The 119,208-nt window shown below is 42.3% G+C and overlaps 1 protein-coding gene across 1 annotated transcript; it reads right to left on the minus strand.

Moving 5' to 3' along the window:
• Window positions 1-17,762: 17,762 nt before the first annotated feature.
• Window positions 17,763-87,927, minus strand: LOC139420793 (PDZ and LIM domain protein 4-like). The gene is made up of 7 exons (XM_071171066.1): window positions 87,624-87,927; window positions 69,280-69,431; window positions 43,894-43,981; window positions 33,781-34,043; window positions 32,899-33,074; window positions 21,745-21,898; window positions 17,763-21,084 (listed from the first exon to the last, which is right to left on the minus strand). The coding sequence occupies exons 1-7, from the start codon at window positions 87,714-87,716 to the stop codon at window positions 20,880-20,882; spliced, it is 1,131 nt and encodes a 376-aa protein (XP_071027167.1). The 5' UTR covers window positions 87,717-87,927; the 3' UTR covers window positions 17,763-20,879.
• Window positions 87,928-119,208: the final 31,281 nt, after the last annotated feature.

The raw sequence follows: 119,208 nt of genomic DNA on the forward strand, positions 1-119,208 counted from the left end.
GGCTTAATTGAAAGGAAAAACCAAAAACCTGCAGACGCTAAGCCCTCCATGGGAATAAGTTTGACACCCGTGCCCTTTGACATTGCAATCGAGAACCTTGTTTGGTTCCAACTTGCACCTTTATTTAAAAATATATTTGGTGTGACGTTACAACATTCCCATGTGTGTAGAACATGAATGTCTTATATTCTGAGAACATGGCAACCATGTTCTGTGTATATTTGGTGTGTCGTTCATGGCGAATCTCCTAACCCTCAGTAAACTGGACACATCCCATGATACATGTCTAGAACAAAAATATCTTATGTTCTGAGAACATGGCAATCATGTACTGTGTATGTTTGGTGCAACGTTGATGGAATATTCTCCTAACCCTCAGAAAACTAAATGTTCAAATAAATGTTCTTGCAACGTCCCCTGAAAAGTGTCTGGAACATTGATATTGTATATTCTGAGAACATGATTCTAATACCAAACATGCTAAATAGGTTCTCTGGAGGTTTTTGCTAACATACATAGAATGTTTTCGTAACAAACGGAAAACTGGACACTCAACATTACTGGTAACATTACAAAAATATTATCTCTCCCTAGAATAGTTTGCTGGGATTATGTAGGGAATAGGGTGCCATTTAGGACACAGACTAAGACTTTGTAGGAAAGGCCTCTGACTGAATCAACGTCCAAATGGTCTTGTGGTACAATGGATATGGGGCAATAGCCAATCGGCAGAGAGCAGGAGCAACTTCGTTGATTTGCCTCTCTCCTCTGAAACCATGGAGCTGACTAGAAAACAAGTCGTGCCCACATTCGCAGGCTTCTTCTCTCTGACATCAGCCTCTAAGATCTGCTGCTGTGTCAGTGTTCATGATGAAAACACCACAGTAACTTTAAACTGTTCGTTAGAGCAAAACATTCAGATGACCAAGGACAAGTCAGGCATTAGACATGGATGGATTCCTTTTTGGCCCACAGATGGTTATGTTGAATCAGGGAACTTCAATCAACTTTGGTTGAAGTGGGCATGGAAGGGGGAGTAGATAGGGTGTGAATGTTGGTTATGCACACATGTTTAACAAGCAACACGAAGTAACAGTTTACACACACACACACAAACACACACACACAATTAATTTCCATTTAAAATCCTATTTTCCCTAACCTTCACCTAACCCTAACCTTAACCCTAACCCTACCCTACCGTTAACCTTAAACCCAAAACCTTAATCCTAACCCTAACCCCTAATTCTAATTCTAACCCAGAACCTAAACCCTAAGCCTAAAATAGCCTTTTTCCTTGTGGGGACAGGCAAAATGTCCGCACTTGTCCAGATTTTCCTTAATTTACTATCCTTGTGAGGACTTCTGGTCTCGACAAGGATAGTAAAACCAAACACACACACACATCGCAACTGTGTTGGTGTGTGAGGACCATGATAGATCCTTAGTGAAGTGGAAACAGAGGAACTTGAATCTCTCAAGCCGCTCCAATACAGCCCAGTCGATGTGAATGGGGACGTGCACGGCCCTCCATTTCCTGTAATCCACAATCAGCTCCTTTGTCTTGCTGAAATTAATGGAGCGTTTGTTGTCCTGGCACCACACTGCCACGTCTCTGACCGTCTTCCTATAGGCTGTCTCAGCGCCGTCGGTGATCAGGCCTACCACAATTGTGTCGACAGCAAACTTAATGATGGTGTTGGAGTTGTGTGTGGCCAGATGAGTAGAGAGTACAGGAGTGGACTAAGCACGCACCCCTGAGGGGCCCCCGTGTTGAAGACTAGCGTGGCGGATGTGTTGTTGCCTACCCTCAACACCTGGGGACGGCCCGTCAGGAAGTCCAGGATCCAGTTGCAGAGGGAGGTGTTCAGTCCCAGGCTCATTAGCTTAGTGATGAGCTTGGAGGGCACTATGGTGTTAAACGCTGAGCTGTAGTCAATGAACAGCATCGTCACATAGGTGTTCCACTTGCCCAGGTGGGAGAGGGAAGTGTGAAGCTCAATATTGATTGCATCCTCTGTGGATCTGTTAGGTCGTTATGTGAATTGGAGTGGGTCCAGGGTGTCTAGGGTGATGGTGTTAATGTGATCCATGACCAACCGTCATGGCTGTGGGTAGATTGATGATAGATAGAGCTTCACCTGGCTTTTTTATACACAACACACGCAATATATATATATTTTTTTACATTCTTTCATAACTGTCTTTAATCAAAACCAAACATCTCTCTCTCTCTCTCACTCACTCTCACTCCACAATAAAAAAAAAAAAGTTGTGTACCGTGATCTCTGCTGCCAGAGATACCTGACTTAGCACAGTGGAAGTGTGGGCTTTTCATGTGGTCCATAAAAGAAAAGATAAATGTATTCTGAATTCATCTAAATTCTTGTGTATAGAGCAGGGGTGGGCAACTCCAGTTCTCGAGGGCCTGATTCGTGTCACACTTTTTCTCCATCCCTAGCAAACACAGCTGATTAATCAAATTGCATTCTATACTGAAGATCATGATTAGGTGATTATTGGAGTCAGGTGTGTTAGCTGGGACTGGGGCAAAACTGACAGCAATCAGGCCCTCAAGGTCTGGAATTGCCCACCCCTGGTACAGAGCTTAGTAGAAACTATCAGTAGTGTAGACAGCACTAGTCTACTAGCTAATTTTATATACAACCATCTGGTGTAGACTTGCTAACACAATGCTTGACCATATATGCTAAATGCAAAAAATAGACCCGCCCTGTTTTTTTAATTTAGGTGAATAAGTTAATTGGTAAAATAATGTCGGCCAACACAAAAATACATTCTGTCCCCTTCTGGGAAAGAAAGCCATGGACCAAGTATTAATTTGACTCTTTAAATAGTAGCATAGCGGAATGTCTTTACCATTGGAAGCAGCAAGGCTACACAAGCAGCACTGGGGGGAGATGGAGTTAGAGGGTGTCTCTCAGCGATGAGAGACATGTCTCTCAGCGATGCCCTTCCTGGGCAGGATGTTGATTCGTAGCAGATATGAACAATGTGGCACCAGGATATGTCGACACATTAAAGAAGTAGATCCAGGGAAATTTGAACCAGTGTGTGGAACCGGTGGAGCCTGGCTGGGTGCTCCTCAGGGCTCAGTACAGGGTCCCATGCCAGGAGTTTTGAGCGGTAAGTGAAAGCACCTCAAGGACATCAATCAGCAGAGCTCCTCTGTGCCCTAGCAGCATGTCTGGATCCCTGCCTTCATGCTCTGGTTCTGGTTCTATTAATCCAGCCACCTCATATTTACCCTGCAGGGTATTGCAGCATCCTCTCTACTGGCATGCCATGATTTGTGCATTCTCACAATAACGGCTCATTGTTTCAGCAAACTCTCCCTCTCCCTCTTGCTCAATGTTCACATTTTCAGCCTCCCAGGGCTGCGATTCTCATTTTGCCATTGGCTGGTAATGACTTCATGCTTTCTAACAATATAATATACTGACTTGGTTTTACTCAGGCTGTCTTTAGGAAACCCAGCACATCTGCGGAGGGCTCGGCCATTATGCCATATTAACTCGTGTATAATTACACCACTCATGTCATTTCGAAGAATAGCACTCTGGATGAGAAGTGTTGGGGATTTTTGTGTTCTGGATGTATGTCCAAGAGTTTCTTTTCTTTTCATGAACTTCATATCGTGGTCGGTGTTTCAGTTGCTGCAAAAGCAGGAAGAGAGAGAATAACTTAGTAGTCATACCAAGAACGAATAATGATGCTTGCAAAATCTTATGGAAGCTGCATACATTCCACGTAAAAAGACTATGCTCATTCTTATCAGTGGTGTGCAGCTTGGAAATCTCATGAATAAAAAGCAAGGCTAAATTAGACTAAGGCCTAGATTCAATACCTAGTGCCGAAGATCCACAGTACAGAGGGATTGAAATGTAAAGACAATGTTTCCATATTCGTGGAGACTGCATTCATAGCAAACGCTGCAAATGTCGGCCAATCAGAAATGACCTTCAACTGTAAATTGCCCTACTGACTGAATCGAGCCCTTACACTTCAAGTACGCGAAATCGGAACTTGTCCAATTGTGTCAACAGTGTCAACAGCGGCTAAATGACAAAGACATTACATATCATTCTTTCTCTTTCCTCTGTCTTTAAGATCGAAGACACTCCCTACTGTACTTTTATTTATTTATTTAACTAGGCAAGTCAGTTAAGAACAAATCATTATTTACAATGACGGCCGACCCTGGCCAAAACTGGATGACGCTGGGCCAATTGTGCGCCGCCCTATGGGACTCCCATTCACAGCCGGATGTGACACAGCCTGGATTCAAACCAGAGACTGTAGTGACGCCTCTTGCACTGAGATGCAGTGCCTTAGACTGCTACGCCACTCAAAAACCCAGACATACTTAGTCCAGACATGACCACTCAGGCAATTGTATCACAGCTATCTTCTTTCATGAAGTTGATGCCAAGTTGTTGATGGAAAGGGAAGCCTTGTCTCTTTTCTCACAGTGGCAGAGAGGCCAAGGTGGCAGTCCCACGGTTGGCCTGTTAATCTCAGTGCCCGCTTGTCTTGCACTTTTCATGGAGTTGCTATGGACACCACTAAAACATTTCACCCGCTGCTCTGAGAGAGAGAAAGGGAGAGGAGGAGAGAGTGGAGGGGTAGAGGCAGAGTGTATGAGCGTGAAAGAAAAAACAGAAAGAGGGGGGTGCAAGCAAAGAGAGAGAGAGAGAGAGAGAGAGAGAGAGAGATTGTACAAGAGATAGTTAGAGAGAGAGAGATTGAAGGAGAGGGCGAGCTGGTACAGGAAAGAGTCAGAGAGAGAAAGACATACAGAGAGAGAGAATTGTAGAGAGAGAGAAGCTCCTGCCAGTATTGTTCCTGAGAGGCGACCTCCGGCCGGACAGTCTTTTCTGGCCTAATGTTTGGGACAGCTGAGCTGGTCTTTCCTGTTTCCTGTCTCCATCAGTCTGGCCACCCCCTCAGACAATCTGCAGGAATTTGAGGAAAATACTGACTCATACTCTAACAATAATGACCAAAAAAGACAGAAGGAAAGTCTGCCCTGGTAGTTGATTCAAAGGTTAATGAAAGTATCTATGCTCTCTAATGTGTATGTTTGACCAGAAATCAGACTGCACATTGTCACTGATAAATGTACAACTTCGATACCAAAATATTAAATTATTCTCTAATTACAGTGAATTTAAATGTGCATTTTTGGGATATATTGTACTTGTTTGATAGCACTTGGATGATCTAAGCAGTGTTGTCATAGATTGGAAAAGGAGAAACAACAAGCAGGATGATCTATGAGAATGGGATGTTTTGGTGAAAGGTACTCCACAGGAGAGGATGTGTTCGGTGTCATCCCATTTGACAAATTTCCTCGTATTTTAGCCAAGTTTGGTGGAGCTGACATGTTTCTCAAACCTAAAGCCATCTGTTTAGTTTTTATATCCAGTTTTATATACATAACTATAAGAAGGTGGATATTTACTGTATTGCATGTGTTTATAAACACATAGCTCATCTCATAGATGGATCTCAGCCACTCTCAGATCTTGGCTGCTCGCGCTGGACGTAAACAAACTCCCAAGGATAGATTCCCTCTGTGTCATATTAACTACGGGGCAACGGATGATCAACGTGTCCTTAACAATGCCAAAATACCGTATGCATTCCATGCTTGTTCCACTGATGGACAGCATTCCGTTCTTTTCTTCTTCTCTGGTAATGTAGATTCTTTTCCCAAGCGTTAAGGGAGGTCAAGATCCCCCGGCCTGTGAACGTTTTCAAACCCAGGACATTCTTTATTCTCAATCCCATTTTGATGAGTCTAAGTGCACAGCTCCCCGCCAATAAGAACTAGCCAAACATTTGGAGGTTCAAGGGGTCCTTTATAAATCCTCATAAAGCAGTGGGTGGAATAAACATGGTTACAAAAACCAAGCCAAATGCACAAGATGGGGAATGATGCTCCTCCAGCCTTGTTATTATTGCGTTCTTGCATTGCACAATAATGCAATCTAAACCGAAGTGTTATTTGCAAGGCGTGTGTATGTATCAAATAAGCAAGCACTCTCTTATGTTGTGTGACAGGCGTATTGGAATGGAATTTGGTTGCATCTCAGAAATGTCCTCTGATACTGAAGAGAGAGAGAGAGAAATAGTTAATATCTACAACCTCTCTCTTCGTCAACCAAACTATGTTTACACACCATTACATTACTGTACGTATTCACTTCAAACATTTTGGAAATTGAACTATTTCAAAGAATGATCACAGATTAAGATAATTCCACCTCATTAGAAACTCTTTCATCTTTCAAGCTGCATTATTCTGATGGTGGATTGGGAATAACAAACATACCACTCTTTAATACCCCAGTATCTAGAGCGCTTAACCCCAGGTTTCACAGCAATGTGATCTCAGGGCAATTCGTATTATTATGTATGTAAATCTGTGACAAATATAATAGTTTACGTTAGGTTACCTTATGAAGGGAATAGCGGTCAAACAAAATCATACAAATTAGAGGACGTATAGTATCATACGTCTGACCCGGTCGTAGAATATCATACGAATTGGATGATGTAATTTATCATACCTCTTGGAGGATGTATAGTAATGCACGTTTTTATCTGAGATCAGGTTGCTTTACTAATGTACACATAGACACGTAACGATACGATACACAACAAAAGTTAGGTGAATTTACGCAACAGGTTAGTTGAATTGGGTTACATTTAGAATAAGGGTTCGGGGAAGGGTTAGATAAAATGCTACAGTTGAGCCAATTGCAACTCGAACATGCAACCTTTGGATTGCTCGACTGTCACGGATTACACCCACCCATCCTCTTGAAACCAACCTCCTTATTTTTGTTTCTGTCTCAAGTGACTACACCATTGGTAGGTACAGTATCATACGTCAGAAATACGTATCATACGTCAGAAATAGGTCAAGTATATTTTGTATGGCTCTGAGGCTAGGCTGTTCACAGGCACCCATCCAATAACTCACTACAAATCACAACTGTTAGAAAAACACAGGTTGGTACCATATGGAAGGGGAGGAGAGGAATGGACTGAAGAAAAGGAGAGATGGAGTGACTGAGTGAATGATTGAGGCCTGGTTTCAGACACTAAATGGAACAAAGCCCAACAGTGGGCTCCATAAGCACAATGGACTGAAAGGAATCCTGCACATCAAGTGAAGGAGCTGCGTTCCCATTTGATCCTGTTCATCAATTACACCAGGGGAATGTGGAGGGAGAGGACAGGGAACCACACACCTAATGCTTTCCAGATACAGCACTTTAATATCCCTCTGAGCCTTGGAAGAATATATTTATTTGTTCAGGTGTTAGAAGTTAGAACCCTCCAGCTGAATCAATCTAAGACAATATCACTTGATTCAATGGAAGATAATTAGCTTAGATGTTGTATATGCATCAAATCAAAATGTTATTGGTCACATACACGTGTTTAGCAGATGTTATTGTGGGTGTAGCGAAATGTTTGTGTTTCCAGATCCAGCAGTGCAGTAATATCTAACAAGTGATATCCAACAATACACACATCTAAAGTAAAGGAATGGAATTAAGAATATATAAATATTTGGACGAGCAATGTTGGAGCAGCAAAGACTAAGACACAGTAGAATATAATATAATACAGTATATCACAAAAGTGAGTACACCCCTCACATTTTTGTAAATATTTGATTATATCTTTTCATGTGACAACACTGAAGAAATGACACTTTGCTACAATGTAAAGTAGTGAGTGTACAGCTTGTATAACAGTGTAAATGTGCTGTCCCCTCAAAATAACTCAACACACAGCCATTAATGTCTAAACCGCTGGCAACAAAAGTGAGTACACCCCTAAGTGAAAATGTCCAAATTGGGCCCAAAGTGTCAATATTTTGTGTGGCCACCATCATTTTCCAGCACTGCCTTAACCCTCTTGGGCATGGAGTTCACCAGAGCTTCACAGGTTGCCACTGGAGTCCTCTTCCACTCCTCCAAGACGACATCACAGAGCTGGTGTATGTTAGAGACCTTGCACTCCTCCACCTTCCGTTTGAGGATGCCCCACAGAGGATCAATAGGGTTTAGGTCTGGAGACATGCTTGGCCAATCCTTCACCATTACCCTCAGCTTCTTTAGCAAGGCAGTGGTCGTCTTGGAGGTGTGTTTGGGGTTGTTATCATGTTGGAATACTGCCCTGCGACCCAGTTTCCGAAGGGAGGGGATCATGCTCTGCTTCAGTATGTCACAGTACATGTTGGCATTCATGGTTCCCTCAATGAACTGTAGCTCCCCAGTGTCGGCAACACTCATGCAGCCCCAGACCATGAAACTCCCACCACCATGCTTGACTGTAGGCAAGACACACTTGTCTTTGTACTCCTCACCTGGTTGCCGCCACACACGCTTGACACCATCTGAACCAAATACGTTTATCTTGGTCTCATCAGACCACAGGACATGGTTCCAGTAATCCATGTCCTTAGTCTGCCTGTCTTCAGCAAACTGTTTGCGGGCTTTCTTGTGCATCATCTTTAGAAGAGGCTTCCTTCTGGGACGACAGCCATGCAGACCAATTTGATGCAGTGTACGGCGTATGGTCTGAGCACGGACAGGCTGACCCCCCACCCCTTCAACCTCTGCAGCAATGCTGGCAGCACTTATACATCTATTTCCCAAAGACAACCTCTGGATATGACGCTGAGCACGTGCACTCAACTTCTTTGGTCGACCATGGCGAGGCCTGTTCTGAGTGGAACCTGTCCAGTTAAACCACTGTATGGTCTTGGCCACCGTGCTGCAGCTCAGTTTCAGGGTCTTGGCAATCTTCTTATAGCCCAGGCCATCTTTATGTAGAGCAACAATTCTTTTTTTCAGATCCTCAGAGAGTTCTTTGCCATGAGGTGCCATGTTGAACTTCCAGTGACCAGTCAGTATGAGGGAGTGTGAGAGCGATGACACCAAATTTAACACACCTGCTCCCCATTCACACCTGAGACCTTGTAACATTAACGAGTCACATGACACCGGGGAGAGAAAATGGCTAATTGGGCCCAATTTGGACATTTGGGGTGTACTCACTTTTGTTGCCAGCGGTTTAGACATGTGTTTAGGCTGTGTGTTGAGTTATAATGAGGGGACAGCAAACTTACACTGTTATACAAGCTGTACACTCACTACTTTACATTGTAGCAAAGTGTCATTTCTTCAGTGTTGTCACATGAAAAGATATACTCAAATATTTACAAAAATGTGAGGAATGTACTCACTTTTGTGATATACTGTACATATGAGATGAGTAATGCAAAATATGTCAAACATTTTAAAGTGACTAGTGTTCCATTATTAAAGTGGCCAGTGATTTCAAGTCTATGTATGTAGGCAGCAGTGTCTAAGGTACTACTGATGGCTATTTAACAGTCTGATGGCCTTGAGATAGAAGCTGTTTTTCAGTCTCTCGGTCCCAGCTTTGATGCACCTGTACCGACCTTCTGGATGATAGCGGGGTGAACAGGCAGTGGCTCGGGTGGTTGTTGTCCTTGATTATCTTTTTGGCGTTCCTGTGACATCGGGTTCAGTAGGAGTCTGGAGGGCTGGTAGTTTGCCCCCGGTGAAGTGTGGATTCTAATTGGTCAGACCAGCATTGAACCGTCCTTGTTTGAGTTTCTGCCTATAGGAAGGGAGGAGCAAAATGGAGTCGTGATCAGATTTGCAGAAGGGAGTGCAGGGGAGGACCTTGAAGGCATCCTGAAAGTTGGAGTAGGAGTGGCCGAGTGTTTTAGCAGCGCGAGTACTACAGTCAATGTGCTGATAGAACTTCTGTAGCATTTTATACAAACTTGCTTTGTTTAAATGACCAGCTACAATAAATGCGGCCACAGGATATGTGGTTTCCAGTTTGCATAAAGTCCAGTGAAGTTCTTTGAGGGCTGTCATGGTAACGGCTTGAGGGGCAATATACACGGCTGTGACTATAAACGGAGAGAATTCTCTTGGGAGATAATACGGTTGATTGTGAGGTATTCTAGGTCGGGTGAACAAAAGGACTTGAGTTCCTGTTTGTTATCACAATCACACCATGAGTAGTTAATCATGAAACACACACCCCCGCCCTTCTTCTTCCCGTAGAGATATTTATTCATGCTTGTGCGATGAACTGAGAACCCACCTGGCTGTACAGATTCAGACGGTATATCCCAAAAGAGCCATGTTTCCGTGAAACAGAGTATGTTACAATCCCTGATGTCTCTCTGGAAGGAAATCGTTGCCCTGAGCTCGTCAACTTTATTATCCAAAGACTGAACATTAGCTTTCTTCTCGGCTGTATGTAATAACACAAGATTTTTGGGACAATAATGTAAGAAATAACACATAAAAAACGAAACACTGCAATGTTGCCTAGGAGCTAGAAGCACGGCTGCCCTGTCTGTTGGCGCCATTTTCAGGCGTTTTGTTGGCGCCCTGCGCCAAGCCGGACATTTTGTCGCTGAGTTTGAAGACACTCCTCACATCAAGTTTATTCTGGGGGACAGTCAGCTAGCTGATGCTGAAGTAGTGATTTTTGGCCACAATACACAACACAGACGGTTACTGAGAGACATGAAGTGTTTATTTTCAGCTCAGGCTCAGTGTTTAGAGTAGAACTGAGATGAGTTGAAACACTGGAGCTCAGAATTATTTCCATAGAGTAAAGGTCTATCCCTCTCTCTCTGTCACGTAAAGTAACTTCATTACTACATACAGTGCCTTCGGAAAGTATTCAGACCCCTCAACTTTTTCCACATTTTGTTACATTACAGCCTTATTCTAAAATGGATTAAAATCCTCAGCAATCTACACACAAGACACCATAATAATGAAGCAAAAACAGGTTTAGACATTTTTGTAAATGTATTAAAAATAAAAAACTATAAATATAAATACCTTATTTACTTAAGTATTCAGACCCTTTGCTATGAGACTCGAAATTGAGCTCAGGTGCATCCTGTTTCCATTTATCATCCTTGACGTGTTTCTACAACTAGATATCTGTGGTAAATTCAATTGATTCTACATGATTTGGAAATGCACACACCTGTCAATTTCCAAGATGGCGTAGCAGTTCAGACGTCTTTGTCTTGTCGTGTCTCGTGTTTATATTTTTTTTTCCTCTGTGTATATTTCGTATATATATATTTTTATTTTTAACCCCAGTTTCAACATACTCTCCTGCAACCTGCTTCACCCAATGTGGTATGGATCTGCTACTTTCTATACTTTAGAACCAGGACCCACAACAGCAGCTAGCCAGCTAACTAGCTACTAGGTAGTAGTCAGTTAGCCACTGCTAGCGGTCATCAGCTAACCTTAGCCCGGTCAAGTCCTGCCAGTCTGCACAGCGCGAATCAACCTAGAATCATACCGGACTGCTTTTTCTCCACATCTCCGGTTTCCTACTAGGTAGTAGTCAGTTAGCCACTGCTAGCGGTCATCAGCTAACCTTAGCCCGGTCAAGTCCTGCCAGTCTGCACAGCGCGAATCAACCTAGAATCATACCGGACTGCTTTTTCTCCACATCTCCGGTTTCCTACCGCAAGCTCTAAACCTTTTCACCTGGATTATTCCAGCTAGCTAGCTGCTGTCTGAGTAGATACCCCCTGGCTAACATGTCTGTCCCGAATCAAGCACCAGTGAGCCTGGAACTAGCCTTGTGTTAGGCCAGCCGGGAGGCTAGCTGAAGAGGTCCATCAGCCACTCCTTGGGCTACAATACATATTCTGCCAGTTGGCCTGGACCCTTTTACCTGCCGACACGGAGCCCTGCTGATCCATCATGACTGGTCTACCGAAGTAATCCGCCTGAGAGGTTTCAACAGGCTCCTCCGTCGAGACGTCCCCTAAAGGCCCATCCGCTAGCCTGTTAGTCACGGCCCGCCCGACTTTTAGCTGAAGAGGACCATCAGCCAATTTCTTGGGCTACAATAACTATTTTGTCAATTGGCCTGGACCCTTGAACTACCTACACGAAGCCCTGCCGATCCAACCCAAATCCGTAAACACGGGCACCCTCATAGATATCATCCTGACCAACCTGCCTTATAAATACACCTATGCTGTCTTCAACCAAGATCTCAGCGATCACTGCCTCATTGCCTGCATCTGTAATTGGTCTGCGGTCAGACGACCACCCCTCCTCACTGTCAAACGCTCCCTAAAACACTTCAGCCATCAGGCCTTTCTAATCGACCTGGCCCGGGTATCCTGGAAGGATATTGACCTCATTCCGTCATTAGAGGATGCCTGGTTATTCTTTAAAAGTGCTTTCCTCACCATCTTAAAAAAGCATTCCCCAAAAAATAGAACCAGGAACAGATAAAGCTCTTGGTTCACTCAGGACCTGACTGCCCTTGACCAGCCCAAAAAAATCCTGTGGCATACTGCATTAACATTGAATAGCCACCGCGAAATGCACATTTTCAGGGACGTTAGAAACCAATTATCTATCACAGGCAGTTAGGAAAGCAAAGGCTACCTTTTTCAAACAGAAATTTGCGTCCTGTAGCACAAACACCAACATTTTCTAGGACACTGTAAAGTCCATGGAGAATAAGAGCACTTACTCCCAGCTGCCCACTGCACTGAGGCTAGGAAACACTGTCACCACCGATAAATCCACGATAATTGAGAATTTTAATAAGCATTTCTCTATGGCTGGCCATGCTTTCCACCTGGCTACCCCTAACCCGGTCAACAGCCCTGCACTCCCCACAGCAACTTGCCCAAACCTCCCCCATTTCTCCTTCACCCAAATCCAGATAGCTGATTTTCTGAAAGAGCTGCAAAATCTGGACTCCTACAAATCAGCTGAGCTAGACAATCTGGACCCTCTCATTCTAAAATGATCCACTGCAATTGTTGCAACCTCTAATTACTAGCCTCTTTTTCATTTAGTCTGAGATCCCCAAAGATTGGAAAGCTGCCGCGGTCATCCCTCTCTTCAAATGGGGAGACACCCTAGACCCAAACTGTTACAGACCTATTTCTATCCTACCCTGCCTTTCTAAGGTCTTCGAAAGCCAAGTTAACAAACAGATTCCTGACCATTTCGAATCTAACCGTACCTACTCCACTATGCAATCTGGTTTCCAAGCTGGTCATGGGTGCACCTCAGCCACGCTCAAGGTTCTAAACGATATCATAACCTCCATTGATAAAAGACAGTACTGTGCAGCCGTTTTCATCGACCTGGCCAAGGCTTTCGACTCTGTCAATCATCACATTCTTATCGGCAGACTCAACAGCCTTAGTTTCTCAAATGACTGCCTCGCCTGGTTCACTAACGCCTGGTTCACTGTGTCAAATCAGATGGCCTGTTGTCCGGACCTCTGGCAGTCTCTATGGGGGTGCTACAGGGTTCAATTCTAAGGCCGACTCTTTTCTCTGTATACATCAATGATGTCACTCTTGCTGCTGGTGATGACATCATTCTGTATACTTCTGGCCCTTCTTTGGACACTGTATTAACTAACCTCGAGACCAGCTTCAATGCTATTCAACTCTCCTTCCGTGGCCTCCAACTGCTCTTAAGTGCAAGTAAAACTAAATGCATGCTCTTTAACCGATCACTGCCCGCACCTGCCCGCCGGTTCTGACTTAGAATATGTGGACGATTACAAATACCTAGGTGTCTGGTTAGACTGTAAACTCTCCATGCAGACTCCCATTAAGCATCTCCAATCCAAAATAAAATCTAGAATTAGCTTCCTATTTCGCAACAAAGCATGCTTCACTCATGCTGCCAAACATACCCTCGTAAAACAGACTATCCTACCGATCTTGACTTCGGCGATGCCATTTACAAAATAGCCTCCAACACTCTACTCAGCAAATTGGATATAGTCTATCACAGTGCCATCCGTTTTGTCACCAAAGCCCCATATACTACCCACCACTGCGACCTGTATGCTCTCGTTGGCTGGCCCTCGCTTCATATTCGTCGCCAAACCCACTGGCTCCAGGTCATCTAGAAGTCTTTGCTAGGTAAAACCCCGCCTTATCTCAGCTCACTGGTCACCATAGCAGCCACCACCCGTAGCACGCGCTCCAGCAGGCATGTTTCACTGGTCACCCCAAAGCCAATTCCTCCTTTGGCCGCCTTTCCTTCCAGTTCTCTGCTGCCAATGACTGGAACTAATTGCAAAAATCACTGGAGCTGGAGACTCATATCTCCCTCATTAACTTTAAGCATCAGCTGTCAGAGCAGCTCACAGATCATTGCACCTGTAGATAGCCCATCTGTAAATAGCCCATCCAACTACTTTATCCACATGTTATTTATTTTTTTGCTCCTTTGCACCCCAGTATCTATACTTGCACATTCATCTTCTGCACATCTATCACTCCAGTGTTTAATTGTTAAATAGTAATTGCTTCGCCACTGCAGCCTATTTATTGCCTTACCTCCCTAATCTTACATCATTTGCACGCACTGTATATAGATATTTTATATTGTGGTATTGACTGTACGTTTGTTTATTCTATGTGTAACTCTGTGTTGTTTCTTGTGTCGCACTGCTTTGCTTTATCTCGACCAGGTCGCAGTTGTCAATGAGAACTTGTTCTCAACTGGACTACCTGGTTAAATAAAGGTGAAATTAAAAAACATATATAAGGTCCCACAGTTGACAGTGCATGTCAGAGCAAAAACCAAGCCATGAGGTCGAAGGAATTGTCCATAGCACTCAGAGACAGGATTATGTGGAAGCACAGTTCTGGAAGGGTACTAAAACATTTCTGCAGAATTGAAAGTCCCCAAGAACACAGTGCCCTCCATCATTTTTAAACGGAAGAAGTTTGGAACCACCAAGACTCTTCCTAGAGCTGGCCGCCCGGCCAAACTGAGCAATCGGGGGAGAAGGGCCTTGGTCAGGGAGGTGACCAAGAACCAGATGGTCACTCTGACAGAGCTCTAGAGTTCAACTATGGAGATGGGAGAAGCTTCCAGAAGGACAACCATCTCTGCGGCACTCTACCAATCAGGCCTTTATGGTATAGTGGTCAGACGGAAACCACTCCTCAGTAAAAGGCACAATAGACCACTTGGAGTTTGCCAAAAGGCACCTAAAGACTCTCAGACCATGAGAAACAATATTCTCAGGACTGATTAAACCAAGATTGAACTTTTTTGCCTGAACGCCAAGCGTCACGTCTGCAGGAAACCTGGAACCATGTTTTTCAGTGGCAGAGACTGGGATACTAGTCAGGATCGAGGCAAAGATGAATGGAGCAAAGTACAAAGAGATCCTTGATGAAAACCTGCTCCAGAGCACTCAGGACTTCAGGCTGGGGCGAAGATTCACCTTCCAACAGAACAACAACCCTAAGCACATAGCCAAGACAACGCAGGAGTGGCTTTGGGAGATGTGGAAATAGCTGTGCAGCAACAATCCCCATCCAAACATCCAAATTGTGTAAAAAGTCAAGGGGCCTGAATAGTTTCCGAAGTTAGTGTTTATGTGCCTCTGGTATTTTTTAAATATTTGTTTTATTTAACCTGTATTTCACTAGGCAAGTCAGTTAAGAACAAATTCTTATTTACAATGACCCTCTACAAAAAGACAAAAGGCCTCCTCCGGGGACATGGGCTGGGACTAAAAATAAAATATAGGACAAAACACACATCACGACAAGAGAGACACCACTACCTATTTGTACAAATGACCTTGACTAACCTGTACCCCCGCACACTGACTCGGTACCGGTACCCCCTGTATACAGCCTCGTTATTGTTATTAATTTTATTGTGTTTATTTTTTTACCCTAGTTTATTTAGTAAATATTTTCTTAATTATATTTATTGAACTGCATTGTTGGTTAAGGGCTTGTAAGTAAGCATTTCACGGTAAGGTCTACCTGTTGTATTCGGCACATGAAAGAAATCAAATATGAGTTGAAAACTACATCAAGAGAGACCTAAGACAACAACACCGCATGGCGGAAACACATGACAGCCATGCATGGTAGCAACCCAACATGGCAGCAGCACAACATGGTAGCAGCACAAAAGATTGTACAAACATTATTGGGCACAAACAACAGCACAAAGGCAAGAATGTTTTTGCAGCTCGTTCCAGTTGCTAGCTGCAGTGAACTGAAAGAGGAGCGATCCAGGGATGTGTGTGCTTTAGAGACTTTGAACAGAATGTGACTGGGAGAACGGGTGTTGTATGTGGAGGATGAGGGCTGCAGTATGTATCTCAGCTAGGGGGGGAGGGTTTTATAAATAAGTATCAACCAGTGGGTCTTGTGACGAGTATACAGAGATGACCAGTATCTCTATCATTAAAATAGATTCCACTTAATTGTACATGCTACTGTGCATTGCAAATATATGAATGTAAAGAGTAATGCATTTGAACTGTAATGGTGAAAAATGTTAAGCTTCTGTGAAAGCTTTCTTTTATACAAAGTTGTAAGTCTTTATCATGTTCTCCATGCTTGATTAAAGTATGAGATGACTTCCTAAACGCCATGTTCCTTGCTGCAGCTGTTTGGGGATTGACTTGTGACCAGCAGCATAACATATGTGTCACCAATGTGGAAAATGTTACCCTATGCCCGTTAAGATGAGTGTTCAAAGCCTTGGATTAGTCACTCACTGTTGGCCACGTTGCTAAACCACATCACTCTTATATTTACTGAATCATTTAAATTAATGACTGGGACTCCAAAACATACCAATTTCTCTTCCTTCTCTCTCCCTCCCCCTGTATCTCTCTTCCCCTATTTTCGCTCTCTCCTTCTCTCCCCTCGTTTTTCGCTCTCTCCTTCTCTCCCCTTTTGCTCTCTCTCTCTCCCTCTCTCCCCTTTCGCTCTCTCCCCTTTTCTCCCCTTTTGCACTCTCTCTCTCTCTCCCCCCTTTTGCACTCTCTCTCTCTCTCCCCCCGTTTTTTCACTCTCTCTCTCTCTCCCCCCATTTTGCACTCTCTCTCTCTCCCCCCTTTTGCACTCTCTCTCTCCCCCCGTTTGCTCTCTCTCAAGGTGTTAAGACATATTTAATGGGGTATGAAGGGCTCCTGCCTTCTGTGTCTGATTATAGTTAACCATTGAATCTCAGCCATACATCACAACTGTATGGTAAACTTGACATTGGATCTTAAACAAACCACAAACTTCTCATATTACATCAAGTGCCACACAATATTCTCAAAAAATATTTTGTGGGGGTAAAATGTGAAGAAAATCATTATGTGTAGGTTTTGGATGACACAGTTTGAACATAATCCAAAAAGGCAGTTTTGTGTTCAATGTCTGCTTGTAACAAATTGAAACATGGAGTACTTGTTGTCACAGGCCCAAGGAAGTGGATGTCTCTGGGTTTGGATCAGTCAATTTGTGTTCATCCAAAATGGCACCAACCCACTGGGCACACACTGTTTGAATCAACGTTGTTTTCACATCATGTCAATGAAATTACGTTGCACCAACGTGAAATAGAAGTTTATTCGACGTCGGTGACCAGTGGGAAAGCAGTGCACTATGTAAGAAATAGTGTGCCATTTGGAACGCAGGGCATTGACTCCGAGCTATAGGTCTGAGTACATACTGTGGGTAGAGTGCCTTGTCATAGCCAGGATATAAAAATCCACAAAATGGAACCCTATATCTATGTAGTGTGTCCACAGGCAAGCTAAAGTACTACTCTCCAAATATTTCACAATAAATATAGCATGCCTGTAAAAGAAATGGTCAATCATGGGTATGATTTTAATACTTTTTTCACTTTATTATATCCTAAAAAAGAACTAGAAGAAACCAGAACAAAATGTGTCAACAAAACAATAAGTTAAAAATGAGAGGATTCTGTGACTAAACACGGTAAGCAGTTAAATGACACAGACGTGTGAAGGCAGAGTGACAAGTTATGTTTGTTAAACAGCCAAGACAAAACAAATATGTACAATTAGAACTAAAACACCAACATCATGACAACATAATTTCACATAATTTACAAAGAACTACTGTCCTAGTTGGCATTGCAGTAGCTAAACATTAGGGTCACGGTGGATATCGAAACAACAAGCACTTTGAGATTGAGTTTTTCATTCAAATTAAAAAAAAGCACTTTTCATGCAACTATTTCAGTTCACTGTTTGCTGTCCCTAAGGCTGCATGACACATGTACGTGATCATAATTCATCCAAAACTTTCAGGGGTAGAGACGTTTTGCTCCTAACACAGATATGTTTGTCACTTCCAAAAGCACATACAGTACCAGTCAAAAGTTTGGACACACCTTCTTATTCAAGGGATTTTCTTTATTTTTTTAAATTTATTTTTTTAACATTGTAGAATAACTTTGTCTTAATGACAGTATTGCACACTTTTGGCATTCTCTCAACCAGCTTTACCTGGAATGCTTTTCCAACAGTCTTGAAGTAGCTCCCAGATATGCTGAGCACTTGTTGATTGCTTTTCCTTCACTCTGCGGTCCAACTCATCCCAAACCATCTCAATTGGGTTGAAGTCGGGTGTTTGTAGAGGCCAGGTCATCTGATGCAGCACTCCATCACTCTCCTTGGTCAAATAGCCCTTACACAGCCTGGAGGTGTGTTTTGGGTCATTGTCCTGTTGAAAAACAAATCATAGTCCCACTAAGTGCAAACCAGATGGGATGGCGTAACGCTGCAAAATGCTGTGGTAGCCACGCTGGTTAAGTATGCCTTGAATTACAAATAGATCACAGGCAGTGTTACCAGCAAAGCACCCCCACACCATCACACCTCCTCCTGCATGCTTCACAGTGACATGCTGAGATTATCCATTCACCTACCCTGCGTGTCACAAAGTCATGGAAATCTTTCATTTGAAATCTTTAATCAGAACAAAGGACAGATTTTCACCAGTCTAATGCCCATTGCTCGTGTTTCTTGGCCCAAGCAAGTCTCTTCTTCTTATTGGTGTCCTTTAGTAAGGGTTTCTTTGCAGCAATTCGACCATGAAGGCCTGATTCACACAGTCTCCTCTGAACAGTTGATGTTGAGATTTGTCTGTTACTTGAACTCTGTGAAGCATTTAATTTCTGAGGCAGGTAACTCTAATGGACTTATCCTCTGCAGCATAGGTAACTCCTTTCCTGTGGCAGTCCTCATGAGAGCCAGTTTCATCATAGCGCTTGATGGTTTTTGTGACTGCACTTGAAGAAACTTTAAAAGTTCTTGAAATTAACCTTCATCTCTTAAATTAATGATGGACTATTATTTCTCTTTGCTTATTGGAGCTGTTCTTGCCACAATATGGACTTGGTCTTTTACCAAAAGGGCTATCTTCTGTATACCACCCCTACCTTGTCACTACATAACTGATTGGCTCAAACACATTAAAAAGGAAAGGAATTCCACAAATGTACTTTTAACAAGGCACACCTGTTAATTGAAATGCATTCCAGGTGACTGCCTCATGAAGCTGGTTGAGAGAATGCCAAGACTGTGCAAAGCTGTCATCAAGGCAAAGAGTAGGCTACTTTGAAGAATCTATGATATAAAATATATTTTGATTTGTTTAACACTTTTTTGGTTACTACATTTATTTAATCCTTATTTTACCAGGTAAGTTGACTGAGAACACATTCTCATTTACAGCAACGACCTGGGGGAATAGTCACAGGGGGGAGGAGATGAATGAGCCAATTGTAAGCTGGGGATGATTAGGTGGCCATGATGGTATGAAGGCCAGATTGGGAATTTACCCAGGACACCAGAGTTAACACCCTTAATCTTACGATAAGTGCCATGGGATCTTTAGTGACCACAGAGAGTCAGGACACCTGTTTAACATCCCATCCGAAAGACGGCACCCTACAGTACATAGAACAATGTCTCCAATCACTGCCCTGGCATTGGGATATTTTAGATCAAAATAATGTGTTATTTCATTTTCTGCAATGTAGAAAATAGTAAAAATAAAGAAAACCCTGTAATTAGTAGGTGTGTCCAAACGTTTTACTGGTACTGTAAATCCCCTCCCTCCCTTCCTCCCTATGTAGAAGTGTGATTCATTCAGTGGACTTGGCTGTGACTAGATGTGTTAAAATCAAACAAGAAAAAAAAGTGACAAACTCGTTCAAATACGTTCCCTTAGCCAACAACAACTGTCTATTTCAACAAAATGTGCCAAAAAAACCACACTAAACAAATGTATATTATTCCCATATGTTTCTAGATTCACCGGCTGGATTTCAATATTTTCCATGGCCTTGTCCTGCGTCTTTGCTCCCCACAGCTTTTTAAAAGCTGCTACAGTGGAGAGACAAAAGGCTTTCTCATGTGGCACTGGATTGCACTTCAACAGATGTAATAAAGCTGGGGTTCTTTAATTGTAGCAGTAACAGTATGAGAAGCAGTGAAAGATGAATTCCATTCTCAGTCAGGTGCTTGACCCTATTCCATTCCGCTAACTGTATTGTAGTTGGCAGAGTTAAAAAAAATAGAAAACCATCCCAAGATGTGAGAGGTCATTCGGTTGAATATTGCTTATGTTTCAACATAATCTAAAAGTGCTGTTTGACACAAAGAAAAGCCCTCAATTTTAGTTAATTGGTTGATTAAAACATAGTTTTTTTTTTACTCAGGAGGTGTAAAATGTTAATCCGTCCGAAATAGGAAGCGTATGCTGTAAGTGTGAAAGAATTAAAGAGAGACTTAAAACCTCTGGAAACTAAATTTTCCCACTCTCTAATATCCAACTCTAAACTGATACTTCCTGGCAACAGCTTGGACATGTAGTGCATTGGAAATGGAACACATCGATATGGGCTGGGAGCTGTGGATAAGACTGCAGGCACATGTCTGAGGGGGGACTGTGTGAGAGTCAGACAAGTTCAGACCAGTTCAACCTTGGAGTTGGGGTAGACGGCGACCACGTCATATCCCTCAGGAGGCTGTACGCGGGCCATGGCGTGGGTCTCACAGTACAAGTTCTCCTCGATGAAGAAGTAGCCCCTCTGCTTGAGGTTCATGCTGCAGTCATCACACATGAAGCACTCTGTGTGGTACAGTTTGTCTCTGGCCTTCACGATGGTTCCCCTATACGGACAGAACATAACCAGGTTGTTAGTGTCATGTCAAAGATAAGTGGTTTTCAAGGTTATGTAAATAAAGAGCTATTTGATTAGAATTCATTTTCTTATTTAACTATGTCACTGTGCATTCAAGTGACCAGTATTCTATTCATGGATGTGGGTATTTGCATTACCAATAAGGATTACATAGCTTCACAACAGCCAAAACTCATTGGTTGAATTTGAATATCCCCTGTAGCCGGGCCTTTATCCTAACCACTACTGCCTATAACAGTAGGCAAATGCTTTAGTGCCCTGCCTAAAAAAAACCTGTGTAAACAGTCTATATAACAGATCCATGGTACTAAGCCTCCACAACAGTCTCTTGTTCAAATGACATCGCTGTTTACCCATGGTGCTTTAACGGTGTGAGGATTACCGGCATCTCTGGGTTCCTGAGGAGGAGGGCGTGGCACAGAGGTTTATTCGTTCAAAGTGATATATGGAGATCATTTCCCTCTCTGTTATTAGCTTGGGCCTGTTGGAGCAGGACTAGATAGCATCCCAAATGGCACCCTGTATCACCTGTAGTCTATGGTCAAAAGTAGTGCATTATATAGGGACTGCGGTGCTATTTGTGACACACTCCTTGTGTGCAGCGTCATCTCTGTTTTTTATGACTTACACTATGCCGTTGCCACAGCGCGTGCACTGGGGGAGTTTCTGTAGGCCGGGCATGGGGCCCATGTGGCCGGGGATGGGGCTGCCCAGTTTAGGGACTGGGGATCGGTCCGGGGACCTAAGGCCTCTCACTCCAGACATGTCAGTAGGGGACACACCTGTGGACACAGACACACAAAATAACACAACACCTCAGTTAAAAAAAATAAAACACATTTTTATAATTAGCATTATTATTTATTAAACGTATATAGAGCAGTTAAGACACGTTTAGATATTGTAAATCAACTTAGTTCCCCCGGGGAGATGTTTCCTCTGGGTACAGATCTAGGATCAGCTTCCTGCCCCCCCAATCATAATCTACAATATTAGTTGGATAAAATGCAAAACTGACACAAGATTTAGGGGCAACTTCACCCTATACCAGTATATGAAAGCTAGAAAGGCAGCAGTCAGCCATGGATGAAAGCATGAAGAATGAATGGTGTTCACACTTGGCTCAAGGAGGCACCAAGGTCAGCTACTGTCCACAACAGAGACATCACCCCTCAGTAAGCACTCCCTTCACTGGTGTGTGTTAACCTCAGAGGGCATGGCAGGGGTACAGGCAGAGGGCAAGGGTGGTGCTCACATGCTGTCAGCCTCTCTACCTCTTTCTCTCACTACCATACCCTCCCCCCCCCTCTCTCTCTGTACTGTATTACCTACAGTATCGCTCCCCCTCCCCATACCTCTATCTTCCTTTCCATAGCTCTACCTCTCACTCCCTATCTATCTCCCTCCATTCACATTTCAGGGATGCCAGGGCTGATGTGAGATCCTGGCACACAGCAGGAACACATCAATTAGGAGAGGAGAGAAAGGCAGCTGCCTGGCAGAGCAAATATTTCACATTAAGGAGCAGATCATCATCACACCAGAGTGCCACAATCACACTCTCCCTGAACCACGGAGTGATGAGGTGCCAGCAGGCCCCATTGACCCAGCACACCACTGCCTCTGGCTCTGGCATGGCCTACCCATCACACTGGTGAACTACCTGGCACAAAGAAGTTTACATCTCTCCAACACTAATGCTTTGACCGTTTAAAAGGTTGGAGTAATAACAGGGTCTATTTTTACTGTAATAATCGCTGTATTCAGCCTGGTCTCATAGCCTAGACGTAACATAGTAAATGTAATTCCGGGACACTTAAATTAGTATATGTTATATTTGGTATGGTTACATAAGACAGATGCTTACTTAAGGCAAGAATGGAAGTAGGGTGGTTGGTCGGGGGGATGGGTAGATGTATAACGCAAATGTCTAGCAACCCAAAGGTTGCATGTTTGAATCTCATCATGGACAACTTTAGCATTAGCAACTTTACAACCACTTAGTACTTTTAGTAACTTTGCAACTACATTTCGTTAATAAAATAATGATAAAAAAATAATTTTTCAAAATGCAGATGTTGATTTAGTTATGGATCCATAACGAATTACTATGGAAATAAATATCACTGATTTTCAGAAATATTGGAACAAAGTTGTCTAATGAAGGCAAACAAGCCTACTCCTGTCACGTTGTACAGTGCCATATTTTCTATTCCATCCTATTCCATGTTGTTTTTCCTCTGAAGAGAAATACCGTAATATTAATCAAATTAATTAAGCCAATTTTTTTATTTATTAATCCCGTCTACTATGTTATTACAAAAAAAGTTTTACATTCTCTGGTAATGCTAATACGGAATACTATCAAACGCTTCTGAAAGATGCCCTCTGGTGGTCAAACTAGGATTCATTTGCAGTAACAGAAAAAAATGTCTGACAATTAAATGACCTGCCACAGAATGAGTGTGCCGCAACTTTTTAAAGGAGGAACCACTGTAGCATGTTAGCTAACTGATAAGAGGATTTTGTTCTCAAGGTACATAACACAATTTAATTATATTACTCAGTCCGCAAACCAGAATTTGTAAGATCCTGGTCGAATGAAACAGACGGAGGCCCAGCTAAAATAGTCAAAAAGGTTTATTCACGGGAACGTTCTAAAGTCAAGAATACAAAACAATTAATTTTATACTGACTTCTCACGCCCACACATACACACAACCATACACACACACACAAACAGACGCACGCAATGTCCTGCTACGCACACACTGTCTCTCTACCCAGCCGACAGAGATTAGTGACCTTGTCCTTGAGACATACTCCCTGTTCTCTCCCAAACCTCTAGTCAGGTCGGCAGCAAGCTCAGACAGTCTATGTATACAATACCATAAAGACATATTGTTTTACCCTAATTCTGACTAGGACTACACATTTATTGATTATGATTTTATACATTCGACTTAATTCCATACAATTATATATGTTTCAGGGCGGAATATTCTAATCATTCAATTAACAGATCATTCTCAACTAACACTAACCCTTCCCCTAACCTTAACCCTTTACCTAACTCCTAGCCCTAAATTTAACCCTAACCTTAACCATAACCCCTAGCCTAGCAAATGTTAGCAACCTAGTAAATGTTAGCAACAAAAAAATGGAATTCATAACATATCATACTTTTTGCAAATTCATTAACATATTGTACAAATTCGTAACATATTGTACGATTTGAAATTCATAAAATATTGTAATAATTGCAATTTGTATAATATCATAGGTAATGGTTGATGGACAGCCACAAATTAATACATAACATACGAAACTTAGCGGATCATACTACCTGGAGTGTCCCGGATTTACAGTGCATTGCGAAAGTATTCGGCCCCCTTGAACTTTGCGACCTTTTGCCACATTTCAGGCTTCAAACATAAAGATATAAAACTGTATTTTTTTGTGAAGAATCAACAACAAGCGGGACACAATCATGAAGTGGAACGACATTTATTGGATATTTCAAACTTTGTTAACAAATCAAAAACTGAAAAATTGGGCGTGCAAAATTATTCAGCCCCTTTACTTTCAGTGCAGCAAACTCTCTCCAGAAGTTCAGTGAGGATCTCTGAATGATCCAATGTTGACCTAAATGACTAATGATGATAAATACAATCCACCTGTGTGTAATCAAGTCTCCGTATAAATGCACCTGCACTGTGATAGTCTCAGAGGTCCGTTAAAAGCGCAGAGAGCATCATGAAGAACAAGGAACACACCAGGCAGGTCCGAGATACTGTTGTGAAGAAGTTTAAAGCCGGATTTGGATACAAAAAGATTTCCCAAGCTTTAAACATCCCAAGGAGCACTGTGCAAGCGATAATATTGAAATGGAAGGAGTATCAGACCACTGCAAATCTACCAAGACCTGGCCGTCCCTCTAAACTTTCAGCTCATACAAGGAGAAGACTGATCAGAGATGCAGCCAAGAGGCCCATGATCACTCTGGATGAACTGCAGAGATCTACAGCTGAGGTGGGAGACTCTGTCCATAGGACAACAATCAGTCGTATATTGCACAAATCTGGCCTTTATGGAAGAGTGGCAAGAAGAAAGCCATTTCTTAAAGATATCCATAAAAAGTGTTGTTTAAAGTTTGCCACAAGCCACCTGGGAGACACACCAAACATGTGGAAGAAGGTGCTCTGGTCAGATGAAACCAAAATTGAACTTTTTGGCAACAATGCAAAACGCTATGTTTGGCGTAAAAGCAACACAGCTCATCACCCTGAACACACCATCCCCACTGTCAAACATGGTTTGGGCCTGCTTTTCATCAGCAGGGACAGGGAAGATGGTTAAAATTGATGGGTAGATGGATGGAGCCAAATACAGGACCATTCTGGAAGAAAACCTGATGGAGTCTGCAAAAGACCTGAGACTGGGACGGAGATTTGTCTTCCAACAAGACAATGATCCAAAACATAAAGCAAAATCTACAATGGAATGGTTCAAAAATAAACATATCCAGGTGTTAGAATGGCCAAGTCAAAGTCCAGACCTGAATCCAATCGAGAATCTGTGGAAAGAACTGAAAACTGCTGTTCACAAATGCTCTCCATCCAACCTCACTGAGCTCGAGCTGTTTTGCAAGGAGGAATGGGAAAAAATGTCAGTCTCTCGATGTGCAAAACTGATAGAGACATACCCCAAGCGACTTACAGCTGTAATCGCAGCAAAAGGTGGCGCTACAAAGTATTAACTTAAGGGGGCTGAATAATTTTGCACGCCCAATTTTTCAGTTTTTGATTTGTTAAAAAAGTTTGAAATATCCAATAAATGTCGTTCCACTTCATGATTGTGTCCCACTTGTTGTTGATTCTTCAAAAAAAAATAGTTTTATATCTTTATGTTTGAAGCCTGAAATGTGGCAAAAGGTTGCAAAGTTCAAGGGGGCCGAATACTTTTGCAATGCACTGTACATTTACTACGTTCAGGTTGAGTCCAGGTTACTGTATTACTAAGTATCTAGTCATCATTGCAGTCTCTTCCAAGTTCTAGTCAGGAGTTCTCATGAGATTCCCACAAACCCTGTACAAGGGAGGTTTAGTCATAAGACTTGTACAGTCTATACCAGTGGAGGGAGGACGTTTAAAAAAAGAAATTATGAGCATCGCCTTATTTTGATTAAAGCATATTGGATGACTGTAATTAATATTCCTTTCACCCAAATCAATGTAACATCGATAGCTTTAGGCTAGCACACGATACTCTAATTTTCCCTCGACCCATGAGCTCTGTTCAAGACTATCCTACCAACTGCACATTCAAAACGGTAATATCTTACGTTTCACCGAGTCGTGGCTGAATGATGACATGGATAATATACAGTTGGCTGGGTTTTCCGCGCATTGGCAAGACAGAACAGCTACAGTACCTTCGGTAAGATGAGGGGAGGTGGTCTATTTGTCAATAACAACTGGTGCGCAATCTCTAATATTAAGGAAGTCTTGAGGCGTTCCTCGCCTGAGGTAAATTACTTCATGAGAAGCTGTAGACCACACTATCTACCAAGAGAGTATTGATCTATATTTTTCGTAGCTGCCTATTTACCACCACAAACCAATGCTGGCACTAATACTGTACTCATCAAGCTGTATAAGGCCATAAGCAAACAAAAAAAATGCTCATTCAGAAGCGGCACTCCTAGTAGCTGGGGACTTTAATGCAAGAAAACTTAAATCAGTTTTACCTCATTTCTACCAGCATGTCACATGTGCAACCAGAGGGGAAAAAAACTCCAGACCACCTTTACTCCGCACACAGAGACGAAGAAAGCTCTCCTTTCTCTCCATTTGGAAAATCTGACAATAATTATATCCTCCTGATTCCTGCTTACAATTAAAAACTAAAGCAGCAAGTACCAGTGACTCGCTCAATATGGAAGTGGTCAGATGATGCGGACGCTAAGATACAGGACGGTTTTTCTAGCACAGACTGGAATATGTTCCGGGATTCATCCCATGGCAATGAGGAGTATACCACCTACGTCACAGGCTTCATCAATAACTGCACTGATGAAGTAATCCTCACAGTGACTGTACGTACATATCCCAACCAGAAGCCTGGATTACAGGCAACATCCGCACCATGCAGGCTAGAGCTACGCATATAAGAAATTCTTCAATGCCCTCAGACAAACCATCAAATAGGCAAAGCTTCTACAGTTGAAGTGGAAATGTACATACACCTCAGCCAAATACATTTAAACTCAGTTTTTCACAATTTCTGACATTTAATCCTAGTAAAAATTCCCTGTCTTAGGTCAGTTAGGATCACCACTATATTTAAAGAATGTGAAATGTCAGAATAATAGTAGAGAGAATTATTTATTTCAGCTTTTATTTCTTTAATCACATTCCCAGTGGGTCAGAAGTTTACATACTCACTTAGTATTTGGTTGCATTACCTTCAAATTGTTTAACTTGGGTCAAACGTTTCGGGTAGCCTTCCACAAGCTTCCCACAATAAATTGGGTGAATTTTGGCCCATAACTCCTGACAGTGCAGGTGTAACTGAGTCAAGTTTGTAGGCCTACTTGCTCGCACACACTTTTTCAGTTCTGTCCACACATTTTTTATAGGATTAAGGTCAGGGCTTTGTGATGGCCACTCCAATACCTTGACTTTGTTGTCCTTAAGCCATTTTTCCACAACTTTGGAAGTATGATTGGGGTCATTGTCCATTTGTAAGACCCATTTGTGACCAAGCTTCCTGAAGACCCATTTGCGACCAAACTTCTTGACTGATGTCTTGAGATGTTGCTTCAATATATCCACATAATTTTCCACTCTCATGATGCCATCTATTTTGTGAAGTGCACCAGTCTCTCCTGCAGCAAAGCACCCCCACAACATGCTGCTGCCAACCCCTGTGCTTCATGGTTGGGAAGGTGTTTTTCGGCTTGCAAGCATCCCCCTTATTCCTCCAAACATAACGATGGTCATTATGGCCAAACAGTTCTATTTTTGTTTCACCAGACCAGAGGACATCTCTACAAAAAGTACAATCTTTGTACCCATGTGTAGTTGCAAATCATAGTCTGGCTTTTTTATGGTGGTTATGGAGCAGTGGCTTCTTCCTTGCTGAGTGGCCTTTCAGGTTATGTCGATATAGGACTCGTTTTACTGTGGATATAGATACTTTTGTATCTGTTTCCTCCAGCACCTTCACAAGGTCCTTTGCTGTTGTTCTGGGATTGATTTGCACTTTTCGCACCAAAGTACTTCATCTCTAGGAGACAGAACGCATCTCCTTCCTGAGTGGTATGACGGCTGCATGGTCCCATGGTGTTTATACTTGCGTACTATTGTTTGTACAGATGAATGTGGTACCTTCAGGCATTTGTAAATTGCTCCCAAGGATGAACCAGAATTGTGGAGCTCTACAACTTTATTTCTGAGGTCTTGGCTGATTTCTTTTGATGTTTCTATAATGTCAAGCAAAGAGGCACTGAGTTTGAAAGTAGGCCTTGAAATACATCCACAGGTATACCTCAAATAGGCTAATTAAAATTATTTGAGTCAATCAGAAGCTTCTAAAGCCATGACATCATTTTCTGGAATTTTCCAAGCTGTTTAAAGGCACAGTCAACTTAGTGTATGTAAACTTCTGACCCACTGGAATTGTGAAACAGTGAATTATAAGTGACTTAATCTGTCTGTAAACAATTGTTGGAAAAATTACTTGTGTCATGCACGAAGTAGATGTCCTAACTGACTTGCCAAAACTATAGTGTATAAACAAGAAATTTGTGGAGTGGTTGAAAAACAAATGTTAATGACTCCAACCTAAGTGTATGTAAACTTCCAACTTCAACTGTATACAAGACTAAGATTGAATCCTACTAAACTGTCTCTGACCCTCATCGGTTGTGGCAGGGCTTGCAAACTATTACAGCCTACAAAGGGAATCCCAGCTGCGAGCTGCCCAGTGACGCTAGCCTACCAGACGGGTTAATTGCTTTTTATGCTCGCTTTGAGGCAAGCAACACTGATGCATGCATGAGAGCACCATCTGTTCCAGATGACTGTGTGATCATGCTGTCCGTAGCAGATTTGAGTAAGACCTTTAAACAGGTCAACATTCACAAGGCCGCGGGGCAAGACAGATTACCAGGACGCGTACTCAGAGCATCCGTGGACCAACAGGCAAGTGTCTTCACTGACATTTTCAACCTCTCCCTGACTGACAATGTAATAGCTACATGTTTCAAGCAGACAACTAAGTGCCTGTGCCCAAGAACGCCAAGGTGACCTGCCTAAATGACTACCACATAGTACTCACGTCTATAGCCATGAAGTGCTTTGAAAGGCTGGTCATGGCTCACATCAACACCATTATCCTGGAAACACTAGATCCAATTCACATACCGCCCCAATAAATCCACAGATGATGAAATCTCTATTGCACTCCACACTGCCCTTTCCCACCTGGACAAAAGGAATACCTATGAGAGAATGCTGTTCAGTGACTACAGCCCAGCGTTCAACACCATAGTGCCCACAAAGCTCATCACTGAACTAAAGACCCTGGTACTAAACACCTCGCTCTGCAACTGCAACCTGGACTGGCCGCCCCCAGGTGGTAAGGGTAGGCAACAACACATCTGTCATGCTGTTCCTCAACACGTGGGCCCCTCAGGGGTGCGTGCTTATTTCCATCCCCTGTACTCTCTGTTCACCCACGACTGCATGGCCGAGCACAACTCTAGCACCATCCTTAAGTTTGCTGAAGACACAACAGTGGTAGGCCTGATCAACGACAATGATGAAACAGCGTATAGGGTGGAGATCACAGTGTGGTGCAAGGACAACAACCTTTCCATAAATGTGAGCAAGACAAAAGAGACGATAATGGACTACAGGAAGAGGACGGCCAAAAACACCCCCATTCTCATCAATGGCGCTGTAGTGGAGCGGGTCAGGAGCTTTAAGTTCATTGTGTCCACATCACCAACAAACTGTCATGGTCCTAACACACCAAGACAGTCATGAAGAGGGCACAACAAGGCCTATTCCCCCTCAGGAGACTGAAAAGATCTGAGGTCCCCAGATCCTCAAAGTTTTACAGCTGCACCATCGAGAGCTTCACCGCCTGATATGGCAAATGCTCGGCATCAAACTATAAGGCACTACAGAGGGTAGTGCATATGGCCCAGTACATTACTGGGGCCAAGCTTCCTGCCTTCCAGGACCTCTATACTAGGCAGTGTCAGGGGAAGACCTAAAAGAGTGTCAATGACTCCCGCCACCCAAGTCATAGACGGTTCTCTCTGCTACCATACGGCAAGTTGTACCAGAACACCAAGTCTAGGTCCAAAAGGCTCCTTAACAGCTTCTACTCCCAAGACGTAAGACTGGTGAACAATTAATCAAATGGCTAACCGGAATATTTGTATTGACGCCCCCCCCCTTTTATTTTTTACACTGCTGCTACTCACTGTTTATTATGGACGCATAGTCAGTTTACCTTTACCTACCTATACCTATAACTTCAATTACCTTGACCTACCTATATCCCCGCACACTGACTCGGTACCGGTACCCACAGTATATAGCCTTGTCATTGTTATTTTTATTGTGTACGTTTATTTATTTTCGTTAATTTACTAAATATTTCCTTATCTCTTATTTTGTTGTTGGTTAAGGGCTTGTAAGTATGCATTTTACGCTACGATCTACACCTGTTGTATTCGGCACGTGTGACAAATACAAATTGATTTGTGCACAACACATCAGCTGTCTGTGACCAGGTGAGAAAACCTTTCCAAGCCAAACCTTCATATCGTAATCGGTAAATACTACACACAGCTTACATCGTTGTCAACATGCCTATTAGAACTAATGCGTTAGTAAACACGCTACAATCATGCTGTACAGTGTACAGTTAGCAGCAAACAATTTAGCAGTTACACCGGAGGGACCCGGTGGCAATAAATTAATAAAACCAAAAGCTTACCTTAACGTGGAACAGTTCCCGTGTTGGATAGCCATAGCCAGCTAGCTAAACATAGCATCCTTCTCTTTTTGAGCCGGGTATTTAAGTAGGCTAAACTAGCTTCATTCACAAAGACTACTGACAAGTCTATATGAATAAAGTTCATAGCATGTGATCCCCCTAATCTGTACTAAAAAGGGAGTTTCCACCCATTTATCTTAGTTATTAGAGCAGCTTTTTATAAAACAGATAGCTACCCGCAATGGCTAATGGGGGTCACATTTCTGGATAAACAGACAAACAAAATAAACATGCTGTAACCTTGTCTTTATTTCTTATTTTCTTACAGGGGGTTCAACTACAGGCAGTACAATGTGCTCATCACATCTGCTCATCCTCAAAAGTAAAGCACATTGTAAATACATGATCGCTTCCCTCCGATTTCTGTCTTCGACAGTATCTTTGACCACTATAAGTGGTGGATTCTTCAGTGATTGGTATTGCTGGGGAGTTCAGTGTAATAATAAGCTGGGAATCTCGTCATGCAAACGTCTTCTCTCCTCTTGTTTTCACCCTCGCACTGTCTGACACCACAGATGGTCAAATCAGTGCCTGTGGGGCTATATCATAACAGCGCCTCATGTTTGCGCTCCATTGAAATCCCAGGGATGCCGACATTTTCAAAACAAGAGCGTCTTCCTTTTAAAGGATGAGGATTGACAATATCACATGCAGTCAAATGCCCCTCTCCGTCTAAATGTCAAAGCTGAGCTGAGAAAGAGAAAAAAACTCCTTCAGCAGAAGATAATTTTTTATTTTTTTATTTTACCTTTATTTAACCAGGCAAGTCAGTTAAGAACAAATTCTTATTTTCAATGACGGCCTGGGAACAGTGGGTTAACTGCCTGTTCAGGGGCAGAACGACAGATTTTGTACCTTGTCAGCTCGGGGGTTTGAACTCGCAACCTTCCGGTTACTAGTCCAACGCTCTAACCACTAGGCTACCCTGCCGCAAGCATTCCCACAGACGGAGAGCAACAACCAGAAACAGGCAGACAGAGCTTTAGGGCGAGTCTTGTATAAGCCCCAAGGTGTGTAAGCATTGCACCAGAAGCTTAAACCCAGTGTTCATGACGCCTTTTGCGGTCATGAAAAAAATAACAACTGTGCAGGAGGGAATCGGTGCCGATGAATCTAATTCTGTTAAAACCGTTAGACTTTTTGCTCTTCCTTAATCCCCTTTCACACCTGCAAGTGACTAGCACCAAATTCAAAGAATAACAGGGTACTGGTGTTGATACAAAACCATCTCAATGATCCCCAACAGACAGCATGACTTGTTCCTGGGGATAAGCCTGTCTGTTTGGGTTCTCCCTGAAGAGGTGAGATCTGGCCACGACCCTGACGAAAACACAACGCATTACTTCTAAGGAAAACGGTGAAAAAAGTTTGAAAGAAACACCAGGAAGTCATATTTCTTGGTTTTATTGTCTTTCATAAGGCTGTGTTGCGGTAACCCCCCCCCCCCCCCCCCCTTATCATTTGACTTTCACCTCTCTCGGCCTATAAAAGGAAAACTATGCCAACGCTCCCTCTCCTCTCAGGGACAACACGTGCTACAGTGCACACACAGTCATGTGACTGGAAAACATCACACGCTCCACTTGCAGAAGAAAACTATTTAGCTCAAATATACAAACATATATTTAACATACATAAACAAGCATGTTGTTTAGGTAAACTGTTGGGTGAATGGAGACTCGTATAGAGCAACAAATAAGGGTACCTCCATCCTCTGCCTCCAATATGCCTTGTAGGTATTTGAAGGAGCCGGATTGTTTGGGTGCGGAGACTGGCTCCTCTGTGTCTTGCAGCATCTTGTACACATCTGACTCTGTGGTGACTTCAAAACTATGACCGTTTCCATTACGCCCCATAGGAGAACGCATCGGAGGCTCAGGGCTGAAAGAGACGAAGACAAACAAATTCAGTTGTTTTCAGTTTGAATTCAGTGTGACCAACAGCTGCGCTGTTCATTGATTTAATTTGTGAATGCTGTGACTTGATTTGGGGGTAAAACAAATGCAGTTTAAAGAAGGGAAAGGGAAAAGAGGATGCCTAGTCAGTAGTACTGAGATCTAGAGTACAACACATGAAAACATGATACAACACTTATTTCCAATGTGGTCCTCACACTGACATATTCACATTGACATGGTACATCTACCAGAATATCTTGAAATGACTGTAGTCTCAGGTCCTTTTTTTCCATTGAAGTAAACTATGCTGCAGGTTCATCCATTCCACCTTGGTATTCCTAGTCCAAACAGGAGATAGACCCCATTTGCTGTTCACAGTCTTTCCACAAAACCCACCAGAAAGAATCCTCAAGCTCCATTATGCCAATAGTGCATAACATTAAGCACTGCTCTGATCTATATTTTCTGATCCTGGTCTTCCTTCACTCTGGAGGGACCCCACAAGGTAAACTTCACTGTGAGGCCCTGGGAGGCCTTGGGAGGGGGAAACGTATGCAGTCAGCACAAACAGCAGGGCCCAGAGGACATCTCTGGGCGCTGTAGGTTGTAGCCTAGGAGAACACACACATTTATCACACATCTGAGAGACCACGCGATAACAAATGGATTTTCCACTCCACATGCCTTACCTGTGAGGAGACCCTAGGCTCAGGCCGCTCATTTGTTTTGGCAAGACCCTGTCTCTGTCTCCGTTGCTGCCGTTGTTGTGTGCGTACAGGCTGGCTGGGTTGTTGTACTGCGCATGGTTGGACTGCTTGGAGGTACCGTTGTTGAGGTGCGGCAGCTCGGGAGTGTAGGAGGGTTTTCGGCTGTAACCGCTGCTGTTGTTCCCCCTGCTGTAGCTGCTACTGTAACCACTGGTCATTGGTCCAGTGCTAATGGGTCGGAAATTCTAGAGAAGGAAAGAGCAGAGGAGTCATTAAGAAAAGTATGGTTATTCCCAATGCACTTCTATGTCGTTGTCATAGTCTATTCATGGCAACATTAAGGTGACTGTTGGCACAGAGGCAAAAACATTTTGCATGGACCTGCGTCAGCTATCCAATGACGAAACCAAATATTAACTGCAGACTTCCATGAACTACACTGATAATCGACCGTATATTGCGTGTGACATGCGTGTTCATCTCTCCAGCCAAGCCACAGATAAGGATGGGTTGCAACATTTTGTTTACGTCATCACTTTTCTAATGGCTGGTTTTAGTGGTATGCCTGTCATCCAAAATATAGTGACTTAAAGGCTGTTGTGGGCTGCACACAATCTTAGCTCCTCTGTAAATATGTAATCTAAACTGGAGTGACTTGTTTAACGGTTGTGCAATGAAAGTACTGGAGACAAAGTTGTCATCCCTCACAGCTAGCCTGTTGATTAACCTGTGTGTGCACATTGAGTGGTGGGTTAGTTTGAGTGGTTGGCTCCAGGAAGCGGAGGTTCACAGACTCTCCAGGCAGGCAGGCAGCAGATGGCCTGGTCTTTGTTCCCTGGCCCAGACCACCCATGCCTGGGCCATCGCTAATCACCACTCTGCTGAGCCCTTGATCCCACACCCCACAGCCCTACCCCAAGCTGCGTCGCCAACCCTGGGCTTGGTCCATAACTCCAAGCCGTGTCCCCTCTCGGCAACAACAGTAAAAGAGAGGCAGAGCAAACATTTGAGTGTATTGTATTACCAAGTGTTCCTGCAGCGACAGTAAACTTGGCCTTTTTACGACGTGTGGATGGATTCCAGCGCCTCCTTCAAACAGTTACAATAGAAGCCACAGAGCCCTGAGATCACCAAGGGGAAGAGTGACAGGACTGCTGAAAGGCTTGGCAAACACCTTGGCTATACCATACCCTAATGAGAGTGAGTGCAGATAACATCAGTGATGATTTGCTGTGTCAAGCACGGCAAATGAACACAAACGTTTTGATGTTGCCTATTTACAGTAGAGTGGTCGTTTTCACATAAACAGATGGAGCTAGGGAGAGGTAGAGAGAAAAGCCTGCTTCAAATCCTTGGCACAAGGGCCGGCGCCAGAACGAATCAGTTGGACGGCTATTTGATTTCCATAGGGGGCATGTTTTCTTCACTGGACTTCCCATGTGTGCATGCGCTTGCTTGTGCACACATTTTTTAAATACCATAGGCGGAGTTTCAAGTTGGGGAAAGCTTACAACTTATACTACAATTTCTACCAATCTGCGTGCCAACTATGGTTTTCACATGTGCATTTTCGTTTCAATAACAACTTTTGCATTTTTCAAAGCCGTTGTCATGTGGTTAGTCATAAGAATCTGAATTAAAATGATACAAATCTAAAAGTAAAACTTAAACTAATGTGAGAGCACCAACCTCTGCCATATAGACACATTGATAAACCGTGATCCCATTGGCGGCTAAGGAAATGGAACTGTATTCTGGGCCCTGTATTCTAGCTCTCTCGCCAGTGAGCTCTGGACAGACAGCTGTTTTCGTGCAAGGGAAACATGTTCAGGTATTTAATGACTTTTCTGCAAATAGCTGCATTTCTATCCTCCGCATCCGCGATGAAAGGTGGCAGAGCTAGAGTAGTGTTTGTCAGACCATGAGACTTCCTGAAAATCTATCTTCTCACAAAAACACCCGTAGTGTTCAAACAGTCTACAAAGTTTTATGGACACTATTGAAATATGAGACTCTTATGAACACGATGGCGTTCTCCGTTTTGTTCTAGGATCCAGACAAGCCTCACAAGACTCTTCTGCTAACTTCTGCCTGTAGTGTCCGAATGGTTTGGGCTACGAAGTATTATGACCATTCTATTGAAAGTTGAGACTCTTACGAACACGATGTCATCCTCTGTTTTGCTCTAGGGCGCCCACAAGCCTCAGAAGCCCCAAAAATTACTATCTGTTGTTGCACGTGTTTCTGTTGGAATGACGAAGCATGGTATAGAGCTTACTGTCTCACGTGGGAAAAGGTCACACCTCCGCGTTATCATGCTGCTGTGCTGTTTGTTGCGACTTGGCTAACTGCCAAACTTAGTTTGTTACTGTTAACGGTCCAATCAAAACTCTTCATTTAACACATTTACCAACGTCTTAGTTTTTTCCACGCTCAACTTTTTCCATTCAACTTTTTCACCCCGGACGCTTTAGTACCTGGATACCAACAACCGAGCCAGGCTACCAAGAGCTCAACTCATACAACAGTCTCTATAGAACTACTATAGAACTAAGTCCTTACTTCCAGCGTGTGAGTGTGACTCCAATCGTTGGGCCAGTACATACTGTAACTGTATGTTTTGTATCCCCCAAGACTACATAGACTCCCGACACAGCTCTGAGAGGCTACACCAAATGCTAACACGCAGCCGGCCGGTGTGTAGCAAGGAACAGCAAGCGACCTGTTGTCACGGGGAAAGGTCCGATGGATACCTTCATTTGTGAAAAATGTATTGATCTTGATGCAGCAAAATAAATAATTATTACTCTTCGTGAAGAAAAAATAAACATTTGACCAAGCACCTGGTCAAAGGATTCCATGAGAATATCGGCATCTTGTCCGCTACTGCACTCCTCCATTAGCTTGAACCAGAAAACGGCTGCTCATTGTTCGACTCCAGGTGAGCGTAAATTGATGCGTGTTGGAACCAGAACGAAGAAGAAGAATCATTGAGTGTATTGTATTACCAAGTGTTCCTGCAGCGACAGTAAACTTGGCCTGCCTTCTTCCCCCGTGTCCGGACTTAAGACTTTCAAATCCGTTTGAGCCCCTGTACCAGCAGTCTTCTGCCAGGGACTTGGGTGTTCCCTCCATGGCTGTGGATATCCCTTCAGCTATCTCTCCCTATCCTAGTCAATAAATTGCCTGGGCACAGCCTGGACCACCGTGGCCCCCCTCCGCTGGGCCGTGCTCTCTGGTTCAGAGCTCTGTCCCTTTGGCTGTTGTGGCCTGCACGCAGCCGGAATCTCAGCAGCCTTCTTCTCAGGTGAGTTCTGTGGCTCTGGCCTCATAATCAGCTTTGAGACACGGGAGAGGCCAGATCATTCTGGCTATTGTGATAGGGAGTTCGATAGTGAGGCATATACCTGTACCTTTGTGTTTTCCTGGGACAAAAGTTAATGATATCAACAGGTTGCTTCTTGAGGCTATGCGTCAGTCACTGGGGGCTGATACTGTCATGGTTCATGTGGGGTCGAATTACATTATGAGGAGCAGCTCATAATCATATGCCTATGAACCAGAGTTATATTGTTAGCATGGAGGCGGTGTGCCATAGCAGGAAGTCCACTGTGTGCAGCTCCCCCTGCACTAACATAAATAGCCTGTGCATGTCTACCTCTGCTAAGCCTCCCAGTAAAGCAAGAAAAGTGATTAAGAAACCCAGAAAAGTATTACAAATTGCCCATGTTAACATGTAGCTTAAGAAACAAGTTCATGAAATCAATCATTTGCTAGTAACAGATGACATTCATATTCTGACAATCTCTGAAACTCACTTAGATAATACCTTTGTTGATACAGTGGTAGCAATACATGGTTATGAGATCTACAGAAAATACAGAAATGCTAAAGGTGGAGGTGTGGCTGTTTATATTCAGAACCATATTCCTGTAAAGCATAGAGTGATCTAATGTTAAATACCGTTGAAGGAAAATGGCTACAGGTTCACTTGCCTCACCTAAAGCCCATTCTGGTGGGATGCTGCTATAGACCCCCAAGTGCTGACACTCAGTATCTGGATAACATGTGTGAAAGGCTTGTAAGTGATATCAATAGAGAGGTATATTTTCTGGGTGATTTAAATATTGACTGGCTTTCATCAGGCTGCCCACTCAAGAGAAAGCTTCAAACTTGAACTAGTGCCTGCAACCCGTTTCAGGTTTTCAACTACCAGGGTAGTTACAAACAGCACCACAATGAAATCATCAACATGTCATCACTTTGATCATCAACATTGATCACATCTTTACTAATTCTGCAGAAATTTGATTGAAAGCAGTATCCAAATCCATTTTATATATTGATCACAATATAGTAGCTTAGGAAAACCAAAGATCCAACTTTCCTTTCCAATTCGCAAGTGGCTGCCCTGAAACCAGAGATCTATCTATATATAATGACGAGTTTCTCATGTCTCTGCCCTAACAATGGGAGTCGTTGTCCCAAAGGCGGGAAGGCAGGCGAGCAAGCTTAGGTCTGCATATAAAGCCCATAGAAATGCATTGGGCTTATTCTGGATAGATTTTGGTGAGAGCGAGCCCTCCCGCTTCCTCTCTGCTGAAATGATCTCACTGAAGAAAGCATCCGAGCGAGCAAAACATTGCCCCTCTGTTTTACTACTGTACATGCAGCCCATGTATCTGATGCTGTCTGGCTAAAAATTATGACATGCCATACTATTTTTGTCCAAACATCCTCACATACATGGTCTACACATACTGAGATGGGGGGGCACTGTTCAATTTGCTCGGATGCTTGATCTGAGATTGATGTGTCCTTCTGTCCATATTTCTGATCCATATTTCAACATTTTATTTGGAAGGATGGGCCCCCTAAGGTTCCCCCATAAAGCCAGCCCTGCTTGGCACGCATTTGTTGCATGTTTCTGTCTCAGTTGAGCGCCGAGACTACTTTAGATGGCACACTTTTCCATAATGTGCACTGTTGGCCTTGTGTCTGCAGCAAATAGATACAGTATTTGCTTTCAGTGAATGGCAGATTTACAAGGCAGTACATCTGGTGAATAGCTTTTAAAAGTGCCAGTTTGGTAACATTCAGGACCTGTAAGTGCTTTCAAGTTGCTCTTAGGTATGTATGGAGGCTACCATTATTTTCATTAAATAAATCACAGTAAGCAGACTGTCCCATTAAACTGATGTATCGTACCTATGCCGGTCTGAAGTGGTGTTTTTAAAATAGCACACATAAAATATATTTAATGGAAACTGTAGCGACTGGTGACACTCCTTCCACAAAGAGTTCCTTCCACATAGAGTGTGTGCTTTGTTAAATCATATCTAATCACCAGATAAATCACTTAGTAACCTTATCTTGTTTTTCAAACTAACGCAATCAAACCTAATGTTGCTATATTATGACCAGTCACTCGTTGAGTCTCTCACATAGAGTTCCAAAACGGGAAAGACTGCTGAAGAAAAAAACATTTGTCAGAAGATAATGAAATACTCTCACATTCGTTGAGCCTTGACTACGACAAAAAAAAAAAAAGACTTGGAGAAAGCAGTATTTATGAGAAGCAGTTCTGTCTGCTCGTAAATTTAGACCGTCATTAGATTTCACTGACCTGTTTTACAATGGTGGCCAAGCATGGCCCTTGGTTCTGGGTGACTGGCTGCTGAGCCTGTGTGCCTAGCCAGGGGGGAGGAGCTGTGTTGGAGTTATGCCTTTAGACTGGGGCCCGTTTAGACAGAACCACAGGACTCCTGGGGAAAGCAGCCTGACTTAAAGCTACTCGTAATAATAAGCGCTGAGAAAGGAGGGGGAAGGAGATTTACTGCTGCCTCCTCAGTCGACAGACTGCAGAATTTGGTCAGGGAGAGGTAGAGGAGAGCAGGAGGAGGAGAAGAGGGAGGAGAGCAGGAGCAGGAGGAGAAAAAGCAGGAGGAAGAGGAGCCTAATTGAAACCATATGCTTGCTTCTGACTGGGCCCTAAAGCTCCCCTCTCTCTCTCCGATTCAACTCCCCCTCCCCCTCTCACAGTAATCCCCAGACCTGGGCAATTCAACTTTTCACATGGCGCTCTGCACCGCTAACCAAACAAACCAGCTCGTTATTGTCCCTGTTCCTATCCCAGAGTGCAGGGCTAAGAGAAGCCCGGGGACGGTGGGTCCAGGGCTGGCTGCTCTCCATGGCCCCATCCGCTCCACAGCGTGCTGACAGAGGGAGAGAGAGACCTCTCTGGGCCAACCCAAATATAGATGGACATTTCTGGGGATTACCGTCTGATTAGTACTACTTCACCCAGGACTGGAAACAAACAAAATAAGTTGGGTCACAAGCTTATGATCCGAAGTCCTGGATAAATGTGGTGCAGTGAATACGAACTCTCAATGGCACTGTGTTGATTGGATATATATATATTTTTTTACAGAGAACAATGTTTTAATTGAACCGCTAAACACATTTGACAGAGGGTAGAGTATGAGCTCTATGGAATGGAGCATACAATCACTATAGAAAAAAAACCTATAAGCACATCACAATTAGACTCTATTGTCAGGGTTCTGTAATGTTATTTATGAGGCAGACGATCTTAATCTGACAGGTATACTGGAAAACCAGCGGACTTGTTCCATTCATAAAACAGATTCTGTATCAAACGGATTCTATGAAGTGAAACTAATTCCAAGAAAAAAAAATGACAGTCTTAAGTCATGTGTGGACCCTCGCTGTCAGCTCTCATAAATTCCAGGAAGGATAATCCTCTCCCTCTTGCCAGCTTGGCAGTGCGGCTTGAGAATGGAACCTTAGTGACGTGAGTTCCAGCATTTCCGGCATTCTAAAGCGCCATACTTTCCAAGGCCCCTGCTAAAGACACAATGGAGATTTTATTCAGCCTGAGGAAATATGCAGAATAGCATACAGTGGCTAGCTGTAGCCACCTGTAGACCTACGTTAACATACTATATATAGACCACAGGCCTATTTTCCCTTATTTATTCTAATAATAATTTCAAAATTAGTCATTATCCTCTCTGGTAATCTTACAATATTCTGGTCTGTTGATGAGTAAGATAAGTTCATGGAAACAATCAATATCTTCCTCCTGTTTTTCACCTCTTTCCAGTACGAGGACGCCACAAATAGCTTTAGTTTCATAACTGTTCAGGTTTAGATCCAAAAATGTATCATTCAACTGTATGAGAATCTCCCACGTTCCCCGTGTTCAAGGAAACATCTCACCACTTCCTTGTGTCACTTCCTGCTAGCTAGAACTCCCATATTTATTTCAAAATCGAATCAAAATCAAATCAATGTTTATTGGTTGGGTACACAGTTTAGCAAATGTTATAGCAGGTGCAGTGAAATGCTTATGTTACTAGCTCCTAAATGCGGTAAAATGTGAAACAAGTACACAAATAATCCAAATAAATAAATAGTGTCGTAACGACCCCAATTAAAACTCCAAATAGCACTGTAACAGTAATCCAAATGTAATCTACGTATATACACCAGATTAATAGTAGATATATTTGAGCCATTTAGACAATACAGTATATAAACACAGAGTGTGAAACGGGAAGTGTCCAGTGGTTTAATGTCTCTACAATACGGGACAGCAGCGGTGACTGTGTGTGACTGTGCGAGTGATGTGTGTGAGTGTATGTGCATGTGTTTGTGAGTATGAGGTGTGTGTGTGCTAGTTTGTGTGTGTGTGTTTTGTGTGAATGAGTGTGCATCACCAAGTGATGGCTGTTTAACAGTTTGATGGCCTGGAGATAGAAGCTGTTTCTTAGTCTCGCTGTCTTAGCTCTGATGCACCTGCATTGTCTCCGTCTGCCAGACGGTAGCTGAGTGAACAGTTCGTGGCTGAGGTCCTTAATGATCTTCTTGCCCTTCCTTTGACATGAGTGCTGGAGGGCAGGCAGCGGGCCCCCGGAGCTGCGTTGGCCGCACCATTCTCTGGATAGCCATGCAGTTGAGGTTGGTGCAGTTGTCGTACCAGGTGGGGATGCAGCCCAACAGTATGCTCTCAATTGTGCATCTGTAGAAATTTGCGAGGCTCTTTAGGGGCAATGCCGAATTTCATCCGCCGCCTGAGGTTGTATAGGCGCTGTTGCGCCTTCGTCACCACGGTCTTGGTGTGGTGAGACCATTTCAGGTCCTCATTTAGCCTAACTCAAGGGACCGACCAACCAACTGTTTCCCTTTCATGTTTACACGCCTCCACCAAAAGCAAATTAAGCAAATGCAGCTAATGATACTTACTCACTCTGCCGTTTCTAGCTCTCAACTTTAAGTCTATTAAAAAGTAGCCAGTCTTTCAGTAGAGAGCAGAGAGTGGATACAAGGTTTCCAAACCTCCCTCTGTAACTTATCCAGGAGGTAGAGCAGCATTCTCCGATTATACGCACACAGAAGGCACTGCTAGCATGCCTGTCTCCGTTTATATACAGAGTTTGAGTTGATAGTTCCCCCTTCGCTCAGACTTCAGCTTGTGTCGAGACGGTGAAATACAACGTTCCCAATCCCCAGGACCCCTCTCAGGGAATCTGCCTGTCTCACTGGATTGCCTGAAGGCTGTAATGGGTTGGTCCTTCACCTCTTTACCTCTTTATCACTAGGAAGATGTATATGTTATGACTACCACGCTTACAAGAGCAGTATATCAACCATGTAACCCAAGAACATTAGGAATATTTAGGATAAGGATCAGTGGCTTTGACTTAATAGATGTCACGCGTGTTAAAGCAATAAAATGTCTATGCTGCTTTCTGAAGACAAAAAAAAGACGATGTAAACTTAGGCGCAGCTACATGGAAAAAAAAACATTCACCATATTCACCTCAGGGATAGAGTTAACTTGTTCTGTATTGAACCTTCCACCATTCGTATAGCTCTTTCATTCAACATGTCCACCAGCCTGCCTACTGAAGCGGATCTCAATACATCTGTCTGCTGTGTATCGCGTCAACATTCAATTGATGAAGTGATGGAATAATTTCAGGCCTCTGTGTGACCCAGTCAGCCCAGTTTACAGGGATCGCTACACTGAAGAGACTGGGACATGGGAAAGCGCCCCAACATGACAACCAACGGCAACAATAAGAGATGAATGGTCACTTCTCAGAAGTCCCAGCCACAATACGCTCATTGTCTGCTTGTTTTGGTTACACTTTGCTTCACCCTCTGTTCAGTATCGGAAAACGCTGCAAAGTTCACCGGGCACGCCTCGACTTCTGGATAATTTATTTTGGGAACCATCGAGGCAGCAGTATATCAGAAGATAATCTACACTGAACAAAAATATAAACACAACATGTAAAGTGTTGGTCACATGTTTTATGAGCTGAAATATAAGTTCCAGAAATGTTGCATGTGCAAAAAAACAAGTTTCATGCAAAAATGTGTTTACATACCTGTTAATGAGCATTTGTCCTTTCCCAAGATAATCCATCCACCTTAGAGGTGTGGCATATCAAGAAGCTGATTAAACAGCATCATTACACAGGTGCACCTTGTGCTAGGAAAAAGAAAAGGCCACTCTAAAATGTGCAGTTTTGTCACACAACACGCTGCCATAGATGTCTTAAGTTTTGAGGGAGCGTACAATTGGCATGCTGACTGCAGGAATGTCCACCAGAGCTGTTGCCAGAAAATGTCATGTTAATTTATCTACCATAAACCGTCTACATTATCATTTTAGAGAATTTAGCAGCAGGTCCAACCGGCCTCACACCGCAGACCACGTGTAACCACGCTAGCCCAGGAACTCCACATCTGGCTTCTTCACCTGCATTCAACAGCCTGATCAACTCTATGCGAAGGAGATGTGTCGCGCTACGAGGCAAATAGTGGTAACACCAGATACTGACTTGTGATCCATCCATCTACCTTTTTTTAAGGTATCTATGAACAACAGATCAATATCTGTATTCCCAGTCATGTGAAATCCATAGATTAGGACCTAATGAATTCCCTATGTGAACTGTACTCAGTAAAATCTTTGAAATTGTTACATTTATATTTTGGTTCAGTGTATATAATCGTATCTATGGCTCTTATTTGCATGTAAACAAGTGCAGCTCATACCTGTGGTGACTCAGACTCCAATGTGGCCATGTATGGACTTGTCTTGCCATCTTCAATAACATTTGGAGACCAGACTTTGTCTCCTGACCTGAAAGACAATACCCAGGAAAGAGAGGCTAGGGTTAGATAAACAAGGACTCTGTATCTATAAAATACTAAAGGGGCTTCTAAAGCCGTCATATCTGCTCCTATCAACTTGTGATCACAGCAGTCACTAAGAAGATGCTATTAAATTCTGTTATTACTGGATATGATTATGCTAGAGTGGAATGAAAATGGACTAAACTCATGACACATACACCATAATGCAGTTAAGTAAGCGAAAAAAGATGATGACTTGAACTTTCGTATTAAATATCACTAACCACTGCTAAATATTACCGGGATATGATCCGGGGATGAAATATTTGACTGTGCTCCAAAATAAGCTTCACTTCTTCATTTTACACAGTATCAAGGGTCAGGTTTCTTCTCAGCATGTGTTTTTGTTTAGCAGGCGTAACACTGGCAGCTGAGTGTGACCACATTCCAATACACTTTAGTGATAAAGTCATCTCTGCTGCACATCAACAGGAAAACTATGGCATGAACTCACGACCCTTGGCAAAAATTTCTCATGATTAAATTTTTATTCACTTCAGTACCACTCAATATAACAGTCTGTGATTACATACTTTAGGACTGAACCAAGCCTAGACAGTCTAAAATATTATCTGTGCACACCAATCTTTGCCTTGCAAAATATCCTGTGGCGTACTGCATTAGCATCGAATGGCCCCTGCGATATGCATCTTTTCAGGGAAGATAGGAACCAATATACACAGGCAGTTAGGATAGCAAAGGCTACCCTTTTCAAAATGTGCATCCTGTAGCACTAACTCCAGAAAGTTCTGGGACACTAAAGTCCATGGAGAATAAGAACACCTCTAGGCTAGGAAACACTGTCACCACCGATAAATCTGCGATAATTGAGAATTTCGATAATAATTTTTCTACGGCTGGCCATGCTTTCCACCTGGCTACCCCTACCCTGGTCAACCGCCCTGCACCCCTCACTGCAACTTGCCCAAGCCTCCCCTTTGCTCCTTCACCCAAATCCAGATAGCGGATGTTCTGAAAGTGCTGAAAAATCTGGACCCCTACAAATCAGCCAGGCCACAATCTGGACCCTCTCTTTCTAAAATTAACCGCAGAAATTGTTGCAACCCCTATTACTAGCATGCTCAACCTCTCTTTCGTTTCGTCTGAGATCCCCAAAGATTGGAAAGCTGCCGCGGTCATCCCCCTCTTCAAAGGGGGAGACACTCTAGACCCAAACTGCTACAGACCTATATCTATCCTGCCCTGCCATTCTAAGGTCTTCGAATGCCAAGTTAACAAACAGATCACTGACCATTTCGAATCCCACCGTACCTTCTCTGCTATTCAATCTGGCTTCCGAGCTGGTCATGGGTGCACCTCAGCCACGCTCAAGGTCCTAAACGATATGATAACCGCCATCGATAAAAGACAATACTGTGCAGCTGTATTCATCGACTTGGCCAAGGCTTTCGACTCTGTCAATCATCACATTCTTATTGGCAGACTCAAAAGCCTTGGTTCCTCAAATGACTGCCTCGCCTGGTTCACCAACTACTTCTCTGACAGAGTTCAGTGTGTCAAATCAGAGGGCCTGTTGTTCAGACCTCTGGCAGTCTATGGGGGTGCCACAGGGTTCAATCCTCGGGCCGACTCTTTTCTCTGTATACATCAATGATGTTGCTCTTGCTGCTGGTGAGTCTCTGATCCACCTCTACGCAGACGACACCATTCTGTATACTTCTGGCCCTTCTTTGGACAATGTTAAACTAACCTCCAGACGAGCTTCAATGCCCTACAACTCTCCTTCCATGGCCTCCAACTGCTCTTAAATGCAAGCAAAACTAAATGCATGCTCCTCAACCGATCGCTACCCACACCTACCCACCCGTCCAGCATCACTCCTCTGGACGGTTCTGACTTAGAATATGTCGACATAACTACAAATATCTAGGTGTCTGGTTAGACTGTAAACTCTCCTTCCAGACTCACATTAACTTCTTGATGCACCCATCCAGTTAGCGGGATCATTTTCGTCAATTCTGCTGAAATTCAATTCAGCCAAATTCAAATTAAATTACTAAAAATATTTAATTTTCATGAAATCACAAGTGCAATATAGCAAAACACAGCTTAGCTTGTTGTTAATCCACCTGGAGTGTCAGATTTCAAAAAAGCTTTTTGGCAAAAGCATACCAAGAGTTTATGTAAGGACATCTCTCTCAGTAGACAAAACATTACAAACAGCTAGCAGCCAAGTAGATTGGTCACGAAAGTCAGAAAAGTAATCAAATGAATCGCTTCCCTTTGATGATCTTCAGATGTTTGCACTCACGAGACTCCCAGTTACACAATAAATGTTCCTTTTGTTCCATAAAGATTATTTTTATAGCCAAAATACCTCCATTTGGTTGGCGCGTTATGTTCAGAAGTGCACAGGTTCGAGCGGTCACGACCGGGCAGACGGAAATTCCAAATAATATCCGTAAAGGTCGTAGAAACATGTCAAACATTTTTTATAATCAATCAAAGTTGTTTTTACAATATATAATCGACAATATTTCAACTGGGACTGTAGCTTCTTCAATAGGAGAGAGAGAGAGTCTGCTCCAAGCTGTTGCGCATGCAAAACGCTGCTGGCACCCAGCCATACAATGACGCGATGTGATCTCTCATTTTTCAAAATAAAAGCCTGAAACTATGTCTAAAGACTATTCACACCATGGGGAAGCCATAGGAAAAGGAATCTGGTTGATATCCCTTTAAATACCAGCAACAGTGTGTGAAAACCTTGTGAAGACTTACAGAAAACGTTTGACCTCAGTCATTGCCGACAAAAGGTATTTAACTTCTTGATCCTACTTGAGACGCAGATGTCTCAACTAGGCACCTGGAAATGCAAATGCGCTACGCTAAATGCTAAATGTACTCGTTAAAACTCAAACCTTGATCAAAATTCACAAGCAGGGTATTGAATTAAAGCTACACTCGTTGTGAACCTAGCCAACAAGTCAGATTTTTAAAATGCTTTTCGGCGAAAGCATGAGAAGCTATTATCTGATAGCATGCAACACCTCAAAATGCCTGAATGCGACGTAAACAAAGACTTTGCTTATCCGGCGCTGCACAAAACGCAGAAATAAAATATAAAACATTCATTACCTTTGACAAGCTTCTTTCTTGGCACTCCTATATGCCCCATAAACATCACTATTGGGTCTTTTTTTCGTTTAAACTGGTCCATATATACCCAAAATAGCTTTCTATGGAAGCTGTGTCATTCAGAAAAAAACATCGTTTTTAAACGCTGCGTCATTTTTTTAAATTAAAAAAGTCGACGATAAACTTTCACAAAACACTTCGAAATCCTTTTGTAATCCAACTTTAGGTATTAGTAAACGTTTATAATCTATCAAAATTATTACAGGGCGATGTATATTCAATAGCTCCTCGTCTGCAAATCAATGGCTGCCAATGTCCACATTGAAAACATCCTGGTGGAGACCGGAAGAAACGGAATCCAGATAGTTGGATTTTCCAACAAAAAATTCCATTGAAAATGACGACAATGGCGACATCGTGTGGAATTTGTATGAATTGCATGCAGGTCGATATTAAATTTTGTCCCCTTTTAACAACCCATGAAAGTGACTTATGGAAATTATTTTTAGCTTTCAGAGAGCAGTTTTTCTTGCGTTTTTCAATGAAACACACAATCTGTTATAGTCACAGACGTGATTTAACCAGTTTTAGAAACTTCAGAGTGTTTTCTATCCACACATACTAATCATATGCATATACTATATTCCTGGCATGAGTAGCAGGACGCTGAAAAGTTGCGCGATTTTTAACAGAATGTTCGAAAAAGGAAGGGGTAGACTTAAGAGGTTTTAACAAAGTATTGAGATAAACTGTTGTTATTGACCAAATACTTATTTTCCAACCATAATTTGCAAATAAATTCATTATAAATCCTACAATGTGATTTTCTGGATTTTTTTTCCCTAATTTTGTCTGTCATAGTTGAAGTGTACCTATGATGAAAATTACAGGCCTCTCATCTTTTTAAGTGGGAGAAATTGCACAATTGGTGGCTGACTAAATACTTTTTTGCTCCACTGTATCTCTCTCACTAGCTTTAAGCACCAGCTGTCAGAGCAGCTCACAGATCACTGCACATAGCCAATCTGTAAATAGTCCATCCAACTACCTCATCACCATATTATTTATTTAGCTCCTTTACACCCCAGTACAGCTACTAGATAGATAGATAGATAGAACTTTCGGCGCCGACAGAGATGGCCGCCTCGCTTCGCGTTCCTAGGAAACTATGCAGTTTTTTGTTTTTTTACGTGTTATTTCTTACATTAGTACCCCAGGTCATCTTAGGTTTCATTACATACAGTCGAGAAGAACTACTGAATATAAGATCAGCGTCAACTCACCATCAGTACGACCAAGAATATGTTTTTCGCGACGCGGACCCTGTGTTCTGCCTTACAAACAGGACAACGGAGTGGATCCTATGCAGCGACCCAAAAAAACGACTCCGAAAGAGAGGGAAACGAGGCGGTCTTCTGGTCAGACTCCGGAGACGGGCACACCGCACACCACTCCCTAGCATTCTTCTTGCCAATGTCCAGTCTCTTGACAACAAGGTTGATGAAATCCGAGCAAGGGTAGCATTCCAGAGGGACATCAGAGACTGTAACGTCCTTTGCTTCACTGAAACATGGCTCACTGGAGAGACTCTATCCGAAGCGGTGCAGCCAACGGGTTTCTCCACGCATCGCGCTGACAGAAACAAACATCTTTCTGGTAAGAAGAGGGGCGGGGGCGTATGCCTCATGGCCAACGTGACATGGTGTGATGAAAGAAACATACAGGAACTCAAATCCTTCTGTTCACCTGATTTAGAATTCCTCACAATCAAATGTAGACCGCATTATCTACCAAGAGAATTCTCTTCGATTATAATCACAGCCGTATATATCCCCCCCCCAAGCAGACACATCGATGGCTCTGAACAAACTTTATTTAACTCTCTGCAAACTGGAAACGATTTATCCGGAGGCTGCATTCATTGTAGCTGGGGATTTTAACAAGGCTAATCTGAAAACAAGACTCCTCAAATTTTATCAGCATATCGATTGCGCAACCAGGGGTGGAAAGACCTTGGATCATTGTTACTCTAACTTCCGCGACGCATATAAGGCCCTGCCCCGCCCCCCTTTCGGAAAAGCTGACCACGACTCCATTTTGTTGATCCCTGCCTACAGACAGAAACTAAAACAAGAGGCTCCCACGCTGAGGTCTGTCCAACGCTGGTCCAACCAAGCTGACTCCACACTCCAAGACTGCTTCCATCACGTGGACTGGGAGATGTTTCGTATTGCGTCAGATAACAACATTGACGAATACGCTGATTCGGTGTGCGAGTTCATTAGAACGTGCGTTGAAGATGTCGTTCCCATAGCAACGATTAAAACATTCCCTAACCAGAAACCGTGGATTGATGGCAGCATTCGTGTGAAACTGAAAGCGCGAACCACTGTCTGAAAGCGCGAACCACTGCTTTTAATCAGGGCAAGGTGTCTGGTAACATGACCGAATACAAACAGTGCAGCTATTCCCTCCGCAAGGCTATCAAACAAGCTAAGCGCCAGTACAGAGACAAAGTAGAATCTCAATTCAACGGCTCAGACACAAGAGGCATGTGGCAGGGTCTACAGTCAATCACGGACTACAGGAAGAAATCCAGCCCAGTCACGGACCAGGATGTCTTGCTCCCAGGCAGACTAAATAACTTTTTTGCCCGCTTTGAGGACAATACAGTGCCACTGACACGGCCTGCAACGAAAACATGCGGTCTCTCCTTCACTGCAGCCGAGGTGAGTAAGACATTTAAACGTGTTAACCCTCGCAAGGCTGCAGGCCCAGACGGCATCCCCAGCCGCGCCCTCAGAGCATGCGCAGACCAGCTGGCCGGTGTGTTTATGGACATATTCAATCAATCCCTATACCAGTCTGCTGTTCCCACATGCTTCAAGAGGGCCACCATTGTTCCTGTTCCCAAGAAAGCTAAGGTAACTGAGCTAAACGACTACCGCCCCGTAGCACTCACATCCGTCATCATGAAGTGCTTTGAGAGACTAGTCAAGGACCATATCACCTCCACCCTACCTGACACCCTAGACCCACTCCAATTTGCTTACCGCCCAAATAGGTCCACAGACGATGCAATCTCAACCACACTGCACACTGCCCTAACCCATCTGGACAAGAGGAATACCTATGTGAGAATGCTGTTCATCGACTACAGCTCGGCATTCAACACCATAGTACCCTCCAAGCTCGTCATCAAGCTCGAGACCCTGGGTCTCGACCCCGCCCTGTGCAACTGGGTACTGGACTTCCTGACGGGCCGCCCCCAGGTGGTGAGGGTAGGCAACAACATCTCCTCCCCGCTGATCCTCAACACTGGGGCCCCACAAGGGTGCATTCTGAGCCCTCTCCTGTACTCCCTGTTCACCCACAACTGCGTGGCCACGCACGCCTCCAACTCAATCATCAAGTTTGCGGACGACACAACAGTGGTAGGCTTGATTACCAACAACGACGAGACGGCCTACAGGGAGGAGGTGAGGGCCCTCGGAGTGTGGTGTCAGGAAAATAACCTCACACTCAACGTCAACAAAACTAAGGAGATGATTGTGGACTTCAGGAAACAGCAGAGGGAACACCCCCCTATCCACATCGATGGAACAGTAGTGGAGAGGGTAGCAAGTTTTAAGTTCCTCGGCATACACATCACAGACAAACTGAATTGGTCCACTCACACAGACAGCATCGTGAAGAAGGCGCAGCAGCGCCTCTTCAACCTCAGGAGGCTGAAGAAATTCGGCTTGTCACCAAAAGCACTCACAAACTTCTACAGATGCACAATCGAGAGCATCCTGGCGGGCTGTATCACCGCCTGGTATGGCAACTGCACCGCCCTCAACCGTAAGGCTCTCCAGAGGGTAGTGAGGTCTGCACAACGCATCACCGGGGGCAAACTACCTGCCCTCCAGGACACCTACACCACCCGATGTCACAGGAAGGCCATAAAGATCATCAAGGACATCAACCACCCGAGCCACTGCCTGTTCACCCCGCTATCATCCAGAAGGCGAGGTCAGTACAGGTGCATCAAAGCTGGGACCGAGAGACTGAAAAACAGCTTCTATCTCAAGGCCATCAGACTGTTAAACAGCCACCACTAACACTGAGTGGCTGCTGCCAACACACTGACACTGACTCAACTCCAGCCACTTTAATAATGGGAATTGATGGGAAATGATGTAAATATATCACTAGCCACTTTAAACAATGCTACCTTATATAATGTTACTTACCCTACATTATTCATCTCATATGCATACGTATATACTGTACTCTATATCATCGACTGTATCCTTATGTAATACATGTATCACTAGCCACTTTAAACTATGCCACTTTGTTTACATACTCATCTCATTTGTACATACTGTACTCGATACCATCTACTGTATCTTGCCTATGCTGCTCTGTACCATCACTCATTCATATATCCTTATGTACATATTCTTTATCCCCTTACACTGTGTACAAGACAGTAGTTTTGGAATTGTTAGTTAGATTACTTGTTATTACTGCATTGTCGGAACTAGAAGCACAAGCATTTCGCTACACTCGCATTAACATCTGCTAACCATGTGTATGTGACAAATAAAATTTGATTTGATTTGACTTGCACACTCATCTTCTGCACATCTATCACCCCAGTGTTTAATTTGCCATACTGTAATAATTTCGCCACTATGGCCTATTTATTGCCTCACCCATTTCATCCTTCCTCATTTCACACACTGTATAAAGACTTTCTCTATTGTATTATTGACTGTTTGTTTATTTATTCCATATGTAACTCTGTGTTGTTGTTTGTGTCACACTGCTTTGCTTTATCTTGGCCAGGTCGCAGTTGTAAATGAGAACTTGTTCTCAACTAGCCAGTTAAATAAAGGTGAAATAAAAATAAAAAAATACATTCATAGACAGTGACGGCTGTATGCCGGTCTTTTGTCAAGCATGAAACTTGCGAGAGCTTGGGACTGACTATAAGGTTCTATCTTGAGATAATTGTCTTTAAAGTTCCAAAACCATCATTGGTTTGAATGGTGTCAGCTATTTTTTTTTTATCTTGCATACTTTTTAACATAAATTGGGGGATTTATAGTACTACAGTGCCTTCAAAAAGTATTCATACCCCCCTTATTCCAAATGTTGTGTTACAGCCTGATTTCAAAAGTGATTAAATATATGTTTCACATCCATCTACACACAATACCCCATAATGACAAAGTTAAAATATATTTGACATTTTTGCTAATTTATTGAAAATGAAGAATCTCATTTACATAATTATTCACACCAGAGTCATCTTTGGCAGCGATTACAGCAGTGAGTCTTTCTGGTTAAGTTTCAGAGAGTTCCATACCAGGATTGTACAATATTTGCAATATTTATAAAATATTCAAGCTTTGTCAAGTTAGTTGATTATTGCTAGACAGCCATTCAAGTCTTGCCATAGATTCAGCTGATTTAAGTCAAAACGGTAAATAGGTCACTTAGGAACATTTAATGTCATCTTGGTAACCAACGCCAGTGTATATTTGGCCTTGTGTTTTAGGTTATTGTCCAGCTGAAAAGTGAATTCATCTCCCAGTGTCTGCTGGAAAGCAGACAACCAGGTTTTCCTCTATGATTTTGCCTGTGCTTAGCTCTATTACATTTATCCTAAAAATCTCCATAGTCCTTGCTGATGACAAGCATACCCATAACATGAAAATGTGAAGAGTGGTCTCCGTGATGTGCTGGCCCCAAATATAACGCTTTGTATTCAGGACAGTGAATTTGCTACATTTTTTGTAGTTTTACCTCAGTGCATCGGAGGAACCAGACACATTTTTCAGGAAGGTCTGTGATGAAGTCAACAGCTATGTGGGACCAGGGTCTGTGAGGGATTGGCAAAGGTTGAAGCTTACCGGAAGGGAGATGACGAGGGATTTGGTTTGGGAGCAGACTGGACAGGAGTACGTAATCCCTTACTTCAAAATGCCAGTGAGGACCACCAGAAGTTACTAGCTAGAAGTTCGGTGGTTCGTGTAATGCCTGGAAGTCCTGACCCCAAGGACGTGTGCCACCATTGCATCAGTTGGGGGTCTAACAGCTGCTGGTACGTAGCTCTTCCTAGCTGGTGTCTCAGGAGAAGCCAGGTCTGAGGTTATGGCATCTTGTATGGCAGAGTGAATCTCCCACTGTCCCGGTCCCATAATGCAAGAGGAAGGAAGAATGGATGTAGGGTCTGAGTTACTGGTCGGAAGGTCAAACTGGCGGGAGAGCGCATCAGCTTTTACGTTTCTCTTTCCAGGGATGTAAGTAACATGAAAATGGAAGCGTGTGAAGAGCCCAGCGAGCTTGTCTGGAGTTTAAACTCTTGGCCCCTCTGATATATTCTAGAGTACATCCTGTTAGGATGAGGAAGGGATGTTGTGTGCCCTCCAGTGATGCCACTCCATGAGGAACAGCTTGATGGCGAGGAGTTCTGTTCCCCACATCGTAATTCCTCTCAGTGGAGGATAACTTCCTGGAGAAGAAGGCACAGGGATGTGATTTGAGGTGTTCCCACCCGCTGAGAGATTATGGCTCCTACTCCAGAGGCATCCACCTTCAGTGTGAAAGAAGTGTTGGACCAGGTTGGCAAAGGACAAGAGCTGAGGTGAAGAGGTGTTTCAAGTTGTTGAAAACAGTCAGGGTGGTATCAGTCCATTGAAGGGTCCGGGGTCTGCTAAGGTTAGTGAGGGGAGTGGCAGTAGAACTGAAGTTCCAAATGAACCGGCGATAGTAGTTGGATAACCCAATGAAACGTTGGAGTTCCTTAACCTCTCTAGGGTAGGGGGCAGCATTCGGAATTTTGGATGAAAAGCATGCCCAAATTAAATGGCCTGCTACTCGGGCCCAGAAGATATGATATGCATATAACTGGTAGATTTGCCTTCCACTAGATGTCAACAGTCTTTATAAATCGTTTCAGGCTTGTATTCTTATAAATGAGGGAGTAAGACCAGTCTGAACGAGTGGACCCTAACGTGACAGAGTTTTTTCAGGCTCATGCGCATTTCTTGTTTACCTTTTATATTGACGACGTTATTGTCCGGTTGAAATATTACTAGGCTAAAAACACCCTGAGGATTGAATATAAACATCGTTTGACATGTTTCTATGAACTTTACAGATACAATTTGGATTTGTTATCTGATTGTTTTGACTGTTTTGACTGAGTTTGAGCCTGTGGATTACTGAAGAGAACGTGCTAACAAAACTGAGGTTTTTGGATATACAGAGACTTCATCGAACAAAAGGAAAATTTATTGAGTAAATTAATGTCTTCTGATTGCCACCATATGAAGATCATCAAAGGTAAGGAATTATTATATTATATCTCAATTTCTGAGTTTTGTAATGCTTCTGCTTGGCTGGTTACGGTTTGTAATAATTTGTCAACTGGGCTAGGTGATGCGTCGCTGTGAAGCATTTTAGAAATATAACACTGTGGTTGGTTTAACAAGAAGTTCATCTTTAAACCTATGTAAAATATGTTTTGTTTTCTGAATTTTTATAATGAGCATTTCGGTAATTGCATTTGGTGCTCTGCAACCTCACTGGATGTTGGCCAGATGGGACACTAGCGTCCCACATACCCTAGAGAGGTTAACGGTGGAGGGTGTTGGCCAGTTACTGATGGCGGTGACTTTGTGCTCATCCATGCTGACCCCTCCAGGTGTCAGTACGAAACCGAGGCAGTTTAACGAGGTTACATGGAAGGTGCTCTTTTCAGTATTCAAAGGTTATGGTCAAGGAGCCGTTGAAGAACCTTTTGCACATGCCGCAAGTGTTCCTTCAAGGAGTGGTTTATCATGTCCTGGAAAACCTTGTTCATAAAGGATTGGAAGACAGCGGGGGAATTAGTAAGGCCGTAGGGCATGACCAGGTATTCGTAGTGCCCTTGTGTGGTGATGAAGGCCGTCTTCCATTTGTCGCCTTCACGGACAAGGTTATATGCCCTTCGCAGGTTGAGTTGTGTATAGATGTTGGCGCGGCCCACTTGTTCAAGGGTCGCTGGGATCAGAGGAAGAGGGAATCGGTTCTTGATCATGAAGTCATTCAGGGAAAGGTAATCAATACATGGACGGAGACCCACTGACCTTTTTTCCAACGAAGAAGAAGCTGGACGCAGCTGGGGAAGGAGGACGAATGAAACCGTTTGAGTGTGTCAATGTAGTTCTCCTTTGCCTCCTTTTCCAGGATAGGGGGTAAACACGGCCCTTCGGTGGGGACACTCCAGGAAGTACAGTGCCTTGCGAAAGTATTCGGCCCCCTTGAACTTTGCGACCTTTTGCCACATTTCAGGCTTCAAACATACAGTTTTATATCTTAATTTTTTTGTGAAGAATCAACAACAAGTGGGACACAATCATGAAGTGGAACGACATTTATTGGATATTTCAAACTTTTTTAACAAATCAAAAACCTAAAAATTGGGCGTGCAAAATTATTCAGCCCCCTTAAGTTAATACTTTGTAGCGCCACCTTTTGCTGCGATTACAGCTGTAAGTCGCTTGGGGTATGTCTCTATCAGTTTTGCACATCGAGAGACTGACATTTTTTCCCATTCCTCCTTGCAAAACAGCTCGAGCTCAGTGAGGTTGGATGGAGAGCATTTGTGAACAGCAGTTTTCAGTTCTTTCCACAGATTCTCGATTGGATTCAGGTCTGGACTTTGACTTGGCCATTCTAACACCTGGATATGTTTATTTTTGAACCATTCCATTGTAGATTTTGCTTTATGTTTTGGATCATTGTTTTGTTGGAAGACAAATCTCCGTCCCAGTCTCATGTCTTTTGCAGACTCCGTCAGGTTTTCTTCCAGAATGGTCCTGTATTTGGCTCCATCCATCTTCCCATCAATTTTAACCATCTTCCCTGTCCCTGCTGAAGAAAAGCAGGCCCAAACCATGATGCTGCCACCACCATGTTTGACAGTGGGGATGGTGTGTTCAGCTGTGTTGCTTTTACGCCAAACATAACGTTTTGCATTGTTGCCAAAAAGTTCACTTTTGGTTTCATCTGACCAGAGCACCTTCTTCCACATGTTTGGTGTGTCTCCCAGGTGGCTTGTGGCAAACTTTAAACAACACTTTTTATGGATATCTTTAAGAAATGGCTTTCTTCTTGCCACTCTTCCATAAAGGCCAGATTTGTGCAATATACGACTGATTGTTGTCCTATGGACAGAGTCTCCCACCTCAGCTGTAGATCTCTGCAGTTCATCCAGAGTGATCATGGGCCTCTTGGCTGCATCTCTGATCAGTCTTCTCCTTGTATGAGCTGAAAGTTTAGAGGGATGGCCAGGTCTTGGTAGATTTGCAGTGGTCTGATACTCCTTCCATTTCAATATTATCGCTTGCACAGTGCTCCTTGGGATGTTTAAAGCTTGGGAAATATTTTTGTATCCAAATCCGGCTTTAAACTTCTTCACAACAGTATCTCAGACCTGCCTGGTGTGTTCTTTGTTCTTCATGATGCTCTCTGCGCTTTTAACGGACCTCTGAGACTATCACAGTGCAGGTGCATTTATACGGAGACTTGATTACACACAGGTGGATTGTATTTATCATCATTAGTCATTTAGGTCAACATTGGATCATTCAGAGATCCTCACTGAACTTCTGGAGAGAGTTTGCTGCACTGAAAGTAAAGGGGCTGAATAATTTTGCACACCCAATTTTTCAGTTTTTGATTTGTTAAAAAAGTTTGAAATATCCAATCAATGTCGTTCCACTTCATGATTGTGTGCCACTTGTTGTTGATTCTTCACAAAAAAATACAGTTTTATATCTATATGTTTGAAGCCTGAAATGTGGCAAAAGGTCGCAAAGTTCAAGGGGGCCGAATACTTTCGCAAGGCACTGTAAGTCAATAGCACAGTCCCCCTGGGTGATGTGGTGGCAGAGTGGAGGCCTTCATTTTGCTGTACTGGGTGGATTCAGATGGTATGGAGGGTGACACACTCATGTGTATAATGAAGCCCGTGCCCAATGGCTGCCTGTCCAGGGTGTTAATCCTTAAAGGAGGGGTGACAGTGTTAGATCAATGTCAAGCTCTTGTGCTAGCTGGTAATCAATAAAATTACCTGCTGCTCCTGAATCTATCAAGCCATCTATGCACTTAGTAACCCCCTTCATGGTTATCAATACTGGGGTGGAGAATTGCTTCTGGGAGATATTTGGAAGTAAGGACATTCCTACCTGCATGGCAGCAGAGGGACCCTTCTCATCTCTATGTTGGGGGGGGGAGGGGGGAGAGAGAACAGAGCAACGGCTGAGTAGATGATCTTTCCCTCCACAGTATAGGCAGAGCCCTTCTTGGATCCGCCTTTGACGTTCGATACACGGGAGAGGAGCATGGCCCAACTGCATGGGCTCTGGAAGACTCGGACAGGAGAAATCATGGAAAGAGAAGGTTTCGGGTTCCTGGGTGGCAGAGTTCGTTGGTGATGAAGTGGTCGATGGAGATGGACATAGGAATGTATTGATTTAAATCTTGAAGAACGACTCCACAGGCCAGCTCCGCCTGAAGTTCCCCGTTGAGCTCTTGTCGGTAGACAGTAAGTAAAGCAGCCTCACTCCATCTACTCCCTGCAGCCATGGTGCGGAACTCGAGGGCATACTCGGCAGCTGAATTGCATCCTTGTTGAAGTTCTATGAGGAGGTCTCCTATAGGACGACCTGAGGGAGAGTGAGCGAATACCTCTTTGACGAGAGTGTGGAAATGGGTCTCGGATCCGAGTTCTGTGCTGTTGGTGGTATGGTGGTGGCCCAATCCAGGGCTTTGCCTGTGATTAGAGACAACAAAATCCAACCTGCTCTTGTCAGTGGCGAAGTTAGTGGGGTTGTGCTCAATATATTTGCTGCATTGTATCAGAAATCACTGACATTTCCCAGGTGAACCGTCATATTTTCCAGGCATGGATATGAATGGAGGAGGGCTATGGGTTACGATAACTGGCATCGGAGGAGTAGGGATAGGCTGGCAGAGAAAAAGGCAGATTTCCACCATATGCTCCTCTTGCTGGGTTAGGCGCCACTGTAGCTCCGCTGAATCCATTCCATTTTTAGGTGAGGTATTCTGTAATGAATACTCAGAGAGAAAAATTTGTAGATTCACGCATAGAGCGCGGCAGGTGTTTATTTTGCCTTCGCAGGAGGCAGGAATCGTGGTCACAGGCAGGCAATGGTCATACACAGGTAGGCAAACAGGCAGGGAATCAAAAGTAGGACTGAAGGCTATAACTGGTTCTCACAAACAAGCTAAGAAAATGCTTTATGTAGAGTCAAAACGAACAATACCTCAAAGGCACAAACAGAATGAATTGAACTAAATAGCAGCTGATGAGACCAGGTGAGTAACTAACACAGGTGAAATCAATGAACAAAAATTAAAGACAGGGCTACGTTCAAGAACACAAAGAAACAGAACACAAGGTTGACTAAGAAAATAAATACAGAACCTTACAATAATGTGACTTGTTAAGCACATTTTTACTAGTGAACTTATTTAGGCTTGCAATAACAAAGAGGTTGAATACTTATTGACTCAAGACATTTAAATTTATCTGGAATAAGGCAAGGGGTGTGAATACTTTCTGAAGGCACTGAAGGTAGATAACATTGAACAGAACAAGACTATGACAATAACTCAATTTTGACAAAAATGCAGAGAAAATCTTAGTCCCAATCTCCTGTACTGTGTCTAACACGAATACAGGCACAGATATTTGTAGCGTAATCCCACAGTATTCCTTGTTATTAGTTTAGTTCACCATGCTGAGACAGCCATCCGAGTGAACAACAGGATGGTAAAGGGGTCAAAAAATTATTGTGTGCTCTGTATCAGGTGACTTTGTACAATAAACCCCATTGTCTTTCATTTATCACAAAGTATTTTGCCTATCATGGCTGGGCCAATCCATGTACTGTAAATACAAAATATTTTGCAATTCTTATACTGTATTGTACTTTTTTCCTGTGTTAATACAATAGACTAGTCTTAATGTATGGCCTGCGCTCCATACCCCAGACATGGAGAGAAAATTGCTTCAGCAAGATTTAGAACTTCCTATGAAACCATAGGGGAGTAAAAACGTGCAATACAAATGAAATGGCATTATATAGCTTGTTTAATGGCACACCGTTGGGAAGGGGGAAGTAAATGACTATCGCCTCCACATAGAAAAACAGACTTCTGAGGGAGTAGTTTGTAATGCTTTTTGAAATTCCTGAATCATGTCGGGGGGGGGGGGGGGGGGGGGGGGTCTCGTTGCTAGACCATTTGCTGTTACAGTATATGGGCCAACCGCTCAGCTTTCAAAAGGGCAATGTCATGACATCACAATGGCCCCAGCGAGGCAGCAGAGTGCAATGTGCGTGTGTAGAGGAACAAAGACGTGTTTTCCTCCACTCCTTTACCTGGTTAGTCGGTCAGTAGTCTCACCTACGTCCGTGAACGCAGGCAGGCCTCTGGAGCAGGAGGCAACAATGAGGCCTCAGTTCTCCACTAGTGGAAATTTCACAACTGAAGGATGAGGTCACTCCGGATTCAGCTGGCATGGCTGTGGCGGGTGAGGCAATGCCTCAGAAATTATCACAGAGGTGTTCGTATCAAGGCTGCTTTATGGGTAAGTGTTTGATGGATGAGCTGCAGACAGAGTGGGACGATCTATGCCTAGGACATCCATCCAACCCTCCCTCCCTCTTTTCCAAGGATACAACACTTTATATCCCAGGATGTTTGTTTCCTTGGATACATAATATGAATTCATATTATGAATGCTCTATTGAGTAAGTCAATTGGTGGCACATTACATTTGCTTTAATACAAGGAACCATAGAACATGTCAAGGAGGACATACACTATATATACAAAAGTATGTGGACACCCCTTCAAATAAGTGGACCCGGCTATTTCAGCCACACCCGTTGCTGACAGGTGTATATAATTAGACACACAGCCATGCAATCTCCATAGACAATTGCTGTTATTGTGAAGTGGAAACATCTAGGAGAAACAACGGCTCAGCTTCGAAGTGGTAGGTAACACATGCTCACAGAACAGGACCACCGAGTGCTGAAGCGTGTAAAAATCATCTGTCCTCATTTGCAACACTCAGTACCGAGTTCCAAACTGCCTCTGGATGCAAGGTCAACACAATACCTGTTCGTCAGGAGATTCATGAAGTGGGTTTCCATGGATGAGTATCCGCACACAAGCCTAAGATCACCATGCGCAATTCCAAGCGTCTGCTGGAGTGGTGTAAAGCTCACCACTATTGGACTCTGGAGCAGTGGAAACACGTTCTCTGGAGTGATGAATGATGAGCAGGTGTCCACATACTTTTGGTCATGTAGTGTAGATTTATGAGTGGAAACGTTTGAGAGGCAGAGAGACTGACGGAGTAGGCAGCAGACATTGTGATACGCACCAATAGGACAGGCACAATGGAGCATATTGTTTTTCGTGATCCAGTTTAGCGTGTCCCTCCAATATTGAGTCAGTGTGTGAGGGATTAGTGGAGACGGTCTGCGAGTGATCAGAGCTGTGCAGACCAACGGCCTTTTACTCTCTCCTCGCTGGCCTCCAGTGCCAAGAGACAACTGGTCAATGAGCACGCTTTTATTTTACGTCAAATTGAATATCCTTCTCCTACTCCCCTTGCTCATAAATAAGAGTGTGTGTGTATATAACTGTCGAATAAAGACGATAGAAGTCTCTCAAATGAAATGGCCCAGTGTCAGGGTATCATTATGAGTTTCGACAAACCTTCCCTTCGGTCAGATTTTCCGCTGTCTGACTCTGCTGGTTTTTAATTTCCTGATTTGGTTGAGGCGGTGGATGTGGATGGTTTATTTTGGCTGTGCAGGGATTTCATGCTGCATTGACTACTACCCTCAGACCAAGATGCTGATCAACAGCATTACCTCTTGCCAGATTGAGGCCTCCCTGTTATCAAATGCATCTCAACTCCTCTTGATCCCTAACTGAAACCAGTTTTTTAATAATACACTGTTATAAATCAAAACCATCAAGCTGCTACTTCGTTATTGGTGTAATATGAGACGAGATCAAATGTCGTCTCTGGTCTCGGAGACAAAGTGGTTTTTAAAACCACACGTATGTGGTCTTCTCACCAGACCTGGCGGTCACTTAGTAGATTGTTGGTCTGTGAGATGACAATATCAATGACTGCAGCAGAGCTGTAGTCTCCCCTCCCGACTCCACCGGCTCCCTTGATGTGCCATTTACGACCACAACAGAAGTGGAGGACAGGGGAGGGATTTTCCCTATCTTTGGCTGTTTTTTTTCTTCTCTTTCCTAGTAGGAGTACTATATTTACAATCCCTGTCCCATTCATAATTCCTCAGCTCTGACTCACTGTCCAGGCAGTCAGACCAGGGAAACAGAGGCACCTCCACCAGGCTATCTTTCTCTCTCGCTCTGTCTCTCTTTGTTTCTCTCTCAAATCAAATCAAATCTTATTTGTCACATGCACTGAATACAACCTTACAGTGAAATGCTTACTTACAAGTCCTTAACCAACAATGCAGTTTAAAGAAAATACCACAAAAAAAGTAAGAGACAAGAATAAACAATTAAAGAGCAGCATTAAATAACAATCTCCCTACAATCTCTCTCCTTCCTCAGGTCTCATTACTTCTCTATGTTGAACCTGCCAGCCCAGCAGGGCTCTTTCCACAGGCTCTGACCACTCGTGGAAATGAAAAACCGTTGTCTGTCTCGCAGCTCTTTGCAACCACCACTGCTTTCTTCAAGGGAAAGAGGAAAAGGAGGCGAGGAGTGTGGGCGTGAGGAAGGATCAGAGAGTAAAAGGAGGCGAGGAGTGTGGGCGTGAGGAAGGATCAGAGAGTAAAAGGAGGCGAGGAGTGTGGGCGTGAGGAAGGATCAGAGAGTAAAAGGGGGAGAGGAGTGTGGGCGTGAGGAGGGAAGACTCAGGGGTTGGGAGGTGAGATTCGCCACAGCCGGTCCATGTCTTCATTGAGACTCAATAGGCCGAAGATATACAGGCCATCTAAGGGAAACGTGGCATGTTTCAATAAGACCCTGGCCTGCTGGGTTTCTGTCCGCCGGGCACTGACACCACAGTGAACTTGAAGCAGGGCCTGTTTAGAAACAACCTTTTGATCAGGCTGCTAGAAATGCCGAACTTAGCAGAGCCATTTTACCTCACAGCGCAGGCCCGAGGGAACCTGTCAGGGACTGGAAATGGAGCAGCAAAGTTGGATGGGTTGAAGTGGTGACTCAGTGTCAAGCTCTACTAAAGCTGGTCTGTTGCTCTCTTCCTCCTCCTCCTCCTCTCTCCTTCCAACTGCTGTGTGACAAATGCATTAATAACACTATTTCTTGATTCAGAGGCAGTGTCATTTCCAAAAACAGATGCTCTTCCAAGCCCAGGTTTTTTGAACATTTATTTATTTGACTCTTGCTTTCATGAGGCTCTCTGATCAGCCACCAAGGGCTCATAGTTGCTTTAAAAACGGGTTAAGAAAAAACTATTTCAAAAATAAGGTAATGAAAGTAATGAATTCAGTGGCGTAAGTAAGACATTCTTGTACATAAGTGCCTCAAGCTCCGCTGCAACCAATGTAATTTGGGTTCACGAGCAGACCTGTAGGCTTATATACAGTATTTATCCAATGGCAGCACCAGAAAATTACAGGCCTCAGCAGCCTGACAGTTTGAGTCCTTCATAGCTTAGACTTTTAATGAGGGCTCGGTCTGTTGTTCTCAAAAATATTATTTTCTGGGTTAGTCAACTTGGCCCCTGCCTCTTCTGGTCATTCCAAACAAAAATAGAACTTCATTTTGGTTGCACTAGTTCAATGCTCTCCAGTAAACATTACCCAAGTCATTATACATATAGCACAACATTCCTGTTGTCAAGAAATCAATCAAGTCAGCTTTATCCGTATTGAGACACGCAAAATCTCCCCTCCCTTGTGCTTAAAGTAAGTGTGAATGGAATTTCCCTTCTGTCTTCCAACTGACTGAGGTTACATGCAGTTAAAATATATATTTTTTTTACATGACATAAAGTGAAGGACTTGAAGTGCCCTATATCCTCTAGGCCTAGGAGAAATCCAAAGCTAAACTACATGATGCATGCAATCTTTGTAATTGAATTTCCATCTACACACACACAGGTAAAATCTGGGCCGCAAAATAACATTCTTATGCCCAAGTGGATTCTCTTGCTCTCGCTCCCTCACTCCCTTGCTCACTCCCTCATACCTCTCGCTGAAACTAACTGCACATGTATGCTAGCATCTGGGGTTGGAGCAAAGGGTACATACTCATCTGCGCAACACACACTCCCTGGATTCAGCAGCCCAGGCCAACAGCAATTACCCAATGGTGTAGTGAAAAAGGTCACATACCAGTAAATACCGGGGCTGCTGCTGTGTTCACCATGCCGTCATGTGACCTGAATTTCAAATGTTCTCATTTTGCCGTGGAGAATAGTAAAGAATGCGAAAAAGCATTAACTTTTTTGCTCCTGCCGGAGTGGTTGGCTGGCATTCCATCTCTAATCTCCAGTTATGATTTCCCTAATCATTTGCTCATGACCGATTTAAAAGTGCATGAATTTCATGAGGTAGAGGCTAATAAAATAAAGATACATTTTGATTGATGCAGGTTATGATTCAAGATCAGTCAAGATCTGTTTAAAAGCATGAAAGTACCTTTATGTAAACTCGACATCGCTTACCTTGTGTTGTGGCTCTCTACAGCAGTGGACCTTTCGGTTCCCACTCGAGATTGCACTAAACTCAACCTCGTGTATCCTTAAATAAATGTCATATTCCTATGTGGATATACTGTACCACTTAACGCTCATTCTGATTTACGGACCGCTTCACAGAGAGGCCGGAGCATTTAGAGGGAAAGCACATTCTGGATTCTACACAAAAACGGAAAGTTTCTTCTGACAGGATAAAACATTGAGAACAAACACAACTCCATGTCTCCTGCTCATCTGATGGATCAGGTTACCCATGGATGTGGAAATCAGGCTGATTCTCCTTTCCTTTCCATTGCATGTGCAAAGTCTGCTCCAGGCTGACGATTATTACCATTCTGGGTCTAATGTTCCCTTCACTACCCTAGAAGGAAAGAGGACATTTTCATCCTGGATCTGTTGTCATCCCAAACCTATTCCAAACCGCAGTAGGCTATTCTTCTCATCTGGGAGTTTCAAACTGTCTATTGGAAAGCTGAGAAAAATACTAATCTTCCACTCTGCTTCAATCCCATTTCTGAGTTCTCCCTTCTAAATGACAACTGGCTGTTTAGACTGACGATTTCCATTGAAATAGAGAATTTGCTGTGTTGCATTACATCATAATGCTCCTGTCCTCTCCAATACCAAAGACTCATCCCCAATGTTCCTGAACTAAGAATTATACATTGCTGTAAGCAGTGGAAAAAGCCATTTCACCCATCATAAGCTGCTGAATATACAATATCAATCTAACTGTCCATGTAGGAGTCCATGCTCTGCCACAATGTGTATGCCTTACTGGATGTGATGCAAGGGTGCTCTGTTGGGGTAGAGAATTGATCACTTTGACTGGCTTCCACAAGTGATTGAAAAGAGCATTACACACAATATTTACAAAACTATGTGGACAGCCCTTCAAATTAGTAGATTTGGCTATTTCAGCCACACCCATTGCTGACAGGTGTATAAAACCGAGCACACAGCCATGCAATCTCCATAGACAAACACTGGCAGTATAATGGACTTCCTGGAGAGCTCAGCGGCAGTCCGACAGACATATCTGAGTTTGGCGGATGCCAAAATAACTCTGCGTGCCCGAATGCATAGGGCCAACTGTAAAGTTTGGTGGATAAGGAATAATGGTCTGGGTCTGTATTTCATGGTTCGGGCTAGTCCCCTTTGTTCCAGTGAAGAGAAATCTTAACGCTACAGCATACAATGACATTCTAGACGATTCTGTGCTTCCAACTTTCTGACAACAGTTTGGGAAAGGCCTAATCCTGTTTCAGCATGACAATGCCCTCGTGCACCAAGCAAGGTCCATGCAGAAATGGTTTGTTGAGATCGGTGTGGAAGAACTTGACTGGCCAGCACAGAGTCCTGACCTTAACCCTGTTGAACACCTTTGGGATTAATTGGAAAGCCGACTGCGAGCCAGGTCAAATTATTGTTTAAAGAAAATTCGATTTAACCTTTTTTTAACTAGGCTAGTCAGTGAAGATCAAATTCCTAAATACAATGATGGCCTACCCCGGCCAAACCCTAACCCGGACGATGCTGGGCCATTTGTGCGCTGCCCTATGGGACTCACAATCACGGCCGGTTGTGATACAGCCTGGAATCGAACCAGGGTCTTTAGTGACACCTCTAGCACTGTGATGCAGTGCCTTAGACCTCTAATCGCCCAACATCAGTGCCCGACCTTAATACTCTTGTGGCTGAATGGAAGCCCGGCAGTAATGTTCCAACTAGAGGCCGACCGATTAATCGGAATGGCCGATTAATTAGGGCCGATTTCAAGTTTTCATAACAATCGGAAATCTGTATTTTTAGGCGCCGATTTGCCTTTTTTTTTTTTTTTTACACCTTTATTTAATCTTTATTTAACTAGGCAAGTCAGTTAAGAACACATTCTTATTTTCAATGACGGCCTAGGAACGGTGGGTTAACTGCCACGTTCAGGGGCAGAAAGACAGACTTTCACCTTGTCAGCTCGGGGAATCCAATCTTGCAACCTTACAGTTAACTAGTTCAACGCAATAACGACCTGCCTCGCTGCCACAACATAGTTGAATGTGCTGACAACAAAATCACACAAAAATTATCAATGGAAATCAAATTTATCAACCCATGGAGGTCTGGATTTGGAGTCACACTCAAAATTAAAGTGGAAACCCACACTACAGGCTGATCCAACTTTGATGTAATGTCCTTAAAACAAGTAAAAATGAGTCTCAGTAGTGTGTGTGGCCTCCACGTGACTGTATGACCTCCCTACAATGCCTGGGCATTCTCCTGATGAGGTGGCGGATGGTCTCCTGAGGGATCTCCTCCCAGACCTGGACTAAAGCATCCGCCAACTCCTGGACAGTCTGTGGTGCAACGTGGCGTTGGTGGATGGAGCGAGACATGATGTCCCAGAGGTGCTCAATTGGATTCAGGTCTGGGGAACGGGCGGGCCAGTCCATAGCATCAATGCCTTCCTCTTGCAGGAACTGCTGACACACTCCAGCCACATGAGGTCTAGCATTGTCTTGCATTTGGAAGAACCCAGGGCCAACCGCACCAGCATATGGTCTCACAAGGGGTCTGAGGATCTCATCTCGGTGCCTAATGGCAGTCAGGCTACCTCTGGCGAGCACATGGAGGGCTGTGCGGTCCCCCAAAGAAATGCCACCCCACACCATGACTGACCCACCGCCAAACCGGTCATGCTGGAGGATGTTGCAGGCAGCAGAACGTTCTCCACGGCGAATCCAGACTCTGTCACGTCTGTCACATGTGCTCAGTGTGAACCTGCTTTCCTCTGTGAAGAGCACAGGACGCCAGTGGCGAATTTGCCAATCTTGGTGTTCTCTGGCAAATGAAAAACGTCCTGCACATTGTTGGGCTGTAAGCACAACCCCCACCTGTGGATGTCGGGCCCTCATACCACCCTCATGGAGTCTGTTTCTGACCGTTTGAGCAGACACATGCACATTTGTGGCCTGCTGGTGGTCATTTTGCAGGGCTCTGGCAGTGCTCCTCCTGCTCCTCCTTGCACAAAGGCGGAGATAGCCGTACTGCTGCTGGGTTGTTGCCCTCCTACGGCCTCTTCCACGTCTCCTGATGTACTGGCCTGTCTCCTGGAAGCGCCTCCATGCTCTGGACACTACGCTGACAGACACAGCAAACCTTCTTGCCACAGCTCGCATTGATGTGCCATCCTGGATGAGCTGCACTACCTGAGCCACTTGTGTGTGTTGTAGACTCCGTCTCATGCTACCACTAGAGTGAAAGCACCGCCAGCATTCAAAAGTGACCAAAACATCAGCCAGGAAGCATAGAAACTGAGAAGTGGTCTGTGGTCACCACCTGCAGAACCACTCCTTTATTGGGAGTGTCTTGCTAATTGCCTATAATTTCCACCTGTTGTCTATTCCATTTGCACAACAGCATGTGAAATGTATTGTCAATCAGTGTTGCTTCCTAAGTGGACAGTTTGATTTCACAGAAGTGTGATTGACTTGGAGTTACATTGTGTTGTTTAAGTGTAAATTGATCAGAAATACAGTGTAGACATGGTTAATGTTGTAAATGACTACTGTAGCTGGAAACGGCAGATTTTTTATGGAATATCTACATAGGCATACAGAGGCCCATTATCGGCAACCATCACTCCTTTGTTCCAATGGCACGTTGTGTTAGCTAATCCAAGTTTATCATTTTAAAAGGCTAATTGATCATTAGAAAACCCTTTTGCAAATATGCTAAACACAGCTGAAAACTGTCGTACTGATTAAAGAAGCAATAAAACTGGCCTTCTTCAGACTAGTTGAGTGGCTGTAGCATCAGCATTTGTGGGTTCGATTACAGGCTCAAAATAGCCAGAAACAAAGAACTTTCTTCTGAAACTCATCAGTCTATTCTTCTTCTGAGAAATGAAGGCTATTCCATGTAAGAAATTGCCAAGAAACTGAAGATCTCGTACAGCGCTGTGTACCTCTCCCTTCACAGAACAGTGCAAACTGTCTCTAACCAGAATAGAAAGAGGAGTGGGAGGCCCCGGAGCACATCTGAGCAAGAGGACAAGTATATTAGAGTGTCTAGTTTGAGAAACAGACGCCTCACAAGTACTCAACTGGCAGCTTCATTAAATGGTACCCGCAAAACACCGGTCTCAACATCAACAGTGAAGAGACGACTCCGGGATACTGGCCTTCTAGGCAGAGTTGCAAAGAAAAAGCCATATCTCAGACTGGCCAATAAAAAGAAAAGATTAAGATGGGCAAAAGAACACAGACACTGGACAGGGGATTAAAATGAAGGCTCTCAATTAAGGCATTTTTTTATCTGCCCAATGCAATCGCAAAGTAGTCAAGACTGTCGATAAAGGGTTTGGCTCCTGAGACCACTTGGAAATAAATCTTAATAACCAAAGCTTTATTAATATCAAGTTTGAAAGGAGTAAAACAGTGAGCTGACATTCCCTTTTTATCTATGCATTTCTCCATGGGGAGAAATGATGGTGCCTATAAGTGTGACAGCCTATTTAAAACAAGTTGTTATTTCGTTTTGAATAGAATTTGATTAGAATTCTCTTTTTAGGCCTTATCAATAATTAATTTAACCTTGCTTATTGACAATGTTTGGCATGTCCATGCTCAGCCATAATGCAATTTACAGTAGGTCTAGCCCCTATATCAGTGCGAATGCTATTGAAACCATGCAATTACTTAGAACAAAGTGGACTGCAAATGGGTTCAAATGAACCTATTTAGCAAAAATGGGATAGGTCTAGATTTTGTTATTTCATTTCTTTACGCCATTTAACAAACTATAGCGGACTAACATTGGAAATTGAGTTGATTTCAAGACCATACATAAAAGACCATAAATACACAACCTGAAGCAGCCACATATTTGGGCTCCCGAGTGGTGCAGCGGTCTAAGGCACTGCATCTCAGTGCTAGAGGTGTCACTACAGACACCCTGGTTTGAATCCAGGCTCTATCATAACCGGCAGTGATTGAGTCCCATAGGGCGGAGCACAACTGGCCCAGTGTCGACCGGTTTTGGGCGGTGTAGGCCGTCATTGTAAATAAGAATTGGTTCTTAACTAATTTGCCTAGTTAAAAAAAAGTATATATATTTCACCATGGAGCATGTTCTGATTGGCCAGTGAGGGGCCAAGCCTTAATTCACCCACAACTTGTTTATTCATTAAAACCCAGCCCTTTTGCGCCAACACCAGCAAGTGCACCGATTATAGTGATAATAGCAAAAATATGTCTGCCCTGAACCTATAGTGCTACCGCGTACGCATAGATTTACCATGGCGTTATGTTTGTTCAAATAGAGCCCACAGTCACACTCCCATATAGACATACCTGCAGATGGCCAGTGTGAGCTCCCCAATGCAGGCCTTGATCCTGTTCTGGGCCTCCATGTGTGTCATGGTCTCTGTGTTGTCCCCATTGATGACCAGGATGGTGTCTCCAGGACACAGGTCCCCCTGTGCTGCCTTACTGCCCGGTGTCACCTTACCACCAAACAAAAGAGAAAATATTAGGGTGGAAGTGCCACACCCAGCCAAAATACAATAATACAGCCAGTCTATTCTGGCTGTAATGCGACCCACCCCAGAACTATAGGTTTACATTTTCTATTGCCAGTTGCAGTGAGTGACACAGCAAAATTAGAAAGCAGACACTTAAAGCGTTATTGGTAAGCCTGGCAGTTCGAACACTTTGAATTTTTAACAACATTGAAGTGAGTGTTAATACAGTGATAGCAGGGCGGCAGGTAGCCTAGTGGTTAGAGCGTTGGGCCAGTAACCAAAAGGTTGCTGGACCGAATCCCCGTGCTGACAAGGTAAAAAATAATCTGTTGTTCTTCCCCTGAAGAAGGCCCACTGTTCCTCGGTAGGCAGTCATTGTAAATAAGAATGTATTTTTAACTGACTTGCCTAGTTAAATATAGGGTACGACTATGACCCATAGGGCTCTGGTCAAAAGTAGTGCAATGTATACAAAATAGGGTGCCATTTGAGATGCACTAAGCCCATGAGTGCTGTCCATCAGAACACACACATTAGCCTCTGTCTAATACTAGGAGATACATTGCTGGTTCCTTTCCGTCATCTCTCACTCCAGATATATACAAAGCCCCTGTGGATGTCTTTCTGGGCCCCATAAGAGGGGCGGGGGAGAAAGAGAGGGGGGGGGGGGGGGGGGGGGGGGTTGAGAGAGAGAGAGGGGGGGGGGTTGAGAGAGACAGAGAGAGAGAGAGAGAGAGAGAGAGGGGGGTTGAGAGAGAGAGAGAGAGAGAGAGAGAGAGAGAGATTTCTCTTCCTTCCTCTGGGTACATTTTACCTTTACAGAAACAATTGTTTACACATGACAGCAATTTTCCATAACGATCCCCCTCCCTCCCGCCATCCTCCCATCGCTTTCTGTGCCTGCATCACCGGACATCTGGATTTGGCAGTTAAACAAAACCACCAAGAGCATCACAATGTTCCGTCCCCTCCTACAACCAGGCCAGTCTTACTCTATGACCTGCCCGTATGAATGGATTATTTTACCTCCCCTGCAACATGTAAACTTTCTGTTGGACCGAACCCAAACCAATCTATACATCAGGCCGAAGGAAGAGGTTTAATAACCGGTCATACAACTAATGGAGCTCCAGTTTGTTAAAATGTCAGACGCACTATTCTGTAATCATTGTCTTCAAGTGTCTCACAACCATTCATCTTTATAGAAGAGCAATCCCAACGCGATCTCATAACAAATATGGCCTATTACCCTGATGCTGTCTGCAAGTGACATTAGGATGTATTATCATTGGAACCAATGGTTGAAACACAACTTTGTGTTAAAAGAACATTTTGACAAAATAAATCAAATAAATGGCAGCCAACTGTTTAACGATTTGAGTACATGAACTGTGAAAACAATGTTAATGTCTCACATTATGCAAATGAAATTGCATTTGAACAATGACCTGAAGATTATCGACATCACCTCGCATTATCTACAGAGAAAAAGTGCTTCTGCAACAGGGGAGCAGGCTGGCACACTGAGCAGTGCTTTGCTTTGATATGAAGAAATGCACGTAAATTCATTGTCCATGAAAAACTCATCGCTGAGATGTGTTTCAGTGTTAAATGCAAAATGTACAGTCTCTGACTCCCTTCTCAGTCACAGGCAGTTCCAGTTTCGGTAAACTGAGGGGTCACTGGCGTGGGATCTGACTAGGTCTGAGTAAACAGAGCTACAGTTCATTTGGAAAGCATTCAGACCTGTTGACTTCTTCCAATATTATTATAATTTTTTTTTTTTTACATCGCAGCCTTATTCTAAAATGTATTAAAAGGTTTTTTTTCCCTCATCAATCTACACACAATACCCAATAATGACGAAGCAAAAACACGTTCTTAGACATTTTTGCAAATAAAAAATACATTTACATAAGTATTCAGACCATTTACTCAATACTTTGTTGAAGCACTTTTGGCAGCGATTACAGCCTTGAGTCTTCTTGGGTACGACTCTACAAGTTTGGCACACTTGTATTTGGTAAGTTTCTCTCATTCTTCTCTGCAGATCCTCTCAAGCTCTGTCAGAATGTATGGGGAGCGTTGCTGCACAGCTATTTTCAGGTCTCTCCAGAGTTGTTCGATCGGGTTCAGGCTCTGGCTGGGCCACTCAAGGACATTCAGAGACTTGTCCCGAAGCCAAATCTGCGTTGTCTTGACTGTGTGCTTAGGGTCATTGTCCTGTTGGAAGGTGAACCTTCACCCAAGTCCGTGGTCCTGAGCGCTCTGAAGCAGGTTTTCATCAAGGATCTCTATACTTTGCCCATTCATTTTTCCCTCGATCCTGACTAGTCTCCCAGTCCCTGCTGCTGAAAAACATCCCCACAGCATGATGCTGCCACCACCATGCTTCACCGTAGTGTGCCAGGTTTGGCAAACTCCAAGTGGGCTGTCATGTGCCTTTTACTGAAATAGTGGCTTCCGTCTGGTCACTCTACCATAAAGGCCTGATTGGTGGAGTGCTGCAGAGATGGTTGTCCTTCTGGAAGGTTCTCCCATCTCCACAGAGGAACTCTGGAGCTCGGTCAGAGTGACCATTGGGTTCTTGGTCACCTCCCAGATCAAGGCCCTTCTCCCATGCACTGATAACTGTGGGACCTTATATAGACAGGTGTTTACCTTTCCGAGTCATGTCAAATCAATTGAATTTAATAAAGTTGTAGAAACATCTCAAAGATGATCAATGGAAACAGAATGCACCGGAGCTCAATTTCGAGTCTCATAGCAAAGGGTCTGAATGCTTATGTAAATAAGGTATTTCTGTTTTTAATTATTAATACATTTGCAATCATTTCTAAAAAACAGGTTTCACTTTGTCACTATGGGGTAATGTGTGTCGATTGATGGGAACTTTATTTATTTAATCCATTTTAGAATAAGGCTGTAACGTAACAAAATGTGGAAAAATTAATGGGGTCTGAATACTTTCCGAATGCACTGTATGTTGTAGATGATGTGGCTTTGCTGCTGTGTCACAGTGTAGGAGGTTGTGTTGTTATTGCAGAGAGACAAAGACCACCTAAGGGTCAGGCCATGAATGGCCATCCAGACGTGACTAACTCACGTTCCCTCACTAAATCTCCACAACAGGCCTTTAATTATCGGCAATACAAAACATTTCAGAGTCCAGACCCCTTCTTAGGCATATTTAACTGACTTTGATTGCATCATGATCCAGTGCGTTGCTGGAGCAATCTAAACCATCTGAGTCACTCTATGAGGTGGTCCCTTTACAGAATGACACAGTTAATCAGTAACACATTCTGTCGGTAATTAGCATATGACATTATAATGTCACACAGATAAGCCATGGGGCCTGCCAAAGACTGAGCTCCGCCCCAAAATACAGTATGTTTCTTTTAGGATACTGCAAGATTAACAGTTTTGGTGGGATGCGAAAAGGGGCAGGGTCATAGTATTGTGTCATGTCATCATCGTGTGCCAAAATACAGGCGAAATTCATCTGAACCATTAACTCTGTGGTCCCGATTGGCTGTTAGGCAAGGCTACATACTTTGCTGTATACAGGCTCACATGGTGCAATAGAGGAATAATGCTGGCAACCGGACAAACAACCACTTTTGTTTGCTTGCTTGTTGGATGATGGAAACTAAGGTTATTGCCTTGGCCTTGAGGACATTTGGGGAAAATCATTACTTTTTAGGTTACAAAATTCCCAACGCCGTTTGATTGTTGCACTCTAACAAAGAGGTTCAAATGTGCCAGTGCCATAAACAATGGAGCAGCTGTCGAGTAAATGCATTGGCTCTTTCTTTAATGAGAAGGCAAGGCCAGGGAGAGCCTGCTTGATCTTCAATGCAGCCGAGGAAGAATGCCGTCGCCCATTATGCTGCGTGTATGATCGCGGCGTTAGTCATTGCGTGTAATGTTCTGAATCTAATTTGTGTAGCTGAATGTCTGTTCCTTCCTCTGCAAGTGAAAGTCCACTCCTCTGCGCTCCATTGACCAATATCCATCTCCTTTCTTTGTGACACTTCACTGAGTAATACGGTAGTATGTGCCTGAATTGTACACATTCATTTGCCATTTGTTTGAAGGTAATTGAAACCTTTTTGAACGCGTTAAGTGCTGATAGAAGTGGCAGCTATTTGTGCCTCATTCTAGAGGTTCTCATGTCACGTCTTTCAAACCTGGAGGAAGTGGCGGCAGGAACGCCTTGGCCGACAATATGTAAGTATATCTCATTTGGCTGTATGTCACATGGCTCTTGTTAGATATGTGGCACAGTGACAGACAGAAAACTTTGTGGCACAGGGACAATGTGTTCAGCACTATGGTATTAGGGAAGCACAGATCATAAAACAGCAAGGGAACGAGAAAGGCCTGTAAATCTAATTTTAGGAGGAACTAGAAGGAAAAAGGAATAATCTACTGTACAGCGGGGTCCGGAATTATTGACACCCTTAATAAAGATGAGCAAAAATGACTGTATAAAATATATATTTCAAATACTGAATTACTGTATACTGAACAAAAATATAAACACAACATGTAAAGTGTTGGTCCATGAGCTGAAATAAAAGATTCCATACATTTTCCATTGGCATAAAAAGCTTATTTCTTTCAAATGACGTGCAGAAATGTGTTTACATCTCTGTTAATGAGCATTTCTCCTTTGCCAAGATAATCCATCCACCTGATAGGTGTGGCATATCAAGAACCTGATTAAACAGCATGATCATTACACAGGTGCAACTTGTGCTGGGGAGAATAAAAGTACACTCTAAAATGTGCAGCTTTTTAACCCAACACAATACGTCTCAAGTTTTGAGGGAGCATGCAACTGGCATACTGACATCGTTTTAGAGAATTTGGCCGTACGTCCAACCGGCCTCACAACCACAGACCACTTTAACCATGCCAGCCCAGGATCTCTACATCCAGCTTCTTCAACTGCGGGACCAGCCACCCGGACAGCTGATGAAACTGAGGAGTAGTTATGTCTGTAATAAAGCCCTTTTGTGTAGAAAAACAAATTCTGATTGGCTGGGTCTGGCTTCCCAGTGGGCGGGCATGGCTCGCAAATGGGTGGACCTATGCCCTCCCAGGCCCACCCATGGCTGTGCCCCTGCCCAGTCATGTGAAATCCATAGATTAGGGCCTACTGAATTTATTTCAATTGACTGATTTCCTTATTATGAACTGTAACTTTAGTTGCTTTTATATTTTTGTTCAGTATATATTGAATGTTCAAATAAATGGGGAAATTGCTTAATTGCTTTTTTTCTAGATTTTGTTTAACAAGTATAAACAATAAAAAAACATTCTTAAAAAGGTAGGGATCAAAATGATTGACACCCCTGTTTTCAATACCTTTAAATACTTCAATTGCGAGGATAATGGCACTGAGCCTTTTTCAAAAATGTTTAATGATTTGGAGAACACATTCTTCCATACAAAATCCTGCTAGATTCTTGATATCCATTTTCTGCACATATGAACTGCCCTCTTCAATTCAAACCACGGGTTTTCAATGGGTTTTCAAGTCTGGAGATTAAGATGGCCATCGCAAAATGTTTTGTGGCCAATTAACCATTTCTTTGTGGATTTTGAAGTGTTAATTGTGTTATTTTCTTGCTGGTGGCCAAGTTTCAGCCTCCTGGCAGAGGTAACCATGTTTTTGGCCAAAATGTCCTGGTACTGGGTAAAGTTCATGATGCCATTGACATTAAAAAGGGCACCAGGACCAGTGGAAGCAAAATAGCCCTAAAACATGAAATATCCACCACAATATTTTACAGTAGTTAAGGAGTTATTTTCTGCTCATGCATTCTCACTTCGACGCCAAACTCACAACTGGTGTGCAAGGTCAAAGAGCTAGATTTTCATGTCATGTGACCAAAGCACCGGTTCCAATCCAAGTGCCAATGCCGTTTAGCAAATACCAGGCATTTACATTTGTTGGATGACATGAAAATAGAGCTCTTTGGCCATGCACGCAAGTACCAGGTCTTGTTTTGAGGTGTTTTGACTGATGTAATGTCTATGCTAATATGGCTCAAATTAGCTAGCTAGCAAACCAACAACTGAAACTTTGTATCTTACAGACAATTGCTCATTGTGCAAATTGATTTATGTTTTCAATAAACATTTAGAGACTAAATATAGTTTACATGTTGTCAACAGTCTAAGCCAACCCTGTCTGTTTTGCCCCATAGTTGCACCCACGTTGGTTTTGTTGCTAAACAACCAACCCATCTATTAAAACGGGAGTTTATTTCACATAACAGGGTTGACCTTAAAATGAGAGACAGGGTTGTTGTTTTTTAACCTTAAAATGTATCACTAATCACATGAAATTAACAATAATCGTCAGAAATGACTTTGTCAACACAACAAAATAAGTAGAGAGTTACAATGATGGTGAAAACTCTGAGAAATGTTGTGGTGAAGTGGGTAAAATCTTCCTAGAAGTCACAGAGTATCCTTAGAGGGAGACGTCAAAAGGAAGAATTTTGGCACTTCAGCAAGTCTTTATTGATTTTTTTTTATTTTTTTAACAGATTTATAGAATTTTCCATGTGGTCTATTTTAAAGGGCACTTAATTTAATACAGGGATGGGTAACTCCAGTCCTCAGGGGCTTAAGTGGTGTCACTTTTCCCCATCCCTAGCAAACAAAGCTGATTAAACTAATTGCGTCCTAAACTGAAGATCATTATTAGTTGATTATTGGAGTCAGGTGTGTTTTGCTGGGGCAAAAAAGGGGGACACCAATCAGGCCCAAGGACTGAAGTTGCCCAAGGACTGAAGTTGCCCATGCCTGATTTAATACAACATATTTGTGCACAAATTCTACCAAAAGGCACTCATTTCATAGAAGGACCCAGATACATTCCTTTCTCTGATAAAAGATAACTTCAGAGGAAAGGAAAATATAACAGAGTCCAAATGTCGGTGAAGTAAATCTCTCCTTGCATTTGAAAGAAGGAAACTCAGATATTGGGAGTCAAATATTGAAGACTCCAAATACAGAACTGTTCAGATAATATTTATCTGATAAAGTAAACATCAGTGATCCCATTCAGAAGAGAAAATACATAAGAACATCGATTGAAATGTCAAATATATAGAAAAGGTCTGATAAATCGTATGCACAGGATCTGACCTTGGCATAAGTGTATTGACCTACTACTGTATAGCCTTCCTAGCTAATGTTGGTACGCAGAACACTTTGGGAAACTTATTTGTCAAATGTCCAAAGGAGAATCTTTAGGGAAATCATCCATTTTCAGGACCACACAACAGGACATACAGCTTGGACTGGAGCGTTTTAAAGGAAACTCGTAAAAAAAATCCGTAACGACAAACACATTTTAGTTTTTTTTTTTCCATGACATGGCGTTGTGAACTACTGTCCAAGAGGAATTCTGTTTAAGAATTAGCACCATTAGCTGGTCTTGACTTATGTCACCTCTTGCATGGGAGTTGAATTGACATTGATTTAACAAGGTTTTATCCCTTAACTGATATTTTCTGCAGATCCCTTCAAAATGCTTTGACAATTACATCAGAGATCTGGCTTGCTCCCTTGGTTGGCAATTTAGATGCATGAGTCCTACGGACTTCCCACTCACATCTCAAGCCTAATTAGCACCTACAAACCAGCTATTGCAATCAGGATGGTGTACTGGGACCCAGTATTTCATTGTTTAAGAATGCAGGTGTTCTAGATCATTAACTCAGAGATACGCAAAGGCATATCTGCAGTCTGTGTAAAATAGAGGGCTGCTGAGGACCTGGATTGAAATGATTTACAACCTTAATAAAGATGAGCAATAATGACTCTAAAATAAATTATTCAAAATACTGAGCTATATGCCAAAAAAACAGAAATGATATTATTTTATACTAATTAAACTGCAACAAAGGGTAAGGGTCAAAATGATTGAAACCCCTAAAGATTCTTATAACTAAAGTAGTCATAAGTGTCGTATTTGGTCCCATATTCCTAACACGCAATGACTACAAGCTTGTGACTCTATAAACTTGTTGAGTGCACTTCCAGTTGGTTTTGGTTGTGTTTCAGATTATTTTGTGCCCAATAGAAGTAAATGGTAAAAAATGTAGTGTGTCATTTTGAAGTCACTTTTATTGTAAATAAGAACAGAATATGTTTCTAAACACTTCTACATTCATGCGGATGCTACCATGATTACAAATTGTGAATAATGTTAAGTGAGAAAGTTACAGAGGGTCAAAGATCATACCCCCAAGACCTGCTAACCTCCCCTGTTATTGTAATGTTTAGGGGTCAGCATGTCTTGGGGGATATGATCTTTGACCCTCTGCAACTACTGTGGTTTATACAGTGCCTTCTGAATTTATTCAGACCGTTTGACTTTTCCACATATTGATACGCATCAATCTACACACAATACTCCACAATGACAAAGAAAAACAGTTGTTTTCTTCATTCAAATGTATTAAAAATAAAAACTGAAACATCACATTTACATAAGTATTCATACCCTTTACTCAGAACTTTGTTGAAGCACTTTTGGCAGTGATTACAGCATTGAGTCTTCTTGGGTATGACGCTACAAGCTTGGCACTGCTGTATTTGGGGAGTTTCTCTGCAGATCATCTCAAGCTCTGTCAGGTTGGATGGGGAGCATTGCTGCAGAGCTGTTCGATTGGGTTCATGTCCGGGCTCTGGCTGGGCCACTCAAGGACATTCAGAGACTTGTCCCGAAGCCACTCCTGTGTTGTCTTGGCTGTGTGCTTAGGGTCGTTGTCCTGTTGGAAGGTGAACCTTCGCCCCAGTCTGAAGACCTGAGCACTCTGGAGCAAGTCTTCATCAAGGATCTCTCTGTACTTTGCTCTGTTCATCTTTCCCTCGATCCTGACTAGTCTCCCAGTCCCTGCCGCTGAAAAACATCCTCAAAGCATGATGCTGCCACCACCATCCTTCAACGTGGGGATGGTACCAGGTTTCCTCCAGACGTTATACTTGGCATTCAGGCCAAAGAGTTCAATCTTGGTTTCATCAGACCAGAGAATCTTGTTTCTCATGGTCTGAGAGTATTTAGGTGCCTTTTGGCTAACTCCAAGTGGGCTGTCATGTGCCTTTTACTGAGGAGTGACTACCGTTTGACCACTCTACAATAAAGGCCTGATTGTTGGAGTGCTGCAGAAGGTTGCCCTTCTGGAAGGTTCTCCCATCTCCACAGAGGAACTCTAGAGCTCTGTCAGAGTGATCATCGGGTTCTTGGTCACCTCCCTGACCAATGCCCTTCTCCCCCGATTGCTCAGTTTTGTGGGTTGGCCATCTCTATGAGAAGTCTTGCTGGTTCCAAACGTCTTCCAATTAAGAATGATGGAGGCCACTGTGTTCTTGGGGACCTTCAATGCTGCAGACATTTTTTGGTACCACTCCCCCGAACTGTGCCTCAACACAATCCTGTCCTGGACGTCTACAGACAATTCCTTCGACCTCATGGCTTGGTTTTTGCTCTGACATTCTCTGTCAACTGTGGGACCTTATATAGACAAAGGTCAGTGCTTTTCCAAATCATGTCCAATGACAATGCCTAACACCTGTCTCTGATTGAGAACCATATCAGGCCAAACATAGAATTGGGAAAACTAGACACACAACATAGAATGCCCACTCAGCTCACGTCCTGACCAACACTAAAACAAAGAAAACACAAAAGAACTATGGTCAGAATGTGACAATTCTGTTGTTATTTTTCTGAACACTAGATGGTTTCATTTAATTTTTTCCAGTGAAACGAGGCTACACAGGGGAGAAAAAAAACTCACCCAAATGTCTAGCCCCATCGGAAAATATAAATGGATAGTTTGAAAATGTGAAGATATTCCCAGTTTGGGAATATCTGGCCTAGAACATGAAAGATGCTATTTCAAGTGAACTTAAGTCAGTCTCCCCTTGTGAATCTAACAATTACACCCATGGTTGCAGTGGTAGTTAAAGAGTCTGGAGGCTTGCAGCTGAGAAAACACCTGGAATCCCTCAGTAGCACCACAATCTCTGATGAAAAACAAATGTCAACGCCCGGCACACTCCAGGACGCCACCACTGTTTACCCTGACTGACTATTGGCTACTGCCAAGTCCCCTCCTGGCCCCCCGACTCTTTCAGAACCTTAGAAATTGACCCATATGACTCATAAGGTTGTTGATGAGCTTTTAGTGAGTTATGAAAATGTATAAATATATATATTATATAGTATTATAAATTGATATTATACTGTATTAAAGCTTATTATATTGATATAATTTGACCCCCACAGTAAGCTATTGTCTTGTTAGTAGCCTCATCATAATGTGGGTGTTGAAAAAAGTACAACAGATATGCCAACATAGACAGTCTGTCCTGTGTCATGTAGCAAAAATGTAGCAGGTTTGTTTGGGACTTCTTGACAGAGCAGAATTATGTGGTAATGGTCACAATTCACAATGAAAGCATGGCAGCACGCTACACTTCATTCATTCAACACTAGGCTACTTTCCCAAGCAAGAGGGCCTCACCACTTCAAGTTGTATAATAAATGGAAAGTGAACAGAACACCTAATAGATTCAGACTTTGTGGGTGTTTGGGCTAACAAACAGCAGCCATAACGACACAAAGTGGTGAGTCTGGCACACTTCAATACATTTTGAAGCATGAGCTGGTGGACAGTTGCAACACAATCTCACACTCAATTCGTGCAAATATGTACAAAAAGTATTTCAACAGATTTAGTGCATTTTTGTGTGGCTTAATTGGTGTGAAAAGACACATTTTTGTGCGACTGAATTTGTCGAAAAATACACCAATTTTCGTGCCACTTCATTCATAGGAAAATTATTTTGGGGGTGAAAAACTTCGGAACAATCTTTTGAAAGTTATTAGAGCAATGCACAATGGTCTTCTACACTGCCTTTTTTGTCTCCCACATGTATTTATATACAGAAACAAATGGGTTAACAGCCCCATATTGTTAATCAACCAGGTTGTCACCAAAATAATTATAATATTATAGCATTCCATTTTTCGTGGAGCCTACATTACACCATTTTCTTCTAAATGCTTTTAATATAAGGTCCTCACTTTTTAGTGTACATTACACCATTTCATAAGGCATTTTATACAAGGCTATGTCGAGTTTTATGAGGGTTGCCAGATTGGAGAAAAAAAAAACAGATACACTAAGGTCAAATGTTTTAGAACACCTACTCATTCAAGGGTTTTTCTTTATTTGTACTATTTTCTACATTGTAGCATAATAGTGAAGACATCATAACTATGAAATAACCCACATAGAATCATGTAGTGACCAAAAAAGTGTTTAATATTTTAGATTGTTCAAAGAAGCCACCCTTTGCCTTGATGACATCTTCGCATGCTCTTGGCATTCTCTCAACCAGCTTCATGAGGTAGACACCTGGAATGATTTCAATTAACAGGTGTGCCTTGTTAAAAGTTCATTTTTGAGCCAATCAGTTGTGTTGTGACAAGGTAGGGGTGGTATACAGAAGGGAAGTTAGGAACCAATATACACAGGCAGTTATGAAAGCAAAGGCTTGCTTTTTCAAACAGAAATTGGTATCCTGTAGCACAAACTACAAACAGCTCTGGGACACTGTAAAGTCCATGGAAAATAAGAGCACCTCCTCACATCAGCCCACTGCACTGAGGCTAGGAAACACTGTCATCACCGATAAATCCACGATAATTGAGAATATCAATAAGCATTTTTTTACGGCTGGCCATGCTTTCCACCTGGCTACCCATACCCCAGTCAACAGCTCTGCACCCCCCACAGCAACTAGCCCAAACCTCCCCCATTTCTCCTTCACCCAAATCCAGATAGCTGCTGTTCTGAAAGAGCTGCAAAATCTGGACCCCTACAAATCAGCTGGGCTAGACAATCTGGACCCTCTCTTTCTAAAATTATCTGCCGAAATTGTTGCAACCCCTATTACTAGACTGTTCAACCTCTCTTTCATATCGTCTGAGATCCCCAAAGATTGGAAAGCTGCCGCGGTCATCCCCCTCTTCAAAGGGGAGACAGTCTAGGCTCAAACGGCTACAGACTTATATCTATCCTACCTTGCCTTTCTAAGGTCTTCGAAAGCCAAGTTAACAGATCACTGACCATTTCGAATCCCACCGTACCTTCTCCGCTATGCAATCTGGTTTCCGAGCTGGTCATGGGTGCACCTCAGCCACGCTCAAGGTCCTAAATGATATCATAACCACCAACTGCTTTTAAATGCAAGTAAAACTAAATGCATGCTCTTCAACGATCGCTGCCTGCACCTGCCCGCCTGCCTAGCATCGCTCCACTGGATGGTTCTGAAAATGTGGACAACTATAAATACCTAGGTGTCTGGTTAGACTGTAAACTCTCCTTCCAGACTCACATTAAGCATCTCCAATCCAAACTTAAATCTAGAATCGGCTTCCTATTTTGCAACAATGCATCCTTCACTCATGCTGCCAAACATACCCTCGTAAAACTGTCTATCCTACCGATCCTTGACTTCGGTGATGTCATTTACAAAATAGCCTCCAACACTCTACTCAGCAAATTAGATGCAGTCCATCACAGTGCCATCCGTTTTGTCACCAAAGCCCCATATACTACCCACCACTGTGACCTGTATGCTCTCATTGTCTGGCCCTCGCTTCATATTTGTCACCAAACCCACTAGCTCCAGGTCATCTATAAGTCTTTGCTAGGTAAAGCCCCAACTTATCTCAGCTCACTGGTCAACATAGCAGCACCCACCCGTAGAACGCTCTCCAGCAGGTATATGTCACTGGTCACCCTCAAAGCCAATTCTTCCTTTGGCCACTTTTCCTTCCAGTTCTCTGCTGCCAATGACTGGAACGAATTGCAAAAATCACTGAAGCGGGAGACTCATATCTCCCTCACTAAATTTAAGCAACAGCTGTCAGAGCAGTTCACAGATCACCACAGTTCTCTGCTACCAATGACTGGAACTAACTGCAAAAACTCTTACCTCCCTCACTAGCTTTTAGCACCAGCTGTCAGAGCAGCTCACAGATCACTGCACCTGTAGATAGCTCATCTGTAAATAGCCCAACCAACTAACTCATCCCCATACTGTTAATTATTTATTTTTGCTCCCCAGTATCTCTACTTGCACATTCATCTTCTGCACATCTATCACTCCAGTGTTTAATTGCTAAATTGTAATTATTTTGCCACTATGGCCTATTTATTGCCTTTACCTCCCTTATCTTACCTGATTTGCACACCCAGTATACAGACTTTTTCTATTGTTTAATTGAGTGTATGTTTTTTTTATTCCATGTGTAACTCTGTGTTGTTGTTTGTGTCGCACTGCTTTGCTTTATCTTGGCCAGGTCGCAGTTGTAAATGAGAACTTGTTCTCAACTGGCCTACCTGGTTAAATAAAGGTGAAATAAATAAAGAAAAAATAGCCCTGTTTGGTAAAATACCAAGTCCATATTATGTCAAGAACAGCTCAAATTATCAAAGAGAAATTACAGTCCATCATTATGTTAAGGTATGAAGGTCAGTCAATCTGGAAAATTTCAAGAACTTTATTACTGGGAAAGTCCTCTATTCAAGGCCGTAGAAAATCCTACATCCATCTCATTAGATCAGAACAGGATGGACCAACTGTGACTCATATTACTGGTTTGCATCCTACAAAAAGGATATTTGTGTTTTGCTGCACTTACATTATTTGTCTACCCATATGATGTGGATCATTGTCAGATTATTAGATGTATAAGCTTCAGTAACAAAAGAACACCATGGTTGTAATAACACTTGAAATAGATAGTTTGTAAATGTGTAGAATGTGTTTGTTTTGGGTCCACACTGGTTAGTGTACTTAGTTAAATTAGACAGCATAGCACTTTCTATTTAGCTTCAGGAAACTTTGATCACACCTGTAGTGACTGCTTCGATCCGTAACGCCCATTGTTGCTTATCCATTGTTCACCAGATATATCAATGCAATAACACCCAACACAATGTTGAAAAACAGAATGCTTCCCACAACTAGATCACATAACTAGACGTGAGCTGGACGTGATCCCAACCCTGCCATCAGTGTAGAAGAAGAAAGTGAAAGCTGCAAAAGGGACGCGAACCAGGGCTCATGCGTGGCAAAGTGTGCTCTAATGGCCGTTGTCATGAAAGCCTAGTAGGCCTCTGGGCGGAGGCAGTAGGCCTTTGGGCAGAGGCAGTAGGCCTACAATGCTGGCATATACCTTGTTACAACAGCTTAAGTATATAACATGATATATCATGAAACGGCCTTGGAAGTGTCGTAAGTGCAAGCCAACATAATACATTATTTTACATTAACCTGTTTAACTGCAATGATATTGATAGTTGATCATATTCCCGACTTGTTATAGTTGCAAATACCATGCAGGTACACCAGGGGAATTAAAACCAAGCAGATTTTTTGTTGTAAGTCTTCTGTTTCCCCACATTCATAGATGAATTAATTTCCCAACATGAAAATGCATCCCCATTCCCCAATCAAATATCTTCATCGTAACAACAAAAAAATCCAATCTGGCAACCCTCATAAAATCCGACATAGCACCAGTATCCCAAAGTATTAAGCAAAAACAAGAATGGAAAAGAGCATTGGCATTAATAATCAAAAATATAAATGTAAAGCTACTATATTATATGCATTTCAGTGACAACCTGGTTGATTAACAATATTGGGTTGTAAACACGCTTGTTTGTTAATATAAATAAGTGTGTGACACAAACAAAGAACACCATTGCCCAAAATGCGTTGCTCCAAAAACGTTCAAAAGATTTTTCCGAAGTTTGCCCCCTTCATTTTTCAAATGAAGTCACACATAAATGTATGTATCTTTCTACGAATTAAGTCACACAAAACGCACAAGAATGCACAAAATCTGCTGAAATACTTTTCGTACATATTTGCAAGAATTGAGTGCGAGATTGTGTTGCAACAACAGGTGTCCCTGTTCACACACACACACACCAAGTTTCCTCCTGGCAACTTCAGATTGCAGGCGTACACTCAAAACGGACATTATACACGATGAGCACATCCAAATGAAGAAACTCTCTTGGCACTGTCACTGACCGTGAAGAGACCTGGGACTGAGCCCCTGTCAGTCTGCCCTCCATATTCGCTGCATAGTTCTGCTGCGTAGCCTCGACAAATACCTTGCATAGCCTACAGTAGCTTAAAAAGTCTAACAGCTCGGTCTATATGACGAGAGGGACGTTCAGAATAGGGGGGGAACAAAACATCAGTGTGTAAAAGAAACTAAGGACCTTATCCATGGTGCTTTATTAACAGTATCCCCCCCTGGCAACTATCCTTCTAATGACTGTAGGTTAATTATCTTGTGATCCTGGAGACCAGGAGCTATGAGTGTGTATATGTCCGATGTCGAGCTGCCCTCCAAATTTTCTACAACACCACTATTTTGCAGCCCATTATAATCCAAGATTAAACCTACAGCCGTCCACTAGATTGAGTACCCATAACCCGTAGACTAACAGTAGGTTAAAGTGGGCAAGTGAAAGTAAATTAGACTATAGCATATCGGCATTATAGGCCTATCAGCCTATCCAACAGCTGCGAGAGGAGAGAAGCAGGGATTTTAAGTGTCTGTGGAAGGAGAGGCAACTCATGGATCACTCCTACAAAGCAGCATATAGGCGCCATTTAAATATATTCATGGGTGGATTCTCCCATTCTTGAAATAATCATTGATCTAAATATACAGTATATATTAGATCAATGATGAGCAATGATCATAGTCTAATCACTGGTCCGACATGACTTGGTTGGTAGCCTAGCGTAAAATATCCTTTCACACATCTATCGGTGATGTCTTCAAGGATGGGACGAATGAAGGATGCACAGGTTATCTCAAAACAGGGGCATAGTCTCCATTATAGGCTTGCATTTGTCTCAGCTATACCGCAAACTTAGGCTACTTGATCATCGTATAGAGGCTAGTGTCAACTCTAGACCTATAACAGGCTATGATAATGGACCATAAAATTGCTGTCTCAGACGTGGCTATGCAGGCTGCAAGGTGTCTTCCATCACAATGGTTCGGGGGTAGCCCGAGAGCCAGACAGGGACTCACAATTCTTCTCGATGCAATCTGTGCATTTGGTTACATTAACAAGATAATAAACCTAGACCTATGAGGCTACTTCACTGGAAATGTACATAAAAGACCATGCCATTTTGCACAGATTTGTAAATTAACCTTTCGTTTCAACATAATAGGCTAGGCCTAGCTGTTAGACTCTCTATGCAAAGTGTTGGTATAGGCACAGGGGATTAAGGATAACGTTGTAGCGAATTTGAAGGGCAGCCTGCAGGGACCGATGCACACAACTCCATGTGTTCCCAGTCAGTGACAGTAAGAAGAGAGTAAACTCAATTTGGTGGCCTGACCATGGCCGTTAGAATGGCATAGCATTACTTTGGGGATATCTGGTGTGTGTGTTTAACTTCGCCTCCAAGGACCACATTAATTTACCACTTTATTGTATAGTGTAGGCAAGGCTAATCTCCCCCCAAACTGAAGTGGTAGCGTCCAAATGAACCACATACTTAGAAAGCATCCGTTTCCCCAGCCACACCAATAAAATATATATATTTTACAAACGAAAACTATTAAAATCTCAATTTTACAGTGTAGAAAAATTTGAATTTTAAAACAGTTTTCCATTATTAAATGTAAACATGTGGATCAGAAAATGGAGAACTTGAGAAATGTAAACTAATATTCTATTATTCAATTTGAAGGAGTGCATTAGATCATTAGACTGGTAAGCATTACATGGATCCCCATCTGTATACATTTTGGTATTATTCCATGGCAAATAGCCATCTGAATTCACAATTAGGGTAGTAGACGGTAACTAGCCCCCTGGGGTAACTGCGCCCCTGTAATTCATATAAAGACCATAGGATGTCCCAAAATTACTGGTCTTGCTTAACATAAAATGTCCGTGTCATCACAACTTTTGGAGATAATTCAACAAAACAATTTTGTGATAAGTTGATCAAATTTTTTGCAGATATATTCCAATGAGGTTAGATTTATAACTTGTTTTTAATATACAAGAAGGAAAGCTTTAAGACACACACACACCCCCAACTAGCCCTGTTTATAACTGTCATTTAGAAAATGACTAGCCCAGTTAGCGCTAGTTTATGCTAACTTGCTAGCTAGCAACTTCACTAGCAGAAAATGCTAGCCAGCTAGCTAGTTAGCATAATATGCTAGGAGTACTAGCTAGCAATCTTATTTCCAGATCGTCTGAGGTAAAATACATTAAAAAAGATAACACAACTTAATTTCAGTTGTAAATGTTTCCATTAGTGACGGATTGCGTTACAGTTAATGCAACTTTATAGCCTTTTAGCTATTTTACAAAGTATTTTATGTCATATAGCTAGATAGCTACCTACGTTTTTAAGAGAGAGCTTTTCAATTGGCATCTCTCCCCCTGTTTTCAGTCACAAGTGGGGACTGGATAAGGTGTGAGCAGTGCAGGATGTGGGCTCATGAGTTGTGCTCCAATTTTACTAGGGATAGCTTTACTTGTGACCTACAGGTACAAATTACAATCGTGCAATAGCAGAGCATAAGAGAGTTGCCACATTAATGTTACACTGAGTTAAGTTATTGTTATTAAATGTTATATTCCAATGTCATTTAATGGTATTATTTATATTCCATTCCAATGATTTACCCCGGTAGAAGATTATGGCATAGGGTTTCACACAAGTGTGTTAAAATCCATTTAATCAGTTTTACTTAGAAATTATTTTTTTAAATGCCCCTTTTCTAAAACAACATTTCATGAAAAAAGAAAGAAAGTGTAAACTGTAGCCATTTATTTCCCTTTATAGTTTATTTGCCTAACCACATACCAATTTTTTTCCAAACGTTGCTTTTTTTTGTGTCAGCAATTAGACATTGTTCTTAGGTGGGGCTAGTTACCCCCTAGTACCCTATGCGGTGGTGCCAAATTAGGCTAGATGAAAGACATTAGCCCAAACGCATTATGAGGGTAAAGCAATCCTATTTCGACATGAGAATAAATACATGGGAATACATTTACTTACCCTCGAAATAGTTAACGGTGTACTGAAGTCCCTTCCACCGACCAGTCGAAAACCCCAAGGTGAGGGTCCATTCAATGTCACGGTGTGTGGCATTGCTGATCTATAAAAATAGTATCCGTAAGAACTGGGCGATAAACTGGGCGAAATAACTAGGTCCACTACCTAGGAGCTGCTTGGCAACACTGTCTGTCGCAAAACTTTCTTCCCTACTTGATTCAACCTTAAATAATGATGTCGTCTCTGACGTGTGATGGGGATTTGCGCTATGAAGACGCTTGACTGCACGCCTCGTACAGAGTTGACTGAATGGGAGGGACGTGAGTGCAACGAAACGCTTGCCTGACGACTCACCCTGAATTTAATTCCGCTGCTCCATCGATCGTTACAAAGAAACGTCAGTTGACCGGAGTGATGTGGATGTGTAGCCAGGCAAACGCGGCTCGATGGAAACAAGTCCACTCTTTATGGGTTGAGGATGACAGACACTCTAGTCTAGAAGTACCTACTGTATTTTTTTAACTAAAGAAAAGTAAATGATTGGGATGGCTACTATAAAACAGTTCCCAGGGTCCAGTTAGGTGTGTGTGTGTGTGTGTGTGTGTGTGTGTGTGTGTGTGTATGTGTGTGTGTGTGTGTGTGTGTGTGTGTGTGTGTGTGTGTGTGTGTGTGTGTGTGTGTGTGTGTGTGTGTGTGTGTGTGTGTGTGTGTGTGTGTGTGTGTGTGAGATTGTGGGACAGCATTATTTGTTCAAAACACCACCATCACCATTACTCAGACTACGGAGAGAAAATCCATTGTGGACTATAACCTATCCAGATAAAGCAACTGAACAATAGATAGAACTGAAAAATGATCATGTGGATACTGAGATTGATTGAAAAAAATGACAATGTGGATACATTCAAAAACACACCATGTCAATTTATTATGGGATCCTCTGGTCTCTTCCCTCATTTCCTCAGGCAATTATACAGTGACTCACAGAGTATGATTTCTGTGTGTGAGTCTATGACCTCATAGACATTCCAGCATGGCTAGGCTAGCCCTGTCTCCGAACAAAACAGACATGGCAAGTGAAGATGTGTCTCAGTGTATGCTGGTGAATACTATTGAGTCAGAGTGAGTCAGAGGGAAACATATCTATACCTGCCTCAGAGTAGCCTGACTGATGTAACTGATGTCTAATGATAACATTTTTAATGGTATCGGACAGTGTGTGTGTGCCTGCGTGCGTGAGTTTGTCTGTGATCACAACCTTTGGCAGCATTTTGCTGTTCTGTCTCTTTTCTCAATCAAATATGATTCGATGGGTTTGAAAGGTATACACACTGATTAAAAGGAATGCGATTGTCAATGAGAGCCTATCAAACCAGTGATATTTGAAGTGTCCTACATTCTAAGGAGCCATAGTACACTTGTAAGAGACTGAGATGAGTCATTTGTGTTGCAACCTGGAGCTGTTCAGCTCCATCGCAATGCCAGTGTCTGGAGAATCTGTGTCAATGCAAGTGTTGCACAAACTATTGGTCAACAGCCTTTCTGTTTCTAAACAATATATGTAAATTATGCCCATTCTTCCTTTTAAACACAGTTGAAATGTCTCAACACCCCCATCTTAAGGACTTGTCTATGGCCTGCAGATGTACAGTGCCTTGCGAAAGTATTCGGCCCCCTTGAACTTTGCGACCTTTTGCCACATTTCAGGCTTCAAACATAAAGATATAAAACTGTATTTTTTTGTGAAGAATCAACAACAAGTGGGACACAATCATGAAGTGGAACGACATTTATTGGATATTTCAAACTTTTTTAACAAATCAAAAACTGAAAAATTGGGCGTGCAAAATTATTCAGCCCCCTTAAGTTAATACTTTGTAGCGCCACCTTTTGCTGCGATTACAGCTGTAGGTCGCTTGGGGTATGTCTCTATCAGTTTTGCACATCGAGAGACTGAAATTTTTTCCCATTCCTCCTTGCAAAACAGCTCGAGCTCAGTGAGGTTGGATGGAGAGCATTTGTGAATAGCAGTTTTCAGTTCTTTCCACAGATTCTCGATTGGATTCAGGTCTGGACTTTGACTTGGCCATTCTAACACCTGGATATGTTTATTTTTGAACCATTCCATTGTAGATTTTGATTTATGTTTTGGATCATTGTCTTGTTGGAAGACAAATCTCCGTCCCAGTCTCAGGTCTTTTGCAGACTCCATCAGGTTTTCTTCCAGGATGGTCCTGTATTTGGCTCCATCCATCTTCCCATCAATTTTAACCATCTTCCCTGTCCCTGCTGAAGAAAAGCAGGCCCAAACCATGATGCTGCCACCACCATGTTTGACAGTGGATATGGTGTGTTCAGCTGTGTTGCTTTTACGCCAAACATAACATTTTGCATTGTTGCCAAAAAGTTCAATTTTGATTTCATCTGACCAGAGCACCTTCTTCCACATGTTTGGTGTGTCTCCCAGGTGGCTTGTGGCAAACTTTAAACAACACTTTTTATGGATATCTTTAAGAAATGGCTTTGTTCTTGCCACTCTTCCATAAAGGCCAGATTTGTGCAATATACGACTGATTGTTGTCCTATGGACAGAGTCTCCCACCTCAGCTGTAGATCTCTGCTGTTCATCCAGAGTGATCATGGGCCTCTTGGCTGCATCTCTGATCAGTCTTCTCCTTGTATGAGCTGAAAGTTTAGAGGGACGGCCAGGTCTTGGTAGATTTGCAGTGGTCTGATACTCCTTCCATTTCAATATTATCTCTTGCACAGTGCTCCTTGGGATGTTTAAAGCTTGGGAAATCTTTTTGTATCCAAATCCAGCTTTAAACTTCTTCACAACAGTATCTCGGACCTGCCTGGTGTGTTCTTTGTTCTTCATGATGCTCTCTGCGCTTTTAACGGACCTCTGAGACTATCACAGTGCAGGTGCATTTATACGGAGACTTGATTACACACAGGTGGATTGTATTTATCATCATTAGTCATTTAGGTCAACATTGGATCATTCAGAGATCCTCACTGAACTTCTGGAGAGAGTTTGCTGCACTGAAAGTAAAGGGGCTGAATAATTTTGCACGCCCAATTTTTCAGTTTTTGATTTGTTAAAAAAGTTTGAAATATCCAATAAATGTCTTTCCACTTCATGATTGTGTCCCACTTGTTGTTGATTCTTCACAAAAAAATACAGTTTTATATCTTTATGTTTGAAGCCTGAAATGTGGCAAAAGGTCGCAAAGTTCAAGGGGGCCGAATACTTTCGCAAGGCACTGTACAATAGGTAACATTTTTGGTAAAGTAAAAAAATCGAAGGTTTGTCTTTGTGTCTCAGCTTGTTTGAGAGATGTATGTCGCCAGCGTTGCGGATGCTTCGTGGTATAGTATGAGACAGTACTACAGACAGTGAGAACAATGGTGGCACTGCAAATTCACTGTCTAAAGGTCCCATAGGGAAATTAAAACATTTATGGAAATGATGCAGTTTAATTCATGTGGTTAGAAAATGCTGAGTGGAACATTAGAAGCAGATGTAATGGTTAGACAACCACAGAGCCAAATTATGTCTAGTTAACCTCAGTTTATAGAGTAGGTCTATACAATGTGCCCATCAGCCACGACTCATCAGGAGAGTGAGTTATGGTGATAGTGACAATGAATAGGAATGTGATGATGGTAAAGATGAAAAGGAACTATTTGCAGCTTCTCCCCTGCCTGCTGATGGTCAATTTACTTTGCAATCCATCACTGTATTTGAAGAGTTTCATTCCAAAATGCTATATATCAGTTTTCAGAAATATTGGTAAATTTGCTTTTGTTGTTTAAAGACATTATGAAAGATGTGTGTGTTTTCACTATCTAATCATGGCATGGGGTTGATCAATGACCGACATGTATTTGCTTCAAACCTATCACTTCCCACTGGGAACACACTGGTTAAATCAATGTTGTTTCCACATCATTTCAACTAAATAATAAAGGACATGATTTAGGACATCAATATTATATATTTTTTTTACAATAATATGAAATCTGTTTGTAAAATATTTACATTTTACATTTGAGTCATTTAACAGATGTTCTTATCCAGAGTGACTTACAGTAAGTGCATTTATCTTAAGATAGCTAGGTGAGACAGTGCATTCGGAAAGTATTCAGACCCCTTAACTTTTCCACATTTTGTTATCTTACAGCCTTTTTCTAAAAAGTATTAAATCATTTTTATCCCTCATCAATCTAAACACAATACCCCATAATGACAAAGCCAAAACAGGTTTTTAGAAAATGTCGCTAATTTATATATAGAAATACTACATTTATATAAGTGTTCAGACCCTTTGCTATGAGATTTCAAATTGAGCTCAGGTGCATTCTGTTTTCATTGATCATCCTTGAGATGTTTCTACAACTTGATTGGAGTCCACCTGTGGTAAATTTAATTGATTAGACATGATTTGGCAAGACACATACCTGTCTATATAAGGTCCCTCAGTTGACAGTGCATGTCAGAGCAAAAACCAAGCCATGAGGTCGAAGGAATTGTCATAGAGCTCCGAGACAGTATTGTGGTGGGGCCTAGATGTGGGGAATGGTACCAAAACATTTCTACTGTAATGTTTGTCGTCTTCCTCTGATGACGAGTAAGATAGATCGGACCAATTTGCAGCGTGTTAAGTGTCCATACTTTAATAAGAAAAACTGAACACTACAAAATACAAAACAAACAACGTGAAACAAACAAACCAGTCCCGTGTGGCACAAACACGGAAAATAAACACCCACAACTCAAAAGTGAAACCCAGGCTACCTAAGTATGATTCTCAATCAGGGACAACGATTAACAGCTGCCTCTGATTGAGAACCATACTAGGCCGAACACAGAAATCCCAAATGATAGAAAAACGAACATAGACAACCCACCCAACTCACGCCCTGACCATACTATAACAAAGATATAATAACAGAACTAAGGTCAAAATGTGACATCTACAACATTGAAGGTCTCCAAAAACCCATTGGCCTCCATCATTCTTATTTGGAAAATGTCTGGAACCACCAAGACTCTTCCTAGAGCTGGCTGCCCAGCCAAACTGAGCAATCAGGGGAGAAGGGCCTTGGTCAGGAAGGTGACCAAGAACCTGATGGTCACTCTGACAGAGCTTTAGAGTTCCTCTGTGGAGATGGGAGAACCTTCCAGAAGTACAACCATCTCTGCAGCTCTCTACCAATCAGGCATCTATTGTAGAGTGGCCAGACGGAAGCCACTCCTCAGTAAAAGGCACATGACAGCCCTCTTGGAGTTTGCCAAAAGGCACCTAAAGACTCTCAGGCCATGAGAAACAAGACGATGATGAAACCAAGAATGAACTCTTCAGCCTGAATGCCAAGCGTCACGTCTGCAGGAAACATGGTACCATCCCTACGGTGAAGCATGGTGGTAGCAGCATCATGTGGTGGTGATGTTTTTCAGCAGCAATGACTGAGAGACTAGTCAAAATCGAGGGAAAGCTGAACGGAGCAAAGTACAGAGAGATCCTTGATGAAAACCTGCTCCAGAGCACTCAGGACCTCAGACTAGGGCGAAAGTTCACCTTCCAACAGAACAATGACCCTAAGCACACAGCCAAGATAACACAGGAGTGGTTTCGGGTAAAGTCTCTGAATGTCCTTTAGTGGACGAACTAGAGTTTGGACTAAATCCCGATTTAACATCTCTGGAGATACCTGAAAATAGCTGTGCAGCGACACTTCCCACCCAACCTGACAGAGCTTGAGAGGATCTGCAGAGAAGAATGGGAGAAACTCCCCAAATACAGGTGTGCCAAGCTTGTAGCGTCCTATCTAAGAAGACTCAAGGCTGTAATCGCTGCCATAGCTGCTTCAACAAAGTACTGAGTAAAGGGTCTGAATACTCATGTAAATGTAGTATTTCCGTTTTTTTATTTAAATACATTTGCAAAACAAATCTAAAAAACAGTTTTTACTTTGTCATTATGGGCAATTGTGTGTAGATTGATGAGGGAAAAAAATATTTCAATACATTTTAGAAATAAGTTGTAACGTTACAAAATTTGGAAAAAGTCAAGGGGTCTGAATACTGCACTGTACCTGTCAAATATACAGCATAACATTCCATTCCAGCTAAAGAATGTATATATATATATATATATATATATATTTTACACACACACGTGAAGGTACCCATAAGCAATCATTTTTGAGAAAAAAACACAAATGTGAAACATTATGGATATAGCATTTTGGAAATAAACTCTTCATATGTAATCAAACAGTTGTGTTTTTCAGTCACCCATTCACACACCAGGTGTTCCAGTTGAATGTTTAACGTGGTGCTTAGTTAAGGTTCCCGGAACAATAAACAGGTGTGAGTGGATCTCTGAGCATGCACATGAATGTTTTATTTAATCAAATGGAAGTAAGAGCAAGGTCATGCGTCAATGTGTTTGTTTTAACCCGAGGATCAGGCATCACTGTAAACACTACACACGCACACACACACACTAGTTAGACACAAACTAGTTATACATGCATAGTAAGATACACTACTTTAATAGTATACTAAAGAGTTCATTTGAACCCTGTGCTCTGATAACCTCTGTCTTGGCTTCAGCTGCATCTCTCCCGGGTCACCATATAAATGTTTAATGACACCAAGCCTTCTCATTACCTCCCGCTTGTGGATGCTTCAAATAAACCCTTGTTAGTGATGGAGGGAGAACCATATAGACTAGACTAGACTTGGCTATGATGCAGGTTCTGGCTAACACACGCACACATGCACGCACGCATACATATACCACCCCGGTGTTGGATTCTCGCTGCTTTGTTTTTCCCTCAAAACCATACAACTGAGTGCCACTGATGCCAGCTCTCTCCCTCGCTCGTCAACGGTGGCCATCTTGGATGAGTAATCCAAACAGATTGTGTAGCAGCTGGTGGTCAAAGAGCTGTGGTTAATCATTTGATTAACAAACACCACAGTAGGTCATTCATTGGATTGGGACTTTTATAATGTCCACTGACATCTCAGATAGAGGGGTGAGGACAGGAGAGGAAATTATGTCATTATTATCTTTGCTAATCAGGTCAATTTTAGAGGTAGGTCAAACAGTAGTTTTCATAAACAAACAGACACAGTATGTATGCTGATTTAGCTTCCATTACGTGTACACAAAGCTTGTTAGGTAACACTTGTTTAATCCAGTGAACTTGACATTACAAATACATGATACACTGCACCAAATGGAAAATTAGGAGTAGGCCTAAGTAACATTACTGTAAACCAACAAAGCATTTTACAATTACACCAATTAGCAGGCAGTGGGATTAAGTACAGTAAACTTTCTAAATCTCATAGTAAGCATTAACAATCAGTGGTTAAAAATTAATAAGGCATAGCTTAAAGGCCCAATGCAGCTGTTTTTATATCAATATCAAACCATTTCTGGGTACCTTACTGGGATTGTTTTAAATTAAAATGAACTAAAATAATTTGTTAGCCAAAAGCAATTTCTCAAGCAATAACTTTTCTAGGACTGTCTGGGAGTGGTCTGAGTGGGGAGGTGAAAACAGGAAACTTGCTGTTATATGCAGAGAAGTTTGGAACTCTCTTTCTTATTGGTCTATTAACTAATTTACCACCTGGTGATGTCACCAGGCAGGCTAAAATTCCATCCCACCAAAACATGGTGAAATTTCAGGCGGTCTATTCAAACAGCTCTTATACTAAATCAAATCAAATTGTATTAGTCACATGCGCCGAATCCAACACGTGATTGCTTAAGGGTACCTTCACGTGTGTGTGTAAAATATATATACCTTACAGTGAAATGCTATTTATGAGCCCCTAACCAACAGTGCAGTTTTAAAAAATATGGATAAGAATAAGAGATAAAAGTAACAAGTAATTAAAGAGCAGCAGTAAATAAAAAAAACATTATCATAATTTTATCACAATTTTACAGTATTATTCCAACCTCATAATGTGGAAATACACAGATTATTAGATGCACCCCCCCGTTCACGAAAATGTTTCGCTCCCACAGAGAGTGAGTCATGTGGCCATGGCTTGCTATGTAAAGTAGACAGACAGGCATCGAGGCATTCAGTTACTGTTTGATTGGACGTTAGAATGGGCAAAACGAGTGACATAAACGACTTTAAATGTGATATGATCATTGGTGCCAGGTGCGCTGGTTGCTGGTTCCAGTATCTCAGAACCTAGGCTTTTCACACACAACAGTGTCTAGGGTTTACCGAGAATGGTGCATCAAACAAAAAACATCCAGTCAGCGGCAGTCCTGTGGGCAAAAACAGGAGAATGTCAAGAATCGTGCAAGCGGGCCACAAACACGCTCCAGTGGGCACATAATCACCAACACTGGACAATTGAGGAGTGGAAAAACATTGCCTGGTCCGATGAATGTCGGTTCCTGTTGCGTTATGCTGATGGCAGAGTCAGGATTTGGTGTAAGCAGCATAAGTCCATGGCCCCATCCTGCCTTGTGTCAACGGTACAGTCTGGTAGCCATGATGTAATGCTGTGGGGAATGTTTTCCTGGCACACGTTAGGTCCCTTGATACCAATTGAGCAACGTTTCCATGCCCTGAAAAATTCAGGCTGTTCTGGAGGCAAAGGGGGTCTGACCAAGTACTAGTTGGGTGTACCTAATAAACTGGGTGTACCTAATAAACTATAAAACACAGGAAATCACGTTTTTGACTGCAGTGGGTCTTTAAAATATGGTGTGAACTTTTATCAAGTATTGTATGTAAAGCAACAAACAAATTACATACGTATTTTAGTTTGACTGTGACAGTGTAGGGGAAAGCTCTAAAGGAAGGACAGTAACCAGACAATTCATCTCAAACAAGTCCTTTCAAACTGCCAGACACAAAATGGACTCCTAAAGACCAAACAACATAATCTTTGACAAGTCACAGTACAAAAACAGGTGTTCAAGAGCACTACAGTGCATTATACAGGCTACCAACCAAAAGGAAGTGCTTGATGTGAATATTTTACAGGGAATTCGTGGTTAAAGTACTATAGAGGTTATTTTCTGATAAATTTAAGGAAAGTAGCTGATTTCAGGAAATCGTAGTGCTAAAGTTAAAAGTGACTCTAGTGATGCACAGGTCAACTGTTTGTTCCAACTAGTTCTTACAGTCTCATATCATAATTAGAAGTTGAACATCAAATTTCAAAGTGTGTAAGGTTAAGTTTAGTCATTAACTCAAAATGTTTAAGGTTAGACTTCAGTCAATGGTGAAGCTCTAACAAGACGCATCTGCGTAGCGTCCTCAAACTTTCAAACAATTTGAAGGCATTTTGACACAGTTTACTTGTTTGTTAATAGTGAGTTGGAAGTTAAAACATCTATTGTATCGCCGAAGCAAAAGATTCCCAAGGCATGGAAAAATGCCCCTCTCTGACAGCCCTTCTTTGGCCTCGGTGGATGCTAGCTCGGAAGAAGCACCAGCATGGTTCAGAATGGAGATGGACAAGTGTATAACAAAAATCCAAGAGACACTTTCTCAATACCTAAGCAAAATTGATGTACTGGTCGATAAATTCCACGAAGACCAGAAAGTCACAAATGGATGAGTGACAAAGTTAGAAAAAGACCATGCTGACCACCAGGCTGCCATCCTGGACGTCCGCGAGGAAGTGGACCAAAAATACAAGAAGTTGGAAAACGCCATCACTAAACTCGAGGAGAAATTAGATTACGAACATTTTCAAAGACGCTCGAATTTGAGATTTCAAGGTTTCCCGGTCATTATTGTCGTAATCAAATTGCATTTTGTTACTTGACTAATAATATTTTCATGCTACAAGGAACAGTCAATGTATACATATAATTTTGAATGAACCTAATTTGAGCAATGCTATGCATAGCAGGTACATCTAGCTTAAAGACTAGCATCTAAGGGAATGGGTTCTTTAACTCCCTCAGTTGGGGAGGGGGTTGGGTGGGTTTGTGGTAGGGTCAGGGTATTAGCTCACGAGATGTTTACTACTTTGTACTTTTATCATTTCATTTTTTACAAGTTGTATACACTCAACGCAATTTTGTTTCTTTCCTTTTCCCTATTTCTTATTTTCTTCAAAGATGTCGGCACCTAATAACTGTACATTATGACACTTAAATGAGTGGTACTAAATGCCCAGTCAAGCGCAAGTGCATTCTGAATTATCTAAAGCAGCATAAGGTTGATATCGCTCTTCTTCATGAGACACACATGACTGACTCTGAGCATGAAAAACTGAAGAGAGAGTGGATGGGTCAACTGTACTATTCATCTTTCACCTCTCGGGCAAAAGGGGTGGCCATACCCATTAATAAGCATTGCCCCTTTCAGATACAATCTCAGATTAAAGACAAAGGGGGGAAGGTTTGTGATCATTCAAGGTTTCATTAACACTGAGCCCATTACCATTGTGAATGTGTATGGTCCTAACCATGATGATTCTAAATTTCACCAAGACATGTTTTTGAAGTTAACATGCCCATCATCAGAGATAATAATGGCAGGGGATTTTAACTCGGTACTGGACCCATCCAGTGATAGATCTTCCTCTATCAACCTCACACAGGCAGCTAAAATGTTAAAAGCAGAAATGAAACATTTTGGACTTATGGAGATTTCACAACCAAAAGGTTAAAGAATACTAATTGTACACCCCTGTCCAAAGCAGTTACTCTAGAGTTGACTTACTTCTTATTCATGCAGCCAAGGGAAGTTTAACTACTGGGTGTAAGTACTTACAAAGATGTATATCAGATCAGTCTGCCCTTCTGGCTTCAGTACCAGTCAGTAAAACACAACCACCCTCAAGAAGATGGAGGTTTGGCACATACTTACTAAATAATCGCACATTTGTAACATTTCTGAACACTCATATAAACATCTTTTTTAGCACCAATAACATCTCTGCCTCCCCCCTAATTTTATGGGAAGCTCTCCTTGGAGGGGGGGGCAAATCATATCCTTTAGTTTGAGTGCTCGTAAGATGTATAAGGCTCTAATAAATTCATTGGATAATGAAATAAGAGATCTGGAAAATGAACATAGTGTAACATTCGACAACTCAACTACAAAAATTAGACTCAAAGCGATTGGAATACAACACCGTGATGACCCATAAAGCGGAAAATGCTCTCAGGAGAACAAAACAAAACTACTATGAACATGGAGATAAAGCAGGAAAGTTGCTTGCTTGCCAGATAAGACGAGAGGATGCTAGTAGAGTTATTAGCTCTATTAAGCTACCCAATAACACAGGTCTTCACAGTCCTGAGGAAATTAATCGAGTCTTTAGGGAGTTTTATGAAACATTGTACAAGTCTGAAGGGGATGCCCCAGTCACAATGCATGAGTTTTTGAACAAACTCAATTTACAAACTTTAACTGATGAGGTTAGAGAGCACTTGGAAAAAGAGATTACATCAGAGGAAATTAGAGAATCAATTTTAAAACCAGGGTTAAACGGATTCCCTATTGAATTCCATTGATCCTTTTTACCCAAACTAATTGAACCTCTTTGCAGTATGTTTAATTATGCCATAGAGACAGAAAAGCTCCCAGACACACTTGAACAGGCACTGATCACAGTTTTGTTAAAACCTGGGAAAGATCCTCTGCTTTGTGGGTCGTATAGACCAATATCTCTATTGAACACTTCATATAACATTCTTGTGAAACTCATAGCTCTTAGACTGGATAAGGTTCTTCCGGACTTAGTTGATATGGACCAAACAGACTTTGTAAGAAACCGCTCATCTCCTAATAATATCAGAAGATGATTTAATATTATGCATTATGTAGAGAATGACCAAGAATCTGTAGTGGCAGCTTCATCAGATGCGGAAAAAGCTTTTGACCGCATAGAATGGAACTATCTGTTTGAGGTTTTACAGAGGATGAATATTGGACCTTGTGGCACAAGACAGTGGCACAAGACAGGTTTGTCCCTCTAGTCCTCTCCTTTTTTCATTGGCTGTAGAGCCACTGACAGAAGCTTTATGATCCCATCCATCCATCCATAGTGTTCTTATTGGTGGGAGTGAACATCTGATCTCGCTATCTGATGACGTTTTGCTTTACCTCACTAAACTATGACATGTCACTCCGTGCATTAGTTGACATCCTGAAAGAGTATGGGACCTTTTCAGGATATAAAATACACCTATCAAAGAGTATAATTATGCCTTTTAACAGGGCAGCTATGCAGAACCTGATCTTAGACCAGCCGTTTTCTTGGAAACCACAGAAAATGACATATCTTGGATTGCAAATTCCTTCTGAAATTATTAAGACATATCAACCTGAACTATACTCCACTTCTCAAAAAGGTTGGGGAAGAATTGGATAGATGGCAGGATTGACCAATTTCTCTTATTGGGTGGGTCAATTGTGTAAAGATTAATATATCATCAAAATTCTTGTACCTTTTTCAAACCTTGCCCTTTTCTATTCCCAAAGTATTTTTCAAACAACTTAATAGGAAGGTTTATTCATTTCTGTGGAAAGGGAAACCCCCCAGAGTGAAACTCACAACTTTATGCAAACCATACTCAGAAGGAGGACTTACTCTACCTGACTTCCAGTTGTAAAACTGGGCATCTCAGTTAAGGCTGTGTGGGTATGGCAAGATACAACAACAAGTTCACCCTCTTGGAGACAGATAGAGGAGGAGTATCTAACCCCTGCTACATTTATTTGACCTTTATTTAACTAGGCAAGTAAGTTAAGAAATACATTCTTATTTTCAATGATGGCCTAGGAACAGTGGGTTAACTGCCTTATTCAGTGGCAGAAGGACAGATTTTGACCTTGTCAGCTCGGGATTCAATCTTGCAACCTTTTGGTTACTAGTCCAACACTCTAACCACTAGGCTACCTGTCTATACCTTATATTAGCCCACCTAAAGCTTTGCTAGGTCTCATAAACAACCCTTTCATTAAAATCACTTAAAATATATGGATTGAAGTCTGTAAACAAACAGAAGGGCTTAGATCTATATATGAACAAACACCTTTCTCTAATAACCCAATCTTACCCAAAGCACTGAGAGATGGTTTTACATTTTCTTGGTTCAACAAAGGAATTAAAACATTTGGTAATCTCTATAGAGAAGTTGAACTACTATCCTTTCAACAACTGGCATCTCATTTTCAGTTACCTCAAACTCGTTTCTTCAAGTACCTACAGGTTAGGCATTATATTGCCACTCAGCAGGGAGGTAGGATTCAGCCCATGAGTAAACCTAAAACTGATAAACTGTGGCTGGAAAGGAAAGGGGTAAAAGGTTTCATTTCTTACATGTACTCTAGTCTTCAAGCTCTGTTGGGGAACGATGAACCTCTGAAATCATGCATGAAGTGGCATGATGACCTTGGTCTCATTGTTAAGGATGAGAAATGGGGAAAGCTATTTTTTGATGCTCAGCGTCTTTCATTTAACACAAGGCACAAGTTGATGCAATTCAATATTTTGCATAGGGTCTACTTTATTCCAGAGAGACTGTATAAGATCAATTCTAAATATTCAATATTTTTCCCAAGGTGTAAAACGGGAGTGGGCACACTTATGCATATGTTTTTGTCCTGCCCTGAACAAGGCAATTATTGGAAAGACATTATTCAGATCTTATCACAGGTCACCAATATGACGGTACCACTAGATCCTTCCCTTATTCTTCTCAGAGATGATTGTGTTCTACCAGTTAATATTTGTAGCAAAACCAGATTAATTAAATTGGCAGTCATTGCAGCCAATAAATGCACAGCTATTATATGGAAGAGTGACACTCTGCCAAGCAAGCAGATGTGGCTAAAATAACTATCTTCCTATATTCCATCTGAAAAAATAACATACAATTTATGTAATAAATCCTTTGAATTTACTGATGTCTGCGGGGACTTTCAGCAGTTTCTGGAGACGTCACCTTAGCTGCCTTATTACTACTTTCCTCATTAATGTATTATTATTATTTGTTTTTGTGTTGAATAATTTATTTTCTAGCATGAAATTTGAAGGTCATTCTGTTTTTTTTTTCTTCTTTTTAGTCAGGGAAGCTAATACCGGTAGAGGGGAGGGAGGGGGGGTGTTCCTGTGTTGGGGAGGGAAGGGTTTTGCACAATGTGCCCACATGTAGCATGGTGTTTTGTGTAGGTTGAAGGAATAACGGGGCATTATCTGTATCATATTTTGCTAATTGTTAAATTGTTTAAAAAAATATATATAAAATGCCAATACCTATATTGTACAAAAAAAGGACAATGAGATGTGTTTCACACATTATTGCCCAGGAGGAAGGCAGGTCAGGACTTTGCTCGCTGAATGATACACCCTATGACGTCTTTGGTGTGTAGATGGGAGGTCTGAGATCAAAAAAGAAATGTAGTCCTGCTTTGTGGCATTTTAGCGAAGGCTCCATGTTACACTGATCGCACTATACATTTTTGTGGGTGTAGATATGGTTGTCCTTGTTCGATAGAGCCATTGGACGTCTTTCAACGATGTTCCTATCGGCGGATTGATTGCTAAATATACAAGCAGACCAATTGTAATGTTTGGTGTTACCTGCTCTGGCCCCCGCCCCTCCCCCAATGTGGGCTTTTTTGAAAAGAAGGTGGACACTAACAACAATCCCTTGGGCAAAACTAAACAAAACTGACCAGATGCAATGGCTTCAAGTGATTCCTCTCATCAACACAAATTAAACGATGGAGTATCTATTAGCTAAACTCAGCAAAAAAAGAAACAAACCTTTTTCAGGACCCTGTCTTTCAAAGATCATTCGTAAAATCCAAATAACTTCACAGATCTTCATTGTAAAGGGTTTAAACACTGTTTCCCATGCTTGTTAAATAAACCATAAACAATTATTGAACGTGCACCTGTGGAACGGTCGTTAAGACACAAATAGTTTACAGACGGTAGGCAATTAAGGTTACAGTTATGAAATCTTAGGACAATAAAGAAGTCTTTCTACTGACTCTGAAAAACACCAAAAGAAAGATACCCAGGGTCCCTGGTCATCTGCGTGAACGTGCCTTAGGCATGCTTCAAGGAGGCATGAGGACTACAGATGTGGCCAGGGCAATAAATTGCAATGTCTGTACTGATCGTTCTCACAGTGGCAGACCATGTGTAACAACACCTGTACAGGATCGGTACATCCGAACATCACACATGTGGGACAGGTACAAGATGGCAACGACAACTGCCCGAGTTACACCAGGAATACACAATCCCTCCATCAGTGGTTAGACTGTCCGCAATAGGCTGAGAGAGGCTGGACTGAGGGCTTGTAGGCCTGTTGTAAGGCAGGTCCTCACCAGACATCACCGGCAACAACGTCGCATATGGGCACAAACCCACAATCGATGGACCAGACAGGACTGGCAAAAAGTGCTCTTCACTGACGAGTCGTGGTTTTGTCTCACCAGGGGTGATGGTCAGATTCGCATTTATCGTCAAAGGAATGAGCGTTACACCGAGGCCTGTACTCTGGAGTGGGATCGATTTGGAGGTGGAGGGCCGTCATGGTCTGGGCGGTGTGTCACAGCATCATCGGACTGAGCTTGTTGTCATTGCAGGCAATCTCAACGCTGTGCGTTACAGGGAAGACATCCTCCTCCCTCATGTGGTACCCTTCCTGCAGGCTCATCCTGACATGACCCTCCAACATGACAATGCCACCAGCCATACTACTCGTTCTTTGCGTGATTTCCTACAAGATAGGAATGTCAGTGTTCTGCCATGGCCAGCAAAGAGCACGGATCTCAATCCCATTGAGCGCGTCTGGGACCTGTTGGATCGGAGGGTGAGAGCTAGGGCCATTACCCCCCAGAAATGCCTTGGTGGAAGAGTGGGGTAACATCTCACAGCAATAACGGGCAAATCTGGTGCAGTCCATGAGGAGGAGATGCACTGCAGTACTTAATGCAGCTTGTGGCCACACCAGATACTGACTGTTACTTTTGATTTTGACCCCCCCCCCCCCCCTTGTTCAGGGACACATTATTAAATTTCTGTTAGCCACATGTCTGTGGAACTTGTTCAGTTTATGTCTCATTTGTTGAATGTTGTTATGTTCATACAAATATTTACACATGTTAAGTTTGCTGAAAATAAACGCAGTTGACAGTGAGAGGACATTTATTTTTATGCTGAGTTTACTTGGACACATTCAACCATACATGTTTCAACTGGAATATAGCGAAGAGGATTCTAAACAAGAGTTGGATTTAGCCAACATTAGAAGCTCAGCTACAGTCGATGCCAGCATCAAAAGGGCAGATGACAAATATGGTGCCTAGCAAAGTAAGTTATTTTTCCTGCAAACCACCTAGCTAGCTTTAGTTTATCTACTGAACCTTATATTGTGTATTACTGGCTAAAATGCTACTGTGTTGCAGTGGGGGAAAATCTAATGATTTTTCTGTTTGCTAACTTAGCTACTTCTAGGTAGCTAGCTAGGTATATAGCTAATTTAGTTATCTAATGAACTACCGATAGCCATATCTATGCAAAAAAAATGAAACCTCTTTTGTTTTTAGTCGTAGATATGGCTAGCTATTAAACAGCAAGCTACAACATTACAACCAGCCACCTAAAGTTAGGTTAACCAGCAAACGTTAGCACCTGACTGGAGTTAGCTAACTAGTTAGCCTGGCGCCTGCTAACTTGTTATAGGCCACCACTTGACTTGCAATTGTAACTTGGTAGAAAACATGTACTGTGCCTACCTACCTAGGCTCATTTGTACGGTCTGGTCACTGTGCAAAAGTTGAGGGTTATGCCACATTTATATTTTTTAGGCTAGATATTGTTGTAAATGTAATCTCTGTGCCTGTGCCTGTGCACATGTGTGCATGTTCAACTAGTCTACTCTTATGTTGATGTTAGGCTGGCAAGGTTCAACTGTTGACCAAACTGTACAATATAGTATACTTTTGTTTGACAATACTGTGTGTTGCCTGGGCTTCTTCCTGGAGTGGGTTCTATTCCTGCATGTGTCATTGTAGCAGAACTGTATCCCGTGAACTATATCCATCTCGAGGGATTAGACATTATGCTGGATTTCAAGCAGAAGACCCGTGAGTAGCTGAATGGCAGTTTGATCATGACAACACTCCTCCCACAGCTTTACAAGTTTTCCCTGAACTGACTGTATGTTTCTTTGGAATAGCAATTTCATCATGACCACCTCTTCCATCATCTGCTGACCACCTGTTCTATTAGCTACAGATTGTTACACCAGATCATTTGAGTTAATCTAAGATTTTTGGAATCCATTACTGGGAGTTACAGGATAGGTACTGTTTGGTGTAACACCAGATAATTTTCGACCTACCTTAGTGATGCCGTCTTAGTCATCGATTTGAGGAAACAGGAGTCTCATTAAATGTCAGTGTCCAGTTGCAGGTGGTCAATTCTAATTTAGAAAAGGCTCCATTATTAAAATAAATTATTTTTTTGCTCCATAAATTAATCCAACAATATGTGCGCCACCATCGTGTCTATTTCAAGTCTTCGGGCTCAATGATTGAGACAGGTCTCTGTCATCATGACATGCAGTACGTTGGGGGTGGACACCCACCTGTCTTGATCAATAAGAGAAGACTTGAAATAGACAGGGTGTCAGCAAATATCTTTGTGTAAATCACATTATCTGGTGTATCAATCTGTAGCTACAGTTCTCTGTACTTGTGTGTCTTGACACCGGAGACACACTCAGACACACTGAACTGTACTATACTGTTCATCAAAACATTTTGCATGTTACTTTTACCATATAACATTCTTGTTGAATATCCAGTTCTCTTGAGTTAGCATTAAATATTGTACACCCCCCTGTATTTTAGATTTTGACAAATAAACAAACATTCTTTGGATATCTGAATGTCTAGTGTCTGTTTGATGCTACAGAGCCCTGTGCAGCTTATATAAATATATTCTGTGAATCAATAAGGGAAGACAAATTTGGAGATTGATAAAATATATATGGATATTTTCTATGGTGGTTCTACATCAGGGCTCTCTAACCCTGTTCCTGGAGAGCTACAGTCCTGTATGTTTTCATTCCAACCCTATTCTAGCACACCTGATTCTAATAATTAGCTGGTTGATAAGCTGAACCAGGTTAGTAACAATGGGGAATGGAGTGAAAACCTACAGGACTGTAGCTCTCCAGGGACAGCGTTGGAGAGCCCTGATGTAGAACCACCATAAAATAACGCTACAGTCAGTCCTTTTAGACAGGCCTATGTTTCTGCTGAAAGTTTCCGTTATTTTGGTAGGCTATTTGTTAGTCAACTTGTCTATAATTAGTTACATGCAGCTTCACTTCTGTCATTACTTGTTGCACTAGAAGACTAAATAAACCCATAATCACCAGAATAATGTCAGAAATTGATAGAATGAATGCTTCAATCCGGTTGAGATCTGTAAAGTTCTTTCCTTTTTCATCTCTGCTTCTCTTACACCACAAACACATTTAGGGACCAGCGAGAAAATGCAATAATATATGTATATATATTTTTTAATATTTTCAGTGCAAAACGTCCAAATGGTATCATTTTGACGGGTTTTAAGGAAACTAAAAGCTGTTAAAACGACCCAACATGTTTATGGTAAGATTTGAGTTTGGCTTGGATGCATATTTTATATGGTTGAAATACTATCAGCTTTTATGACACTGATAAAGATATCACCACCATCTTTACAGGCTGCCACCTAACTGCTCATTCATTCTCTCAATATGCTGAAATAAATAAATAATATTTCTCCACTCCTGTTCCTGAGTCAAAATGTACATTTGGGATATAATTTTACTGCAAGAAATGCTTAATTCTGCAGTAGTTGATATTATATCAGTGAGAGTCAGTTTCTAGTCAGTGTCCAGATTTTAGTTAGGCAACTATTTCATATAAAGGCCCACCTCGGAGGACGTTCAAGTAATTCCTATTTCAAGTCAAATCCTTGTCCTAGAGCGGAAATTCTTGTTTAGGTTCCACCTCAAAGACTGACGCAGGCTGCAAATACGTATTCAGGAATTGGGGGTGGGAATGTTGGGGTGAATTCCACATGTAGCAGAGAAATAACAACAAATAGGGCACAGACTGACAGCTGTAGTGTAACTAGCTAGCATGCTAACCTTAGCCAGCTAATGAAAGTTATGTGAGTACCATTTGAGTTAATGGGTAAGCTCTGGCCATCGTCTTTCAGCTCGAAAAGGTGGATTTCTTCTGGTGTGGATGTTAAACCCATTTGAACAGTACAGTTCCCTTAAAGTGACATTTTGAAGTCCCCATCTTGCGACTGTCTATTTTTTATGCCCCTCAAAATCATCACACATAACATATCCGCCACTGCTATCATTCTCTTTTTCCACTTCACCAAATATTTCCCAGACATTAGACTACTGTACTGGCCTTCCCTTCTATTTATTTTCATTTGAATTACAAATACTTTGTCAAGTGCAAATTCACCGCAAGAATAATCATTTATTTATTTTTTGCTCAGAAAACATGGGGGGGCCAAATAATATATGCGACAGTTGGCGAACCCTGCCCTAAAGTTTAGGTTTAGGCAATTCACTAATGGCAGATACTGTACACATTATGAAAGAAAAACCTCAATGCACCCTATAGATATGAATTGGATAACATTATACATTTATGGATTTTTAATGCCCGCCACCCACCTGCCCTTCATCCACACAATATTTCATGACCTTAAACCCGCCCAACCCACGCATCATTAGTCCCCTCCCCTTTAAGTCACCCCAACAATCCACAACTGACAAAGCAACTGACAAAGCAGAGTTAGAATGGAAGTGGGATAACAGTTGTCACAGTAGAGTCAGCCAGACTCAGCTACATCTTAACCAGTCTAAAGTGAAGTGCCCACCCACCCACACAGGACACAGGACAGGACAGCAGGAAACAAGTCTAGTCCATAGGACACAGGACAGGACAGCAGGACACAAGTCTAGTCCATAGGACACAGGACAGGACAGCAGGACACAAGTCTAGTCCTGCATTTGAGATAGGCAATTATATGGTAGACTTAGCAGGAAGGCCAGGCAGGATCACGGTCTTTCATTGAGAGTGAGAGCTCTTCACCTATGAGAGGAGAGCAGGACAATGTCCGCAAACAGGAGTCATGTTACCTCCAAAGCCCAGCCATAACAGAGGTAGTTAGCTAGTAGTGACTTCCCCTCAGGTCATGTCTTTCCCACCGGAGGTGTGTGTTTACGAATGGCTGGTACAGTAGCTTTAGCTTTGTCCATAATGTGAGAGCATATCTTTGATGGGCAATCAGCAGAAACCTGGTCTACAACACTGGATGAAATACTGCCGGACTTCAACAGCTGCCACTTTTAAAAGAGCAGTTGAAGGAGAGGGAACAGAACAACAGGGAAAGGACTAGTTAAACCAGCGAGGGGTCCCTGTTTAGACAGGGAGTTTGGTGTTAAGCCAATCACGGTTACAAGGTTTGTTTTTCTCCCAGATATATTTTAAAAAACATCTGTGAAATCACCGGCCTACTTTCAAAGACAAAGCAATTGAGAGTGTTTGAAACAAGAAGAAAAAAACAACAACTGTGAGGCTGAAAAAAGCACTGTCTCTCTGTTTATCCTAGTGTCCCTCTCTATCCTCCGATAACACAGGGCAGGCTCCAGCCGAGGAGCCACGGTCAACAATAGCTATCCCAAGGAGGAGGCATTCATCCTCCCCATGCCCAAGCCTTTGGTCTAGTCTTCCTCAGAAAGGCCAAACAGCACTTGTGAGAAAGGAACAAAGGGTCTGCCAAAGTTACACACATACAGGAAATGGCTGGTGTCTGGTTTTTATTTCCACAATCCATTTTTTGGGATGCCGTACCTGCCTCACTGACGAGCCTGGTCTCATAAACTACACGTAACATAGTAAATGTACATATGGGACACTCAAATTAGTATGATATGTTATGTTTGATGTGGTTACATAAGACAGAAGGTTACTTCTCCCAAAAATAAAAGTAGGGTGGTTGGTCAAGGTGGATGGGTACAATGAGAATGTCTAGTAATCCAAAGGTTCCTGATTAAAATCTCATCACGGATACCTTCTGCAACTAAATGCTACTTTGCAACTACTTAGCACGTTTTAATTTGATTTAAAAACAAATATTTAGGGGTAGAACAGCTAAAATATTGCAGATTGTGGCTTTACAAATGTATTTGTCTGCATCATTCCTCATACATGTTTTTTGTAAATATATGACTTCTGAAAATATTCAGACCCTTTGACTTTTCAACATTTTGTTACATTACAGCATTATTCTAAAATGGATTACATTGTTTTTTCCCCCTCATCAATCTACACACAATTCCCCATAAAGACAAATCAATAACAGGTTAATAGATTTTTTCGCAAATGTATAAAAAAATAAACAACTGAAATATCACATGTACATAAGTATTCGGCCCCTTTACTCAGTACTAATGTTGAAGCACGTTTGGCAGCATTTACAGCCTCGAGTCTTCTTGGGTATGATGCTACAATACCAGCTTGGCACACCTGTATTTTGGGAGTTTCTCCAATTCTTCTCTGCAGATCCTCTAAAGCTCTAACACGTTGGATGGGGAGAGTCGCTGCTCAGCTATTTCATGTCTCTAATGAGATGTTCGATCGGGTTCAAGTCCGGGCTCTGGCTAGGCCACTCAAGGACATTCAGAGACTCGTCGAAAAGCCACTGCTTAGCTGTCTTGGCTGTGTGCTTAGGGTCGTTGTCCTGTTGGAAGGTGAACTTTCTCTCCAGTTTTAGGTCCTGAGCGCTCTGGAGCAGGTTTTTATCAATGGTCTCTCTGTACTTCGCTCCATTAATCTTTGCCTTGATCATGACTTGTCTCCCAGTCCCTGCAGCTGAAAACATACCCATGATGCTGCCACCACCATGCTTCACCGAAGGGATGGTGCCAGGCTTTCTCCAGACGTGACGCTTGGCATTCAAGCCAAATAGTTTGATCTTTGTTTAATCAGACCAGAGAATCTTGGAACCTTTACTGAGGAGTGGCTTCCGTCTGGCCACTCTACCATAAAGGCCTGATTGGTGGCGTGCTGCAGAGATGGTTGTCCTTCTGGGAGTTTCTCCCATCTCCACAGATGAATTCTAAAGCTCTGTCGGGTTAATGGGTCGGATTAATGGGTTAATGGGGTTAATGGTCGGGTTAATGGTCACCTGATCACCTGACCAAGGCCCTTCTTCCCTGATTGCTCAGTTTGTCCGGGCAGCCAGCTCTAGGAAGAGTCTTGGTGGTTCCAAACTTCTTCCATTTAAGAATGATGGAGGCCAATGTGTTCTTTGGGACCTTCAACGCTGCATACATTTTTTGGTACCCTGCCCCAGATCTGTGCCTTGACACAATCCTGTCTCTGGGCTCTACGGACAATTCCTTTGACCTCATGGCTTGGTTTTTGCTTTGATATGCTCTGTCAACTGTGGGACCTTGTATAGACAGGTGTGTGCCGTTCCAAATTATGTCCAATCAATTGAATTGACCACAGGTGGACTCCAATCAAGTTGTAGAAACACATCAAGGATGATCAATGGAAACAGGATGCACCTGAGCTAAATTTTGAGTCTAATAGCAAAGGGTCTGAATACTTATTATGTAAGTAAGGTATTTCATTTTTTTATGTTTTCACTTTGTCATTATGGGTTATTGTGTGTAGATTGCTGAGGATCTTTTTTTATTTAATCCATTTTAGAATAAGGTTGTAATGTAACAAAATGTGTGAAAGTCAAGGGGTCTGAATACTTCCCGAAGGCACTCATATATACAGTACCAGTCAAAAGTTGGGACACAGTGAAGAGTGTAGACATTCTCTCAACCAGCTCCCCCATGCAATGCTTTTTCAACAGTATTTTAAGGAATTCCCACATATGCTGAGCACTTGTTGGCTGCTGTTCCTTCACTCTGCGGTCCAGCTCATCCCAATCTTCTCAATTGGGTTGAGGTAGGGTGATTGTAGAGGCCAGGTCATCTGATGCAGCACTCCATCACTATCCTTCTTGGTCAAATAACCCTTGCACAACCTGGAGGTTTGGTGGGTCCTTGTCCTGTTGAAAAACAATGATAGTCCCACTAAGCGCAATCCAGATGTGATGGCGTATCACTGCCGTGGTAGCCATGCTGGTTAAGTGTGCCTTGAATGCTAAATAAATCAATGCCAGTTTCACCAGCAAAACAACCCCACACCATCACACCTCATGCACACCATCCCACCTCCTCTATGCTTCACGGAGAGAAACACACTCAGTCCTTTGGTCTGGCTCATCAGACCAAAGGACAGATTTCCATCGGTCTAATGTCCATTGATCGTGTTTCTTGGCCCAAGCAAGTCTCTTCTTATTATTGGTGTCCTTAAGTAGTGGTTTCTTTGCAGCAATTCGACCATGAAGGCCTGACTCACGCAGTCACCTCTGAACACTTGTTGTTGAGATGTATCATCATTAGTCATTTAGGTCAACATTGGATCATTCAGAGATCCTCACTGAACTTCTGGAGAGAGTTTGCTGCACTGAAAGTAAAGGGGCTGAATAATTTTGCACGCCCAATTTTTCAGTTTTTGATTTGTTAAAAAAGTTTGAAATATCCAATAAATGTCGTTCCACTTCATGATTGTGTCCCACTTGTTGTTGATTCTTCACAAAAAAATACAGTTTTATATCTTTATGTTTGAAGCCTGAAATGTGGCAAAAGGTCGCAAAGTTCAAGGGGGCCGAATACTTTCGCAAGGCACTGTATATATATTCATTTTTTTCCTTTATTATTTTCCCCTAACCGTATCATCCCTCCTCTAATTAGAGTAAACTAATGGACAACATCAATTAGGCTTCTACTTCCGGCTTATACATACTATATACATTTTACAGATGTAACAGCATAATTTTAGACCGTTCCCCTGCCCATACCCGGGCGCGAACCAGGGACCTTCTGCACACATCAACAACTGACACCCACGAAGCATCGTTACCCATCGCTCCACAAAAGCCGCGGCCCTTGCAGAGCAAGGGGAACCACTACTTCAAGGTCTCAGAGCAAGTGACGTCACCGATTGAAATGCTATTTAGCACGCACCGCTAACTTAGCTAGCCGTTTCACATCCGTTACACAGACACAGTATATTTAACTACTTAGTATGTTAGCTAGCCCTTCCCCTAACCTTAACCCTTTAACCTAACTTTTAACTCTAAATGTAACTCTAACCTTAACCCCTAACCCTAAACCCTAGAATTGCTAACGTGAGCCATTTACCTAAAATTAGCATTAGCCAACTGACCAAATACACGTTGGAATTTGTAACTTATCATACGTTTTTGAATATTTGCAATATATTGCATGAATTGTCATTTGTAACATATCTTACGAAATGGATGATGAACATCCACAAATTAATACAAACCATATGAAATGTAACATACCATGCTAATTGTGTCCCGGATTTACATTTACTATGTGTACCAACTGTGCTTCAGAGGAATTAACTGTACCTTGCTAGTGGCCTAATTTTGTTCTGTAGGCTACCACAAGTACGTTCACTTCTAAATAGAGAGAACAGAGGACAGAGAAAGAAAGGATACACTGTTTGTTATTTAATGTGGTTTGGGCAATCAATCTCCCTCATTGAGACATCTTCCCCCCCACACTTTGTCCATTGTGAGCCGCTAGCCTTTCACTGATGCTCTCCAGACTCAATGGGTTTGTTTGTTTGCTGGTGCTCAGCTTGTCTCCAGTTTGTTGTTGGTTCCTTCTGCCATGTGTTTGGGTATGGGTGGTAGAACTACTCAAAGGCTGCACCCCAAATGGCATCCTATTCCCTATGTTGTGCAGTACAAAAGTAGAGCTGTGCACAAAAATTATTCACTATAATTATAGGGAATAGGGTGCCATTTAGGACTCAGGCCAAAGGTATCTTTAACTGGGGTATGCAGCTGTGTACCTTATTTGTGGCCTCAGGCTCCAGTAATGGAAGGACTTTTGTTGCTTTAGGGGAAGTTTGCAGGACAATGCCTTCACCTTCTTTGCATAATTACTTCCAGACTATCGGCTGTTTTTCCATCTCGTTAAGCTGCATTCCTCTGTCAAGGAACATCAGTGAGTTGATCTTCAGTGAGAGACCTTTTATGGCCAACTTCAGAGATTCGAACAGATGAGCTTCAAAAATCTGTCCACTGTACCGTCCTCGTCTAACCCTTTGGTGAAATGCTATATTCAATATCTGTGGAAATCTAATCTCCGCTACTGCATACAAAGGAAATGTAATTATAGGTGCACAAATGTTTGCCATTACGTTCTGCTTATTCTCTCAGGTACAGTACTTTACATATTTTATTCATGTAGGTATGACATAACATGCCTTGGTATGTTTCATATTAGGTAGCCAATGAAACAAAAGCCCAAAACAATATCTCTGAAATGTTTATTTCCCTTCAATTTGCGGTGTGCTGGCTTGGGTATCGTAGAATTGGCTAGTCATTTAACGTATTACAATTGCATGCTTGTTCTGAGTGGCAGGCCTTAAGGGTTTTGTACCGAGTGGTAGAATCTTTCACTCAGGAAGGAACTACATTGGCTTTTTATATCAGGTTGTGGTTACACATGGTTTCTGGCCTTAAGTGGTCAAATACGATTTAGAGTGAAATGCACAGAAGACCTGGGGGTCTGGATTCCCTCTCTAAGCTCCTCTTTGAAAGGCTGCCCATGCCTTCTCTTGGCTGCTGATTAGTACAGCACATGTCTCAGGAAGTATATTTTTCTATTACTCCCTGAGTGTTGCTAGTCAAGCACTCGTTCCAAAAGAGAATAGCCACATACCGTAGATGTAATTTGAAGGTAAAAGTGCCTGCCCCAAACCTAAGGTCAAGATTTTTGCCATTATCCATACGCTAGCCAGAAAGAAAAGCAGTTGTTCAGCAGTGCCTGTCAATCTGTCTTTCTCATTCATTGTTTATATTGCTGTGGGGACTTCTGGGGATGCCAGAAGTGTGGTTTCCAATCCTTGTGTGGTACTAGCGTTTAGTGCACGCACCCCGGCTGGACTTGAGTGGCCCTCCAGAGTCTCTTTAGGTTGTCTTATTTAAAGCACATGTTCTTATTCTTGGGTCCTCTGCCTTAGGTGTTCTTACCACTATAAACCACTTCGGAACATTTTCATTAGAGGCTTTTGAATTAGAGGCTTGGTTCTGAGAGCTGCTCCCTACTGGGAGCTTCTTCTCTGTCCTAGGTCAGTGCACAGTGGTTATTCTGGTATAAGGACAAGCCTTTCCCCTTGTTTTCACCCGTATCTCACCACGGTAATGGGTGGCAACCTGCTTCTACATCTGGTTTAGCTACATGTCCTTTCAGGAAAGAACTGAGTCAATATTAGTGAAGCCGTAACTCAGTGATATGTTGAACAGTAAGGGATGCTTGTGTGACAGGGCCGTTACTCAAGTGACACACACACACAAATTGATTTGCAGTGAGGCGTACTCAAGTGACACACACACACACACACACACACACACACACACACACACACGCAAACACTCCAGATATAAGTACTCCAGATAAAGGTACTAGCATCAGGACCAGAAAAGTCTGCTCACCATATGAACACATTCACAGAAATCTTACTTTATTTATCTGCCAATGAGTGATTTCACCAATTGATTGAAGGAATCAACCAGCTCAACGTCAACAACAAAACTATTAGCCCTATTGCCGGAGAGCGAGTGTGAACAACACTGTCACTTCTTTCCCCAGGGAGCTCATTTTGGCTGTGATGACTGGCGCAGCTTGTAACCCGATCCTCCTTTTTGAGGGATCGCCCTTGAGTCATTCCATGGCTGGGCACCTGGACACACTAATTCCCCAGCCTAAATCTCCCTGTTCCCTTTTGTTTTTCTGTTTTGTTCCGTGTTCTGGAGGCCAAGGCAGAACAATCAGCTCTGGAGAAATGGTGCTGGAGTAGTAGAGGTATACATACCTTCAAGTACCTTCAGTTCAACTGATGAAAGTTGATTACAGTGGCTGAAACCTGATGCTGGCTGTGTGTCCCTCCTCAATCATCATTCCTGACTCTGTAGCAGAGTGCGTCTTTGACCTTTTGGCCTTGCTTGTGCATGACTAACCAGGCAAACTCAAGAAAAAACAGCGTCTGGAACCATTTGCACATCTGGAAAAACTTAACTTAAGTATAAATTAATGGGTGGAAGGGATGCCACTTTTCGAGCAAATTCTGTCACCATATGCACAGTACTCTGCTACCAGATGCCAAAGTAGACAAAGGGATCATCATCAGATGATGGAACATACTATATCAATCAGCTTTGACACATTCCACAGTCTCGATTCTCTACATTCACGTCCCTATGGTAATTGGTTTCTGTATGTCACTATGCGTGACATACCATGCATTCACCACGTCTCAGAGTTTTCAGTGCCTCTGCTCAGGTGTAAAAATAAATGCCCAATGGCATGTTCAAATCCAACAGAGGTGACTGAACACCTTTTGTGTTTAGCTAGAATAAATTAGACAACTGTTTCAACGAGCTGTGATTCGTGGTACATCGGCACATTGAGAGAGCCCGAAAGGCGAGGCCTTGTGTAAATAAATTATTACAAATATGTTACTTGTTAACAGCTCAATACAATCACACTGACACAGATTACAACTCATACTATATAGCCTACGTTACGCATAAAAAACAACTAAAAGTAAATAACCAATACCATGATGGAAAGCTTTACTCCCACTACAGTTGGGAAAGAACATGGTTCTTAACTTGAGAGATGACTGACCATTTCAGGTATAAGTCTTCTCATACAAAGGACATTGCTGACACCTAATGGACATAAATTAATAATGGCCTGATTCTGTGTGGGGAGATACAGCTATATAGCTGTACTTTATTCTGCCCCTCAGTTATTACTGTTGGACAGGAAGAGATTGTGGTACTTTGATTAACTTTGATGAAAGGTAAGGTAAGTCTTACAGTACTATCTAGCAAAGCATCCACTGTGGTCAACTGGTTTCAATTGACAGTTTTGGTGCCAGCAGTTCTGGGTTTTGCTTTGGAGATCTTTGCCCTGCCTGGAAAATAATCTGGGGTAAACACTGAATTACATCTATCAAATCATGGAAACACTAAGGAAAGGTTTTAAAACATCTACTGTCATAAAACATTGACTGTCTGATATCGTCCTGAGCTAGCGGTGAGAACAATATACCCTCAGCTGGAGTACAACGCTGAAGTCTTTTTACGCCTACTAAATGAGGTTACAGCTAAGGAGGATGCACTCAGAGGAACCAAAGTGACTCCTACTGGACACAGAACATCGCAAAGATAATGTATTTCTCTCAAAAACGGAACATGACCCCTTAAGTCAATGGTGAACTATTGATGAGAGGAATAAAATAAATAATAGTGAATATATCAGTTTCACATGTCCATAGATAAGGATAGTAAACTCAGCAAAAAAAGAAACGTTCTCTCACTGTTAACTGCGTTTATTATCAGCAAACTTAACATGTGTAAATGTTTGTATGAACATAACAACATTCAACAACTGAGACATAAACTGACCAAGTTCCACAGACACGTGACTAACAGAAATGGAATAATGTGTCCCTGATCAAAGGGGTTGGGGGGTCAAAAGTAACTGTCAGTATCTGGTGTGGCCACCAGCTGCATTAAGTACTGCAGAGCATCTCCTCCTCAAGGACTGCACCAGATTTGCCAGTTCTTGCTGTGAGATGTTACCTCACTGTTACCCCGACATTTCTAGGGGGAATGGCCCTAGCCTTCACCTTCCGATCCAACGGGTCCCAGAGGTGCTCAATGGGATTGAGATCCGGGCTCTTCGCTGGCCATGGCAGAACACTGACATTCCTGTCTTGCAGGAAATCACACACAGATTGAGCAGCATGGCTGGTGGCATTGTCATGCTAAAGGGTCATGTCAGGATGAGCCTGCAGGAAGGGTACCACATGAGGGAGGAGGATGTCTTCCCTGTAATGCACAGCATTGAGATTGCCTGCAATGACAACAAGCTCAGTCCAATGATGCTATGACACACTGCCCCAGACCATGATGGACCGTCCACCTCCAAATAGATCCAGCTCCAGAGTACAGGCCTCGGTGTAATGCTCATTCCTTCAACGATAAACGCAAATCCGACCATCAATCCACCCTGGTGAGGCAAAACCACGACTTGTCAGTGAAGAGCACTTTTTGCCAGTTCTGTCTAGTCCAGCGACTGTGGGTTTGTGTCCATATGCGAAGTTGCCGGTGATGTCTGGTGAGGACCTGCCTTACAACAGGCCTGCAAGCTCTCAGTCCAGCCTCTCTCAGCCTATTGCGGACTGTCTGAGCACTGATGGAGGGATTGTGCGTTCCTGGTGTAACTTGGGCAGTTGTCGTTGCCATCCTGTACCTGTCCCGCAGGTGTGATGTTCGGATGTACCGATCCTGTGCAGGTGCTGTTACACGTGGTCTGCCACTGCGAGAACAATCAGCTGTCTTCCTGTAGCGCTGTCTTAGGCGTCTCACAGTACAGACATTGAAATTTATTGCCCTGGCCACATCTGCAGTCCTCATGCCTCCTTGAAACATGCCTAAGGCAAGTTCACGCAGATGAGCAGTGACCCTGGGCATCTTTCTTTTGCTGTTTTTCAGAGTCAGTAGAATGTCCTCTTTAGTGTCCTAAGTTTTCATCACTGTGACCATAATTGCCTACCGTCTGTAAGCTGTTAGTGTCTTAGCGACCGTTCCACAGGTGCATGTTCATTAATTGTTTATGGTTCATTGATCAAGCATGGGAAACAGTGTTTAAGCCCTTTACATAAAGATCTGTGAAGTTATTTGGATTTTTATGAATTATCTTTGAAAGACAGGGTCCTGAAAAAGGTTTTTTTTTTGCTGAGTTTATTTGACAACAACCCTATTTAAAGGGTTATAAGTAATTCAGGAGAGACAACATATCTTTATTTCAGATGTAAATTATGTATAGATCCCATGTAGATGTTTATAAGGAAATAACCTAAACTGTACAAGAACCCTAAACTTAGTAATAATTCATTTGAAATGAATAAATAAGCTGTTTCATAAACATTTTAATTTCGTTCATTGAATTATTAATGAAGTAAATGTATACATGAATATGTACATATTGGTTATGATCAGTAGATTATTACAGGTTTTTGTAATAAACATGCACTGATGAATAAGGCCTAATGTCATTGTCAATATGATACTTTTGCAAACAGTTTACTAGTTTGTAAGCATGTTTTTGGGGCCTAGTGGTTAGAGAATTGGACCAGTAACAGAAAGGTTGCTGGATTGAATCCCTGAGCTGACAAGGTAAACATCTGTCGTTCTGCCCCTGAACAAGGCAGTTAACCCACTGTTCCCTGGTAGGCCGTCATTGTAAATAAGAATAAAATAAGAATACAAAAATAAAACAAATTATCAACAGTGTTTCGTTTTTTCCTTTATGGTATTCATTCAACAGTGATCAATAGACTTATGGCTTAAAATAATACAGTCCTTTGTAATTGATCACTTCATGACTGGGTCAGCAATTAATCATCATTAACCAAATGACTTATGAGATTGGCCCTTTATAGTCAATCAATGCAGTGGTGGAAAAAGTGCCCTTTTGTCATACCTTAGTAGAAAATGACTCAAGTAAAAGTGAAAGTCACACAGTAAAATACTAGTTGAGTAAAAGTCTAAAGGTATTTGATTTTAAATATACTTAGTATCAAAAGTAAATGTAATTGCTAAAATATACTTAAATATCAAAAGTAAATGTATAAATCATTTCACATTCCTTATATTAAGCAAGCCCGGCGGCACAGTTTTCTTGTTATTTCAATTGATGGATAGCCAGGGGCATACTCCATCCCTCAGACACAATTAATAAACAAAGTGTTTAGTGACTCCGCCAGATCAGAGCCAGTAGCAATAACTAGGGATTTTTTTTATAGATTAATCCTGCGTGGCTCAGTTGTGAGCATGGTGCTTGCAACGCCAGGTTTGTGGGTTCAAGTCCCATGGGGACCACTAAGAAAGTGTATGCAGTTCCTCTAAAGAAGAGTGTCTGTGTGAATTGGACCATTGTGTATGTGCATTTCTGACCCACTGGAATTGTGATACAGTGAAATAATCTGTCTGTAAACAATTGTTGGATACATTTCTTGTGTCATGCACAAAGTAGATGTCCTAACCGACTTGCCAAAAATATAGTTTGTTAACAAGAAATTTGTGGAGTGGTTGAAAAATTAGTTTTAATGACTCCAACCTAAGTGTATGTAAAGTTCTGACTTCAACTGTATATAAAATTGTAAACTTGCAGAAGGGTGTACCCCTCTGTATATAGTCTCACTATTGTTCTTTTACTGCTGCTCTTTAATTATTTGTTACTTTTATTTCTCATTCTTATCCGTATTTTTTTTTTTAAACTGCTTTGTTGGTTAGGGGCTCGTAAATTAGCGTTTCACTGTAAGGTATTCAGCGGCA

The sequence above is a fragment of the Oncorhynchus clarkii genome, chromosome 12 (genome assembly GCF_045791955.1).
Source record: "Oncorhynchus clarkii lewisi isolate Uvic-CL-2024 chromosome 12, UVic_Ocla_1.0, whole genome shotgun sequence".
Taxonomy (NCBI): Eukaryota; Metazoa; Chordata; class Actinopteri; order Salmoniformes; family Salmonidae; genus Oncorhynchus; species Oncorhynchus clarkii.

What these genes read in the sequence shown, in the direction of transcription:
- LOC139420793 (XM_071171066.1), bottom strand. Translation starts at nt 87,716, where the DNA reads ATGCCACACACCGTGACATTGAATGGACCCTCACCTTGGGGTTTTCGA. An exon ending in CTCACACTGGCCATCTGCAG is followed by an intron (nt 43,982 to 69,279) that starts GTATGTCTATAT and finishes ATTGTCTTTCAG; the next exon opens with GTCAGGAGACAAAGTCTGGT. An exon ending in AGCCTAGGGTCTCCTCACAG is followed by an intron (nt 33,075 to 33,780) that starts GTAAGGCATGTG and finishes CGTCTCTTTCAG; the next exon opens with CCCTGAGCCTCCGATGCGTT.